Here is a 144,179-nt window from a genome sequence, read left to right on the forward strand (position 1 = left end):
TACCAATCTACTTTCTCTCTGTGGATTTGCAAATTCTGGATGTATCATATAAGTGGAGTCATGTAATACATGGCATTCTGTATCTAACTTTCATGTAGCATGTTTTAAAGTTCTTACATGTTATAACATGTTATCAGTACCTCATTGTTTTTCATTGTAGAATAATATTCCATTGTATGGATACACCACATTTTGTTTACCCATTCATTAGTTAATGAATATTTGAGTTATTTCTGCTCTTTGGCTATTATGAATACTGCTGTTATGAACGTTCATGTACAAGTTTTTATGTGGACATATGTTTTCATTTTTCTTAGATTTGTTGATCAAATGTTAATGATGTTTATCTTTGAGCGAAACTGTCAGTCTGTTTTCCAAAGCAGCTGCACCATTTTATATTCCCACTGGCAACATATGAGAGTTCCACTTTCTACACATTTTTGTCAGTACTTGTTTATCTGTCTTTTTTGCTAAAGGCAATCCTAATGGGTATGAAGTAGTATCTCATTGTGGTTTTGATTTGCATTTCCTTAATGACTAATGATATTGATCATTTTTTCATATGGTTATTAGTTATTTGTATATTTTTCTTTAGAGACATGTCTGTTTGAATCAGTTGGTCCACTGCTGTTCATTGAAAAGACTATTTTTCTTCCATTGAGTTGTCTTGACCATAAATGTAAGAGTTTGTCAGTTCTATGCCATTGATCCATGTGTCTGTATTCATGCTAGTACCACAGTGTCTTGATTATGGTAACTCAGTACTGTTTTTGAACAATGAATGTGAGTTCTCCCAACTTTGTTCTTTTCAAGATTGTTTTGCCTATTTTGGGTCCCTCATATTTCCATATGAATTTTAGAATCCACTTGTTAATTTCTTTTTTAGGATTTATTTTTATTTATGCATACAAGAACTGGGGTGTAGGCCAGAGGTACAGGGGGTGAGAAGATTCACCAGAGACAAGAATGGTGAGCAGAACAGGCAGATCTATTGAAATGCACTGCTAAGGGGAGCAGCAGGCGAGAAGAGGTCTCCTTCACCATGTGAGTTAGCTCCCTGGCCAGGGATCTAACTCATGTTGCAGTGGCTGGCAATAGCTTGATAGTGCTGAGACTTAACCCCTTGCACCACCAGGAGACCCCCATTTGTTAATTTCTGCAACAAAGCCAACTCAGATTTGACAGGCATTAAACTGATCAGTTTGAGAACGTTAAATAGAATATTACATAATTATTTTAAAATATAATTTTGAAGACAATAACATTTAAAATGCATTGTGCTAAAATGGAAGAAGCAGAATATACACTGTGATTGCAGCTCCTTGGAAAAATGTGTATGATAAAAGGTTGCTAAAATGTACCCTTAATAAGAAGATATTTGCAAAAGACTTATCTGGTAGTGGTTTATTATCCACAATGTAGAAAGAACTTTTGAAACGCAACAAGAAAACAGACAGGCCTCCCCGGTGGCGCAGTGGTTGAGCGCTGGGTTGCAAAGCTGCCCGCAGCCTCTGCAGCGCTGGTTCGATTCCCGGCTGCTCCCCCGCCACCAGAGGAGGGTCCCACATAGCGCGCAGACCTCACCTGCTGCCCGCTGCTTCCCTCAGCAGTGTACTTAGGTCCTTCTGCCTGCTCTGCTCCCCACTCTGGCTCTGGTGAATTCTCTTACCCTCCCGCGCTTCTGACTGTACCCAGTGCTTGTATAAATAAATAAATAAATCTTTAAAAAATCTTTTTTTTAAAAAAAAAAAGGAAAACAGACAACCCAATTACTGATTAAAAAAATGGGCAAAAGATCTGAACAGATACCTCTCCAAAGATACAGAGATAACATATAAGCATATAAAAGTATGTTCAACATAGTATATCACTAGGGAATTGTAAATTACAAAGACATACTACTTGACCCCTGTTAGAACTGCCAAAGCTCAAAACATTGGTAACACCAGTGAATTTTTTTTTTTTTTAAAGATTTATTTATGCGGGCCTCCCCTGGTGGCGCAGGTGGTTGAGCGCAGTGCTGTAAAGCTGTCCACAGCCTCTGCAGTGTGGGTTTGATCCTGGCTGGCTGGCAAGGGTCCCACATGGCGTGGCAGACCTCTCCTGTCCCACCCACTGCTCCCCTTAGCAGTGTATTTCATCAGTCTGCCTGTTCTGTTTCCCTCTCTGTCTCTGGTGAATCCTCTCACCCTCCCGCACATCTGGCCTGTACCCCGGTTCTTGTATAAATAAATAAATCTTAAAAAAAAATTTATGCATACAAGATCCGAGGTACAGGCCAGACATGCCGGGGTGGGTTGGGGGTGGTGGGCGGTGAGAGGATTCACCAGAGACAGTGGGGAACAGAACAGGCAGATTGACCGAAGTACACTGCTGAGGGGAGCAGTGGGTGAGTCAGGAGAGGTCTGCTGCACCATGTGGGTTGCTCCCTGGTGGGCCAGGGATCAAACTCGTGCTGCAGTGGCTACGGATTGCTTCATAGTGCGGTGCTTAACCCCTTGCGCCACCAAAGGAGGCCCCCCACACCAGTGAGTTGTAAAGCGATGGGAATGCTCATTCATTGCTATGGGAATAGAAAATGGCAAAGCTACTTTGGAAAGCATTTTGTCAGTTTCTTATAAAACTAAACCTATTTTTGCCATACAAGCCAACATTTGCACTCCATGGTGTCTATCCAAATAAGTCAAAAACTTATGTCCACATAAAACCCGCATATGCATGTGTTAATAGCAGCTTTATTCATAATTGTCAAAATTTGGAAGCAATTAAGATGTCCCCTCAGTAAACTCAACTGTGGTATATCCGTACAATGAAATGTTTTTAGAACTAAAAAGAAATGAGCTATCAAGCCATGAAAAGAGATGGAGGAACCTTAATGGTATATAACTAGGTGAAATAAGTCAATACTATTTGACTGCATACTGTGAGATTCCAACTATATGGCATTACAGAAAAGGCAAGACTTTGGAAATAGTAACAAGATCAATGGTTGCCAGGGGTTGGGGCGGGAGAGAAGAGAATAGGCAGAACACAGTATAATCTTCTGTATAATGCTTTAATGATAGATACCTGTCTTCAATTTGTCAAAACTCAATGCACAACAGCAAGAATGAACCCTAATATAAACTATGGATTTGGGGTGATATGTGGAGTGGAGCTTCATCCACTGTAACAAATGTATACCATTCTGTTGGGGAATGTTGATAGCAGGGGAGGCTGTGAATTGAGTGGTTGGGGGTCTATGGAAACGCAGTACATTTTGCTTAGTTTGGCTATGAACCTAAAACTGCTCTAAAAATAAAGTATTTTAAAAAGTATCTTTAAATTAAAACATTGGGATTATGTTTAACTTTTTTCCTTCATCTCCCAAATTCTGTAATATTTAACTCCATCTATGATTTTAAACATTTAGCTAACTTTTGATTAGTGGAATGATTTTTCAAATGAAGAGGGAACTCTTAGCTCTGCACATAAAGCAGAGTTACCTAACTTTCCAGGAAAAGTGTCTAGAAATGAAGTGCTAGGGTATGAGGTTATGGTTATGAGCCCATTCACATTTAACATTAACTCCATGAATTCTCTTTTCTCTCTCCAGTCAGTTTCTGCTCCATCTTTTCACTCTTCACCACAAGCCCTTCCTCATACCCTAGCTTATCGGGACTTCCCTCAGAACCTTTATTTTTTAAAGAAGATTTATTTATTTATTTATGCATATAAGAACTGGGGTACAGGCCAGAGGTGTGGAGGGTGAGAGGATTCACCAGAGACAGAGTGGGGAACAGAACAAGCAGACTGAAATACACTGCTGAGGGGAGCAGCAGGTGAGACAGGAGAGTTCAGCCACACTATGTGGGTTAGCTCCTGGGGATTGAATTTGTGCTACAGTGGCTGCCAATAGCTTTATAGTGCTGAGACTTAACCCCTTGTGCCACTAGGGAGGTCCACCCCTCAGATCCTTTAGATACAATTTTGGGAACCTGGCTAGTTTGTATAATTGTCATTGATAAATAGCTGTTGTAGCATGAGGGCAGGGAGCCATACAGTGCACTCTGCGCCTCAGAAGCCACTTTGATGGAAAGTGATTTTGAAAGTGGGAAAGGAAGTCATCCCAGGAGAGTCCTTTACTGTCTTTTCTGACCCTGTTGTATTCTCTGTTTCTCTGCATCTGCTTTCTCATATGAAATCATATGCTCTTTAAGGACAGAGATATTGATGGTGCTTGGGCTAGTGTAAAGTTTAAATAGGCACACAGAGAGGCAAGCCATGTGGCTTGGTGACAGTGCTATTCATATGTTTGTAAACGCTACTGTAGTTTGTGTGTTTCTTATAATTTAAGAAGTGTTAAAATCAGTATATTGAAATACTTTATAGGTTTTGCATATGATGGATGTCCATTTGAGGTTTTTTGCAGAACAAAAACAAGTTTTACAGACCTGCTAAAGAATGTTAGTGCCTTGTCACTAACGTATTTTGACTTTGTAATATTAAGATGATTTCCACTGTATATTTTTCAGTTGCATAAATCTAAAGGAGGAAAGCAGTTTTTAACTCAGATTTTTAAAAATCATGGTATTCTTATGAATGGCTTTAAAAATGTAAATTCACGGGGCCTCCCCGGTGGCGCAGTGGTTGAGCGCTGGGTTGCGAAGCTGCCGGCGACCTCTGCGGCGCCGGTTCGATCCCCGGCTGCTCCCCGGCCACCTGAGGAGGGTCCCACATGGCGCGCAGACCTCTCCTGCCGCCCGCTGCTCCCCTCAGCAGTGTGCTTCGGTCTTTCTGCCTGCTCTGCTCCCCGCTCTGGCTCTGGTGAATTCTCTCACCCTCCCGCGCTTCTGACTGTACCCAGTGCATGTATAAACAAAACAAACAAACAAGCAAATAAATAAATAAAACATGCCTCTATTAAAAAAAAAATAAAAAAAATAAATAAAAATGTAAATTCACAATTCTTATAAGGCTTAAAATAATCACTTATTTTACAGATTAAAGGGGAAAAATGATATTGCAATTATCCAGATTTCCAGAAATATGCATAAAATCATAATTTTGACCATTGCTTTAAAATAAAGTACATAAGTTTTATTTATTTTTTTTTTTTAGTCTTGTTTTGTTCTTATTCATCCCTCTGTTGGTTCTGGCTTTAGGACTCCTTGAAGTTATTTTTTGGAGTGGGGGTTTCTGTTTGCCTGGGAAGGTATTTATTCTTTTTTTTTTTTTTTTTAAGATTTATTTATTTATTTATTCAAACACTGGGTACAGTCAGAAGTGTGGGAGGGTGAGAGAATTCACCAGAGACAGAGCAGGGAGCAGAAAAGACAGACTGACGAAATACACTGCTGAGGGGAGCAGCGGGCAGCAGGAGAGGTCTGCGCACCATGTGGGACCCTCGCCGGTGGCCGGGGATTGAACCGGTGCTGCAGAGGCTGCGGGCAGCTTTGCAGCCCAGCACTCAACCACTGCGCCACCAGGGAGGCCCTAAAGTACATAAGTTTTAGAAGAGAGATTTATTATCAGTTATAGGTCTTGACTTTTGTTGTATCTTAGAAAAACTATATTCTTTAAATTTCAGACTGTCAAAATTTGTTCTCAGTGATGTTTATTTTATCAGACATTTTGCCCACTTGGAACTCCATGATACTTATGTCTTTTTACTGTGTGTCCCATTTTTTTCTGGCTTAAAAATGTAATCATGTACTTATGCTTCTGGCCAAGATAGAATAACAAAGATTGGATTTACTCCCCTGGCTGTATCACATAACAAACAACCCCCCCCCCCTGAAAAAATGTATGAAGTTTCAAATACTGAATTTGAACAGGCAGCACTGGACAATGATCCCCAAGAAAACAAACAGATGAACCCTACCATTATTCTAGTTTACTGCCTGGAGAGTTTCCAGGCTGCAGTGTTAGGAGGTAAAACCCAAGTAGAACTTTCTAGTAGTCTCATTGAGTTGAGGAGACAAAGCTTCTAGTGAGGTCAAGATGGCTAGAATTTGGAAAAGAGAGAACTGTACAGGGAGAGAACTCAAGAGGCCTACATATAGTCTTTTTTTAAGTCTTCAGATGAGTTGTAATCGGTGTGTGTGTTCTCTGGAAACTGCCTAAAGTTAAGAAAGAACCACCCAAAAGTTTTAGAGGGAACAGTCCTTGCTGCTTTCTTAGGGTTAACAACAGTTTGTGTTCCTGCCAGCCAGTGGAAGAACATAAATCATAGGCCATTGAGTAGACTACTTAGAAGGGTATTACCTCAGCATTGGGGCAAATGTTGCTCTAAAAGATAGCTGGTAACAAAGCTTAAAAGCAGGACCTCAAGTAGATAAAATTGTTTCCAAGTAATTTAACTGCATCACACAACAAGGCTCGATATTTATAATTATACAAAAATTCCTAGCACTCACCAACATACAATTTACATTTGACCTCTAGTCAAAAGTTAACCAGGCTTGCAATGAGACAGGAAATACATGAGAAGGAAAACCAGTCAATAGAAACAGACCCCAAAATGACACAGATGCTAGAATTAGTAGACAGAAACATAAAACAGCTATTTTAGTTTTGTAACTGTCAATACAGATACAAAATGCATTTTATTTATTTATTTTAAAGATTTATTTGTTTACTTATTTATACAAGCCCTGGGTACAGTCAGAAGCACAGGAGGGTGAGAGAATTCACCAGAGCCAGAGCGGGGAGCAGAGCAGGCAAAAGGACCGAAGTACATTGCTGAGTGGAGCAGCGGCAGGAGAGGCCTGCGCGCCATGCGGGACCCTCCTCCGGTGGCTGGGGAGCAGCCAGGGATTGAACTGGCGCTGCAGAGGCTGTGGGCAGCTTTGCAACCCAGTGCTCAACCGCTGCGCCACCGGGGAGGCCCACAAAATGCATTTTAAAAGATCAAAACTGAACATCTCTTGAGATGAAAACTACAATCAGTGCGATGAAAAATACTCCTATGGGATTTATAGCAAATTAGACAGTGCGAGAAAAAAAATTGAGAAAATGTGAGGTCATACCAATACAGAGTATCTAAAATAAAACTCAGGGAAAACAATGAATTACAGCATCAGTGATCTGTGAGATAGCTTCAGGTGATCTAATATATATGTGAGTATAGTTTTGAGCAGAGGAAGAAAATGTTTGAAAATGCAGTGACCAAAAATTTGATAAAATTTGATAAAAATTGCAAACCCAGAGATCTAAGAAAAGGAGGAAAAAGGAACAAATAACAGATGTACAAATAGCAAGATGATAGCAACACAAACTATATCAATGATTGCATTAACAATAAATGATCTAAACAACTTAAAAGGCAGTTTAATAAATCAAGTAAAATGTAAGACTCAACTTTTTGTTGCTTAGAAGAAACCTCTCATAAGTGTTAAAATACAAGCAGACTAAAAGTTAGAAGTTGGAGCCTCCCTCACGGTGCAAGGGGTTGGGACACAGCCTATGAATCTGTCCGTGGCCACTGCAGCATGAATCCATCCCCAGCCAGGGAGCTACCCACATGGTGCAGCAGACCTCTCCTGACTTGCCCGCAGCTCCCTTCAGCAATATATTTGGGTCAGTCTGCCTGTTTTGCTCCCCAGTCTGTCTCTGGTGGATCCTTTCACATCTCACACCTCTGGCCTGTACCCCAGATCTTGCATGCATCAAAAAGTAAATCTTAAAAAAAAAGTTACAAGTTGGAGAAGGACATTCTATGTACTAATCAAGAATGTTGAAATAGCTATATTAATTTCCAACAAACTGGGTTTTAGAGCAAAGAATATTACCAGAAAAATAAGTCATTTCATAATGATGAAGGGATCAGTTCAAGTGGTGTTAATAGTGCTAAATACTTATGTATTTAGTAATAGAGCTGCAAAATACATGGATCAACACTATTAGTAGGAGTGTAGACTGGTCTAGTTCCTACAGAAAACAATATGGAGATTTCTCAAAACATTAGAAGTAGATCTACCATGTGATGCAGCAAGTCCACTCCTAGGTGTCTACCTGAAAAATGCAAAAGCACTAATTTGAAGGGATAATTGTACTCCTGTGATCATTGCAACACCATTTAAAATGACCAAATTATGAAACAATCTCTGTGCCCAGTGCCAGATGAATGGGTTATGAAGATGTGGTACACACACACACACACACACAAACACACACACACAAACACAATGAATTACTACTCACCTATAAAAAAATTATGAACTCTTGGCATCTGCAACAATATGGGGGTGGATTATGCTAAGTGAAATAAGTCAGAAGGAGAAGGACAAATGCCACATGATTTCACTTGTTTATGGAATATACAGAAACAATGGGTCAGACAAAACCCCAAAACAAAACTTAGATATCTGACTATAAATTTGATAATAATGGAGGGCAAGGAGTAAGGGGATCTGGGAGACTATGGTAGAGGACTGGGGGTACCTTGCTGATGAATGTGGTGTGGCAACATACACAAAGAAGTGTGTTCACGCAGAAGTGTCAACCTATACCTCTGAATCATACACAGTGCTATAAACACACAGTGTTTGCTCAAAAAGAAAAATAGTACAAAACAAAACAAAACAAAATAAACGCCAACCTTAAAATAACACATAAGTCAGAAACCAAAGGGGAGAAATTCACAGCTATTGTTGGTTATTTCGGTACCTTCCATCTCAATAATTGATAGACCTAGTAGGCCAAAAGACTAATTGTTTAGATTGATTTATTTAATTTTAAATTGTATTTTTTAAAAAGATTTATTTATTTATGCATACAAGAGCTGGGGTACAGGCCATAGGCATGGAGGGTGAGAGGATTCGCCAGAGACAGAGTGGGGAACGGAACAGGCAAATTGATCAAAGTACACTGCTGAGGGGAGCAGCAGGCGAGTCAGGAAGGGTCTGCTACGCCATATGGGTAGCTCCCTGGCCTGCCGATCGAACTCCTGCTGCAGAGGCTGCAGATAGCTTCATAGGTTGCGTCTTAACCCCTTGCGCCACCAGGGAGGCCCCTAATTATTTAGATTTAAACAACACTATCAACCAGTTGATCCAATTAACTTTAAAATGGCATTCTACCCAGCACAGGCAGAATACACATTCTATTTAATTGCACAAAGAGCATTCACTAATGCAGACCACATTTTGGTACATAAAACAATGTCAATAAATTTAATATTGCTTACATCATCTAACCAAAAGGGAATTAAAATAACAAAGAAATTCATAGGTCAAAGGGAAACAAAGATGAATTTAGAAAGTATTGTATTGAATGAAAATTGAAACAATAAATCAAAACTTGACAGATGTAGGAAATGCAGTTTCTCCAAGAAAAATTCATAGCACTAAATGCCTGTGAGAGTAGAAATAAAGTTGTAAATCAGTGTCTTCCGTTTACATCTTTAAAAATAGAAAGAGAAAAGCAAGCTCAAAGTAAGCAGAGAAAACAAACTAAAGATAAATCCAACAACCAATGAAATAGAAAACATAAAAACAGTAGAGAACTACAATGAAATAAAAAAACTGGCTCATTGAGAAAACCAATAAAATCAATAAACTGTAGTCTGACAAATCAGGAAAAAGACACAAATTACCTATGTCAGAGATGAAAGTTGGGGCCTTCCTGGTGGCGCAAGGGGTTAAGCACCGCACTATGAAGCAATCTGCTGCCTCTGTAGCATGAGTTCGATCCCCGGGCAGCCAGGGAGCAACCCACATGGTGCAGCAGACCTCTCCTGTCTCACCCGCTGCTCCCTCAGCAGTGTATTTCAGTCAGTCTGCCTGTTCTGTTCCCCACTGTCTCTGGTGAATCCTCTCACCCCCCTCATCTCTGGCCTATACCCCAGCTCTTATATGCATAAATAAATAAATCTTTAAAAAAAAAAAAAGAAATGAGAGTTGGCATAGCTATATATTCTATATTTACTAAAAGGATAAATAAGAGTATGATCTGAATTATTTTATGCCAATAGATATGTAGGTGAAATGCGAATTCCTTGGAAGAAATGAAATACCAATGCGAACTCAAGAAATAGATATCTAAATAATCCTCTTTTTTTTTTAAAGACTTATACATATAAGCTGGGGTGTTGGCCAGGTGTGTGGGGGGGTGGGGGGTGAGAGGATTCACCAGAGACAGAGTGGGGAGCAGAACAGGCAGATGTACTGAAATACGCTGCTGAGGGGAGCAGTGGGCGAGACAGGAGAGGTCTCCTGTGCCATGTGGGTCAGTCACCTCCCTGCCTGGGGAATCAAATTCCTGTTTGCAGTAGTTGTGGATTGCTTCGTAATGCTGATGCTTAACCTCTTGCGCCACCAGGAAGGCCCAATAACCCCCTCTTTTAAAGAATTTCCACAAAGAAACCTTTGGGCTCAGAGAATTTCCCCGATGAATTCTGCTAAACAACTCAGAAAATCATAATAATTTTATACAAATTCCTCCATAAAATAGCTGAAAGGGAATACTTTTTATTTTATTTTATTTTATTTTTTTATAGAGGCATGTTATTTATTTATTTGTTTGTTTGTTTGTTTGTTTTGTTTATACATGCACTGGGTACAGTCAGAAGCGCGGGAGGGTGAGAGAATTCGCCAGAGCCAGAGCGGGGAGCAGAGCAGGCAGAAGGAACGAAGTACACTGCTGAGGGGAGCAGCGGGCGGCAGGAGAGGTCTGTGCGCCACGTGGGACCCTCCTCCGGTAGCCGGGGAGCAGCCGGGGATCGAACTGGCGCTGCAGAGGCCGGGCAGCCTCGCAACCCAGCGCTCAACCGCTGCGCCACCGGGGAGGCCCAAAGGGAATACTTCTTAACTCATTCTGTGACCCTAGTATTAGTCTAATACTAAAATCATAATTGCAAAAAAAAAAGAATACTACAGACAAATATCCCTTCTGAACATAGTTGCAAAATTCTTTTTTTTTTTTTAAATTATTTATTTATGCATACAGGAGCTGGGGTACAGGCCAAAGATGCAGGGGGTGAGAGGCTTCACCAGAGACAGAGTGGGGAACAGAACAGGCAGATTGACCAAAGTACACTGCTGAGGGGAGCAGCAGGCAACTCAGGAGAGGTCTGCTGCACCATGTGGGTTGCTCCCTGGCTGGCCGGGAATCGAACTCGTGCTGCAGTAGCTGTGGCTAGCTTCATAGGTTGCGTCTTAACCCTTGCGCCACCAGGGAGACCCCATTTGCAAAACTCTTAACAAAATTTTAGTAAATTGAATCCAGTGTATAGAAAGGATAAAGTGGAATGACCAAATGGAATTTTCCCAGGAATGTAGTGTTGGTTTAACAATTGAAAAATCAACATCATGGTACATCATGTACCACATTGATAAAGTAAAAACAAAATAAAAAACAAAAAACAAAGCAATAATATGATCAACTCAGTAGATGCAAAAAAATTTTTTTAACAAAATCCAACATGCTTTGCTGATAAAACCTTTCAACAAACTAGGAATAGAAAGGAATTCCTCAATCTAATAAAGAACATTTATGTAAAACAAATAGCTGAAGTCATACTCATTGCTGAAATACTGACTCCTTTTCCTTTAAGATCAGGAACAGGCCAGCTGCCCACTCTCACAACTCTATTCAATGTTGAATGTATGTTCTAGCCAGTGCAAAGGAAAATAAAGGCATCCAGATCAGAAAGGAAGAAGTAAAACTCTTTATTCACAAATAATATGATTGCCTATGATATCTACAGAAATACTTCTAGAATAACTAAGTGCCTTTATCAGAGTTGCAGGATACAAGATCAATATAGAAAGTCAACCATATTTCTATACACTAGCAAATGAACAGTCAGAAGTTAAAATTTTAAAAGAATACCACTTAAGGGAAAATTAAAAATAATACCTAAGGATAAATTTCATAAATGATATGTAAGACTTCTACATTAGAAGCTCTAAAACATTGCTGAAAGAAACCAAAGAACGCCTAAGTGGAAAGAGAGTATGTTCAAAGATTGGAAGACAATATTGTGAATTTTCTTCAAAGATGCAGATTCATTGCAGTCCCAAGTCAGACACGCGGGCTTTTATCTATGGAAATACAAAGGATCAAGAATAGCCAAAGTAATTTTGATTAGAACAGAGAGAGGCTAGCTGATTTATGAATAATAATTTTAAAAATGGTATTGGTGCAACATGGAACAGGAGTCCAGAAAAAATTTGATCAATTGTATTTTGAGAAAGATGTCAAAGCAATTAAACGGAAGTTTTTTCAACAAATGGTGGTGAAACTGTTTGCTATTCATCTGCAAAAAACTGAATCCATTCCTTTTCTATACCTTGCATCATATGTAAAGTTAACTAAAAATTGACCATAAACATAGATGTAAAGCCCACATCTTTTTTTTTAATGATTTATTTATTTATTTATACAAGCACTAGGTACAGTCAGAAGCGCGGGAAGGTGAGAGAATTCACCAGAGCCAGAGCAGGGAACAGAACAGGCAGACCTACGAAATACACTGCTGAGGGAAGCAGTGGGCGCAGCAGAAGAGGTCTGTCAGGCCATGTGGGACCCCTCGCTGGCAGCTGGGGATTGAACCGGCTCGCAGCCCAGTGCTCAACCACTGCGCCACCAGGGGAGACCCTAAGGCCCAGATCTTAAAAATATTTAGGAAGAAAATATTTATGACTTTGGGTTTGGTAAAGATTTCTAAGGTGCAACACCAAAAGCATAACTTTTATAAAAAAAAAAATGATAAGTAGGACTATATTAAGAACATCTGTTTGGTAGTCACCTTTAGGAGAATAAAAGAACAAACCTCTTACTGGTAGAAAATATTTGTGTATTGCATATCTGATTAAAAACTTGAATTCAGGATATATAAGGAACGCTCAGAATTCAGTAAGAAAACAACCTAGTTAAAAATAGGCAAAAGATTTGAACAGACACTTCACCCAAGAAAACCCCACAAAGATCAACATAATTAGTAGGGAAATACAGATGAGAACCACTATAAACTAATCACTGCATTCTTTAATTAGAAAGGCTAGACATAGACAGTACCAAGTGTTGGTGAGAATGTGGAGCAACTGAAACTTTTAGACTTTTCTCATGGGAATGCAGAGTGGTACAGACATGCTGGAAAACAATTTGGCATTTTCTTAAAGATAGAATATATACCTATGCTGTGACTTTGATATTCCAAATCTGGGCATTTATCCAGGAAAAATGGGTGCATATGCCCACATAAAGATTTGTACACAAAACAGCTTTATTTGTAGTAGACAAAAATTGAAAACAATCCAAGTATGTTTCAAGAAGTAAATCATTCAGGGCCTCCCCTGGTGGTGCAGGCGGTTGAGTGCAGCACTGCGAAGCTGTCCGCGGCCTCTGCAGCACCGGTTCAGTCCCTGCTGGCCAGCGTGGGTCCCATATGGCCCACAGACCTCTATTACCGCTCCTGCTGCTCCCTTCAGCAGTGTATTTCTGTCAGTCTGCCTGTTCTGTTCCGCTCTGTCTCTGGTGAATCCTCTCACCCTCCCGCGCATCTGGCCTGTACCCCGGTTCTTGTTTAAATAAATAAATAAATCTTTTTTTTTTTTTTTAAAGAAGTAAATCAATTCAAATGTGTATTATTGGCAGGTAGATTGAAAAACATTCTCTCTCCATATACTGGAATACTACTCAGCAATAAAAAGGAATAATTTATTGATACACACAACAATGTGGTTCTCAGTATAATTACAGTAAGAGAAAGATGCCTGGTGGAAAGGAGACTCAGTTCTATTTAAATGAAATTCTATAAAAAACAAATTATTCAGAAAGCAGATCAGAGACTTTCTGGATTCATGAGCTGGAGAGAGATGAATTATAAAGAGACACAAAAAACCTTTGTGGTTCACAATATATTTAGTATGTTCATTATATTGATTGCAGTGACCAGTTTATGGATATATATCCACTTTATGTATATATACATAGATACACACACAGCATAACTAACCAAATTGTGTTCTTTTGATATGTACAATTTATTGCATGTTAAATAAATTTAATTAAATCTGGAAAAAAAGTACTTATCTATTCTTCAATGTTTACAGCATGGTACTAAAATTCAGAATAAGGGCCCCAGAATAATTTCTAAATTTTGATAAAGTGGGAAAACATGCATTGTATGTATGTATCAGGTTACTTAGAATTTTAACTTATTTCAAAATTAAGAAACTGAATAAAGTTTCCACTTTGGACTTTCTAAAATTCCTTTTTTTTAAAGATTTATTTATTTTATGCATACAAGAACTGGGTACAGGCCAGAGTTGTGGGGGGTGAGAGGATTCACCAGAGACAGAATAGGGAACAGAACAGGCAGATTGACTGAACTACACTGCTGAGAGAAAGAGTGGGCGAGTCAGGAGAGGTCTGCTGCACCATGTGTGTAGCTCCCTGGCCGGGGATCAAACTCTTGCTGCAGTGGCTGTGGATTGTGTCATAGGTTGTGTCTTTTTTTTTTTTTTTATAGAGGCATGTTTTATTATTTATTTGTTTGTTTCATTTGTTTGTTTTGTTTATACATGCATTGGGTACAGTCAGAAGCGCGGGAGGGTGAGAGAATTCACCAGAGCCAGAGCGGGGAGCAGAGCAGGCAGAAGGACCGAAGTACACTGCTGAGGGGAGCAGCGGGCGGCAGGAGAGGTCTGCGCGCCATGTGGGACCCTCCTCCGGTGGCCGGGGAGCAGCCGGGGATTGAACCGGCGCCGCAGAGGCTGCGGGCAGCTTCGCTACCCAGCCCTCAACCGCTGCGCCACGGGGGAGGCCCCCATAGGTTGTGTCTTAACCCCTTGCACCACCTGGGAGGCCCAACTGTCTAAAATTCTTAAGAAATTTTCAGTTATGTCAAATGTTAGATTGAATTTTAATGTCAAATTAGAACAATTGTTGTTCAACTAGATGATAAATAAAGGGAGAGAAGAGAAGGAATGTTTCAAAAACCCTGAGTATAACCCAGAATTATAGACTTGGGAGAAAGTCTTAGGATCTTGATTGGATGATTAAACATGGATGATTAAACATGGAACCCATTGAATAATGGCTTCTCAAAGATGCCCACATTCTAATCCACAGAATTTGTTAATATGTCACAGAGCAAAAGTAATTTTGAGATGTGGTTACAATTAAAGACTTTGAAATGAGGGATTATCCTGGATTGTCCAGATGATGCGTAATCACACAGTTCTTAAGAAATTTAAGAAAGCAGAGACACTTTCCGGCTTCAGTCAGAGGGAGATACAATTACACAAAAATGACCAGAGGGGTGCAACATTGCTGCCTTTGAAAATGGAGAAAGGGAACCCAGAGCCGAGGAATGTGGGCAGCCTCATTCTGGAAAGAGCCGAGAACGAGATTTCTCTCTTAGAATCCCCAGAAGGAACTGCAACCCTACTGACACTTCAGTTTTAACCCAGTGAGATCCAATTCTGATTTCTAAACTTCAGGATTATAAGATGCTTAATGTGTATTGTCTAAGCTATTGCGATTTTGGTAATTTGTTATGGGAGCTATAGAAAATTAGAGCAGTATTTAAGGATGGGGGGGGGGTTAAAGTTCAGAATGAATCATATTTTGCCAGAGGATTGCAATGGAAAGTTTTCCCATTTTTCTGAAAGCAAAACATGTATTTGTTAATTGAAACTTCTGAAAATAAGGTTTTAGAGTTGGAATAAACATTAGATTATCATTCCAGCCCAATACCCTGAACTTTATAGATATAGACACTGAGTGAAGGCCAAAGATTCCATTGTAGTTAGTAGTTAATGCAACTACATTTTTATCTTAATTAACATGTAGAATCTGATAACTCCCTAGTATTATCTCCTGAGCTCACTCAGGCCCAGTCTCTGACTTACCTTCCAGATATCTCACAAGCACCTCTTGCTCAACCAGCATTCTCTTCCTCTCCCTAGAAGACACTTCATGTTTGAAATAAATTGAACAGAAAGAATAAAGGGTCCTGATAAATGGAACCATGAAATGTTTCATCTTGTCCTAAATTAACAACAAAAATAGTTTATTAAACTACTTAAATGATATAAAGTAAAATTACTACTTAGGGTTAAACTACTTAAATGATACAAAGTAAAATTTGAGAAGTGAAAATTCTTAATTATCTCCCCCAAACTTCATTCTCCAAAGGTAGCACTGTTTTAACAGTGCATATCTTTCCAAATGTCTTGTGTGTAAGTAAGCAAATACATACATACATACACGCTATTTTTCTGCTAAAAATGGGGTCATATTACAAATTGCTCTACAACTGACCATTTGCTTAGTGGTATATCTGGGATATTGTGATTATTAGTAGATTGTTTATGTGGAGTGGCTAAAGCCTCACCTGTTCCATATTAATATTTCCAGAGATTAGCTGTTTTAACCCTAAGGAAAAACAGTGATGACTTTTGTCATGGAATCTTTAATATTTGCATCCCTGTAACCCAGGCCTCCAAATGATTACACATACCAAAATCTATGAACAGTAGATTGGGTATGCAAATAAAGCCATGGTTGGGTATTGCAAATAAAGATGATATGCCATGTCATCTGTGTCATCCCATGGTGCCATCTTGAATTTTTTTTTTTTTTACAGCCCAGAGGAAAACATCACTGGGCAATCAGTGCCATAACTATACATTTATTGATTGTTCATTTTTTATTTCATTATTTATCACGTCATTTGTTATAATGGTAATCTTTTTAATGGATGGATGTTTCTAAAATCCTTTCTCAGTTCACTTGTTTAGATGCTTTAATATTTTAACTAAATGATTTGAAGACTGCATATTTTTATAGTGTGAATTTGCCAAATGTTATGTATTCCTAGCACCATGATCTTGGAGAGAAACTTTGAAATCCTTTTATTTAACCAGACAGTTAATTTAGCTGTATTAAGCAAAGCTTCAATGTCTCATAGATAAATCTATTCTTAATGTTCTTCTTACTTTTGAAGTGTTACTTTTTCATTTCTCTTTACTTCTTTCCCTGTTTGGTTCTTTCCTCCTCTTCTTTTTTTTTTTTTAGATTTATTTATGCATACAAGAACTGGGGTACAGGCCAGAGGTGTGGGGGGTGAGAGGATTCACCAAGAGGCAGAGCGGAGAACAGAACAGGCAGATTGACTGAAATATACTGCTGCGGGGAGCAGTGGATGAGGCAGGAGAGATCTGCTGGGCCTTATGGGTAGCTCCCTGGCCGGGGCTCGAACTCATGCTGCAGAGGCTGCAGATAGCTTCATAGGTTGTCTTAACCCCTTGCGCCATCAGGGAGGCCCTCTTTTCTCTTCTTAAGCCTTTGTTCTCCACTCCCCTTTCACCTAAAGAATCTCACTTTTTCCATTTATAAGCCTTATGCAGGTATCAAACTTCTTACTTGTCACTTTTGCATCTTTACACATTTCCTTCTGTTTCACTTTTACACAGAATATGCTGCCTCTCCTCTGTAGTTCTTGTCTTCTCAACATTTCCCACTGCCTAGTGTGGCCTTGGGAAACCTACCTGGCCTAACTGATACAAAGCCTCTGCTCTTCTGCAGATGTGGCTGTCTATGTTGTGTGTCTGACCCACTCCTGCCCCAGGCTTCCTTTGGAGGAGCTGTTCTTACAGTTGATGTTTGGAAGACAATTTGTCTTTGTTCTTGCCTTCAGTTTTATCTGGTTCAGTGGTAATACCTTTTCTTATTTTCCAGCTTTACAGATTTTTTTCTTTGTGTTAACAGTGTCATCTTTGAGGGATAAAGTTGGTAACTTAGTGCTGGCTTTCAACCTTTGGCAGTTGAATGGTCTCATTTTCTAGATTTTGTTGTTTTAATACTAATATGACCCTTTGCCTCCTACCTATTTAAGAACAATAATTCATCCAGGTCATTGACAGAAGCAATTTAAATGTTATTAATTTTGCTTTCTTCAGTAATTACTTATACTGAGAATGAAGTGAGTTTACCAAAGCATTGCATGCATCTGAGATACAATAAAGGGGGAAATAGCTATAAAGCGGTATTCTTTTAGGATTCTCTTTCCTCCTGTGTTCCTTCATGACAGACGTCTCAGAGCCTTTTATCTTTGAATTGATACAGCAACCATCACTGGAGGTTCAACTCAGAACCTTGCAGGTGCACTGGAAATGTTAAAGGAATTTTCAATTAAGGGAAAAGGAGGAGGATTAAGTAGAGAGAAGTTGAGTGTTGAGTCTGCTGTTAAGTTTTTATCTGCTGTAGCTATGGATTTCACCCACCTCCACTCCCCTCCCCATTCCTTTTCCTTTCCTTCCTTTCTTTTTGTTTTAATTGTGGTGAAATATACATAACATGAAATTTACCAATTTAGCACTTTTAATGCAGTGGCATTAAGTATATATAGGTTGTTGTGCAATTTTCATCACTGTTTTCCAGAACATTTTAGTCTTCACAAACAGAAACTCTGTAATCATTTTGGCAATTGTGACTAGTGCCACCATGAACATTGGTATACAAGTCTGTTTGGGTCTCTGCTTTCATTTCTTTTGCATATTGCTGAGTCATATGGTAATTCTACGTTGAGGAACTGTTAATGCCACATTCCCACCTGCAGAGTATGAGGGTTCCAGTTTCTCTACATCCTTTTCATTTGTTATTTTTCCTTTCTTAGTAATAAGCATCCCATGAGTATGTAGTGATATCACTTTGCACTTTTGATTTTAATTTCCCTTATGAAATGATGTTGAGTATCTTTTCATGTGCTTATTGGTCATTTGTATATCTTCTCATTGGTTTCTTTTTTTAAGATTTATTTATGCAGGGCCTCCCCGGTGGCTCAGCGGTTGAGTGCTGGGCTGAGAAGCTGCCCACGGCCTCTGCAGCACTGGTTTGATCTGCAGTCACCAGCGAAGGGGCCCACATGGCGCACAGACCTCTCTTGCCATGCCCGCTGCTCCCCTCAGCAGTGTACTTTGTCAATCTGCTTGTTCTGCTTCCCGCTCTGGCTCTGGTGAATTCTCTCACCCTCCTGTGCTTCTGACTGTACCCAGTGCTTGTAGAAATAAATAAATCTTTTCAAAAAATTCATACAAGAACTGGGGTACAGGCCAGATGTTGGGGGGGGGGAGTGAGAGAATTCACCAAAGACAGAGTGGGGAACAGGCAGATCTACTGAAATATACTGCTGAGGGGAACAGTAGGTGAGACTGGAGAGGTCTGCTGCACCATGTGGGTAGCTCCCTGGCCAGGGATCAAACTTGCTGCAGTGGCTGCAGATAGCTTGATAGTGCTGAGACTTTACCCCTTGTACCACCAAGGAAGCCCCGGGTTTCTTTTTTTAAAGAAACAGGTATGACCTATACCTGTATGAACAGGTATAGGAATATTGTTCAACATCACCCCATCCCCTCACCCAGTATGGAGGAAAGAATTTTCCATTCCTCAGAGAAAGTAGGTGAATAAATATAGCATGAAGTTTTATAGAGCTGTATAGTCTACATTTGATCTTATTTTCTCTGCATGTATTTTATCTTTTTTTTTTTTTGTATGTATGTCTTTTCTACACATAGATAATTCCTAACACTTCGTGTTACTGGACTTGTTTGATAAGACTGGGGTTGAAAGTAAATGAGGGCCTTCCAGTTTATTTTTACATAGATATTTTCAAAATTAAGGTATGTTTATTTTGTATTCAGTTACAAGCCGTAGGTATACCTCCTTTTTTAAAACTTTCATTTTAAGAAGCTGAAAACCTTTATGACCTTAGACATACATGGTACTTAGAAAGCTGCTATGATTTCCTGTACTTGTAAAAAAGTAGCAGTTCCTATATTCTTTTTTTCCTGCTTTCTGAAAAGTCTCCTGTTACCCAGGAGGAGGATCTTATACAAGGTATCTTTATTTAAAAAAAAGAACAACACAATAAGTTTTACACATGGGTAATTAGTGGATAAAGCTTTAAAATGACTTTGAATTTGGGAGGATCTGACAATTTAGTTTGTTAAGTTTTTAGTACATTGTTGATAAAATTTTAAGTGTATTCTCATTTTTCTGCTATGTCTCAGGTGTTTGCTGACTAGCACTTTGGAGATTGCAAGCTTATCTGTCATGTCTGTAACAGAACTGTGTGTTCCTTTTCTGATGTACTGGATAGTAATTTCTCCCCTTTGGGCAGTTCAGAACAGTGAGCTTTATCGTAGATTAATATCCATAGCTACGTAGTGAATAAACGTAATGGGGGGGAGGCGGGGACAAAAACTTCTCTTATGGGAAAAAAGTGAAACTTTCTCAGTGTGTCTTAACAAGTTTTTAGGATGTCTGTTTTTGCTACCTTTTAAAAATATATATAATATTAAATCAAGGGGAAAGTTCTCTTTTTTCATTTACTTTATTTGCTTATGAAATCTATCCCTCAAATGGCATAATTGGAATTAAGGAGTTAGGAGGAAATACTTGAAAATTTTCCGTTTATTCTCTAGGCATGTTTACCTTTGAAAGTTCAAAAAAAAGTTTGTTTTATTGTTGTTTTTATCTTTGTGTTTTAATTATTCATACTATCCTTTTTCATATGGACTCCATACTACTCAGTCACTCTGTAAGATTACTAATCAGAATTTATCAACACCAACCCACACATGTAAACAATTTTAAAGGAGTTGTTGTAAAGCAACAGAACAATAAATATTGAGGCAACAGATATCTAAATCATTTAACATGGAGGAGGGGGAGGTGGAGAGTAACTGTGTGGCCCATCAGAACAGAGACCAGACCAATCAAGCATATCACACAGCCCATTAAATACTAACCTAAGTAAAACCCACAAACAAAAAATACATAAGACAACTGAAATTGAATTTAAAGAAACCATAACAGAAAATCCTCAAAAAATAAAAAAATACAAGACAAACAAGAACAAAAGCACCCCCCCCCAACAAAGATATAACAAAGTGGCATTGAACACTTATGTTTCAGTAATCATGGTAAAGGTAAGTGGCCCCAATTGACCAGTCAAAAGTTGTAGAGTGGCTGAATGGATTTCTTCCTTCTTTTTTTAATGGATTTGAAAACAAAGTCCAGCCTTATGTTGTTTGTATGAAATTCATCTTGCCAACAAACACAAGCATAGATTAAAGACTGAAGACAGTTAAACAAGCAAATGGCCAAAAAAAAAAAAAAAAATTCAAGAACACCTATACTTATAGCTGATAAAATAGACTTCCAAATAAGAAGAGACAGACACTATATTATAATTAAGGGTCAAATACAACACAAAGAAATCACACATAAATATGTATGCACCAAGTGATGGAGCAACAAGATACAGAAGACAGTAACAGAAGTTAAAAGAGATATTGGTAACAGCACACCAATACTAGGGGACTTTTTAATACCCTGCATACAACAATAGCCAGGTCAACAAAACAAAGAATAAGTAAGGAAACACTAACCTTAAATGTAGTGCTGGACCAAGTAGGTCTACTAGACATCCACGTAACACTCCAAATCCAAACCACCAAATACACATTTTTTTCATGTGTACATGGAACATTTTTAAGATATACCATAACATGGGACACAAGTCAATTGTCAACAAACCTACAAAGGTTGAAATTGTAACTAATATTCACTTTGACCATAATGCCTTAAAGTTAGAAATGACGTATAAGGGGGAAAAAAACAAACCAGGAAGAATCATGATATATGCTGATTAAACAACAAGCTGCTTAATAGCTGTTGGACAAAGTAGGAAATCAAAACAGAAATTTAAAATACCTGGAGATGAGCAAAATTGATGCTACAAACTACAAGAATCCATGGGATGCAGCAAAAGAATCTGAAGAGGGAAGATAATTGCAATACAGGTCAACATTAAGATGCAAAAAAAAAATCTTAAATAAACAATCTACTATCACAACTAAAGCAACTTGAAAAGGAGGAACAAACAAGACCAAAATTAGTAGAAGGAAAGGAAACAAAAAAATTAGAGCAGAAATACATGAAATAGGGATTTAAAAGACTGCACACACACAAAAAAATCAGTGAAGCTAAGAGATGTTTCTTTGAGAAGATAAAATAATTAAAGCCCTAGTTAGGTGAATAAAACAAGGAAGAAAGAAAACATTAATAAACAGAATCACAAGTGAAAGAGGAGAAAGCACAGAAATAAAAAGGATCATAAGCAATTACTGTGAACACCTATTTGCCTATAAATTTGATAACCTTTTAGAAATGGGCAAAGTTCTAGATCAGTATGATCTAAAGGACTGGCCTGGCAGAAACAGGAATTGAACAAACCAATTACAAGGACCAAAATTGAACTAGCAACAGAAAATTCTGAAAAACAAGATAGCTTTACAAATGAGTTTTATCAAACTTTTAAAGAAAACTAATTCCCATCTTGCTCAAATTATTTTTAAAAATATAAGGAATGGGGCCTCCCTGGTGGCAAGGGGTTAAGACTCAATCTATGAAGCTATCCTCAGCCACTGAAACACCAGTTCGATCCCTAGCCAGGGAGCTACCCACACAGTGCAGCAGATCTCTCCTGACTTGCCTGCTGCTCCCCTCAGCAGTGTATTTCAGTCATTCTGCCTGTTCAGTTCCCTACTCTGTCTCTGGTGAATCATCTTAGCCCCCACACTCTGGCCTGTACCCCAGTTCTTGTATGCATAAATAAATAAATCTTTAAAAAAAATTCACTTAAAAAATATATAAGGAGTGCTCCCTAATGTATTTAAGGTGCCAATGTTACCTTAACACCAAAACCAGGCATAGGCAGTACAAAACAATAAAATTATAAGCCAATATCCTTGATGAACATTGGTGCAAAAAATCATCAACAAAATTCTAGCAAATTGAATTCAGCAGTATATCACAAGAATTATACACCATGATGAAGGTGGGATTCATCCCAGGATGCAAGGATGGTTTAATATACATAAATCAAGTTACACATCATATCAACCAAAGTAAAGATAAAAATCATATAATGTCAATAGATAAAGAAAAAGCATTGAATAGATTCAGCACCCAATTTATGATTAAAAACTGTAGACAAAATGGCAATAAAAGGAAACTGCTACCTCAATATAATGAAGACATATATTACAACCAACCAACCAACATAAATGATACTTAATGGTGAAAAACAAAGTTTTCCTCTAAAAATTGGGAACAAGACAAGGATGTCCATTGTAGCCACTTCTTTGTAATTTAGTATTAGAGATTTTGGCCAGAGCTATCCTACAAACAAAAGAAATAAAGGAAATCCAAGTCAGAAAAGGGAAATTACACTATTCACAGATGATGTAACATTATATAGAAAAATCCTAAAGATTCTATCAAAAAGTTATTAGAAACAATAACTAAATACAGTAAGGTAGGTGATATAATCAATGTTCAAAAAAAAAAAATCCATAGCTTTTTTAATATAAATAACAAGAAGCAAAAGAAATTATTCCATACTCATGTATGGGAAGAATTAATATGATAATCTAAATGACTATCCTCCCTAAAATGATACATAAATTTAACACAGTCCCTGTCAAAATGCCAGTAATATTTTTCAAATTTAACAAAAATACTGAAATTAATAGGCCTCAAGTTGCAAATACAACCCTGAGAAAAAAGGAGAGAAAAGGAGGTATCATGTTACTTGACTTCAAATTTCACTATGAAGCAACAATGTTAAAAACAATATGGTATTGGCACAAAAATAGATTAATGGATCGATGGAATACAATTGAAAGCTCAGAAATAAATCCATGTACATGCTAGCCCCTAAACTATGATAAAGCATCCAATACCATAAAATGTGGAAAATGAAAATACTGTCTCTTATAAATGGTAGTGGGAAAATTGGAAACCCACATATGAAAGAATGAATTTGGATCACTTGCTAACCCCATACACAAAAATAAAGACTTAGATACACAATCTGTAATAATAAAAGACATAAGAGAAAACATTGGCAATAAATTCCATGATACCACTGATAAGGATACTTTCAATGATTTGGCCCTACAGTCAGGGAATTAAAAACAAATGAAAATTGGCTTACCTCAAGTTAAAAGGCTTCTATAAAGTGAAAGAAGATACAAGATGATCAACAAGATACCTCATTGAATGGGAGAAAATATTCAGATAATATATAACTGATAAGGGACTAATATTCAAAATATGTTTAAAACTCATTCAAGTCAACTGTTAAAAAAATTATAAATGGGTATTAGACATGAATAGAAAATTCACCCAAAAAAAGGATACTCAGAAGACCAAAAGACGTTTGAAAAAATGTTCATCATTTCTAATAAGAGATGTAGATTAAAGCCTAGTGAGAGGACCACCCTGGTGGCGCAGGCAGTTGAACGCCACACTGTGAAGCTGTATGCAGCCTCTTCAGCGTGGGTTCGATCCCACCCGGCTGGTGAGAATCCCACATGGCGCAGCAGACCTTCCTGTCTCGCCCGGTGCTCCCCTCAGCAGTGTATTTCGTCAGTCTGCCTGTTGTGTTCCCCGCTCTGTCTCTGGTGAATCCTCTCACCCTCCTGCGCATCTGGCCTGTACCCTGGTTCTTGTATGCAAATAAATAATTTTTAAAAAAGCCCAGTGAGATATGATCTCACTGGTACAACCATTATGGAAAGCAGTCTGGATCTACTGTATAATCCAGCAATCCCATTCTTGGGCACATATCCAAGGAAAATAATACCATCAACACAAAAACCTTTATGTTCCACAGTCTTCATAGCAGCATTATTTACAATAGCTGGGACATCGAAGCAGCCTTAAAAGTTTATTGATGGAAGAATGGGTTGAGAAAATGTGGTATTTCTACACCATGGAGTACTGTGTAGCCATAAGAAAGGATGGAATGCAACCATTTTCAACAAAATGGAGGGAACTTGAGAGAATTATGTGTAGCAAAATAAGTCAGAATGATAAAAGACTTTTACATAGCAGACAATTCAATAGTGTAAAACACTTTAAAAATCAGCGGATATCAGTAAGCATCCTAAGGGTTTTGAGGTTAAGAGAAATGAGGGAGGAAAAAGGACAAGGGCATATAAAAGGTGATGATGTGGGAAAGATAATTAAAAAGTAAAAGATTAAGAAATAAAAAAACTCAATTGATAACAATTTAATAAAAAATTGTGATAGGTAGCTTTTTTCTGCATTGATTTCATCCATTAAATTAGATATCAATCAGTAAGAAAAAAGACACATAAATGTTAATAGTCTAATAAATCATTTTGATTTAAAAAAAATTGTATCCTTCAAGTGTTAGAACTAAAAAGGAGGAGCATATTCCATTATCAAATGGCATTTATAAAGCTAGCAACTCCACCACTTTAACTAGTACCCTGATTACATGGATTTTAGCAAGCTATTGTTTTTCTTTTTCTTTTTTTTTTTTTTTAAAGATTTATTTATTAGGCCTCCCCTGGTGGCGCAGCGGTTGAGCGCTGGGTTGCAAAGCTGCCCGCAGCTTCTGCAGCACCGGTTCAGTCCCTGGCTGCCGGCGAGGAGCCCACATGGTGCACAGACCTCTCCTGGCGTGCCCGCTGCTCCCCTCAGCAGTGTATTTTGTTGGTCTGCCTGTTCTGTTCCCCGTTCTGGCTGCGGTGAATTCTCTCACCCTCCTGTGCTATACAAGCACTGGCTACAGTCAGAAGCACCGGAGGGTGAGAGGATTCATTAGAACCAGAGCCGGGAACAGACCAGGCAGACTGAGGAAGTACACTGCTGAAGGGAGCAGCGGGCGCGTGCCATGTGGGACCCTCGCCAGAAGCTGGGGATCCAGCCGGAAACTGCCAAGGCTGTGGGCAGCTTCGCAGCCCAGCACTCAACCGCTGCGCCACCAGGGAGGCCCAAGCTATTGTTTTTCAAAGAGTGTTAGAACCATAAGAGAATTTTTTTATTAACAATATTTTCATTTAAAAAATTAGCTGAACTCCAATTGATGAGCATTTAGAAGAAAGGCATTGCCTTTGAATGTGTTACAGTTATGCACTCTCAATTTTTTTTACTTTTTTGGAATACATGGGCACATGTGAATGCCCACTCTCAAATGACTTGAAAGAAGAAGACATCAGGTCACTTCACCCCTGAGCACGTGTCTCTTAAGAATGATGATATTGTTCTACATACAACCACAATACTATATCACACTCCAGAAAGTTTTTATACAGTAATGATAATCTAGTGTATAGCCTGTTTTTCCAGATTTTCTGATTTCTTCCTCAAAATGTCCTTTTATAAGTTTTGGTTCCTCTAATCCAGGATACAGGTAAGGATTACACTTTGCATTTGGTTGTTGTGTCTCTTTAGCCTCTAATCTAGAAAAGGCCCCCTGTCTTTTTTTTTTTTGTCTTTTATAGCTAACATTTTTGAGGAGTCTAGGTTAGTTGTCTTGTGGTATGTTCTACGACCTAATTTTGTCTTGCTTTTGATGGGTTTCAGATTAAACATTTTCGGTAGGAATACCACACAGGTATATGTACTTCCCGTTACCACAGGAGGCACAGTACTGTCAGTCTGTGGTGGTGTTGGTATTGGAGTTCGGTGATGACACAAATCACTGGTGTTAAGGGGTATCTGTCATCCCTGGGAAGTCTCTTTTCCTTTTCTAATAGTGAATAATAGTTCACACTGTGAGACTATGTGGCTGTCGTGTTCCCTAATAACCTTTTACCTGGCAGTTTTAATTTGCTCCTTGCTTTAAAACCAGAGTTAAAAGCAAGCATCTATTGATCAGTGTTATCTGTGAAACCCAAGAAGTTTGTGGGTGTGTTTATGGGTGTGTTTCCAGGAATACAGTCCATGACCCCCTAAATATTTTTAAAAATCTTTCCCTCATTGGGCCTCCCTATTGGCACAAGGGGTTAAGTCTCAGTACTATAAAGCTGTCCAAATTCGATCCCAGGCCAGAGAGTTGTGACCCAAGCAGCGCAGCAGACCTCTCCTGTCTCGCCCGCTGCTTCTCTCAGCTGTGTATTTCAGTAGATCTGCCTGTTCTGCTCCCCACTCTGTCTCTGGTGAATCTTCTCACACCCTGCACCTCTGGCCTGTACCCCAATTCTTGTATGCATAAATAAATAAAAATCTTTTTAAAAAAAATCTTTCCCTCATTGTTGAGGGGCATTCCACAGAAAAATCTGTTTTAACGTAGTTTACTAGAACCTGAGAATCAGCCCTGTTCATTTAATTTTCCTAATTATCTAGCTCAGCTTGGTACTTAATTTTTGTTTTTGTTTGTTTGAGAATGATTTGTTCTGGCCTTTTCCCGTATCTGGAGCCAAGCATTTGGTATTTTGTGTTTGGTATAAACTGTACTAGAAAATAGAGCAAAGGGACTTAACCCTGGGGGCTTGGTGTCCTCTTTGAAGGTTTTTGGGCTTAGTAAATTTTGATTTTTGTTTTTGGTGACATTAAAATAAATTTATGTCTGTTAGGAATGAGTCAAAACATTGCAATATATATTTTAATTACCAAATTATCTGTTGTGTCAATATTTTTCACAAGTGTAAAATAACTTTTACTATGTTGACAAGAGAGTTTGGCAGTTTACTTTAGGAAGACATATGTCATTATTAGGTTAATGTTGAATAGCTGTGGAAGTGATTATTCTTGATTTTACCTGCTCAACCAGGAGAGCAGTATGGAATTAGTCCTGGCAGCAGACAGCAAAGTATGTTTTGTTTCATCTGTTGATTAGCCTACATCGGTTTGCCTTGCATAAAACACTATTGGCTAGGAGACTAAAATAGCAATAAGAACTAATATTTGAGTAATATGCTTTCAAAATAGGCATATGCCATTTTATCCAGGAAATTTTTATTATAATTACACAGGTAGGGAAAAAAAAAGGCTTAGACAAGTTCAAGTAGTCAACATCAAACAGCCTATAAGGAGTTCCAAATTTCTTGTTTTAACAATTATAAAAGGTAGCAACATTCTAGGGAATCTAAATATGAACCAAAACACAGCCCTTGCTCTCAGTTAAGGGAAATGAAAGCAAAAATAAACAAATGGGACAACATTAAACACAAAAGCTTCTGCACAGTGAATGAAACTCATAAAAATGAAGAAAAGCAAATACCCTGCTGAATGGGAGATTTGCACATCATATATCTGACAAAGGGCTAATATAGGAGAGTTACAAAGAATTCATGCAACTGAACAAAAAGAAAACAAATACCCTAAGGAAGACGTGCAGATGGCTAATAAGCACGTCGAAACTGCTCATCATCATTTAAGTTAAGGGAAATGCAAATCACAGCCACAATGAGATACCATCTCACACCCATGAGAATGGCCCACATAAAAAAGTTCAGAAAGAACAGGTGTTGGCAAGGTGTGGAGAAAAAGGAACCCTCCTTACTACTGATAGGAATGTAGACTGGTCTGGTCCTTAAGGAAAATAATATGGTTTCTCACTATTAAAAATAGATCTATCATATGATCCAGCAGTTCTACTCCTGGTATCTCCCTGAATCATGCAGAAGCTCTTATTTGAACAGATATATGCCCCCCTTTGTTCATTGCAGCACTATTTACAATAGTCAAGTTATGGAAACAGCCTATGGCCCAGTGACAGATGAGTGGATTAAGATGTGGTATATATGTATGCAATGGAATACTACTCAGCTATTTATTAAAAAAAGATGAATCTTGCAAATTCTTGATAATGTGACTTTAGCTGGAGGAGATTATGCTAAGCAAAGTTGAAGGAGAAAGACAAATATCAGATGATTTCACTTATGTGGAATATGGAGAAACAAAGGAACAAGGCCAAAACTAAATCAAAATAAACCAAATCCTGATTGCAGACTTGATGCTAAGGAAAGGAGGTGGGTTTGGGAACAAAGAGATGGGGAGCTCAGTGCACTATAGAGGAAGATTATGAGTGTTTAGGTGGTGTGGTAACATACATCTGAAGACTTGTGCACCTATTCCCCTAAATCATATACAGTGTTGTAAACCAGTGTTATCTCAATTTAAAAAAAAGTTAAATAATAAATCAGGTGTGTCTTATCTATATTTCAGATAACAAATCAAGGAAAAAACTAAGGAACTACAGACAAGGTCAAACAATCAATGTTTTAGGAAGAAGAAAAAAAAATGGCCAAGGATGTAGAGATAGGAAAGCACAGGGCTTGTTGTGGGAGAGGAATTAGTCTGGTTTCGCTAGAGCTGCATGAAAGAAAGTAGTGGAAAATAGGTTAAAATCAGGGATTGAAGTGTCTTGTATGCCATGCCAGGGAAAAGCCTGTTTCCCTAGATATTTTGAGCAGGAAATGAAAAATGTGGCCCTATATGCACCTCCCTTGTGATTCAAGGGGTTAAGCACAGCACTGTGAAGCTATCCGCAGCCTCTTCGGCATGAGTTCTATCCCCAGCCAGGGAGCAACCCACATGGCACAGTAGACCTCTCCTGACTCGCCCTCTGCTCCCCTTAGCAGTGTATTTCAGTCAGTCTGCCTGTTCTGCTCCCCACTCTGTCTCTGCTGAATCCTCTCACCCCCCACATCTCTGGCCTGTACCCCAGTTCTTGTAGGCATAAATAAACCTTTAAAAAAAAGAAAAAGAAAAATGTGACTCTGTAGAAGTCCCAATAATGATGAAATGCTTACATTTTTAAGTTATTTCTGTGTTAGTCTCCTAGCATATATTATCTCATTAATAGTATGAGACCTCACAGTCACCCTATGAAGAATGTACTATGTCCATTTTGTAGATGTGAAACTGAGGCCAGTGAGATTAAGTTTGCAAATGTCAGACAGTTGCTGCTGGAGCTGGGATTCAGACTGTGGTCTATCAGCTTCCATTTCTATTCTTTCCATTCCATTTCTAGAATATTTCATATTCTATTTACTACTCTGAATTCTTGTCACTTCTCCTATCACATCACCTCTTAACTTCTTAATTCTCTGTCATGAATGTGGCTTCTATAGAAAAGAACATTTTTCAAAGTTCTGAGAAGACTATTTCATACTGGGTAGTCATATTAAGGAATATAATTATTACTAAAACTGACTTGTATTGATCTTTAATTTGAGACCAGAGCTGGATAAGAAATTGAAAAGTTGGATGATGTTTTGTTTACATACCTCATGACATCAATATGTGCTCATAGTAAATGTTTTGTTGACAGTATCTAATCTTATTGGTCCTAAGTAAATCTTTGGCTGGGCAAAGCTCAGTTCCTAGTCATTTAAGGATGTGTTACAAAGTGACAATTTTCTTAGCTAAGATATGTTTCTTCTCACAGGTTTCTATAAAAGAAAATGACTACTGATGAAGGTACCAAGAACAATGGAGAAAGCCCAGCAGCAGCTGTTGCTGAACAGGGAGAGGATATTACCGCTAAAAAAGATAGAGGTGTATTAAAGGTAAGATCACATGGATGAATGACATGCAGCGAAATTTGCTATCTGGAAAGATTGTTTATAATTTAATTTTTTATTTTTTGCTGGAGGTAAAGGTAAATATTGTTTACTGAGGCTTACTAAAAGTGGCAAACATACAGCAGGAGACCTAGCTATATAAATTAACTTGCAGATGTATCTTAGTAAATACCGGTCTTGAGTTCAGAGGTCATTGTTTGACATCAGAAGGCTCTGTTTCCCTATTCTCAAAGTATACAAATGGGTTATCATTTTAATATAATAGTTTAGTATATCACAATAAGCTAATGACATGTCAGACAGCTTTTTTCCAGAAGACCTTTTTTATTTTTATTTTTTTAAGATTTATTTTTTATATATTTATGCATAGAAAAACTGGGGTGTAAGCCAGAGGTGGTGGTGGGGAGAGGATTCACCAGAGACAGAGTGGGGAGCAGAACGGGCAGATCCACTGAAATGCATTGCTGAGGGGAGCAGTAGGAGAGACAGGAGAGTTGTTCACTGAGCCATGTGAGTTAGCTCCCTGGCCAGAGATGGAACCCACACTGCAGTGGCTGCAGACAGCACCACAGTGCCGAGACCTAAACCCCTGCACCAGCAGGGAGGCCCCTTTTTATTCATTTTTACATGATTTTTCTCACAGTGGTCTTATAAAACAGAGTACCTCTTAATTCTTCCATTGTATTTGTGAATAAATTGAAACTCAAAGAGATTAAATGGCTGTAGTTACTTCTTTTACACAATTGTTATACATACATAGATGTTTTATATAGTTGAATTAATTTTTTTTGCTTAAAAGATTATTTTACACATTCTAAATATTACCACTGAGTTCTGATATCTCTGGTGTCAACATTATGAAATGAGAATTTTTCAGTTTCTTTTATTCTGATGTTGCTTTTGTGAAAGCTTTTTTCTGTACTTGAATCTCTTTGCAATATACACATTTTACTGTTAGTCTGCTGTGTGCCCAAATTTTAGAGACTTGAAACTAGTTTAAGAACTTATTTTACCTCCTGATAATCTTCTATCAGAAGACTTCTCAACATTGTGGCTAAATGAAACTACTTGCCCCAAATTTCAGAATGCTTCTAAAGACTGAAAATTCTGCAGGTTGTCCTCAGTGTTTCTCTACCTCTATTTAAATTGTTCACTTTCATCTTTTCATATAACCACACTCAAAACACAGTCCCAAATTTGCCTCAGATCCTATATTGTAGTTAGTAAAGCTAATAAGGTTTTTAGGCTTATAAAAAATATTTTGAGATAGTAAGCCCTTTAAATCATATCACATATCACTATCTAGAAGCTCCAGTTTCACCATGGGTCTTTTGGTTAAGATTAAATAGGTCTACTAATTGTCCTCAGGCAATTTAGTTTACCTCCGTAATGAAGTTAACTCATTTGTAAAATTGAAATGTTACTGCTACCTCATAGAGTTCTCAGCATTACATAAAGCATTTAGCACAGTAGATGACCTATAATAATCTCTATAACTATTATATGTTTAGGAGAGGAAAAAAATAAGGACCAAGGCATGCCTGGAAAGTCATTAACTAGCACAAGATGATAAAATTATATACTTTTTTAAAATGACCTGAGACTAGATTTTGTCCCTGAGGCAATCCAGATTTAGGCACAAAGTCATCTTGCTGGGGAAACCTGAGTGATAGCAGAGTATCTCTTGCAGATGTGGACAGCTGTCTGATTCCCTGTTCACTACTTATCTACATACCTGACTCCTTTTTTATGGTCCTGGAAATGTGTATCCCTCCATATGAGACTATAGGCAGTTCATGAACATGAACAATTTAGAATATTGTGTGGTTTCTTTTAATTTTTTGAATTTTTTTCCTTTTTGAACTCTTAGAGTGGTAATTTTTTTTATGAAGTAACTTTTTATTTTTAATTATATATGAACATGCCTTGGAGATAATGTAGATTCTTCTCAAGACTACCACAATTAAGCAAGTCATACAAGTTATCTAACTTTCCAATTTATAAAGATCTTTGCATCATAGTGTATTCTATTAATAAAGTACACAGTAATATCATGTCTAAAATACAACACACATACACCTTAATTAAGTGAGTCACAGAGACGCAAAGTGAGCACGTGCTGTTGGGAAAATGGTGCCAACAGATTTGGTCATTGCAAGCCTTCAATTTATTAAGAGTGTAGTATCTGTAAATTATACTAAAGCAAAACACAGTAAAATGAAATATGCCTATAATCATTTGTTCCCAGATTCTCTGAAATGTAACTGACATAGAACATTATAAAACATTATAAAAGTTTAAGTTGTGTACAGCATGATGATTTGATCCCCAGTGTTTCGAAATGATTATCATAATAAGGCTATTAATATCTATTTCCTCACATAATTACTATGCAAATGGCATAAACATTTAAGAACTCTCTTAGCAGTTTTCAAGTATATACTACAATGTTGACTCTAGTGACCATACTATACATTACATCCCCAGAATTTACGCATCTTCTTAATGGAAGTTTGTACAGTTTGACTGACAACTTCTCCCCTCCCCACTTCCCAGCTCTGGCCATTCTTCTCTCTGTGAATTCACCTTTTTAATTTAATTTTTATTTTTATTTATTTATTTATTTATTTTTGGATTGTATGAATTTTATTATTTTTTTAAATATTTATTTATGCATACAAGAGCTGGGGCACAGGCCAGAGATGCTAGGGGTGAGAGGATTCACCAGAGACAGAGCGGGAACAGAACAGGCAGACTGACCAAAGCACACTGCTGAGGGATGCTGTGGGCAAGTCAGGACAGGTCTGCTGCACCATATGGGTTGCTCCCTGGCCGGCCGGGGATCGAACTCAGGCTGCAGAGGCTGTGGACCACTTCATAGTGCGGTGTTCAACTTCCCGCGCCACCAGGGCGGGCCCTATTTTTATATTACTTCACAGCACTGTATAGGTTCCAGCAGTATACCCCATCACGTCCACCACCAAATATTCAGTTACTATCTATTGCCAAGCAATTGGACCCATCTACCTATTCCCTCCCTTCTCTCTCCTTCCTTTCTGGTGACTACCATTCTATGGTCAGAGTTTAGGATTTGTGGGATTCTTTTGTTGTTGTTCATTTGCTTTTCTGTTCTTTATAGTCCACAAATGAGTGAAATCATGTGGTATTTGTCTTTTTCCTTCGGACTTACTTTGATTCATTTAATTCCCTCAAGGGCCATCCATGGTGTTAAAAATGGCAGATCATTTTTATGACTGAGTAGTATTTTTAAAAAATATTTATTTATTGTATATAAGAACTGGGGTGTAGATCAGAGGTGCAGGGATTGGGAGGATTCACCAGAGACAACTTGGAGAGCAGAGCAGGCGGATTAACCAAAATATACTGCTAAGGGGAGCAGTTGGCAATTCAGGAGAGGTCTGCTGCGCCATATGTATGTTAGCTCCTTGGACAAGGACTAAACTCAGGCCACAGCACTGATAGGGCTGAGACTTAACCCCTCGGCTACCAGGGAGGCCCCTGACAGAGTAGTATTTCATTGTGTACTTGTACCACTTATTTATTCATTCATCTGTCATTAGGTCTTTGGGTTGTTTCCATAGCTTGACTATTATGAATAGAGCTGCAGTGAACATAGGGTGCATATTGCTTTTGAGTTAGTGTTTTCATATTCTTCTGGTAAATACTCAGATGTGGGATTATTAGATCATGTGGTAATTCTGTTTTTAATTTTTTGAGGAGCTTCCATACTGTTTTCTTTTTTTTTTAAGTTTTATTTATTTATGCATATAAGAGCTGGGGCACAGGCCAGAGATGCGGGGGGGGGGGGGGCAGGGGGAGGCAGTAGGGTGAGGTGAGAGGATTCACCAGAAACAGAGTGGGGAACAGAACAGGCAGACTGACTGAAATACACTGCTGAGGGGAGCAGTGGGCCAGATAGGAGAGGTCTGCTGCACCATGTGGGTAGCTCCCTGGCCGGCTGGGGATTGAACTCGTGCTGCAGAGGCTGCGGATTGCTCCATAGTGTGATGCTTAACCCCTTGCGCCATCAGGGAGGCCCATTCCATACTGTTTTCTATAGTGGCTGCACCAGTTTACATTCCTACCAGTGCTGGGAAGATTCCTTTTTCCATATACTAACTAACACTTTTCTCTCTGCTGTGAGGTAAAATCTCATTGTGGTTTTGATTTACATTTCACTAATGATGAGTGATATAGAACATTTTTTCATGTGTATGTTAGTCATCTGTATGTCCTCTTGGTAAAATGCCTATTTTGCCTATTTTTTAAGTGAATAATAGATTTTTTTGTTGTTTAGTTGTACAAGTCGCTCATATATTTTGGATTGTCTGATATATGGTTTGCAAATATCTTCTTTGCCTTTTCACCATGCAGAAGCTTTTTAGTTTGATGTAATTCCATTTATTTGTATTTTTTGTTTCTCTTACTATTGGAGATAAATCCACAAAGAGATCACTAAGACTGATGTCAAAGAATTTATTACTTATGTATTTAGTGGTTTCATGTCTTACATTCATTGTTTAATCCATTTTGAACTGATTTTAGTGTATGGAGTGTGATAGTGGTCTAGTTTCATTCTTTTATATATGACTGTCCTGTTTTCCCAGCACCAGAAGAGATCATTCCTTTCTCCATTGTATGTTCTTGGCTCCTTTGTCATAAATTGGTTTCCCATATAGGTATCATTTTATGTCTGGGCTTTCAATTCTATTTCATTGATCTGTGTACCCGTTTTTATTCCAATGCCATACTGTTTTAATTACCGTACCTTTGTAGTATAGTTTGAAGCTAGGGAGCATGATACCTGCATTTTTGTTCTCTTCTCAGAATTGTTTTGGCTATTCTTTTGTGGTCATACAAATTTTAGGGTTGTTTGTTCTATTTCTGTGAAAAATGCCACAGATTGATAGGAAAGGCATTGAATCTATCAATTGACTTGGGTAGTCTGGACATTCTAACAAATCAGTTCTTCTAATTCAAGAGCATTGGATATTTTTCCATATTTGTGTCTTCTTCAGTTATTTTCATAAATGTCTTCAGAGTTTTCAGTGTACAGGTCCTTTACTTCCTTGATTAAATTTATTCCTAGGTATTTTATTCTTTTTGCTGCAATCATACATGATACTGTTTTCCATGATACTGTTTTCCCATTTCTCTTTCTGCTAGTTCATTGTTTGCATATAAAAATATCAGATTTTTGTATACTGAGTGTAACCTGTAACTTTACTTACATATTTCTAAGAGCTTTTCTTTGGTGGATTCTTTAGGGCTTTCTATATATAAAATGGCATCTGTATATAGTGACAGTAACATTTGTTACTTTCTAATCTTACTTTTTTCTTTTTCCTTGCTAATTGCTCTAGCCAGGACTTCTAATACTATGTTAACCCTTTGCACTCCGCTGTCCCCTCTCAGGGGACATTGGAATTCTAGCATATCACTCGGATGTCCCCTCTCAGGGGACATTGCAATTTATTAGTGATTACAGGGAATTGAGGTTATTTCAACGCAACTTTTTGAGACATGCATGTTTCCCTGAAGTTTTATCTTGAAATGGCACTAGAAATTAAATCAAAATATCGTAAAATGGTTCGGAGTGCAAAGGGTTAAATAATAGCAGTAAGAGTGGGCATCCTTGTCTTTTTCCTCATCATAGAGGAAAAGTCTTCATTTTTTTCCCCCATTGCAAGGATGTTTTATTATCTCTAGGTGTGTTCCTTCCATGCCCATTACATTAAGAGTTTTTAACCATAAGTAGAGGTGGTGAATTTAGCTATATTTAATGATGTCTTAGTCAACAACAGTGGTTCCAATAGACTATACCATATAGCCTATGTATGTAGTCATCTATACCATCTTGGTTTATATAATTACACTCTGTGACATTTGCGCAATGACAAAATTGGCTATCAGTTCACTTCACAGAACATATCTCTGTCATAACTTTATCAGTGGTATCATACAGTATTTGTTTTCTCTGTCTGGCCTGTTTTACTTAGCACAGTGCCCTTAGCAACATAACATCCATGTCACAAATGGCATGGTTTCCTTCTGTCTTGATCCTTTATGTGTGTGTATCTCTATATATAACATAAATATTATGTATCACATCATATTGTGTGTGTGTATATATATATATATATATATACACACACACATTTCAGTATGTAAACACACACTACTATATCACGTCTTTATCCATTTATCCATAGATGGACACTTAGCTTATATCATGAACTTGACTGTTGTGAATAATGCTGCAATGAACATGGGAGTGTAGATATCTCTTCTACATAATGATAATGATAATAAACCTTTTGATTTCATTTCCTCTGAATATATACCAGGAGTGGGATTGCTGGCAATTTTTGTGTCTAATTTTTGAAGACCCTCATAGTGTTTTATATGCTGGCTGTTCCAATTCCCACCAGCAGTGTATAATGTTCCCTTTTCTCCATATCCTTATCCATGCTTGTTATTATTCTTGTCTTTTTCATAATAGTCCTCTATATATGTCTTCTATCGAAAAATATCTCTTTACTTCCTCTACCCATTTTTAAACATATATTTTTTAAATTGAATTACATGAATTTCTTGTATATTTTGGATATTAACCCCTTATCTGATATATAGGTTGCAAGTATTTTTTCCTTTATTTATGCTGGTTTTTTTTTCTTCATTTTGTTGTTTATTTTGCAGTGCAGAAGCTTTTTTTTTTTCATTTCTTACTCTTGTTTTTGTTATTGTTATGTATGCTTTTGCTGTTGTATCCAAAATACTGTTGCCAAGACCAGTGCCAAGGAGCTTTTTCTCCTGTTTTCTTGTAGGAGTTTTATAGTTTCAGGTTTTACATTTAAGTATTTAAAACTTTTGGAATACATTTTGCTGGTGATTACCCAGTTTTCCCAGCACCATTATTGAAGAGACTCTCCTTTCCCCATTGAGTACGTTTGGCTTGCTTATAATGTTACTTGACTGCATATGTTATTGGGCTTTCAGTTCTGTTCCATTGACCTTGTGTGTCTGTTTATACAGTAGTACCATACAAATTTTAGGATTGCATTTTCTATTTCCATGAAAAATGGCTCTGGAATTTTGATATGAAATGCATTCAATCTACGGATGGCTTTAGGTAGTTGAAACAATACTATCCTTCTGACCTATGAACACAGGATATCGTCCCACTTATTCATGTCTCCTTCAGTTTCTTTCATCAAAACCTTAAAGTTTCCAGCGTGTATATCTTTCACCTTCTTGGCTAAATTTATTCCTAAGTATTTAATTGTTTTTGATGCTATTGTGAATGTGATTTTTTAAAATTCTTTCAGATATGTCCTTGTTAGTATATAGAAACACAACTGATATCTGTATGTTGATTTTGTATCCTGCAACTTTACTGAAGTCATTTATTTATTTTAACAGTTTTGGGCTGGAGTTGCGGTAATGAGCCTTTTAAAGAATGTCTGGACTTTTGAACTAAGAAAGTTGTAGAATCTCAGTTCACAGTGGTGATGTGAGGGTGGGGCAGGGAACACATTTCAAAGAATTTAGGAGCAAATAATTGAATTCTTTAGACAAAAATTCAGACCTTTCCCCCAAAGAGATCTTCACTGGTAATTAGCTACCATCTCTGCTATCTAGTAAAAATCATTTCTTTGGCATAAATGATTGACAGAATGAATTATGCCATTGCATGCCTGGCTTTGATTTTCTTTTCCCAGAACTGACCAACAACGTTAGTGGTTTGCTCTGCCAAGAACAAAATAAATATATTGGATTTTACAATAACTAAATACTTTTCAGCTTGGAGCTTTTTTGGCATTTCCTTTACTAGAAAATAAGTTATTCAATATATCAAACTGTGCAGTAATACTGCTTTTTTTTTACACAGTGAATATTCTCAAATAATAGGAAATGTAACCTGTTACCAAGTAATTGGGTTTTTTGAAATTAAACCAGTCTAGTGGCATCTGGTCAAAAGCTAATGTTTTTAGCAAAGGAAGTAAGTAAATAAGATCTCACCTTTGAAACTTTGTTCTAAACTTCTTATTGAATATTTTGGAAAGTCCACTAATCTTTCTGGTCTTAGTTTGTGAAGTTGCTCTGTTACTTAGAGATTTTAATGCCAAAGCATGGGACATTAAATCAATGAAGCAGGATCTATTGGTTAATTATTTTGAGGGTAGTCAACAATAAAACATTAGAGATTTAGATTAGTAAAGAATAGTTTTCTAACCGGATTATTGAGAGAACAGCAGGGGATCCTTTAAAAAGGACAGATCATTGTTTACAACTCTGCCTCAATGACATGGAATGGATTATGTGAACTTTGTTTTCTAAATAGAAGTAAAATGTTTCACCTTCTTTTTCCTAATATTTGTCTTTCCTAGATTGTCAAAAGAGTGGGGAATAGTGATGAATCACCAATGATTGGAGATAAGGTTTATGTCCATTACAAAGGAAAATTGTCAAATGGAAAGAAGTTTGATTCCAGTCATGATAGAAACGAGCCGTTTGTCTTTAGTCTTGGCAAAGGTAAGAGGATATTTTTGACTTGTGTTTTGCTTAGGATTATTGTTATTTGTATTACAAGGCCTATCCTTGCCTAAAGGAAAGATATTTTAGAGCAGTTCTCAAAATACGGTTCACGGATCCCTAGGGGTTCCTTGAGAGCCTTTGGGATCCGTAATTTCAAATTTACTTTCATAGTAATACAGAGGTGTTAACTTTTTACTATGTTGACATTTGCATGATGGTACAAAAACTTCAGTGGTAAAAACTCTGGTGGCGGGGACTCCCCTGGTGGCACAGGCTGTTGAGTGCCGTGCTGTAAAACTGTCCACAGCCTCTGCAGCGCCGGTTCTATCACGGCTGGCTGGCGAGAGTCCTACATGTTTCACTTAAGAATGCTCTTGATAAAAGTGTAAAAAGTATTACTTTTATTAAATCCTAATCCTTGAGTTTCACATTGATTTGGCATTTTGTGACAGAAAGGGAAGCTCACATTAAGCACTTCTGCATACCCAAGTACAATGTTATCTGAAGGAAAAGGACTTGTACATTTATTTTATTTTTTTAAATTAATTTATTTATTTATACAAGTACAGTCAGAAGCACGTGAGGGTGAGAGAATTCACCAGAGCCAGAGCAGGGAGCAGAACAGGCAGAAGGACCGAAGTACACTGCTGGGGGAGCAGCAGGCGCTGCAGGAGAGGTCTACAAGCCATGTGGGACCCTCGCCCAGCAGCCAGGCATTGAACCGGTGCTGCAGAGGCTGCGGGCAGCTTCGCAGCCCAGCGTGTAACCGCTGTGCCACCGGGGAGGCCCTGTACACTTGTTTTAGTTGAGAGCTGAACTAACCACAATTTTTTTCTCATGAAACACCATTTTTACTTGAAAGGGCAGACTGTGATTTTTCAGTATTTGGCACATATTTTCCTGAAAATGAAGTGAACCTGTCACTTCAAGGAAAACAGCTGACAATATTTGCTGCCATTGAATTTTCTAAGTGAAAATCACAGTTTTGGAAATTTTGTGTCTGCTATTGTGAGCTTGACAGCTTTCTCAAACTTAAAATTGACTTCTGATGAGATCAATTAGTAGTAATGAATGTGATTTTTAAAATACTATACAATGAAATGTGTTAACACTTAGAAGATATGTATAACTCAATGAATCAATATTTTCCAAATGACCAATGCAAGATGTTACAGAATCAATCATTATAAAATATTCATTCAATGTGCAAGACTAGTCTGTTGGATTTTAATGTAGTACAATATGAAAAGTTCATTGATATGCTGACAGATTCCACATTGCAACTAACCTTTATGAAACTACCACTTATCCAGTTTTGATGCAGAATCATTTAATCATTTTCACATTAATCTGAAATGGTTATTAAAGTACTTCTACCTTTTCCAACTATTTATCTCTGTAGATTTGGATTTTTCCCCCACATACTTCAGCCAAAATTGCAACAAATGATAAAAAGTAGATATGTGACTCTAGTCCTTCTATTAAATCAGACACCATTTTATATCTGTGATATTATAAAACAATTCCATTCCTCTAATTTTGTCTGTTTTGGAAAATATAGTTTTTTCTTAAAAACAAATTTTTCTGTTAACAAATAATGAGGTTATTATTTTAAATGAATTAGTAGGCCTCCCCGGCGGCGCAGCTGTTGAGAGTTGGGTTGCGAAGCTGCCCGCAGCCTCTGCAGCGCCGTTTGCATCCCCAGCTGCTCCCCGGCCACCGGAGGAGGGTCCCACATGGCACGCAGACCTCTCCTGCCGCCCGCTGCTCCCCTCAGCAGTGTACTTCGGTCCTTCTGCCCGCTCTGCTCCCCGCTCTGGCTCTGGTGAATTCTCTCACCCTCCCGCGCTTCTGACTGTACCCAGTGCATGTATATATAAATAAATAAATAAATAAATAAATAAATAAATAAATAAATAAATAAATCTTTTTTAAAATAAAAAATATAAATAAATAAATAAAATTTAAAAGAATAAATGAATTAGTAAATAACTTAATATGATAAACGTCAACATATATATCATACAAACAGAAGCTCCTTGGGGCTTGAACTTTTAAGATGTAAAAGGGTTCTGAGGAAAGAAGGTGGAAAGCCACTATTTCAAGTCATAAATGTGATTTTTATTGACTACTTTTCAAATGCTTTCAAATGTCCTCAGTTAATGTCTAATTTTTTAAAATCTTATAAAAATAATAGCCCCATATATCAAATTGAATTTTGTGGACTGTGTAGCTTGTTGGAAGTTAGTGACTAAATTACAGTGTCTTTTCTTTTTAATCTGCCACATATAAAGCAAACAGTTCTAGTGTGTTCTCAGATTAAATGTATGAGGAAAGGAATAATCCTCCATCTACCACTATGGCTCAGTGGTGACTGTAATTCGTTTTCTGATTCAACACCTTTATTGAATTGTTAACTAAGCATGATTCTGGGAAAGGAAACAGCATCTGAGGAACTAAAGAGTTAAATTCTTTCTGCCTCTGCCACTCTACCTTCGCTAGTGCCCATAAGCAATGTTATGTCATTGTGACTCCTGCTTTCTGTCTGGCTGTACTCCCTCCAAGCTCTAGTGCTGGCTCTGCCGCTGCTCCCTTCTCTGCTAGGTCTGTAGTGTGTGAGATTAATGGCCCATGTGAGATTAGTCTTGGGTTTTAGTAAGAGAGTAATCAAACCAAACATATCCTTTTTCTGATGTAGCAGATAATGATGACAAATTAGAATTTTTTTCTTTTTTCTATTTCTTTCTTTCTTTCTTTCTTTTTTTTTTTTTTGCTTTAGAGATGAGGACCTCCAGGGCCACTAGTTAGTGTGACTGTGGCATCATTATTTAATTTAGGTGACCTTAGAGTAAATGGCCTCATCAGACCTCTTTGTTCCCATTTTTTTATTTTTTATTTTATTATTTTTTAAAGATTTATTTATTTATTTTACACAAGAACCAGAGTACAGGCCAGATGTGCGGGAGGGTGAGAGGATTCACCAGAGACAGCGTGGGAACAGAACAGGCAGACTGACCGAAGTACACTGCTGAGGGGAGCAGCGGGCGAGACATAGAGGTCTGCTATGCTATGTGGGTTGTTCCCTGGCCCACCGGGGATTGAACTCGTGCTGCTGAGGCTGCGAATTGCTTCATAGTGCTGTGCTTAACCCCTTGTGCCACCAGGGAGACCCCTCTTTATTCCCATTTTCCCTCCCAATTCTTGATATATCTTTTGAGTTTGTATCTTGAAAAAATTGATAGCTTTAAGATAACAGATTTTCTTTCAGCAGTTATCTTTGCAAGCAGACTTGAGAACTGCTGAGAATTTATACTGCCACCTTTATCCAGATTTCTCAGTAAAACAATTCATGGTGAATGAGTTTTGTCATGTTTCCTAGAATTTTGAATAGAAAGTCAACTTTTAGTTGACTTAATACCTATGACACACCTACCTAGAGACAGTGGTGGTCTCTAAGGAGTGCATCCAGCTGGGTGTTAGGAAGCCAGGGTCCTTGTTTGCACTGTTGCCTGTGGTTTGTTAATATAAGCAAGCTTCCTAACCTTCCCTGTTCTTATAAAAAGGAAGAGTCTGTCGAAAAATGTTAAGAATAGTCCTGTATCTGTGGTTCCATTCTTGTACCTTCTGTGGAGAGTACAGGCACAAAAACTAAAAAGTCTAAAACCAACACAATGACAGATACTTTTAGACACCCCCTTAAGATGATAGAAAAACTAGGATAGAACAATGTTATTTCTGGTAAAACTTTTATAATATGTGTTCAGTTATTTATAAAACAAGAAACATTAGTTAGGCAGTTTATACTTTTTTATACTTGTGTTAAAGCAGTAACTGCTGTATTACAGATGCTTCATCAAAATGAAGACGTGGACTTCAGCATCAATATTGTACCTTTATCTTGTACCTCTCCCAAGGGAATAAATAGAAATATTTCAATGGAAAGTCACTAACTTGAGGTTCCTATTTTGACTTGTATATTTAAAATACATAGGGGGGCCTCCCCGGTGGCGCAGCGGTTGAGCGCTGGGTTGCGAAGCTGCCCGCGGCCTCTGCTGCGCCGGTTCGATCCCCGGCTGCTCCCCGGCCACCGGAGGAGGATCCCACATGGTGCGCAGACCTCTCCTGCCACCCGCTGCTCCCCTCAGCAGTGTACTTCAGTCCTTCTGCCTGCTCTGCTCCCCACTCTGGCTCTGGTGAATTCTCTCACCCTCCCGCGCTTCTGACTGTACCCAGTGCATGTATAAACAAAACAAACAAACAAATATAATAAATAAATAAATAAACATGCCTCTAAAAAAAAAAAAAAAAAAGCTTTAAAAAAAAAATAAAATAAAATACATAGGGGCCTCTCTGGTGGCACAAGGGGTTAAGTCTCAGTACTATGAAACTATCCACTGCTACTGCAGCACAAGTTCAATCCCCGGTCAGGAAAGTGACCCACATGGCACAGCAGACCTCTCCTGTCTTGCCCGCTGCTCCCCTCAGCAGTGTATTTTAGTCAGTCTGCCTGTTCTGCTCCCCATTCTGTCTCTGGTGAATCCTTTCACCCTCCCCACCCCTAACACCTCTGGCCTGCAGCACCCCAGCTCATGTATATATAAATAAATCTTTAAATAATAATATAATATAATAATAATAGTTTACTTATACTGTTACTATGTTGAGGATTAAATGAGAGACTGCATGGTCATTTATTATCACTCAGCCTAACACTTATAAGTGCTCATGTTTATTATTGTGATTGTTACAATATTAGGATTACCCAACTAGCTTTATAATGAAATAGCAAAAATTGTGCTAACTCCCTCTGTTTACTATACCTGCATATAAACTTTTTGAAACTGTTTAACCATCTTTTTTATTAGCCCCAGGAAGTATGGAAAGACAGAATCTGGCTCAAGTTTAGACAACTGATTACTGTTATAAACTATATCACAGAAATTAGAATGAAGTGATGATGGTTTCCCTTATTGGTTTCTTTAACTAAATATTTATTGTATCTTCTGAATTCCTAGAACTGTGTCCATTTCAAAAGAAGTTGAAATAAGAATGACTTAGGATTTTCAAATATGCTTCCATAATAGGAGTTCTTTTCCTCTCCCTCCCTCCAGCAAATATATTATCACTAAAATTGGGAAGGGATAGATTTGGGGATGGAAGAGTTATTTCTACCCCTGTTCTTAGCAGTAAATCCAAAAGTACTAAAGCACCATCTCTTTCTCTCGGACCCTTTTAACAATCTGATAATTTCTTTTTTTTTTTTTTCAAAGATTTATTTATTTTTATATAAGAATTCAGGTACAGGCCAGAGATGTGGGGGGCGAGAGGATTCATCAGAGACAGAGCAGGGAATAGTACAGGCAGACAGACGGACCGAAGTACACTGCTGAGGGGTACAGCGGGCAAGACAGGAGAGGTCTGTCCCACCATGTGGGTTTCTTCCTGGCCAGCTGGGAATCGAACTTGTGCTACAGTGGCTGCAGATTGCTTCATAGGTTGTGTCCTAACCCCTGCGCCACCAGGGAGGCCCACAGTCTGATAATTTCTGATGAAAGGCTACTTCAGTGAAGTTGTTCATGGCACCCTTGCCATGTGACTAACATGGTTGGGAATTATGAAGATAAAAATCCTATGTTATATTAACATTAATATAACCTGTTAGTCACATGATGACCCATGGTCAATAGTAAAAATACCTGTTAATTTACTCAGTCATTAGCGTTTTGGAGTAAGGGGAAAATATATGTTCAATAACTAATAATATTTTTTCTTTTTTTTTCTTTTTCCCACCATTATTCCTTTTGTCCTCTTATCCTTTTTCTACCCCCTCCCTATTAGCCTCAGAGCCCTCAAGATGGTTATTAATATCCAGTGTTTATGTTGTTTCACATTATCAAATTGCCTGCTGTGTAAATATCCAGTATTGGTTTTTATCATGATTTCTTTTGCTGTACACAGTTCTCTCAAATTCCCTCCATTTTGTTGAAATAAGTGCAGAAAAGATTTTGTTGAAACACTCCATTCTATGGATGTACCAATTCTTCTTCATCTAGTCACCCATCGATGGACACTTAGGGTTGTATCCATGTCCCAGCTATTGTAAATGATGCTGCTGTGAACATTATGGAACATAAAGGTTTTTGTGTCAATGGTTTCATATTCTGTGAATATACATCCAAGACCGGGATTGCTGGGTCACATGATATTTCCATTTTTAATTTTTTAAAGTAAATCTAGATTGCTTCATAATGGTTGCTCTAGTCTACATTCCCACCAACAGTGTAAAAAGGTTCCTTTCTCTATGCATCCCTTCTAGCACTTGTTGGAGATTTTGTTGATACGTGCTATCTCATGGGTATGAGGTGATAGCTCATTGTAGTTTTAATCTTCAGCTCTCTTACTAGACATGGCTGTGAACATTTTTTCTTATGTTTTTTGATCTTCTGGACAGGCTCTTTGGTGAATTTTTACTCATATTTACTGACCATTTATTATTTTTTTATTGTTGACTTGTATGAACTTTTTATATATCTTGGATATTAATCCCTTATCAGTTATATATTGTATAGATATTTTCTCCCATTTTGTAGGATGTTGTAGGGGCAGGAAGGGACACAGGGCAGGTTTATATGCTCCGGCAGACGGGTAAAGGAGGAGTCCTGGAGCCCTTAGTGGCTTTCTCAGGCTTTTGTTGAGCTTTTTACATGTAGTGTGGCAACCAGGTATATGGCAGCCACGGGTGCTGGGGAGCCAGAAGGCCACTAGGCCTCCAAGCCCCCAGCAAGTCTTTACTCTGGGCTTCTCTGGCATTCTTTCTCCCCTTCTCTTTCCTGCCTCTTCTCTTGCTTCTGCTTCTCTTGGTGACTCTCTCAATACTCCTCCCATGGCCCACAGCAGTAAATAACACAACAATGAAACAACTGCAGTGCCCCATTAGGTAGGGCAATCCTAATGGTGGGAGGGCAGAAAAGCCTGAAAAACCATTTACCCTACAGATGTCTGTATTTTGTATTTTCTTTTGTTGTGTAGAAGCTTTTTAACATGAGATAATCCCAATTACTTATTTTTGTTTTTCTTCCCTTGCCATAGGGGTTGAGTCATCAAAAGTATCTTTATCGTTGATATCATGGAACTTATTGCCAATGTTTTCTTTTATGTACTTTATTGTTCTAGGTCTTAATCTAAATCTTCAACCCAGTTGGAGTTTATTTTTGTGTATGGAGTTAATATGGGGTTAATGAGTAATCCAACTTCATTATTTTTTGCGTGGATTTCCAATTTTCCCAGAATCATTTATTGAAGAGATGGTTTTTCCCCATTTTATGGTCTTGGATATTTTATGGTCTTGGATTAAGTACTGGCATACTTGTGGATTTATTTCTGGGTTTTTTATTCTGTTCTTTTGGTTCATGTACCTGTTCTTGTGCCAATACCAAATTGCTTTTAATACTGTTGATTTATAGTAAAGTTTGAAGTCAGATAATGTGATACCTCGGTTTACTTTTTTCCTCAGGGTTCTTTTTTTTTTTTTTTAGGCATGTTTATTTATTTCTTTATTTTATTTGTTTGTTTGTTTTTGTTTATACATGCACTGGGTACAGTCAGAAGCGCGGGAGGGTGAGAGAATTCACCAGAGCCAGAGCGGGGAGCAGAGCAGGCAGAAGGACCGAAGTACACTGCTGAGGGGAGCAGCGGGCGGCAGGAGAGGTCTGCGCGCCATGTGGGACCCTCCTCCGGTGGCCGGGGAGCAGCCGGGGATCGAGGCAGCTTTGCAACCCAGCGCTCAACCACTGCACCACCGGGGAGGCCCTCAGGGTTCTTTCTTGAGGTCTTTTGTGATTCCATTAAGAAATATTGTAGCTATTTTGATGAGATTTATGTTAAATTGTGTATCACTTTAGTGGGATAATCATTTTGATTATATTGAATTTCTTCATCAATGAACATGGGATACCCTTCCATCTCCTTATGCTACTAAGTCCTTTAATAACATCTTGCAGTTTTCATTGTATAAATCTTTTACCTTCTGTTTTATATTCTGTTTTTTGTTTTTTGTTTTAAATATTTATTTATTTATGCATACAAGAGCTGGGTACAGGCCACAGATGCGGGGGTGAGAGAATTCACCAGAGACAGAGTGAGGAACAGAACAGACAGACTGATGAAATACGCTGCTGAGGGGAGCAGCGGGCAAGACAGGAGAGGTCTGCCTTGCCATGTGGGTTGCTCCCTGGCTGGCCGGGGATCAAACTCGTGCTGCAGAGGCTGCAGATTGCTTCATAGTGCGGTGCTTAACCCTTGCACCTGTGTTATGTTGAGTCTGAGGTACTTAATTATCTTTGGAGAAGTTATAATCAGAGTTATTTTCTTTAGTTACTTTTGCTCCTTGTTGATTGTATCTAAAAAGGCTGTGGAGCTTTGTATGTTGATTTTGTAGCCTACTTTGCTATGTCCATTTACTGTTTCTAGTAACTCTTTGATGGAGTCTTTAGGATCTACTGTATATCTCTTATCATCTCTTTTCCTACTTAGATTCCCTTTATTTTCTGTGTTTGTCTACTAGCTCTGGCTAAAACATCTAGTACCGAGTTAAACAGAAGTGGTGACAGTGGACATCCTTGTCCTGTGCAAAATCTTATAGGGAAAATTTTAAGTTTTTTACTGTTAAGTTTGTATTGACTCTCGGTTTGTGATACATGGCCTTTATTATACTGAGATAGTAGGTTCCTTTTCCTGTCTTCAGAGTTTTTATCATAAATGGATGCTGAATCTTCTCAAATGCTTTCTCTACATCTATTGATATTATCATATGATTTTTATAATAGCCTCTTCTATAGTGAAGTCTAGGTGCCCTGATCCAACTCAGGCTACTACTATGAACCTCAGATTCAAGCCAGTAGTCCTAACTCCATGCCCTACCTCTGCAGCTCTCTAGCAATACACTCCTGGGTGCCTGCTTGTGCACCTCCCTATGCAGCGCTATGCTGGGGCTTAGTAGCCCTGATGTTGGCTTGGGCCCTGGTCAGTAGCCATAGGAGTCTCTGTGCAGCAACTGATTCTTCTTGGAGCTTGTGTTGCCCCATTGACCATTCTAAACAAAGTTCATTCAAAGTTTTTCCTACCCCTTTCTGCTGGACCAATGCACCTATTATATGCTTTGGTCTTCAGTTTTTCCCTAAGGCGCTTTTTAGCTTTGTGTTACAGCAGTTTAGTTGTGAGTGTCTTCATTCTGCCACCATGAAGGTACTCCCTTAGAAAATATTACTGAATAGGTACCTGCAGTGCCAAGCCAAGAGCCTTATGTACATCTTCTCACTTACTCCTCATGCCAATCCTTTTATTATTTTGTAGATTCTTTGAACAATTTACTTAGTATAGGTAGGTGACAATTAGTCCTTAACATGTTTAAGATTATTTGAGTTTTTAAAAATTGGATCATTTATATATAATAAAATTCATACAGTTTGGGCTCAGACTTACAAGTTTGATGGATTTTGATAATATAAAACCACCACCGCAGTCAAAATATTGAACAGTTTCTTTATCCTAAAATGTTTTCTTCCATCCTTTTGTAGTCATGGTCCTCCCTAGGCCCTGCGTCCCAGGCATTCACTTAACTTTGCCTTTTCCAGAATTTCACATAAATGGAATCATATGTCATCTTTAGTGTTTGACTTCTTTCACTTAGCATAATGATTTTGAGATTTATGCATGTTGAATTCCCAAGTAGTATTCCATAGTATGGAAATATCCTGTTTGTCATTTTATTCAAAAATTGGTCATTGGCATAGTTACCAACTTAGGACTATTGTGAATAATATTGTTAGAAACATTCATATACATAGCTATGTTTTCATTTATTTGGGGTAAATAAACACCTGGGAATGGACTTCCCAGTCATATAGTAAATGTATTACTTAACTTTATAAGATACTGCCCTACTGGTTTTCACAGTGGCTGTACCATTTTGCATTCATACCAGCAAGTGCATAAGAGCTTAGATTTTTCACTTTTCTTACTAATTCACCATCCCTTATTAATGTCAGTATTTTTTTTAATTTTTTAAAAAAAAATTTACATCATTGTTCATTTTTAAACAATAGTTGCTTCCACCCACCCCCTCAGGTGTAGTCCCCATAGAGTTTCCTTCACCAATGTACCCGTGCACCATCACCTCAGTCCCCTGTGCTCCTCCCTCCCTCTCACTACTACCTCTCCCTCCTCCTCCCCTGCGGGATGTCTCAGATTTACAATTGTCCATTTTTGCTTTGTTGTGTTTTATGTTGTTATTATTTTTTTTACACTGATGTCTTATTGGGTTCCCCTATATTCCTGCTATAAGTGAAACTATCTGATATTTTTCTTTTTCCTTCTGGCTTATTTCACTGAGCATAATTCCTTCTAGTTCCATCCACATTGAGGTGAATGGGATGAGTTTATCTTTTTTGATTGCTGAATAATATTTCATTGTGTATATATGCCACAACATCAATATTTTTAACTCTAGCCATTCTAATGGGTGTGAAATGGTATCTCATTTTGGTTTCCACTTGCATTTCCCTGATGTTTAGTGATGTTGAGAGGACCCTTTTTTGTGTTAGTGGACATTTGTGTATTTTCTTTCATGAAGTGTGCACATCTTTTTGCCCACTAAAAAATAAAGATCAGTAGTCTTTTTTATTGAATTGGGCTCAATAAGACAAGCAAATATGTTCTTCCAGGCAGTCTCACATGTTGTTAGAACTAAGGTTTAAAACTCGCACAGCCAGGCACAGAAACAAAGTAGGTCCTATTCCAACAGAATTTACTGTTTAGGGCCTCCCTGGTGGTACAGCGCTTGAGCGCTAGGTTGCGAAGCTGCCCGCAGCCACTGCAGCACCGGTTCAATCCCTGGCCGCCAGGTGAGGGTCCCACATGGCGCACAGACCTCTCGTGCCACCCGCTGCTCCCCTCAGCAGTGTACTTCGTCAGTCTGCCTGTTCTGCTCTCCTCTCTGGCTCTGGTGAATTCTCTCACCCTCCCGCACTTCTGACTGTATCCAGTGCTTGTATAAGTAAATAAATAAATATTAAAAAAAAAAAAGAATTTACTGTTTAGACTTTTTTTTAACAGGAATGATTAGCTAATAAGGTTTATTTATCAAAAGCAAATGATTGCTGTTACATGCTTGATATGTGGGCCTAATTCCAGTTTTAAAAGTTTTTTTTTTAATTGAACCAATTTTTTTTCATATACCTTTCAGTCTTGATATTTTACAACTGGTAAAATATACTTAATATAATGGATAACCATGCAGTGAACTTGGTGCATTTATGATTCAGCCCTGTGCTGCCTTTAAATTTGCATTGATACTCTTGCTGCCATTTAAATATATTCCTAGCACCTGTTTACTGGTATTTTGGTATTGTTGTTTACACACAGTTTAAGAGCATTCAGAATTTGGAAGGAAGGCTTTCAGGCTAAGAGATTTGATTTTTTCAAAATCTTACCCAAGTGTAAGCCAAAGAGAAAGCAAACTTTAAGAAAGTACTTACTTTGTTTGACTTTATTTGGTTCTTTGCAATTGAGGAAAATGCTTCCGATATCTATTGCTGAGTGGACATTAGGAAGAAATTGATTTAGGCAGGGATAAGAGTAAACTGGGGGAAGCTAAGCAGATTTCTAACTCCATTTTAATTAGATTTTACAGCATTTATTGAGTATAATATTGTAATGTTATAGTTCTTTGGGAACTAGAAAATAATCAAGAATTAACTCCTCCCTTCAAGTATGTAATGTGTGCAGCTCTGCTGCCCACCCGTGACTGTGCAGGTGCCTCTCTTTTTCCTAATAAACATGTCCTTATAAAATGTAAAAACAAACAAAAAAAATCTAATAATGTAGCATGGCAGAGTCAGTCATAAAGGCTATCCCAGGACAGACTATGCCACCATAACGTCCATTTTCTCTTACTAGTTTTAAAATTATAAACCATGAGGGTAGGTAGGTTGAGATCACCCTGTGATCAACTTTCTTAGCAATTAAATAGACAATTGGGAAAATAGAATATAACATAAATAACTTTAAAGTAATCTTAAAATATAAATTTATTCAGTTCATGATTAGATACTTTTGGTAAGGAGTAGTTTTAATTATCAGAATGCTTTTATAAGGCCACACACAATTTAGAAGAGTTAAAAATATGCAGGAGGGGCCTCCCTGGTGGCTCAGGGGTTAAGTCTCAGTACCGTGGTTTTTTTTTAAAGATTTATTTATGCATACAAGAGCTGGGGTACGGGCCAGAGATACAGGGGGGTGAGAAGATTGACCAGAGACAGAGTGGGGAACAGAACAGGCAGATTGACTGAAGTACACTGCTGAGGGGAGCAGCGGGTGAGTCAGGAGAGGTCTGCTGCACCATGTGGGGTGCTCCCTGGCCGGCCGGGGATCGAAGTTGTGCTGCAGAGGCTGTAGATTGCTTCATAGTGCAGTGCCTAACCCCTTGCACCACCAGGGAGGCCCTAAAGTCTCGGTACTATTGCCACAACAGCATGAGTTCAATCCCCTGCCAGAGTGCTAACCCACATGGCACAGCAGATCTCTCCTGTCTTACCTGCTGCTCCCCTCAGCAGTGTATTTCAGAACATCTGCCTGTTTTGCTCCCCACTCTGTCTCTAGTGAATCCTATCACCCCACACATCTCTGGCCTATACCCCAGTTTTTATATGCATACATAAAAAATAAATTAAATTTAAAATTCTTTAGAATAATTAAATTGAAAATATACATGAAAAACTAATTTGCCTTGCCTGGTATAGAAAGAAGAAGACGGGGCCTCCCTGGTGGTGCAAGGGGTTAAGCACAGCACACTGAAGCTATCTGCAGCCTCTGCAGCATGAGTAGGTCTCCCACCAGCTAGAGAGCTACCCACATAGTACAGCAGACCTTTCCTGTCTTGCCCACTGCTCCCCTTAGCAGTGTATTTTAGTCAATCTGTCTGTTCTGTTCCCCACTCTGTCTCCGGAGAATCCTCTCACTCCCCACAACTCTGACCTATACCCCAGTTCTTGTATGCATAAATAAATAAATCTTTTAAAAAAAGAAGAAAGACAATATCAATATTATCAATGATATGAGGGTTTTTTAAAATATAAAATATTAACAAAATATACACTGAGTTAAAATAGAGATCTGAAGTTGGTACTAAGTCCTGGAAATCCTTTCATGAAAGTAAAGCAGGAATGAATCAGATGCATTTTTAATTACCTGGGACTTATTAATAATTGACCCTATATTTAAGTGGTTGTCAGTTTTCCTATTTTAAAATGAGTGCCTTTCACAACTAAAAATTTTATCTTTTTGTCTGCATTTTCTACTCCCGTTTGGAAAAATTTTTTTTTCTGTAGGGAGGCTTTCATACATAGCATTTGAGTATGCTCATATTTCATATGCAAGCATACATTGGAAGGTTATATAGTTAGTAATTTTCACAAAGATCCAAGACTATTCAGTGGGAAAAGACTTTTTTTTTTTTTTTTTCAATAAATGATGTTTAGAAAACTGGATATTCACATGTAAAGAATGATGCTGGGCCCTTATTTTACCTTATGTACAAAAACTAATTCAAACTGTATCAAGACCTGAAGAATAGGCCTAAAACTTTATTTTCGTAGAAGAAAATTTAGAGGAAAAGCTTCAAGACATTGGATTTGACAGTGATTTCTGGGCTATAACACCAAGAGCTTAGGCAAAAAATTAAAAAACAAATAAATTGAATAACATCAAAATTAAAAACTTCTTTGCATCAAAGATGCAATAACCTGTGGAATGGAAGAAAATATTTGCAAATCATAGACCTGATAGAAAGTTAATATCCAGAATACACAGAGAACTCCTATAACTCAATTACCAAAATAATAATAATAAACAAAACCAAAAAAAAAAAACAGAATTATAAAATGGTCAATAGACTTAGGCATTTCTTCAGAGACAATATACAAATGACCACCAAACATATGAGTAGATGACATGCCACCTCACACCCTTCGGTTGACTACTACCAGAAAAACAAGCAAAATAGCAAGTATTACTGAGGTTGTAGAGAAGGGTTGTGGAACCCTTGTGCATCATTGATGGGAATGTAAAATGGTGTCACCATTATGGAGAACTATATGACAGTCTCTCAAAAAACTAAAAATAGAATTACCCTATCATCCCATCTGAGGAAGAAGGGAGTTGTTTAGTGGGTAGGGTTTTATTTTTACAAGATAAAAATGTTCTGCAGATTGGTTGCACATCAAGGCCAATATACTTAACAATATTGCACTTAAATATGGTTAAGATGGCAAACTTTGTTATATATTTTATCACAATTTTAAAAATTAATAAAGTATTCTCAAATATTAAGTGAAAATACTTAGTGATTAAGTTACTATATTTTAAAATGTGGCATTTGCTTTTTTAAAAGACTTTATTTTTTAGAGCAGTTTTAGATTCACAGCAAAATTAGGTAGAAGGTGCAGAGGTCCCATATCCTTGCTGTCCACACATATACATTGCCACTCATCAACATCCCTCCCCCAACACTGATACATGTTACTATTGGTGAACTTATATTTTATGCAAAATTTTGTGTTTTAGAATGTGTTAATGTTATTTTTTTAATCAGAAAAAAGTATATACCACTGTACTGCAGAAGAAAGAAAGGGTATTGCTTTTATACTTCGCTTTGTATACTTCTAAAGTTTTTCAGCTGACTACAGTTAAATATGCATAAAAAGCAGACTTACAGATAGCTACATTATGCATTTGTCTAATGTATATTCTAATTTCAGATTTTGTTACAAATGGGAAAGGATTCCTAAAACTGATAAAGGAAATTGTATTTGAGTTAGTAAAATGGAAGTCTAGGTTCATGTAATGATAAATTGCATTTATATATTCTTGGTATGTTAGCCCTACAATTAAGATCCTAAAGATCAAAACATCATAAAGATCAAGAATCTTAAATTACACTTTGACCCGCTAATTCCACTTTTAGGAATTGAGCCTAAGAAAAATGTGGTAGACCCTTGCTTAACTTACTCCAGACTAACTGATGCTTTCTATTCTGTTTATAAATATACTGAGTGATACTGCTGGTTTCTATTTCTATGGTCTGGTTCCACACCCACTTCAGCCAGTTGGGTGGGCCTTGTCGATGCCTCTAGCCTTATATCTCTAGGAAGCAGCTGTAGTGGAACAAGTCTGGAAAATGCAAACCCTGAAAACCTGAGGGGTGTCTCATTAAATTCTCAAAAGAACTTATTATAGTATTTGAGTTTGCGGTAGGTGATTTGGACATGGGTTTAAGAAAGAGGGGCTCTGCTCTGGATTGGATGTTGTTAGAAAGTGGGGTGATTCTTTGAGTATCTTGATAGCATCTAAGGCAAGGACTGACTGGTGTAGAATTAAAGCTTTACCTGCTAGAGAAGCAGCAGTCACTCGAATTAGCCAGGAGAGGGGGGTGTTTGGTATTTTGTAGGCTGCACAGTGACCTTGTTTTTTGCCCACACTCAGACACAATTTTAACGTATTCTTGTTTAGTCTTACTCTCTCTTGTCTGATGTTGATGTTTTGTGAGATTGTTTATGTCCAACTGGAGAATAGCACGGCCTGGCTGTATGCCCCAGGTCAGCTTCAAACATCACTAAGGTCTTGCTGTGTCAAGCAGTTTCCAGCTTTATTTTTTTTATTTATTTATTTTTTTTAGTTTCCAGCTTTGCAACTGCTTTTTTCTTCCTCAGACTCTTAAAAGAATCAGTTAAAACATGTTTATATCCATTATACATTTTTGTAATTATATATTTCATTGAATAGTATATAAAACATTGAAATTAGTGTAAAAAGAAAGAGAGATTATTTCTATGAGAACTAAGGTGGAACATTTTGGGAAAGACTTTAAAATCATTTTTAAATGACTATTGAATTAAGAGTAAATAAAGGTGAAATAAGTAGGTTATTCAGAACGCATTTTTTTACCAGGAGTCTGCATAATGATTGTTTTACAATCTTATTTATACTTTTTATTCTACTTTATTTTTTACTTTTTTTTTAAATTGAGGTAATATTTGGTTTACAATGCTATGTGTGAGTCAGAGGTATAGAATCGCAGCTCTTCAGATGTATGTTACCACACCCACCACCAGGGCACCCATAGTCCTCCACCATAGTCCATTGGGTCCCCTGCACACATTGCTTCCCACCATCCTCTTCCCCTCTGGTAGCCTCAATTTTTTTTTATTCTAACATTATTTTTTATTTTTTTATATAATTCTTACATCATTTTTCATTTTTGCACAACGTATGCATTTTCATTTTGGTTGTATTCCCCATACAATTCCCACCCCCCTTATTTTGACCCTAATCCCTCATCTCCTCCCCCCTCCCTGTAGTATGTCTCTGGTTTATAACTGCTTGTTGATTTTGATTTTTTCTTTATTATAATTAGGCTTTTTCCTGGTCCCTTATTTAGGTTTTCCAAATTTCTGCTATGACTGAGACCATCCGGTATTTTTCTTTTTCTTTCTGGCTTATTTCGCTGAGCATGATCCCTTCTAGCTCCATCCATGTTGCTGAAAATTGCATGAGTTTATCTTTTTTGATTGCTGAGTAATATTCCATTGTGTATATGTACCACATCTTCTCGGTCCAATCATCTATTTTGGGGCATTTGGGTTTTTTCCATAGCTTAGCTATTGTAAATAGTGTTGCTATAAACATAGGGGTGCAGGTGCCCTTTTGAATGTTTCTGTGTCCTTTGGGTAAATACCTAGGAGTGGAATTACTGGATCATATGGAAGCTCTATCTTTAGTAGGTTGAGGAACCTCCAGACAGCTCTCCATAGTGGTTGGACCAGTTTGCACTCCCACCAGCAGTGCAGGAGAATTCCTTTTCCTCCACATCTTTGCCAACATTTGTTGTTGCTAGTTTTTTTAATATGTGCCATTCTCACTGGTGTAAAATGGTATCTCATTGTAATTTTGATTTGCATTTCCCTGATTACAAGTGATGTTGAACATTTTTTCATATGCCTGTTGGCCATTTGCATTTCCTCTTCAGAGAAGTTTCTTTTTAGCTCTTCTGCCCATTTTTTGACTGGATTATTTACTTTCTTTTTGTTGAGTCTCATCAGCTTTTTGTAGATTTTTGTGATCAGTCCTTTATAGTTAGTGTTGTGGACAAAAATTCTCTCCCAGTCAGTGGGGTTTCTCTTTGTTTTGGTTATTGTCTCTTTTGCTGTGCAAAAGCTCTTTAATTTGATGTAGTCCCAGCTGTTTATCTTTGCCTTCACTATCACTGCTTTGGGTGATGTGTCTGTAAAGATGTTTTTTGAGGTGCATGTCATGTAGTGTTTCGCCTGTATTTCCTTCTATATATTTTATAGTTTCAGGTCTTATGTCTAGTTTTTTAATCCATTTCGAGTTGGTTTTGTGCTTGGTGTGAGGTAGTAGTTAAGCTTCATTCTTTTGCATGTAGCGACCCAGTTTTCCCAGCACCATTTATGAAACAAACATTCTTTGCTCCAGTGCATATTCTTTGTGGTAGCCTCAATTTTACAGTCAGATTTCTAGGGTTTGTTTTTGGTTTGTCTTTGTCTGATCATTTGTTTTGTTTCTCTATATTCCACATGAATGAAACCAAGCAGTATTTGTCTTTCTCCTTCTGAATTATTTGGCTTAGCACAAGCCCTTCCAGTTCCATCCTTGTTGTTGCAAATGGCAGGAGTTCCTCATTTTTATAGCTGAACTGTATTCCATTGTGTGTGTGTGTGTATTACTTATTCCACTTGCAAATTATATCCACATTGTAAATCACAAATGATATATCTTAAGCTTTATATATATAATAAAGATGTGGAATTGTTAAAACTGGAGTCACACTCAAAGACAAGGCCTTAGCCTTCTTACACAAGGTTAGTGAATTAATATACTTGGATGTATTTTAAGTTTAAAAAGTATTGGAGGTATGCATATGTTCTTTTTTATGATCCCTCACTTAACGCCTCATTTTAATTAACCTACCAGCCATAGTCCTGCATATGTAAGGTCAGAGGCATTTCTTAAATGCAAAATAAGTCATGTAAAGATTTAGGTACAGAGCCTCCCTGGTGGCGCAAGGTGTTAAGCACTGTACTGTGAAGCAATCTGCAGCCTCTGCAGCATGAGTTTGATCCCCAGCTGGCCAGGGGAAAAACCCACATGGCGAAGCAGACCTCTCCTGTCTCGCCCGCTGCTCCCCTCAGCAGTGTGTTTCAGTCAGTGTGCCTGTGTTCTATTCCCCACTCTGTCTCTGGTTAATCCTCTCACTCCCCTGCGTTTGTGGCCTATACCCCAGTTCTTGTATGCATAAACAAATAAATCTTAAAAAAAAAAAGATTTAGGGCCTCCCCGGTGGCGCAGCGGTTGAGCGCTGGGTTGCGGGGCTGCCCACAGCCTCTGCAGTGCCAGTTTGATCCCCGGGCTGCTCCCCACCACCGGAGGAGGGTCCCACATGGCGGGTAGAACTCTCCTGCCGCCCACTGCTCCCCTTAGCAGTGTACTTCAGTCCTTCTGCCTGCTCTGCTCCCCGCTCTGGTTCTGGTGAATTCTCTCACCTATCCGCGCTTCTGACTGTACCCAGTGTTTGAATGAATGAATGAATGAATGAATGAATGAATGAATGAATAAATAAATATAAATGAATAAATGAATGAATAAATATAAATAAATAAATCTTTTTTTAAAAGATTTAGGTACAGAATTGTTCATTAATGGTAAAAAGAATGGAACAATCTAAATGTTTATTAATTGGAATAATGAAATTATGTTATATTTAAACAGGTGAATTAGTGTATAGTTCATTGAAAGACCTATTTTCAGTTACTATCTTTTAACAAGAAAAATATTTATATGAAATATAAAGAGCACACTAATAGGAAAAAAGTGAACCAAGAAATTGCAAGATCCTGGGTTTCAGAGCATTTTTTCAACATATTCTCTATGCTTTTCTATACTGTGCAAGTATCCTATAATGAATATGTGTTTGTTTTAAGTCAAGGAAATGCTTTTCAGCATTTTCCAAGAATATTTTCCTTTTCCCTTGAAAAAGGATCCCAAGACTAGCAATTTTAGAAACATACCTGTGTTCCTGGGTCTTTGCTCAGTGTGTTTCATTCAGTATCTGAATTCAGGGTAAGAGAACACTTAATGCCCCCAAATGTAAAGAAAAGCAAAAACTCAGGTTTTATTTATGTAGTTTAGGACTTCTGTGGATTTAATTGGCAGGCAGTTATTTCCAGTTTCTAAGACCTAGCAGAGGTATCGTATGTGCATTAAGCTTTTGCTGATTGCTCCCACCCTCACCCCAAAGCAAATGCCCCTTATCTATACTCTATTTATTTTAGTGCTTTGCACACATAGTTAAAAAAAATATAGTGAGGGGCCTCCCCGGTGGCTTAGCGGGTTGAACACCCCACTGTGTGGCTGTCCACAGCCTCTGCAGCACGGCTTTGATTCCGGCCCTCCAGGAAGGAACCCACATGGCGCAGCAGACCTCTCCTGGCTCACCCACTGCTCCCCTCAGCAGTATATTTCAGTCAGTCTGCCTGTTCTGTTCCCCGCTCTGTCTCTGGTGAATCCTCTCACTCCCTCCCACACATCTGGCCTGTACACCAGTTCTTGTATGTATAAATAAATAAATCTTTAAATAAAAAAATAGTGAATGTATCTTCCTCTTCCTTTCGCATATTATACTGCATGTTCCTCAGAAGGACTGCAGGAATGGCCACCTTTGTGTTCTTAGCACCTAGACAGACCTTTGCTCCTCAGTAATTAGCTAAATGTTTTGAATAAATGTCCAGAAGTACCCCTACAATATAAAGTTTTTCTGAAGTAATGTGTCTTTGCTGTCTTCAGATATCAGTAGTGGATAGTAAAAAAGTTCTCCAGTGGCCCACTCTAAAATATTGCAGCCTGAAGAACATCAGTGACAGGAAAGCAGCCAATCAGCAGCAAACTGTGCATTTCTTCTAATGATTCTCAAATATTTTTACAATAGAAACATATGTGGGCATATAAGTTTATGTAATCATTTTGGAAGGGCAGTTGGGAGTTATTTATGTAACTGAAAATGCACGTCATCTTTGCATTTCTAGGATTTTGCCCTTCATATATACTTGCATAAAGATATATGGACAAGTATCCTCATTAGAGTATTGTTGGTAATGTTTCTCATTAAAAGAGTGACTGAAATTTTATGCAGCAATTGAGGATGAGGTAGATTTTTTGTATTTACAATGATGATGATATTGATGTTTGTCCTTTCAGTAAATGCATAATATATGGCAGGCACTGTACTATGCATTTGACTTATTTTATCTAATAATTCTTACAACAATTATAAGGTAGGTACTATTATCATCCACATTTTCCAGCTGAGGAAACTGAGGCACAGAGGTCATATAACTTGTACAATGTCACTTAACTAATAAGGGGCAGACCTTATTTGAATACAGACGATCTTAGGTTAGAGCAGGCTGCACTATTAACCTCTAAAATACATGTCCTCATTCCTTCTAATGGATAAGAAACATCAAAATACATTAAATGAAAACGCAGTTTAACTTAGCATATCTGAATTTTTGAAAAGTTGTGATACTTAATTAAGGATCAAGTCAGGAATTATAAATGTTTTATCCATTCTTACTTCCATATCTTAGTATAGGGTTCCCCTTATTCTAATGTTCAAGATAACAGTTGTCTTCAAAATTTACTTCCTCTGGGGTTCATTATTTACCTGATTTCACCTTGTATACGTAAGTTATTGATTGACATAGCACCTCAGTTTTGCATTTTATCTCCTTAAATTGCCTACATTTTCTGTTGTTCCCCAACACATTTGAGGCTGCTTATTATAAGCAGTCATTGCAATATATAGGCTAATATAGTTCTGCAGTTCAACAATGAAGTTACTTTTAGTTTTCCAAAAGTAGACAAAAAATATGTATGTTCTGAGTTCCACAGTTCTTAGGATTTGAGAAAAGACCGTGTACCATTTTTTTCTTTAAAAACCACTTTTCCTTAACCTAAAATTTGAGAAGAAATCCATTTCATAGACTTTTATGCCATGTGTACTTTTTTAGTTTCTCTGTTGTTTTTCTCTATGCAACTAAGTTACAAGCTTCCTTAGGAAAAATTCTATTTCCTATACTGTTTTTGTTTCATCTCTGCCTAGAAAACATATACTTCTTATTATAGTTGAAATTAAAATTAGGACACAACTACAGCCCAGCCACATTTTATAGGTGACATTACCGTCACCTTCAAAGATTTAATTTTTGAGCAGTTTAGAAATGGATACTACTTTCTTTTTTTTTTTTTTTTTTTTGGTTATATGGCAGTTACATGTTTAATTTTCAAAGAAACTCCCAAACTGTCTTTTTTTCTAGGATGGTCCTACCATTTTACATAATCATCAGCAAAGTAGAAACAATCTAGTTTCTCTATATCTTTTTCTTTTTTTTTTTTTTTTTTTTAAATAAATTTTATTGTTATATTCCCCATACAATTGCAGCCCCCCATTCTGACCCCAATCCCTCCCCTCCCGCCCCCGCCCCCCTAAAAGTGTCTCTGGTTCATAGTTTTTTGTTGATTTTGATTTTCACTTTCTTATAATTATTCATTTTCCTGGTCCATTATTTAAGTTTTCTAGATTCCTGCTATGAGTGAGACCATCCGGTATTTTTCTTTTTCTTTTTGGCTTATTTCGCTGAGCATGATCCCTTCCAGCGCCATCGAAATGGATACTACTTTCATCCTCCTCAGCAATGATCTTCTCTGATGGCCCACCAAAAGAAACCAATTTATTTCTTAGTGTGTAGCTTTTATTGCATTCTTTCATTTTGTCGCCCCTACTTCCTAGCAGAGTATGTAGTGTGAAGAATTGGAAATCTGCTTGAACTTTGGTTTTATGACAATTAAGTTTTCTTAAATATGGCCTACAGTTTTCAACGATACACTTTTCCTCTTCCGTAGGCCAAGTTATCAAGGCATGGGACATCGGGGTGGCCACCATGAAGAAAGGCGAGATCTGCCATTTGCTGTGCACACCAGAATATGCATATGGCTCAGCTGGCAGTCTCCCCAAAATTCCCTCGAATGCAACTCTCTTTTTTGAGGCAAGTATGTGTGTGATGTTGCCTTGTTAGCATCTGCTCTGCTATAGTGCTGGCTCTGAAGCAACCGGCAGTGGAACAAGGAGCTAAGCTTGCTGTTGAGAATCAGATCCAACTTATTTATTTTGGAGCTTGGCTTCTTGAATTGTTTCCCACAAACCCAAAGGGTGTGTGCCAATGCTTTCTTAGAAACGTGTCTCTGGCACAAAAAGGTCATATTCAAATAAACAAAAGACACCAGGCTTAGAAATAAAAGATGTGGTCAGTGGTGTGAATATGAAGTACTCATAATTGACCAGAAAATGGTGGACATGTGGGAGATGAACATTGAAATCTATCTAAACCACATAATATGAAGTATTTTCATATTTGAAGGTTTATAAATGTCATATCTATTTCTTCAGTGGAAGCAGTAAGTGGTGATAATATTAACAGGCACAATAAAATGCCTGAAATATCACAACTAAGTAAAATACACATTTAGTTGGCTTTAGGCCTCATTATATGATGTATTCTTATATTTTTAAGAAGGAAATTCCATGAACCTGGAGTGGAAAAGTGGTAGTCTCTAGAGTCAGACAAAATAGCTCTGTGCCAGCGCTTTGTAACCCTGGCTTTTTGCCCATAAGGCAGTTTTCCTAGTATTTCCTGTCTGTCTTTGCACTGCAGCCCCACAGGATATAGTCCCTAGACATTATCATTACATGAAGGTTCTTTCCAGGTATTGAAAAGTGCAGTGTTCTCTTTTCCTTACTTTTCCAATAACTAAGATGCCTAGATAAATATAAAATTGAGTTTTATTTTATAAAATGAAGAGAGAATCAGTTACACTTGCCTTTTTAAGTATGTTAAATTGGCTTTGTTTAGGCTTTCCTCAGCCAAATCCTTTTCTCCCTTCTAGATTGAGCTCCTTGATTTCAAAGGAGAAGATTTATTTGAAGATGGAGGCATTATCCGGAGAATCAAACAGAAAGGAGAAGGATACTCAAACCCAAATGAAGGAGCAACAGTAGAAAGTAAGTACTGCTGTGAGAGGAAACTAGTCCTCCCTCAAAAGTTGGGTTCCACACATATGGATGAAATGGGTGTTTTGTTATTTTTCATCTGTTTACAGAAACCAACATATTGAATATATATATATAAAGAGTAGTTTCACACTCAACAGTTATTTAATAGCCTCATAAATCTTGATTCAACATATATGTGCCAGGTACTAATGTATCAGTCTCTCCAAACCCAAAAAATGAATGAAAGGTAATTCCATCCATCAAAATGTCTTAGTCTATGGATTCCTTTGTATGCCAACATCTATATTCATTGCCTTACATATGTATTCACTTATTTCTCACAATAACCACTTGAGGGAAGATTTGTTATCTCCAGGTGAAAAAAGTGAGCTAAACAGAATTATATAAATGTTCTAATAATACAGAGTTACTAAACAGAGCAATAGATTGTAATCCCCTATAGAGCTCTCAGACCCACCTCACTGGCTGCACCTAGATAAAAAACAAAACAACACAGATCATTTTAGTTAGATCAAAATTAGATACTGTTTAATTCTGTTGTGTTCGGGAGACCTGGATTCAAGTTCTACTTTGCCCCAGCGACCTGAAGCTACTCTGTTTCTTAATTTGCTCAGATAGGAGTAAGGACACTTCTGAGACTGGGGTAACTGGACATTCTTCCTCCATCTTAGAGCACAGTGCATGTGCCACTCTCACTTTATAGTATAGTCAGCAGCTGTTCATTTCCCCAGTATGTAGTTAGTATGTGAGCACCAGAATTTTCCTTCATCTTTTTGCTGCCAGCTTCACCCACAGTGCCTTACAAATATTTGGTGTTCAGTAAAGACTTTCTGCATGGATAAGTGTTAGAAAGATACAACTTAATTGAGCTGAAGTACTCAGCTCAGTCTCAGTAACTCTCAAAAAAAGAATTATGAGAAAACAGAAATACTCCCATTCAGAAAAAAAATCAGATCACTAAATAGGAGTAATAACATGATCTGTTATGAACGTCCTATTTAAGATAAAGAGTTCATTTAAAACAGTAAACTAGAATAGCTATTCCTCATTTTTAATGTTGTATATGTTATTTTGGACCCATATTTCATTTCCACAAATCTTGCAAATTAGCTTAAATTAGTCGTCTTCTCCAATTGGAACTAGTTATAAATGGTGTACAGTTGAAGTGTTTAGATAATTATCATATATGTTCAGTTTTAGAATAAATGAAGGCATGTTCAGATGTGTAATGTTGAAGAAATACCTAGACCAGTTACTACTCTGGGCTTTGCCTGATGGTGATTTTTCTTTTCCATTTTTCCATTTAATTAGAATTTCACTGTAAAGAAAATTGTTCTCCCCATATAAACATCTTCATTTATGTGAGTGTGGACCCAAAATGCCCCAGATTTGGTCACTGCAAGCTGATTTTTGTGTTTTTTTTATCATACTTCCATTGTTTTTTTAAGTACTCTGTTAATTTTAGCACAAGCTGTTTAAAGTTCATTTTGTAACTGCCCTGCTGCAGGCCTGGGATCAACCATTTCGCCAAGGAGCTCTGATTCCTTTTATTGGGAAATGGTACTTAGAAACCAGGATCTAGGTACTAGGTGTACTTATGTCATGGAAAGTTGTTGCCTTTAGCAACTCAGCAGACAGAATTAGGAACTACATGTATCTCAGGAAGCGTGAGCACACATCTCTATGTGTTTCTACACCAGTGTATAAGTTGTAGACTGCATGTATGGTTTAAAACCATGTATACATACCAACACTTCCCATTCCAGTTCAATACCACTGGTTTCTTCTAGCCTTCTCCCTTTGTTTATTTGGGATTACTTTCTCCGAAAAGTAAAAAAAAAAAAAAAATAACAAGGAAAAACTTGTATGTAATTCTGATAGAACAGGATAAGCTACCCCAAAATATGTCATTTTTGGCAAATTAATTATTTTGAATAAAAGTTATTTAAGAAGCAGCCAATGCAAGAATCTGTGTCTTTGAAAGGAGATAAATTCCCCGTGTGAAAAGTACCCTCTTTGTAAGAGAAGGATAGAAGGCATCCTTATCCAGACGCAGGGAATTTAGGTTGAAGAAGCCTGTGAAAACAAATTTAGTCACTTTTGACTCCCACAAACCCAAATCCTTTTTTTCTTATCTATTTTTCTTTATATCTGAGTTTAAAAAGCTGCATGCTTTGGTTACTTTTTCAGGTCTTAGATCTTTGGGACCCCCAGTGCATCTGAATTGTTTTTTTTTCTCATGTTATATCAGGAGACATATTTGATCATTAAACCACCCAAAGCACCTCGGACAGGAGAGGGCAAGTTTCTCTCTCTTTTTTTTTTTTTTAAGATTTATTTATTTATTTATTTATACAAGAACCGGGGTACAGGCCTGATGTGTGGGCAGGTAAGAGGATTCACTAGAGACAGAGTGGGGAACAAAACAGGCAGACTGACGAAATACACTGCTGAGGGGAGCAGTGGGCACAGCAGGAGAGGTCTGCAGTGTCATGTGGGACCCTCGCTGGCTGGCTGGGATTGAACCAGCGCTGCAGAGGCTGCAGACAACTTCACAGCGCAGCGCTCAACTGCCTGCACCACCAGGGGAGGCCCCAAGTTTCTCTTTTTAACAGTGCATTTGGTAACTGCCCTGCCCCAGGCCTGTATAGCATACACTGAAAACGTTTTTCCAGCCTGGGTTAGCTCTCGCTTCCTCTAGTCCTTTCAGTATGGTTCTGTTACTCACTTGTAATACAGTTCAGTTCATTTGTTATATTTGTTTTTTTTTTTTTAATAGAGGCATGTTTTTATTTATTTGTTTGTTTGTTTGTTTGTTTATACATGCACTGGGTACAGTCAGGAGCACGGGAGGGTGAGAGAATTCGCCAGAGCCAGAGCGGGGAGCAGAGCAGGCAGAAAGACCAAAGTACACTGCTGAGGGGAGCAGCGGGCGGCAGGAGAGGTCTGCGCGCCATGTGGGACCCTCCTCTGGTGGCCAGGGAGCAGCCGGGGATAGAACCAGCGCCCCAGAGGCCGTGGGCAGCTTTGCAACCCAGCGCTCAACCGCTGCGCCTCCGGGGAGGCCCTCATTTGTTATATTTGAATTCCATTTGGAGTTCCCCCTAGAGTCTGCTTGATTTTAATTATTTACTTGTTTTTTGAGGTATATGAAGCATAACTGATATACTCAGAAGTGTAATTCCAGGCCTCTCTGGTGGCGCAGGAGGTTGCCCTGGGAAGCAGTCTACAGCCACTGCAGCACGAGTTCCATCCCCAGTCAGGGAGCTACCCACATGGCACAGCAGACCTCTCCTGTCTCGCCCGCTGCTCCCCCAGAAGTGTATTTCAGTCAGTCTGCCTGTTCTGCTCCCCACTGTGTCTCTGATGAATCCTCTCACCCTCCGCACCTTTGGCTTGTACCCCAGTTCTTATATGCATGGATAGATAAATCTTTAAAAAAAAAAGTGTAATTCCTTGCTCATTTCCTATTAACCTGTTCCCTCCTACTTCCTATAAGTAACCAGTCTCATTAGTTCCTCCTTTATTCTTGTATATCTTTTTTTTAAAACAACAACAGGATTTTTTTTTTTTAAAGATCTATTTATTTATTTATACAAGCACTGGGTAGTCAGAAGCACAGGAGGGTGAGAGAATCCACCAGAGCCAGAGAGGAGAGCAGAGCAGGCAGACTGACGAAGTACACTGCTGAGGGGAGCAGCAGGCAACAGAAGAGGTCTGCGCGCCTGTGGGACCCTTGCCCGGAGGCCGGGGATCAAACTGGCGCTGCAGAGGCTACGGGCAGCTTCTCAACCCAGCACTCAACTGCTGCGCCACTGGGGAGGTCCTATTCTTGTATATCTTTTGCAGAAATAGTATTTTTTATATCCCCATCCTGCATGAAGGATAACATACTATGAGTGGAATTTTTACAATATATTTGGATAATCCTTTGTGTAAAAAATTTTTTTCAATTTTTTTTTCAAGATTTATTTATTTATGTATACAGGAACTGGGGTACAGGCCAGAGGTGTGGGGGTGAGAGGATTCACCAGAGACAGAGCGGGGAATAGAACAGGCAGGTTGAAATACACTGCTGAGGGGAGCAGCGGGCAAGACAGGAGAGGTCTGCTGTACCATGTGGGTAGCTCCCTGGCCTGGGATTGAAATGGTGCTACAGTGGCTGTGGACAGTTTCATAGGTTGCATGTTAATCCCTTGCACCACCAGAGAGGCCCCTATTTTCAAATTTGTTAAGGAAAATCGGCAACTAATCTTTATTTATCTCGTTATATTGTACCTTCTTGGGAAATTGTAAATGGTTTCTTACTTTTTCTCCCGGAAGCCCTTTTCAGTTTTCTGAAACAAATCAACTTTATAAAAGTTTATTTATTGTATTTTCCTTTATCAAGGTTAAGGTGTCCGGTTTTCCCTCTTTGAAACAAGTTGGCTATGTGTAGAACAGAAGATTGACTTTAAAGTGGTGCTTGTCAGAAACCAAGATCACCATGTTCTTTTTGAAGCCATCTCAGTTTTTACTGGTTTGTCTTTCTATGTAACATTACCCATAGATTCAATTTCAAAACCAGCTATGAATCTTAGAACTGAAACCAGTTCTTTCGTGAAAGAGAACCATAGATAACCATCATCCGCTATGATGTCATTATACATATACAGGAGTTATAAAATTTCTATCACTTTTGTGTAAGATACAGTAGAGCAGCTGAGGAAGAAGTGCTTACAGGCTTTGGAAGTAGAGGACCTAAGTTCTGAATCTTGGAATCACTACATATATGACTGTAGACAAATTACTTAACTGCTTGGTGCATCTGCTTCTCTCTCTGTAAAGTGAGAACAATAACCTTTTACCCCCACAGGTTGTTGTGACAGTTAAATCTAGAAAGATACCTAGTACTGATGGACAATTAATTTCTTTTTTGTACCTTCTAGATTATGATTATATAACTTGTTTTGCTTCCTTTAAATAGATAGAAGGAAAGAAACCCTTAACTCATCTTTCTTTTATATTCTACCTTCACTCTATCAACAAATTCTTTTGGCTCTACCATGGTTGTCTGGGAATCCATGATTAATTTGTCTTTGTCTTAAATAACAGTCTTCAAGTTAATTAAATATCTTCTTAATAGTAATCTTACCTAAAGTAAATTTCTCCAGGATTTTTGTTTTCAAAGAGTAACATTATGAATTGAATCAAAATCTTTTTTACCAAATTGTCATTTTTTTTTTTGCTTCCTTTTAATACTTTGTTAGTCCCTCTGTGGAAAGGAGAACTTAATTAGTTTGCCAGGATTCTTTCTTAAAGAAATTTTGATTTTTCACTCACTCTCGTCCAGATCCTATGCTCTACAAGTCAAATTTTAGACCCTGTTCTATGGTGCTTTTTCTTGTGTCAGTTAAGATGACCATTTTGTAATTTTTATTCAGAGTTGTTCTTTTTCCATTAAAAAATAAAGTCGCTGTGTTCTAAGGTACTCTAATTGACTTTATTATGATGACTGATACTTTAGTCATCCAGCTTTAGTTTAATTGCCAGTGTTGGCTGCGTTGTTACTTTTAAGCTTTGCTTTCTTAGAAAATCCAATCTGATTGACATAAAGTTCTAAGTAGCTTACTGGCTTCTCTTCCCCCAACTCCTACATCTTTTGATTTCTTAAATTCAGTGCTTGGAAGTAGGCACATCAAAGTGCTGGCTGTGTGATGCTCTTTTCAGAACCTTTTACCTCACAGTGCTTTCCACCACATTTCAGTGTAAAGAATGCAGACAATTGGCAGTATTTTTCCATGTGAAAATTTCTGCAGGATCAAGTTTTTGGATTTGGGCTCTACCATGTCCTTCTTACCTCCTTTCCATCTTCCAAATCCCACTAAAATGAGATCAGGGAGGAGGAGGATTTCAAAAGAGAGGAAGAATTTCAGATTAGTCTTGGAAAAATAGGGAGAGTACAAGAACTTATTCTTGTACTTACTCTTATTCTTAAACAATTTATAAAAGAATTTCTGAAATATGTAAAGTAGATAAAATTGGACTGATAGAAACAAAACTCAAGAAAACCAACCCAAAACAGGTGAACAGAAGACCTCTGCGGAGGTACATACCATTCTTCTCAACAAGTGGGCAGAACTCCAATCCCACAGTCAGTGGGTGCAAGGGAACCAGAGCAGGCTATGGAGCAATCATCAAGGTTATAAAACAGTATGGAACAGCTGGACCAGTAAACCTCCAGTGTACTAGTTCTCAACTTTTTGCCCTGGGGAACTTTTAAAATCATGATGCCTCAGCCTCAGTCCAAGCGGTTAAATCAGGTCTAAAATCTCAAGGGGACCTCCCTGGTGGCGCAGGCGGTTGCAGTGCAAGTTTGATCCCCGCCAGCCGGCAAGAATCCCACATGGTGAAACAGACCTCTCCCGTCTCTCCCGCTGCTCCCCTCAGCAGTATGTTTCGTCAGTCTGCCTATTCTGTTCCCCACTCTGTCTCTGGTGAATCCTCTCACCCTCCCATGCATCTGGCCTGTACCCTGGTTCTTGTATAAATAAATAAATCTTTTAAAAAATAAATAAATAAAAATAAAATCTCAAAGGGTAGAACACCAAGCACAAGTTCTTTTCTTTAAATTCCCCAGGTAAAAGCCATAAGGCTGCCTTCGAAAGTGCCACGTGTTAGGGCCAGGACTAGAGAACGAGAGCATAATACATCTTGGATCTTATGAAGTTGATTTGAAATTCAAAAAAGGGAAGAGTTAGCTCTGCACAACAGTAAATATGATAAATTGTTACCCCCCTCAAATAAAACTTTTTCATGCATCACCAGTTGGGAAGAGTGTCCTAAGCCAGTGTCCTCAGTCTTCCTCTGCACGCGCTAAGTACATAGATCCCCATGGTCAGCCCACTTTTTTCAGGAAGAGGCCTGCCTTTTCCTGTTGCTGAGAAAAACTGCGCTAGGTAACTATACACATCTGATCATTCTGAATCCTTGCCTGACAACATGGCCATACAACAAAGAATCATCAGCAAGTACCATGAAAAAGAAGCACCAAGGTGGACTAGAGAAATAGAAGAAAACTTTTAAGATACTAATTTACTGTCTTCAGGTATTTATTGGGATATTAAATTCCTAACTCCAAAAATTCCCTGAAAAATGAAAGGGAGAATACGAAAGTTTTTGAAAATTAAGAATATGATTTTCAAAAATACAACTCAGGAAGGGTTGAGAAACAGACATTCCTGAATTCTCAATTGGTGACCTGAAACATAACCCTCAGAACATAGCACAAAAACAAAACCAAACCCAAAAAACAAAGATGAAAAGTGAAAGAAAAATTAAAAGGTAGAGGCAATACACAAGGTTAGATAATATGCATCTAATCAAACATGTAAAAGAGAATTTCCTAAAGACAATGACAGCATCTTGAAATTGAAAGAGCTGATTGATAGTGACATACAGGAATAAGGAATGCTTTTTCACCTAGATAATTTCTGATGAAATCTCTTAATTCCCTAACTTCTTCAGAGAGGAACAAGCTATATGCAAAGAAATGACGATCAGAATAACACACTTCCTATTTGTGACACAAAATGCTAAAAGATAATGGCTTTGAGCATTGCCTATAAGGATTTTGAATTTAGAATTCTAAACTGTCATTTAAGTATAATAACAAAATTAACTTTTTGGGATATACAGACTCAAAAAATAATGTCAAGAAGCGAAGACTCAAGTATAAGAAATATTAGTGAACAAAAAAGTAATTTCTATTAACATAACAGTGAAATTGAATATATTTATCTTGAAAAACCTCTGAAATGATAGAACTATAATGTTAAAAATAATAGCTTAATAGTACAGAGCTAGGATCTGGGTCATTTTAACAAAATGTGGTAAGCATGGGAAATAGAAAAGGGAGACAAAATTGTCTAAAATTATATTTTTATCCCAGGGGACATTATGCTGATTATCTCTTAACATTGATAAAAATGTGTGTATCCCTACCTTCAAGTAATTTATTTAAATGTAATGGAAATACTAATAAGAATAGCATATTGAACTTCCAAACCATTCAGTGTGGAGTGGGGAAGTAGAAGAATAAGGAACACTTGATCAATCCAGTAAAAGCAAAAGGAAAAATAAAAAAACAATATTATGGGGGGGAGGGAATGACCAAACAAATATGAAAGAATGTAACTTTAATGTACCTCAATGTACTATATGTGCATTTAGCTGTACAATTCCTAGCAGTTCTCATACACTGCACTAGAGATTAACTTTCTAATTTTTTTCCAGCTTTACTGAGGTATAATTAGCAAAATTGTAAGTTTTTAAATTAGACAATCTAAAATTAGATGTAACAATAAAGTCATCTATTAAAGGCAAAAAATTTTTTTATATAATTAATTTGTTTTTAATGAGATAATATCAGGATACCCCCATCAGGTATAGCCATCATCAACTCACCCATATTCTGCCACCATAGACCACTGTACTTCCTTCCCTCTTTGTTCTTACCCCTCTGCCACTCCCTCCCATCTTGATAAGGCAAAACTCTTAGAAGGTTAAAATGAAAACAAAAATCTATATTTTAGCTCTTTATAAATAAAACACCAAAAACTGAAATTAGAGGGAAGATTTCTTGTATACCCATGTTGAGCTATGATAGAGCTGTGAGTTTGTTGGGAGGGATGTTTGTTTGTTTGTTTGTTTGTTTGTGGTTCACATGCTTTTGAAGTTATTTATGAATGTCCTGGCAAGTTAGTCCAGGAAGATAAAGCAAATCCTTGAAACCATTTAATTATATATAGTATATGTGTAGTGTGGCACTGGGTCTAAAGTGAACCAAATATTTTGGATTTAGCTAGCTCCTTCCAAAAAGGTATCTGCATGCCTTCAGGTAACGTAAACACTTAATAGAAGATAGTTTTATTTTTTTTAAATAATTAGCCAATGGGTTGTTTATTTTGGAATGCTATCAAAAAGAAAATTCTGTATCAGTAAAGAATTTAAATAGCTCTTATAATTTATTAAAAATAAGAGTACTGACTAATATATTCAAAAGAGAAAGTTCCTATAAATAAGTGAAATTACGACCATTTCTTAATGCCCTGTTTTCACATTAATCATTAAATAAATACTTCGTTTCTGACCCTAAACTGAGTATTGGGCACTGCAAGATACAAATGCAGAATAAGACATTGCCTATTGAGTTTTATTCATATTTTGACAGCTCTCATTGGAGCCATTTAGTAGTGTTGTTTTTTTTTTTTTAACCACGTTCTAAAGCATGTTTAAGCTGATATAGTTTACTAATTGTTGGAAAACAGTTGTAGCTAACATGCATTGAGATCATCTCTGTGTATCCACTTAACAAAGTGTTTTCATATGGTAGACACTCCAACAAATGAATGAATGCCAGATACTAAGTTAAAAGTTTTAATTCAGTATCCAGTTTAATTCTGTCAATTATGAGTTAGCTAGTTTTATTTAGAGGGGGACATATCATATAGGGGAGGAAATTGCACTTCAGATAATTTAAACAACTTCCCCCAAAGACACAACTGTTAAGTAGGCAGAACAGACTGGAATCCAGGTCTGACTAGAGAGCTATACTGGTGTAAAGAAAAGAGGAGTGGTGAGGATTTGTGTGAGTGTGGAATTTATTGCTATATATACCCTTCCTGTTTAGACTAAGACATAATATTATTACATTCAAGTAGCCAGTTCCATGCCTACTCGCAATCAGCATCTGGGCCTCAGTTCCATAAGCAATCTTATAGTGCTATTTGCTCATCCTGAATAATACAAAATGGTAAAGAGCAAGAAGGCAGTTTGAGGGAAATTGAACCGCCATGCCTGATGGAAACCGTTTCTCTTCTTCTAATCAGTGATTAATATGCCTCTCCTGCTTTTAGAAATCCATGTCTGCTTCCTCATTTGCCTTTTCAGGGGGTCATTAAGATCCCACTGTCTCTTGGATGCTCTGCTCTATTAGGCAGGAGACACAGGCGGAGAGAAACTCATTTGGCATGAATTATGCAGCAGAGAAAACCCTTGCCGAGGGGGAGTAACCTGTCACAACCTGGTTTTCTCTGCCAAATGACCAGTCTTGACTAGTAGTAATGCCATTACACTATTCCCATTCAGAGCCCCATGACCCAGTAATTGTTTTGGGAATGAGTGCAAAGCTATCAGATACCAACTACTATAATTAGAAAAGGGAGAAACACTTACCAGAGCTAATGTAGTTAGGCTGGAGCATTTACAGCGCCTGTTTTTTTTTTAGGTTATGGAGTCTCTTTCTCAGTTTTCCTTCCTAAAATGCAAATTATACAGTTTTTGGGTTCTTGCATTCCAGTTTTTGTTACTGCAGTGCACTCTCTTTCCTTTTCCCCCCATTTTAATTGGAGTACAAATTGCTGTCAGCACATCGAGTTCATGTGCCAGCCACATTCAGAACAGGGTGTTCTGTGCTCTTCAAAACAAAATTGCTGTAGGGCAGTAAGAGAACAATAAGTCAGAGCTCCAGTTTAAGTGATGTTTTGCAGCAGACCAGGCTTACTTGATGTGGTTACACTGGGATTGCGCAGCTAAACTCCGGTAATTTGGTTTGGTTTGACTTTGTGGGGATTGACGGACCTCCCCCTTTTAAGTTACATAGACTTCAAGTCAGAAGAAAATGTTGTCCCTTTTTAGCTTGTGCATTTCTTTCTCTACCAAAAAAAGTCCTAAGTAGAAGCATCCTGTATGTACTTTTATTCTCTTTGGGCACGTCATAGATCATTTACTTCCCGTAAATCATGCTGGTTGGAATTAGCAACAGATCTCCTGAGCCCCAGAGGCCGAGCTCCCAATGAGTCATGATGGTTATTATTAAATATTTATTAAGTGAGTATTTGTGCTAAGAGATGCAAGGTCAAAAGCAGCCACAGGTCTTCCATAGCCAGAGCTGCCATGGTTTTCTTTGGTAGCAATTGTTAAAGCAGCATATTAAAAACATTATCTATAGGAGGTAGATATGTCTGTCACCATGAAGGGGCAGGCACTGTGGCTCCAAGGGAGTGTGCAAGTTCTTGTCAGAAACCTTGTAGAACTGGTCACACCAGTATTCCAAGTTTGGAAACCAGTTAACAGAGCTATATCCTTCACTATTTGTAGATGTACAGAATCAATGAGCTGTAGACTGCCTGAGGCTGTGGTACCTCTTCTTGCTCTGACATTCCAGATAACATCAGTATTAAAGTGGTGGTTTTATAAATACACATAAACTCTGTGTGTATGTGTATATGTGTGTTTGTGTGCGAACGTGTGCACGCGTACACACATGCATACATGTCATTTTATTTCAGTTTAAAACTTTATGGTACTATGGTACTGTAGTGACAGGACTTGTTCAGTTCTAATTTAGGAAAAAAAGATTACATATAAGGTAGTTTTTGTGACCTCCTATTAGAAGGTCACAAACATTAGTTCTATCATTTATTGCCTCTTAGATCAGAAACAATGAATTTTTTGTTTTGCTTTCTTCATTATGCTTTCATTAAGTTTCATAGTTTGATTTAGACCTTTTATTTGTTTGCATGCTTGCCACATTCACCTTTCCAAACTTGCTTATTAGTGGCCAATAATTTTTAATCTCTTAAAATGATGGGTTATCACATCTAAAATTATAAACATAGAGGCTTAATGTCAAGTACATGCATTAAGCTAAAGTTTAGGAAGCTGACACACAGGCAGGAATCCTTTGCAGAGACTTTGGATTTCCTGTTTTGAAAACACATTCAAAGTTGATCAACCAAAAACCACAACGAATGTACTGATAGTTTCCTCCCCCACTAAATGTACTCTCCTTTAGGGAGGAAGATGATACTTCTAACAATAAACCTCAAACAAAAAGATCTGTCAACTAAGTTGTGAGCTGCTAGAATAATAAATCTCAATACTTGAGCTATTCCACAATGCAGGAGCTGAAATTCACTTTGCTCAGCAAATCTTTTTTCATGAAAAGTGTCATCACATTAGTCTTAAACTTCATAGTCAGATTTAAAAATATTTAAAAACACAAACTTTCCAGAACTCTCAACTCCTTTAGAAGCAGCGACTTTGACTCTAGTAAAAATACCTTAAGGCTTTTAGACGTCTAGGACCTCTCTAGTATGTGTGTACTTGAAAATAAAGAAGTTGAATTTATTTTGAAGATGGCTTCCAATTCAAAAGAATTTTCAATGTGCTGAAAGTTGATTACCTTTTTTGGAGAGCACCCAAAAGTGGGTGTTATAGAGCATAATAGAGAGCATCAGCTGCATTCAAGAGTATGGGACAGGGGCCTCCCTGGTGGCGCAAGGGGTTAAGACACAACCTATGAAGCTATCCGCAGCCTCTGCAGCATGAGTTTGATCCCCGGGCAGGGAGCTTACCCACGTGGTGCAGCAGACCTCTCCTGACTCGCCCACTGCTCCCCTCAGGAGTGTATTTCAGTCAGTCTACCAGTTCTGTTCCCCACTCTGTCTCTGGCCTGTGCCCCCCGCCCCACACCTCTGGCCTATACCCCAGCTCTTATATGCATAAATAAATAAATTCTTTAAAAAAGAGAGAGTATAGTATGAGACATAGCAAAATTCCTAGATGCAGCTCCAGCCTAGCCTTTGCCCTTGTTTGAAGGGTCTGCCTCAAGAGTTAGGCCTTCTCTAGTTTGACCCAAGCTTCTTAGACTCTATCCTATGTCTGCAGTGGGAACAAATCCAGCTAGTAATAATCCTGGTGAATGAGAAAAGGGTAGAGAAGTTCAACACATACGTATCCAGGTGACACTTTGTCCCCTCATATCTACATCATGGCTGTTTACTCTTTAGGGCTGCTTTCATTTCTCAGGCCTGGGCCAAAGGTAACCCAATCAAATGATTAACTAAAGGAATTATCTTTGAAGCTGGTTTCTGGCCTATATCAAGAATTGTATTACTGGCTTGTAGAGTTTCAGATCTTCAAAAGACCTTTGAGATTATGTAGTTCAAAAGTAAAGTAAGTTGGAATTGAATTTGTATTGGAAGATAATAATTGTGAATGATTTTTTAATCTCTAAGGCAAGTTATTAATCTAAAGTAGAGCAGCCATCTTGGAAAAGAATTTTCCAATTTTAGGAAATCATTATAATTGAATCTCGACCATTACAGAAGTAGGAGTAAAGAGTTTTCTTATGAAAGACAAATTACTATATTGCTTGATGACTATTGTGCTGTCACGCAAGCCATCCATTTCTCTTACTGAGTCAAACAGCTAAATAGAAAGGAAAGAATTTGTTATGTGTTAAAAGTAGTTGGAAAGTTCCAGAGAATCTGACCAATCAAGAAAAATACATTTATTTGTATGGGTTTTTCCTATTTTGTCTTGAGAAAACATGAAAGCCCCTTGTCTGCTGTGTAATTACAGTGGGAATGAGCTGAGTGACTTTGAGTGGAGTGGGAAATTAACAACCCCAAGAAACTGACCTCCTCACCTCCTCGGTTCATAGAAAGTGGCTAAAGTAATTTGATTTGTGAATTTATAGACTACTGAGTCCTTTTCACTTTAAGTTTATTACTCCATTAAGGGATACAGCTGGGCCTCCCCGGTGGCGCAGCAGTTGAGCGCTGGGTTGCGAAGCTGCCCGCAGCCTCTGCGGCGCCGGTTCGTTCCCCGGCTGCTCCCCGGCCACCGGCGGAGGGTCCCGCATGGCGCGCAGACCTCTCCTGCCGCCCGCTGCTCCCCTCAGCAGTGTACTTCGGTCCTTCTGCCTGCTCTGCTCCCCGCTCTGGCTCTGGTGAATTCTCTCACCCTCCTGCACTTCTGACTGTACCCAGTGCATGTATAAACAAAACAAACAAACAAACAAATAAATAAATAAAACATGCCTCTATTAAAAAAAAATACTGGTCCAAGAATGAGACCATTCTATTAAAAAAAAAAAAAAAAAAAAAGGGGATACAGCTAAGTTAGTTATCGATGTTGCTTTTGAATTTTCTGTTTTCGTTCAAGTGTATTTCTGAATGGGATTAAGACTTAAAAAAAAAGAGCTTCTAATATTCAGTTAATCTTTGTATATCAAAGAAATAGCCAGTTATTTTTCATCCAAGCATCTGAAGCCAAGATGCAGTTATAATTGTTTAAATCGGTAAATACTTGACATTAATTTTGTGAAATTTTGATAATTATTACATAATCGAGTATCTTTTGATGCTGTGGTATAGGTGAAGAAACCAGTATCATTTTAGTAGGCTTGAATCAAATCAGTGTTTCCACTTTCTTACCTACCTGTCTTATTGATCAGTAATTATATCAGCTGTTTTCTTGATCAGTAATTATATCAGCTATCAGTAATTGTCAATTTAAACTTCAAACAGGAAGAATATGATTGCTCTTACATTTTCAGACTGAGTAACCTAAGCTTTAACAGGACGTGCCACATACGGCTCTAGATGAAATGAGAAGAGAGAAGTTCCCTCCCTAACTTAGCCAGTGCTAAGAAGCCACTTTGTTAATGTCCTGTCTCCTTGCCCCCCAGTCCACCTGGAAGGCTGCTGTGGTGGGAAGATGTTTGATTGCAGAGATGTGGTGTTCATTGTCGGCGAAGGAGAAGACCATGACATTCCAATTGGAATTGACAAAGCCCTGGAAAAAATGCAACGGGAAGAACACTGTGTTTTATATCTTGGACCACGGTAAGCAGCATAGTAGTTGAGTATACAGTGAAGCTATCCAGAGAACAGGAATAGACTCGCTTTTTCAATCAACATTTTGGTATTTTCAGTGAGGTCAATGCTAACAGTGGAAACAATTAATTAAATCAGGCTGCAGTTAGGGGTGGAGGGAATTAATGGGCCTTACAATATCACGAAGGTTTGTGAACCTGTTTGCTTGATTGATGTGCATTAAGGATAGGACTGACAGGTAAGTTTTGCTTTTATGTTTAGTGGCTTTACTTGCCACAGGGTGCTATTGGCCCTTCTCTTGCTCCCCTCTTCCCTTTTCTCTAAATCAGGCAGGAGGCAGTAAAACGTGGGGGGCTGGGAGTGGAGGATGCATTAGGATGATTTATTACCCACTTGAATTTGTGCCACCTGTTCTTATACAGAGTCCCTGAAAAAAGAGTGTTCTTCCTGGATCTAAAGGCAGCGGAGATGACTCATTTTTGCCTAAATTTTTCCCATCATAAGGATATCCATTAGCACTTCCAAGCTTAGAATTATCAGACACTAACAGTCTCTCTTGTGAAAACATGTTTGGTATTATTTTTAGATCTAAAATTATACCATGAATCCAACCCTTCTATCTTGAGAAATGGACTCTTGAGAGAAACCGGGGTGTTTTGATTTTGCTTGCATGAAAGCGCATCTGCTTATCTGGTGTCTCCTCCCTCTCTGGCAACTTGTGTTTCAGTCAGCAGGATTTGAGTTATTGAAAGACTTGATGGCCTGCACTTACTAGGAGGCAGTATCGTGCCTTTTGTGCAGTCATTTGCCTTTGTGTAGCCTCCGTGGTGATCCAGTGGCATAGTTACCTTTGCCCCGACACTTGCGCCATTATCATATTTCTCAAGTGATGTTTCAGCCATGCCACTACCCACTTGAAAATCCTTCCAGAATGCTCTGCACCTTGAACTCTTTAGAACCTCCACTGAAGCACATGTTACTTTTTTTCTCTGTCATATTCCTTTTTCCACTGCTGTATTCCCACTTCAGTAAGTTTTATTTACATGTACTGCATATTTGTAATTTGTGCTTAAGTGAACAGATTTCTCTCTATCAGGAACTTATTTTAAATCAAGTATAGATAAGTCTGTCTCTTCCAAACCCAAATAATATCTAGTTACTCTTAATCCAACATTATAAAATTATAGTTATTTTAAGCACATATAAAGAGAGTGGTATTTATGTCCAATTTGTGTTTCCAGATTTCAGCTCCTTGAGGATAAGTTCTGTACCCACTGTGAGCATACAATACTATACGAATCATTTCACTGCATTTTTTAAAAGATTTATTTATTTGTGCATACAAGAACTGGGATGTAAGCCAGAGGTGCAGGGGGTGAGAGGATTCACCAGAAACAGAGTGGGGAACAGAACAGTCAGATCCACTGAAATACCCTGCTGAGGGGAACAGCGGGCAAGACAGAAGAGGTCTGCTGTGCTATGTGGGTCAGCTCCCTGGTCAGCCAGGTTTGAATTAGTGCTGCAGTGGCTGGGAACAGCTTGATAGTGCTGAATCTTTAACCCCTGTGCCACTAGGGAGGCCCAGTTCATTGCATTTTAACCTAGCTGACAAGGCAGGTCCCTCAGATTTAATGGCAAAGAGAGACAGGTATTGTCCTTGTGTATTTGTAATGTAATTTTTTTCTTGCAAGTTTAAAGTGTAATAGACCCTGCTATGCAGCTTACCAGTTGCGTGCACTTGGACAAGTCAGTTAACTCTCTTATGCCTTAGTTTCCCCTTCTGTTCAGTGGGAACAACAGCATCTATGTTATAGAGTTGTGGAGGACTAAATAAGACAATGCACATGAAAAAGTTTGCAAAGTGCCTGATACATTTAAGCCCTCAGTACATTAGCTGTTATCACCATTGCAATAGCTATCTTTCTCTTCCATTTTGCCCTCATACCACAAGAAAAAGGAAATCCTGTTTTAACATATGGTAAAGTTTTTAGATCGTTTTAGTCATAAAAGTAATCAACAAGTTTTTATGCATTTCTACGTATAAGTTTTTCATGTGTTTTGTGGAAATAATTTAGCATATTTAGAAAGGAACATGATATTTTCTCTTCAGGATGTAGGTTAGTGTATATAGGAATTATGTAAAGTGCATATTCTGCAAGATGAGACTATCCACATGTGCACGCACAGTGTAATGTTTTGTGTATGAAAAAAAATCCCTACAGTGTTGAGTGCTGGCAGTGAGTTGACTTATACAGATTCCCATTTACCACAGTAGATTGCATCTGAGTGTTGCTGTGATTATGACTGTTGCAAATATAAGCTCTGCTTTACTCTTTGTATCATTCTCCAAAAGATTTCCAAGGTATACCCTCTCTTTCCTTCCTTTTCTTACATTTCTTTCCTACAACTCCAAACAAAAACACAGGCCACCAAGAACCATAGTGTCTAATTAAGAGGTGGTTATGGGTCAAAAATAAATAATCTTCTGAGAGCACACAGGGTCTGACTTTAAATCCTGGCTCTGCCACTGCATCTTTGTATGATTCTCAGGAAGCACTTTTCTCTGAGCCTCAGTTTCTTTATCTGTAAAAAGGGAGCAGTTGGTAAGAACTTAAGGTATAAGTGCTTCATGTATGCACATTAATAGACATTATTTGTATATCCAGTCTCTGCAGATAGCTCTTAATAGCCCAGCTTGTCATTTGGTTAGGTTTTGGGATATTCTAATCTTTCAATTGGATGACTGTCCTTACTGCCAGGCAGCTCTGGCACAAGTCAGCCAACTTTCTGCCTAACATGGTCAGGTTAGATGCTCCCAGAACAGTTAGGTGTGTAGTTATGCCTCCCAGGATGATGGCCTTCACGTACATCTTCTCGGCATCTCTTCATTTTAACCTTGGAGAAGCTGTAGAAGTAATATCCTTCAGTCTTCCGTAATTCCATTGATGAATACCAGTGCCTCCCTCCACCCAACCCCCACACCCTTCACCATGGGATCCCTGTTTGTGAGTTTCTCTAAGGCTGCTTTTCTCATCCTCAGCACTAGTAATTAGTGACATTTGGGACTGAGTGATTCTTCATTGTGGGGATTCTGCTGTGCATGGTGTAGAATGTTCAGCAGTGTCCCCGATCTCTGCCCACTAGATCCCAATAGGTTCTTCAAGTTATGACAAACGCAAAGTCTATAAACAATGCTACGTATCGGTGGGGTGGGGGAGAAGGAATTGCTGTATTAAAATCACCCCTGGTCTAAGGCAAGTGCCTGTTCATCTGTTGGACTGGTACTTGGTTGGCTTAGGGTTCCAAGTATAACAAGCTATCTGCAAATTCATGGGTAGCAGGGCTCACTTACCTGGTTCCCAGCAGTTAAGAAATGCTCTTAACTTACCAGATGACAGAAACAAAATAGAGCTCAAAGTAGAAAACTAGTCACCACTTCCTAAAATTGGCCACTGGTAATTATGTCCTCTTTTATTTCTTTGCTGAAGATACCCTTTGCCCTGCTATTAAAACTACCACACCCCATTCCTACTAACTCTCATTGTATCTCTATGCCTCCCTCTCGCTTCAGCTGCCATTTTCTTGTGTAACAGTAGAGGTGAGTGAGTAAGCACTTTCTTCCTGGAAAATTCAGGCAAGGGGTAATGAAGGTGATGCAAGCAACAAAATGTGCATGTTCCCACTCTAGTTCTTTGGCCCCAGAGACAACTGGAGGTATCAGCATTGACCTGGTTTTGGCATCTTTCAACCTACAACCTAAATGTTTGTGTTCAATAAATTTGTTTAATGTCATTTTATTTATTAAAGGATAGTTTGGCTTGAAAAAGATGGGAATGTTATAGGAAAGCCCCGATATTGAACGGGTTGCCTGGCTGTGGGTCCTCACCCGCGCGCTTAAAAGGGACTTATTAATACTCCACTACAGGCACACACAAAAGTTTAATAAAAGGTTTATTTACAAGGGAAAAGGAAATAAGGAAAATGAACAACTCAGGGAGAAAATAGGGAAATAAAGTCTTTAATGCATCCTACCTGATCCGACGACCTGGAAACCCAAAAAGCACTCTCAGAGCTGGCAGGGTGCTGCGAGCTGGCGGAGAGCCAAAATAGGGGACCCCTCCAAAGCCCATGTGTCTGGCTTTATACCAACCTGGCTGCTTAACCCCACCCTCAGGTCCCAGCCACCTTCCCTTTGGTGGTGATGGGATTTGGAGTTCCCAGTGTCTCTGGCTTTGGGGGGGGTGGGGTGTGGAGTCCACAAAGCCTGTATGGAATTAGCTTTAGGACATCCTTTTCCCCCTAACAGGAACAGAATATATTCCAGTGAACACTTTCCTAATATGCTGGGGCATTGTTTCATACACTGGGAAAGCCATTGAACCAGACAGACAAAGCTCCACCAGAACTCCCTTTCTAGTAGATGTGTGCTTCTTACATGTCTTGGATTTGTTGAAGATCTTAAACGATCTGTAAAAATAAATTTATATATATATATCGTTATTTTATCTACTAAGTTTGGCTAAAAGGTATAGTGTTTTACAGTGTGCTCACTATAGAGCTGACTACATTTCTCTTGCCAAGGGTTTAGGGCTTGCTAAGGTTATTTTTTTAATCATATTTTTGCTATATCATTTGTGTTTCCTAGTGTACTTTTTTCAAGCTTGAAGAAATATTGTGAGAATGTATTTCCTTCCTGGTGTGTGAGCCTTCCCCTCCCATTTATCTGACTGGAAACGGTTCTCCTGGAATGACAGCATTTTAAAACTAAAAGCTTCTTAAAACATCCTCAGTGAACAGTGCCATCTTTTCTGTCTTGCTGATAAAGCTTAAGGGGAAGTTCTAATAGCCAACTAATGGCTGTTTTATAAAAAGAACTTAGCTATAAAATCCAGCAGAGAAAAAGGCAGTGACATTTAAAATCACATTAAGGAGGCTCTTCGAGGAGTACAGGTGTTGCCTTACATGTGAATGTGAAGGAGAAAAGAAAACAATCTAACCTGGTTTCCTAAAAACCCACAGCAGTGGTCCTTGGCACTCTCTCTTCTGGTTGACATCTGGTTTGTGTGCGGGGTCTCTGACGTGTGTAGTTTGCGTATGATGGCCCTATGCTGCTGTGACGCCTCAAAATACAGAAGAAAGTGCCTGGAAATACACCAATTCTTTTAAAGCTTTATGTTTTTACTCTCCATTTCAGATATGGTTTTGGAGAGGCAGGGAAGCCTAAATTTGGCATTGAACCTAATGCTGAGCTTATATATGAAGTTACACTTAAGAGCTTCGAAAAGGTGAGAAAATACCAACTTCTCTGAAATCACGGTAGATTCCTTCTCCATCGCGTCCTCTAAATCCGTCACTTATATTACATAAGGTGGTGTAGCTGGAGGGCACTTACTTTTGTGTTGTGCTTTTCATGACCAAGTTTGTCTCGTCTCTGACACTGCCTCTGGAGCACGGGGCCACTGATAGAGCACAGCTGATGTACCAGAGGGAGCTCAGTGTTCTTATTTGTTCCTCTGTGTCAGCCTTGCTTTTTTTTTTTTTTTTTTCCAACTTTTTTTGGGAAGAATCCAAGACTTGTTCCCTTATTTGTTCCTAGACTTGTTCTTTTTGTACTTTTTTTCCTGGGTTGAAGACAAAAAAGTTCACATTCTGCCAAGCAGCTCCTTGGGGGCGTGGGGCGCAGTTTTGCTGAACGGATTGTACCTTCTCTGGAGTAGTGAAGAGGCCTGTACTGTGGTTCCAAGTTATTATCCAAAACATGAGGCTTTGTGGGCCACCAGGCTCTGTGACAAGGGACACAAGCGACAGATCTAACCCTAGACCTTTTCTTTTCATACTTGTCCAAGTAGAAAAAAAGAGAGTTTGACAGTTGTCTTAGGGTCCAGAAGCGGCAGGCCTCCTTGAGCATATTTCTACCCCAGGCCACCTCTGGAGGCTCCTGGCAGCAGGTTCCCTGAACAAACACAAAGCATGTGCCTCATTAGGTATGCTGCCATGTCTAGCCAAGCCTCCTGTGCGTCAAAACCCCACTCTTCCCCGAGCACCCCCAGGACTGCATTTCACATGCCTTTTTTGTGTCCACAGTGCTGTCTCTGTGTCCTGTGCACTAATTTTGGACTGGAAACATGGCCATTTGTTTTATTAGACTCAGGAAGGAAATCCTTGTCCCATAGGCCTGTAACTTTGAACTAAGAAAGTGAGGGGAAAGATTGCTTTAGGATTCTCCCCCCACGGTGACCTTCCTGATTGTTACTCTCCCGCTTCACATTCCCCAAACATTTGCTCTTGTCCTGACCACCGCTTGTTGGCAGGTAACTTCTTCTGAAGGCTTGTTAGTACAGAACTGATCCTCCAATGCTGTGCGCAAATCAGAGTGTCTTTTATTGTGAAGGAGGAGAAAATAATCTGCAGCATATGGTTATCTCCACCTTTGGCTTCCCTACTTCCATTTTCCTTCCACAGACCAGTAGCCATTGCTCATTTAAGAGCATTCCTGCTGTGGATGCCACGAGGCACCTGTTGTCCTCCAGAAGCGTGTTCCATGCAACACTGCTTGGTGTGTCTAAAACCACGTGAAGGGGTGTGTTGTCAGGGGCAACATGATATAGTTCTCTGTCCCACAGTGTTGAGAATATATTTATATTCCTGAAAGACTGAATCCAATATAAACAAAAAAGCAAAAAGCCTTGTTACTAGATTTTGAAGTAATGGACTAAATTGTTAGGAATCAGCATAAAATTGCCAGAAAAACTAGTAACTCCCTCATTTTCACTTAAAAAAAAGAAGGGGGATGGGCTGTGACACCAGGAAGGCACCACTAATTGTTTTGTGAATAGAGTAAATTCTAGTGACTCACTTAAGCTTCATAATTCCTGGTAGAAAATAATAACACTGACAACTGTTTTTGTCACTTTCCCTGCAGGACCCTGATTGTCCTGTTGACTGTGATTCTTCTAAATCCCACAGTTCCCATGGAAAGAACAGTTGTCTCTGTCATCTTCTCTATAATGCTGGAGCCATGACACACATAATACAAATTAGCAGATGATCAGAAAGTCTTTTCTGGATGGCTCTGAAATGATATTTGTGCATCAGCTTTACCCTCCCAATTATGTTTTCCTTGGAAATTACCCGAGCATACATCTGCAAGTTGACATAGTGTGGCTTCTTTAGTCTGTCTGGTTGTTTTAGAGTGGAGAGACAAACACATGATCTGGCATTTTTAAAGTACTATATGAACATGCAGCTGTGACTTGACTACAGTAGTGTTCCCATTTTAGAGTTGAACAACCGAGGCTTGAGGAAAAACAAGTTGCTGAAATTATATTAATAGTTTAGTGGAGAAATTTGCAAAAGGTGTGAAGGGACCCTAGCTTTCATTGTGTGGCCTCACCTCAAATTCTAAAGGCACATTCTTGAACAGAGTTCAGTGGTTTCTGTTCCTCATGGTGTTTTTTACCTGCTGCTTCTCCTTGGGTAACAGGGGTCAAGCCAAAGCTTTGTCAGTTTCATGGAAAGGGAGTGGCAGCCTGGTGGGGGAATTGGTAGTGGCACATGCATTTGAAGTGTGGGTAGAAGTAGCTATTTGTCGTTCTTATGGGCATCAGGTGATGCTTTTTCCTTCTCTGTTTATCTAATCATTGTCACAAATTTGTACACAGGCCAAAGAATCCTGGGAGATGGATACCAAAGAAAAATTGGAGCAGGCTGCCATTGTCAAAGAGAAGGGAACTGTGTACTTTAAGGTGTGTGAGTCCTTGTACAATCCTTTCTGTCTCAGAGAATTTACTCAAGCGTCAATGAATTATGCTGATATTCCTTATTCTGATTTCTGTCAACACCCTCTGGGTAAGAAAAAGCCAGAATTTTTGCAAGTTTGTCATTTGTGGTATAACAAGTGGTGAGAAAGAACGAATTAATATGACAAAAGAATACAAATACTTTCTTTCCACGTTTTTCTCTGGATTGCAGACCTCCACAGCAGCAGACCAGGTCTGGCTTGTCCACCCACCACTGTATCACTCAAGGCCTAGAACATCTTACTTGGTACATGGTTGGCACTCAACAAGTATTTGCGGAATGAAACAAAGAATGAATAGAATAATTGTTAGCAAGTAATAGAATTCATAGGAGTTAGTTTCACATCATTTTCCCTTCCACTGTCTTGATGAAGCCACTAAGGCACATGACAGAAGGAAAGGGAACATGCACAGATTTCAAAAGAAACTGACAGGAAGAGAGGATTAATTTCTTCTAATGGCCAAGATGATCCCTGACACACTTGCTCTGGTGAGGCATCTTCAGAAATTCCTGAATGAAATTTATCATTGATTGCTTCTCAAAGCCCTTTCTTATAACATGGAGGAATGTATTATACCCTCACTTAAATCATAAACCCCCACATATAAGAAAAAAGAAACAGCATTTTTTTTTAAAGATTTATTTATTTATTTATACAAGCACTGGGTACAGTCAGAAGCGTGGGATGGTGAGAGAATTCACCAGAGCCAGAGCGGGGAGCAGAGCAGGCAGAAGGACCGAAGTACACTGCTGAGGGGAGCAGCGGCGGCAGGAGAGGTCTGCGCGCCATGTGGGACCCTCCTCTGGTGGCCGGGGAACAGCCGGCGATCGAACCGGCACTGCAGAGGCTGCGGGCAGCTTCGCAACCCAGCGCTCAACTGCTGCACCACCGGGGAGGCCCAGAAACAGCATTTTGTTCAGTTCTAATCAGAATGCTCTACCCTTTGTTTCCCTGAGCCTGATGTGTACCATTTCCAACTCAAGCAGAAAAGGCTTAATGAAGAAGAAAAAATGGGAGGTCTCAAGATTTTGTTTTCCCTTTTTCCTTCTTACCATTGCAGTCCATGAACTAAAGTTACATGACGTTTTATGGTCTAAAGCAATGGGGCAAGTCTTTATGGTGCATCTGCTGTTAGACATGCTATTGTGTTGACATCTTTTCTGGAGGGAGGAGAGGAAATGTTTAACCCACGCAAAACAACTGGAGAATTAAATAAGACTGTATAATTAACATACAATTATCACAACCAGAGGGCAACATGTATGGTTATTGTTTTTCAAACTTTGAGAGGAGACCCATTATTGGGATGTGAAATCAATTTATTGGAAGGATATTACATTATGAAGTAAGGATAAATTTCATTTCATATAACTTTTGTTCAGTTGTATATGAACAGGTATCAGATTTCTTACCATGGATTAAAGCTAAACAAATTTGAAATCTATTGATTTAAATAATATATAGCTAGGGCCTCCCCGGTGGCGCAGCGGTTGAGCGCTGGGTTGTGAAGCTGCCTGCAGCCTCTGCAACACAGGTTCGATCCCCGGCCACCGGGCGAGGGTCCCACATGGCGCACAGACCTCTCCTGCCATGCCCGCTGCTCCTCTCAGCAGTGTACTTAGTCAGTCTGCCTGTTCTGCTCTGCTCTCCACTCTGGCTCTGGTGAATTCTCTCACCCTCCCTTGTTTCTGACTGTACCTAGTGCTTATATAAATAAATAAAATAAAATTTTAATATAAATAAATAATATATAGCTATATCTATATTTTTATAATTATGATGGTTTTTAAAAGAATTTATGGTTCACCAGAAAGCATTGGGGTATAGTGGAATAAGCTTCGAGTTGGGAATTGGAAAGGCTGGACTAAATTATGGCTCAAATGATTTAAGTCATTTAAGGGTCCAAAGAGGTTATTTTTCATGTAAAAGTGTGAGGGAGTTAATAATCTCCAATTTTCTTCCCAGCTCTAAAATTCTGTGAGTTTCTAAACTCTCAAGCCTAAGTTTGATTCTTTTTTAAATTCTAATTTAAGTATGGTGAATACTTCTGAACCAGTCAAGTAGGTTCTGGGTTATTTGTACACTAGAATAAAAAAAAAAGTTTCTGTAAAATACCGTAAGACCATAGGTCCTGTAGACTATTCCCTTTACTCTGGGGATCCATCAGTTTCTAAATGTATTTTTTTATATTTCCCCAAAACTTCTAAATAGAATTTAAACAGCTGGGGGGAGGTTGAGGCTTTTTGGCACTTGACTAACATTATATCCACTCAATAGAAGAAAACAGACCAGCTTTTCAGAAGCTCTTAATTTGTTGCTGATGACTCAGAACTTCGGGGAACATTATTGGTAATATAGCTGCATCTTGACTATATAGAGGGGTACAGATGACCAGGTCTTGAATATATATGTAGAGAGAGGGAGGGATGACCAGAATTCGTGCTCAGTAGCAGAAAGCAGTGTTAAGTGTACAAATACTTACCCTTGTTGCTTATTAGCATCACAACTGCAACAGTGATTTGTGTGTATCATAAGTTAGGAAACCTCTTAAAGTTAACTGATCTTTGGATAAAATCTGAATCAGCATTTGCACATATGGAACATATTATTTTTTTAACATGCAGTTTGAGAGACAAAATCTTTCAAAACATTAGTCCATTGAGGGAAAATTAATGAAAGGTTCAAAACCACTGACCTAAGACTTTTCTCCCAGAATGTCTCTGAACATTTTGTACTACTAAAAACTTCCCTGGAGGCACCTTCATAATTATAGGTAAGAGATCCCAGTTGTGATCCTAGTTTTAGCTATAAGACTTCAAAATAGTTCCCTATTTTGTAGAGAGCTTCCTGCACACGTTTTCTTTTCAGATTTCAGGGAAGGTTTCAGTCTGCAGCACTGCCCTCCTGGGCCCCATCTTCTCAAGGTGTTTGACTTGGCATATTCTGCGCGTAAGAGTCCAGATGTGTAGGTGAGAGCAGAGATGGGGAGAAATAAAAATCTACACCTCGTGCCAACTATACACGGGCACTCCATTTTTATTAACTTGTAGGTTTGGTTTATATCTAAGCGGGTAAATCCCCTTTGTAGGGTGGAATTGTGCTCAGGTTTTTTGGGTTTTTTTAAGAGATTTATTTCCTTATGCATATAAGAACTGGGGTACAGGCCAGAGGTTGGGGGAGTGGTGGTGAGAGGAGTCACCAGAGACAGAATGGAGAGCAGAACAGGCGGATCTACTGAAATACACTGCCGAGGGGAGCAGGGGCAAGACAGAGGAGGTCTGCTGTGCCATGTGGGTTGCTCCCTGGTTGCCCATAGCTTCATAGCTTGGTAGTGCTGAGACTTAACCCCTTGCGCCACCAGGGAGACCCTGTGCTCAGCTTTTAAATGGAAATGATTTTGCTATTTAGACTGTAAACACATGTCAACTTCTAAATACTAGAAAGAAGAAAGGTAGAAGAGGCTCTTCATTTGACTCTGAAAATAATTGTTTTTTCCACCCCACCCCCCAAAATAAATAATTATTAAGCACAAATTTTCTGCAGAACAAGAGCACTCACACACCTGGTTACTGTTTTTCTTTTCTGACTTGGAGACAGAATGGTAAGTCTGCGGGGAACTGCAGTGATGTGGGGCTCCTGCGCCCCCTTGTGCTCCTTATGAAAAAGGCTTTTTTAAGGCTTTTATTTAAGAGACATCTCTCAACCGCTGAATCAACAAACCAGGCTTTGCTGTGTTTTGACCACCTTGTTTAACCAAAAAAAAACAATGATGTGATTTAGAAACAAATCACCTGTAATTTTAGGATTTTAGGTTAAAAAAAAAAAAACTCATAAGAAGAATCCACTCTGCCTTTTTTCTCCTTCCTTCATCCTTTTAGTTACGGGTCTTCTCAGTATTGGCACTTTAGACATTTGGGGCTGTCTAATTGTTTGCTCTGGGGGGCTGTCCTGTGTATTGTATATTTAGCAACATCTCTAGCCTCTGCCAGTAGCACATACATTCCCTCTAGCCGTGACAACTAAAAATGACTCTAAACATTGCCAGGTATTCCCAGGAGGGTAGTGAGTGCAAAATCGCACCCCCACCCCCCCACCCCCCCACCTCCGCCTACCATTAAGAATTCCTTTTAGTACATCAGCAGAGGGGCACCACCAAACAAAGACCTTTGTTCATTAAAGTTAAAATCTAAATAAAGTTGGCCTCCCTGGTGGTGCAAGGGGTAAGTCTCAGCACTACGAAGCTATTTGCAGGCACTGCAGCATGAGTTCCATCCCCAGCCAGGGAGGTGACCCACATGGCGCAGCAGACCTCTCCTGACTCACCCGCTGCTCCCCTCAGCAGTGTATTTCAGTCATTCCGCCTGTTCTGCTCCCCGCTCTGTCTCTGGTGACTCCTCACAACCACTCACCCAACCTCTGGCCTACACCCCAGTTCTTGTATGCATAAATAAATAAATCTTTTTAAAAATCTAAAGTTATATATGATATCTATGTAAGAACTTTCAGGTTCATTTAAATTTCAAAAAGAAATTTAAATACTCTACAGTGTAAAGGAACTAAGAACACTTTAGAGTTTTATGGATTCAGTTCCAGGGCACCATAATACAGCAAATACCACATAAAGCAGCTACACAAATTTTTTGGTTTCTCAATGCATATGAAAGTTACATTTACACTACAGTCTAGTAAGTGTGTAATGCCATTTTATCTGAAAACAAAACAACGTATATACCTTAATTTTAAAATATTGCTAAAAATACTAGTCATTTTCTGGGCCTTCAGCAAGTTGCAGTCATTTTGCTGGCAGAGGGTCTGACTGATCAGGGTGGAGGTGGCAAAAGGTCAGGGTGACTGGCAATTTCTTCAAAATAAGACAATGAAGTATGCTCCGTTGATTAACTCTTCCTTTCTTGAAAGATTCTCTATTATCATGCCACATGGTGTGATAGCATTTTACACATAGCAGAATTTCTTTCACAACTGGAGTAGATCTTCTCAAATGCTGCTACTGCTTTATCAACTAAAGTTTACGTACTATTCTAAATCTTTTACTGTCATTTCAACAGTATTCACAGAATCATCACCAGAAGTAGACTCCATCTCAATAAATAAACCATTTTCTTTGCCGATACATAAGAAGAAACTCCTCATCCCTTCAAGATGTATCACAAAATGGCAGCAATTAGCCACATCTTGAGGCTCCATCTCTAAATCTAGTTCTCTTGCATTTTCCTCCCCCACTGAATTCTTGAACCCCTCAGTCATTCATGAGGGTTAGACTCAACTTCTTTCAAATTTCTATTAATACTGACATTTTGACTCATGAGTGACACATTATTAATGGCATTTAAAAGGTTGGATCCTTTCCAGATTTATAATTTACTTTACTCAGGCTATCAGAGGAATCCCTATAGCAGCCAATAGCAAAATGTATTTCTAAAATAATAAGACTTGAAAGAGGAAATTACTCCTTGATCCATGGGCTCCTGGATGGATGTTGTGATAGCAGGTAAGGAAACAACTTAATGCCCTCACACATCTCCATCAGAGCTCTTGGGTGACCAGTAATGAGCAGTAATACTTTCAAAGGAATTTTTTTTTTTCTCAGAGTAGACCTCAGCTGTGGATTCCCCAGCAACCCTTGTTCTCCAGATTTTGCTTGGTGCCCAGTATTGCTGCTCTGCTGGTCAAGCTAAAATGTAGAGGCAGGCAGGGGGCCTCTCACCAGGACAAAAGTCTTGGTATGAGGATATCTGCTGAAAACAGCACGCAGACATTATGGCCAGATTAGCATAACCAGCTAGACCACCTTGACAGGAAGTCAAGTGTAAACAGGGACTAGAGGATAGGATGTTTTGAACAGAGCAACAATGGAGCCCCCCCAGGCAACAGCCCCTATTCACTCCCCCCTACCTTGTGCCAGGCTAGTGTGCACCCACAGTACACACCCCCACCACGCACATTCCTCCATGAACTTGCCTACCTTCCATGAATCTGATATCAAATAAATGTGAGATTGGCCATGGGGAAGGTGCTGCATCTCTCCAGACATGTGAGCCCCTCTAGGTCAGTCTCTCTCTCTCTCACTCACTACTTGGACTTTGAGTTGTTTTTCCTCTGTCCTCCCAACACTGCCATCCTGCTAGGCAACACTCAGCAGTGGGCATAAAATACTCACTAAACCATGTTGTAAACAGATGTGCTGTCATTCAGCCTTTGTTCTTACATTTGTGGAGCACAGGCAGAGTGGGATTAGCAAATTCTTTTTTTTTTAATAGAGGCATGTTTTATTTATTTGTTTGTTTGTTTGTTTTGTTTATACATGCACTGGGTACAGTCAGAAGCGCGGGAGGGTGAGAGAATTCACCAGAGCCAGAGCAGGGAGCAGAGCAGGCAGACCGACAAAATACACTGCTGAGGGGAGCAGCGGGCAGCAGGAGAGGTCTGCGCGCCATGTGGGACCCTCCTCCGGTGGTGGGGAGCAGCCGGGGATCGAACCGGCGCCGCAGGGACTGCGGGCAGCTTCGCAACCCAGCGCTCAACCGCTGTGCCACCGGGGAGGCCCGGGATTAGCAAATTCTTAAGGGCCCTAAGTTTTTTGTAATGGCACATGAGCTTTAGCATCAATTTCAAGTCATCAGCTGCATCAGCCCCTAGCTAGAGAGTCAGCCTGTCCTTGAAGCTTTGAAGTCAGGCATTGCCTTCTCCTCTCTAGCTATGAAAATCCCAGTGGCATCTTCTTCAGTAGAGGGCTGTTTTCTCTACCTTGAAAATCTGTGTAGGGTAGCCTCTTTCATCAGTGCTCTTGGCTAGATCTGGATAACTTGCTGCAGCTTCTACATCAGTACTTGCTCCTTCAGCTTGCACTTTCATGTTATGGAGACTGTTTCATTCAAACTTTGCTTCTGCAGCTTCTGCAGCTCTCTCGTTTGGCTTGAGGGACTGTTGTGGCTGGTTTGATCTTCTATCCAGAGCACTAAAACTTTCACCATATTATCAGTAAGGTCTTTCTTTTTCTTATCATTCATGTGTTAGCTGGAGTAGCACTTTCAATTTCCTTCACAAACTTCTCCTTTGCATTCACAGCTTGGCCAACTTTGGCACAAGTAGCCTGGCTTTCAGCATACCTCAACTTCTGACATGCCTTCCACACTAAACGTAATCATTTCTAGCTATAACATTAAAGTGGAAAAAAGTGCAGCTCTTCATTTGTAGTGTTACTTATTGGCCTGACTTCAATATTGTTGTGTCTCAGAGACCAGGGAGGCTCAAGGTGATGGAGAGAGACAGGGAAATGGGTTGATGGAGCAGTTAGAACACATGCAACATTCATCAATTAAGTTGCCATTTTATATGAGTGCAATATGTGGCACCCCAAAACACCTACAATAGTAACATCAAAGACCACTGAACACAGATCACCATAACACAGTAATAATTTGTAAGTTTCAAATATTGCAAGAATTACCAAAATTAATCAAAATTTGTTAGTTTTAAATATTGCAAGATTGACATGGAGAGAACAAATAAGCACATGCTGTTGGAAGAAATGTTGCTGAGAGGCTTGCTGCAAACCTTCAATTTGTAAAAAGCAAAATGAAGAACCCACAATATATGCAATATGCAATAAAACAAGGTATGCCTGTATTGTGGACTTTTTTTTTAAGAACCCATAGTCTTCTACCATTCTGATTATTCAGAATTTAGCGAAATGATAAAGTCTGGATCTTTGTCTTCCCTGGCTCTCTTTTCTTTCCCTATGACAACGTATTAGGAGTCATAATGGTTAACAGGTACATTAAGGAGGAGAAGGAGGAGGGGAAAAAGGAAGAAGAAACTAAACATACCAGGGAAAATGTCCTTCTTATCTCAACCAAATAAAATGTGCCTTTTAAGGTACACTAGAATCAGGGTCTTATGAGCGCTCATCTAAAGCTAGTCACCTCCCAAGAGCCCCATCCATTGTCATCACACTGAAGGTAGGGTTTCAACATAGGAGTTGGGAAGGAAGGGAGACACAGTTCAATCCATAGCAAGTATAAGAAGAATCTCAGCATTTATTATGAAAGGGGCTGGTTTCATATTGTGTTAATTTTTTCATAATTTTTTTTATTTAAGGTAATATTGATAGCCTCAGTTTTACAGTCAGATTTCCAGGATTTGTTTTCATTTGGCTTTGTCTGACCCTGTTTTGTTTCTCTGTATTCCACCTATGAGCAGAAACCAACCAGTAGCTGTCTTTCTCTGTCCCGTTTATTTTGCTTAGCATAATCCCCTCCAGTTCTACCCATTTTGTTGTAAATGGAAGATTTCACCTTTTTTAAATAGCTGTATTGTGTTCCATTATGTATCTATACCACATTTTCTTAATCCACCCATCTGTCCTTGGGCACTTAGGTTGTTTCCATAACATGGTTATTGTTAACAGGGCTACAGTGAACATATATGTCCAAGAGTGCATATAGCCCTTTGAATTAGTGTTTTTACATTCTTCAGGTAGATGCCTAGGAGTGGAATTACTGGGTCATACGGTAGAACTATTTTAAATATTTTAAGAAATCTCCATACTGTTTTCCATAGAGACTAGACCAGTCTACATTCCCGCCAACATTGGTTGAGGGCTTCTTTTTTTATCCTTATCCTTACTAACTTGTTATTTATGGAGTTTTTGATATGGGCTGTTCTCACAGGTGTAAGATGGGTCTGATTTGCATTTCCCTGATGATAAATGGTGATAAGCAGTTTTTCATGTAGCTGTAGGCTGCCATCTGCCATGTCTTCAGACAAGTGTATTTAAGTCCTCTCCCATTTTTTTGATTGGGTTATTTCTTTTTGTTGAACTGTATGAGTTGCTTTTTTTTTTTTTTAAAGATTTATTTATTTATGCATACAAGAGCTGGGGTACAGGCCAGAGATACAGGGGGTGAGAGGATTCACCAGAGACAGTGGGGAATAGAACAGGCAGATTGACTGAAGTACACTGCTGAGGTGAGCAGCTGGTGAGTCAGGAGAGGTCTGCTGCGCCATGTGGGTTGCTCCCTGGCCGGCCGGGGATCGAACTCATGCTGCAGAGGCTGTGGATTGCTTCATAGTATGGTGCTTAACCCCTTGCGCCACCAGGGAGGCCCTGTTTGTTTTTTTTTTTTAAATCTTGGAACTTTAGCCCCTTGTCAGAGAGGTATGTGCAAATATTTTCTTCCATTAAGTAGGATGTCTTTTTATTTTAATAATAGCTTCTTTTGCTTTGCAGCAACTTTTTAGTTTGATGTAGTCCCAGTTTATCTTTGCTTCTGTTTCTTGCCATTCAAGTCAAGTCCCCAAATACATCAAGATCCATGTCATGGAATGTTTTACCTATGTTTTCTATGTATTATGCTTTCAGGTCTTAACATCCAGGTCTTTAATCCATTTTGAGTTCATTTTTGTATATAGTGTGAGATAGTGATCTAGTTTTTCTTTTGCATGTGGCTGTCCATTTTCCCCATACCATCTGCTGAAAGACTTTCCTTTCTTGAGTGTATACTTGTAGCTCCTTTGTCATACGTTAGCTATCCGTATAGCTGTGAGTTTATTTCTGGACTCTCAAATCTATTCCGTTGGTCTGTGTGTCTGTTTTTATTCCAATATCATTCTGTTTGGATTACTATAAGTTTGACATCTGGGAGTGTGACACCTCTACTCTTCCTGTTTTTGTAATGATTACCGTGGCTACTCAGGGTCTTTTGTGATTCCATATAAATTTTGGTAATGTTTGTTCTGTTTCTTTGACAATGCCATTGAAGCTTGGACAGGATTTGCATTGAATCTGTACACTACTTTGGGTAAAATGAACATTTTGACAGTGCTAATTCTTTCAATCCATGAATAGGGAATATCTTCCCATTCCCTTGTGTCCCCTATTTATTTTAACAGTGTCTTATAGTTTTCACTGTACAGGTAGTTCACCTATCATGTACAATAGGTGAAAGAATCCAAATTGGAAAAGAAGTGACTTCTTCTTGTAGAAGACATGATAATATACGTAGGAAACTCTGACTCCACTATAAAACAATAAATCAGCAGCTTACAAAATCAGTCTACAAAATCAGTCTACAAAATCAGTCTACAAAAAAATCAGTTGCATTCCTATATGCAAAAAAAACTAAAGGAGAAAGAAATCAAGAAAATGATTCCCTTTACTATCACATCAAAAAGTATCAAATACCTGTTTGCATATCCTTCAGATAATCACAAATTTCTGAGGCAAAGAGGGTAACAGACTTTGACTTTGGTTCCCTTCATAACACCTCAGAATCCTATCGAACTACCTTTAAGTCTTCCCTTTCCTAAACAAGTCACTTGTGAAGAGGGATATTCAGGCAGGTGTAGGATAAAGCTTTGCCCTCTGTGCCATCCTGGTCACCAAAAGTCTACATCTCTAATTGTGGAGCTCATTTGTATGCCAACCATTGAACTCCTTTGATAGAAATATTCTCTTAGACCTAGACCTGCCCTGATTTTTTTTTTCTTCTTACTCAGTCATTGGTTGAGGGTCGGAGTGTAGGTGGGAGGCAAAACTCAACCTTGAGATGTGTGCACTGTCCTGATGGGTCAGTGTAGTAACATGATCTAACCGTGGTCGTTCGTCAAACATTAATGTCCTTATGGGTCTGGCTACAAGTCTAGCGTGTAGTAGGATGTGTCTGTCATTTGTTTCCCAACTTACATTCACCATCTGTACAAGATTCCTTACCAGGACTCCCCTTTTATTTGTGTATTTATCAATTACGATTTTTTCTTTCATTCAATCTAAAATGGCACTGAACACATTGTCTCAGTCGCAAAATTTCTTTTATAGAGCATGTATATAATTAATTCATGTGAATTACTTACACAATTGTTATTAACAATTGGCAGAATTCTAACCAAGGAAGAGAGTAAGTATAAGATTAAGAGGCAGATTTGTCTCATGTAGTTAGGTGACTGACCCTTGTGTGTGTTTTATGCTGTTAATGTGGGGTGCTGCTATTCAGCTAAGTCTGTTTCCATTGTCTGTAGATCAGAGGTCAGCAAACTGCAGGCTATTTTTGTAAATGAGGTTCTACTAGGACATAGCCAAGAATCCGTTTACTTAAAGATTGTCTGTAGCTGTTCTGGCACTGCCGATGACACTTTGCAACAAGTATTGCTTTAGCCTGCGAAGCCTAAAATATTCATTGTCTGCCCCTTAACAGAAAAGGTTTGCCAAGCTCTGGTTTAGATAACTAAGATTTGCTGTGTTTGGAACTGGTGCTTGCCAGAGTGTGGTGTCTACTAGTGCATGAGTGATAGTCAGGAGACAAGGAAACAGTAATTTCCCTTCAAGTACACGAGGGGCGTGGTCCGAAATTACTTGCCAACCTTTAGAAAGTCATCAATACTAGCATCACGGAACGTAACCCGTAACCCAAAAGCCCTGACGCCCTCCCCTGAAAAGGATGAGATGAGATGGCAAATGCTGGGGAACAGCATGGTCTATAGAGCACTTCCTGCACCAGCCCAGAGGTCGCTGGGATGTGAAAGAATGGGTGAGATGCCTGCATAGCCACCTCCTGACAACAGAAAGAAATGATCAAATATCCTGGCTAGTGTGAAGAGGATGGTCATTTTGAGGATTTGGTTTTCCAAGGGACGGCTGTGATTACATACACTTCTCCTATACCCACTGCAGGTGCTCACGCAACAACTAACTTAAACCATCATCTTTCTCCTAGGGAGGCAAGTACCTGCAGGCAGTGATTCAGTATGGAAAGATAGTATCCTGGTTGGAGATGGAATATGGCCTATCAGAAAAGGAATCGAAAGCTTCTGAGTCATTTCTGCTCGCTGCCTTCCTGAACCTGGCCATGTGCTACCTGAAGCTTCGAGAATACACCAAAGCTGTCGAATGCTGTGATAAGGTAAAGTGTCTGCCTGTGAGATGAACTTGAGTATTTGCGATATTCTAGGGTTTTTTCTCCTTCTCATACTTGGCCTTCTTTCGTTTCCTCTCAGCTAATGGTGAGAGGGTTGTTCGTGTTGCTTTATTTTACTTGTTCGGGGTTGTTTCTCAGTATGAATTGGGAAATTCAGTAAGATTTTGATTACAGTCAGACTTTCTGATTCCTAGACTATCAATAATAATACAATAGGAATTAAGGTTTTAATAAAATCAAACAATTTTCATCCATGACCTTTCTTAAAGCCATTTTATATCAGATTAGACATCTGATTCCTCAATTTAATAAGAGCAGATTTAACTTAGACCTTTCTGGGTGCAGACTACAGCTGCCCACGAGGAGATATAAAAGTCAATTTTTCTTATAATTATCTTTATTCACTGATTGACGATACACATAATTTAGAGGACCCACAGATTATCAGCCGCCCTCTCCCTTTTTTACATTGTGTTGTCGGTACTATTGCTGGGTGGTACTGACACTGGTGCTCAGTGATAGTGGGTTGTATGACCCTCATATTCATGCACAAGCCAAGGTAACTATCATGTAAAGTACCTGGTCTTAGAGTGAACAAGAGTATATTACACCTTGAGAGGGAAGCTAATAATTAGATATATCTTAAAGGGACCACATAAAAACAACTATTTTATAAATTGTTGAAAAGATTTGAGTTTTAAGATTGATTTATGTATATTAGTATGTTCCCTGCCATGTTATGCTAAACTTGTGAGACCATGTTATGCTAAACTGAGAAAGGGATGGCATTGTTAATTGCATTTATAAAACTTTGTGCCTTTTATTTATTTATTTATACAAGCATTGGGTATAGTCAGAAGTGCGGGAGGGTTGAGAGAATTCACCAGAGACAGAGCAGAGAGCAGAGCAGGCAGATTGATGAAGTACACTGCTGAGGGGAGCAGCGGGCAGCAGGAGAGGTCTGTGCGCCATGTGGGGCCCTCACCTGGCAGCCGGGGATTGAACTGACGCTGCAGAGGGTGTGGGCAGCTTCGCAGCCCAGCACTAAACCGCTGTGCCACAGGGAGGCCCAACTTTGTGCCTTTTTTAAAAATTTATTTTTATTCACTTATGCATATAAGAATTGGGGTGTAGGCCAGGGGTGTGCCAGGGGTGACAGGATTCACCAGAGACAGTGGGGAGCAGAACAAGCAGACTGACTGAAATACACTGCTGAGGGGCGCAGCGGGAGAGACAGGAGAGGTCTGCTGCGCCATGTGGGTCACCTCCATGTAGGTCACCTCCGTGGCTGGGGATCAAATTCATGCCACAGTGGCTGGCGATAGCTTGATAGAGTGAGACTTAACCCCTGTGCTACCAGGGAGACCCAACTTCGTGCTTTTTTAAGATAAAAGTAGTATGAAGTCATTCAAAATTCAAACATTGTCTATTCATAAAATCCCCTCTGACCCACTGTCCCAAGACCACAGATATACATTTCACAGCTTCCTTCCACCTTTTTTCTACATAGAGTAACATGTGTATTTATTTCTTAAATGAGAGTGTAGAGATTTGGATAAATTGTTGTATAAAACAGTGACATCTCTCTGCATCTTTTCAGTCCATCATCTAATGCACCTTCATTCTCTTTGAAATTCTCATGGAGCTATCACATACGTCTTAACTGATCCTCTCTGCTAGACTTTCAGGGTTTTGATGTTACAAATCATGTGACATCTCTCTTTACATAAATTTGCCGAAGTATAAATACTAAGTCAATACAATAGTCAAAGACAGGACTATTTTAATACATTAAAGTTTTAAATCTTTTTTTTTAAGATATTTTATTTATGCATACAAGAACTGAGGTGTAGGCCAAAGGTGCCTGAGGGGGTGAGAGGATTCACCAGATACAGAGTGGGGAACAGAACAGACAGACTGACTGAAATTACACTGCTGACGGGAGCAGCAGGTGAGACAGGAGAGGTCTGCTGCACCATGTGGGTAGCTCCCTGCCCAGGGATCGAACTCATGCTGCAGTAGCTACAGACAGCTTCACAGTGCTGACGCTTAATCCCTTGTGCCACCAAGGAGGCCCTAAAGTTTTAAATCTTAACACATTTTTATATTACCAGATTTTTTTCCTCTCATTTTATTGGCCACAAAGAATTATTTTCTTTTTTTTTTTTAAGATTTATTTATTTATTTATACAAGCACTGGGTACAGTCAGAAGCATGGGAGGGTGAGAGAATTCACCAGAGCCAGAGTGGGGAGCAGAGCAGGCAGACTGATGAAGTACACTGCTGAGGGGAGCAGCAGGCGGCAGGAGAGGTCTGTCACACCATGTGGGACCCTCCCCTGGAGGCCGGGGATCGAACCGGCGCTGCAGAGGCTGCGGGCAGCTTCTCAACCCAGCGCTCAACCGCTGCGCCGCCGGGGAGGCCCTATTTTCATTTTTATTGTTTACCATTTGTGTTTATTCTGTGAATTGCCTGGTCACGTCCTCCAAGCAGATTAATGGTCTGTTGGCTGAGATGTGCATTCTCAGTGCTTCCACGTTGACAAGGGAGCCAGGTCTCACTTGTCTTTTAATTTTGTTCACAGCATCTTTTTCTGTTAAAAAAAATTAATATTTACATAGCCAAATCTGTCTTTTCCTTTCTAATTAGAAAGATTCTTCCCACTCTAAGATTATAAAAATAACCCTGTTTGGCACCTACAAAATTTACTCCAACTAGGTTTGCTTTTAAAAAATAATAATAACCTTTTCATATTCTGGGGTGTGTTTTTTTTTTTTTGGCATGTAAATTTGTGTGGGCTGGAGTTTATTTTTGTGCTTGATATGAGTAAGAATTTAACTCTTATTTGCTACGTGGATAGCCGGTATCTCAACCCCATTTATTACAAAGTTAATTATTTCCCTCACCACCTTCATTATTGCTAAATCTTATAATATACATACATATGAATCTTGTATTTTTCACTGACCTATTTGTCCACAGAATAGTAAACAAACTTTTAACTGCAATGTTTTTTTTTTCCCTCTGATAAGGCTAGTGCCCTCACGTTATTTTTAATTTTCTTAGCCATTCTTGGGCATTTACTTCTTCTACTTAACTTTAAAATGAACTTCTCAAGAATCCCCTCCCAAATCCCCTTGGGATCTTTTCAGAAAATTATTAATAGTGAAATTAATTTGTGTTTTGATCAGTAGCCTGTAATTAACTTAAGCCCCGTATCTATTCAGTATACCTTTTCCTAATCCCTAGGCTAGAGAACTTCAGTAAGTTAATTAAATGACTGAATTTCTTTAAAATTCCCACAGGTTGTGTTTGTCTTTTTAAAATATAGACCCTCTATTTGCAGGCCCTTGGACTGGACAGCGCCAACGAGAAGGGCCTGTACCGGAGGGGAGAAGCCCAGCTGCTCATGAATGAGTTTGAGTCAGCCAAGGGCGACTTTGAGAAGGTGTTGGAAGTAAATCCACAGAACAAGGCGGCGAGACTGCAGATCTCCATGTGCCAGAAAAAGGCCAAGGAACACAATGAGCGGGACCGCAGGATATACGCCAACATGTTCAAGAAGTTTGCAGAGCAGGATGCAAAGGTACGAGCATCAGATCAAGAACTCTCCTGTCCTCTTTGATTTTTGATCAAAGATGGTTAAGCCTAGGATGTTGGGCGGGCAGACAATGTGAGAGATCCGAGGAAAGGGGAAATGACTTCCTATCTGGCCTGAGGCTGGTTTGGTTCTAGAGGTAGCACAGGGCTACTCCATGCATGCAGACACATCCTCAGGAGGCCCCAGCACGTCCATGCAAGAGTTGTAAGGAAGGTAATTCCCTGTGGGTGTACAAAAGCTTTTATCATTTTTTTTTTTTTGAAAATTACAAACACACCAGGTGTTTTTCAGATAATACTTCCCTGCTGAGACTTTGATTTCCCCAGAAAATGGACTATAAGGAGGCAGCTCCACCATCACGCCCTTTACTTAGAGATTCAGGAACCAGCCTCACTATGTGCAGGAGAGAGCTGTCTGGAAGGAAGTCTGCCTCCTCTGGTCCCGAGCGCTTTCTTCACGCCAACCCTCTTGTCACATGGACTTGATGATTAAACAGCCTTCCCCTGTAGCCAGCTCATCATTTTAACCAAAGTGCTAGCTCCCGCTCCAGCTATTGGCAGCACAGTTCTGACTCACCCAGCCCTTGCAGCGCACTCTCGCTTTAGACCTGAGCTGTCTCGAGGCGCCAGGAACTAATCAAACACGTCACTTCTTTTTTCGCTAATCCGCTTGATCTCTCATTTCTTCCTCAGGAAGAGGCCAGTAAAGCAATGGGCAAGAAGGCTGTAGAAGGGATCGCCAATGAAAAAGAAACAGGAAGTCAAGCAATGGAAGAAGAGAAAGCTGGAGGCCGAGTATGACACCACGCCAAGGAGGGAAGAGTCCTAACTCGGCCCCTCCTCCTTGGGCTTTCACCCAACTCAGGACTAAATGGTGTTTAATGTCAAGTTTGTTATAGTCTATGTGATTCTGGAAGCAAATGGTAAAATGAGTAGCTTCCAAAAAAAAAAAAAAAAAAAAAAACCCCACCACCCTGCTGCTGCCCAGTGCCCTCCGGAGAGGGTGGCATGGGGCCACTCCAGAGAGAGAGAACCCACATGGCTGTAACGTGGGAGATTGAACCAACAGCGTAGGTCCTGCTCATTCAAGTTCCTGTCAACTCTCGATAACTAATTCAGGGTCCCTTGAGATATCCTAACAATTTGAGGCCATTGTGCGGGTTTTACATTTGATTGAACCCTGATTGCATAGCACGATAGAAACCTAACAATAAATGCTTAATGAGTTTCTCCTTCCTTACGCTTGGCCTGAGGAAAGGGGATGTTGTGTTTTTTTAAATGCCTGGAGTGCTATGAATGCAACCTATTGCATTTTTAACCAACAGAACCCACAGTAGAGAGGTGTGGTATCCCATCAGGCCACAGCAGCGTCACAGACTTGAAAGCCAGAACCTCAGAGGCCACTTGCTTGCTGACTTAGCCGCCTCCTTGTTGAGTGCGTTTTGCCCACACCCAGCCTGTCCCTGGGGGAGGAATTCTGTCATTCCTGAAACACTCCAGCGGTGAGCATGAGCAGCAGGGGGTCCTGGATTAACTTGCCCTGTTCTGGATGAAGTTCTGAGATGCTGGAATGATGTGAAAAAAGCAGTCAGAATTGTGCTTTTTTCCTCTCCTCTCATGAGTTGAGCACAGTCCTGCCTGCTGGCACTGCTACTCGTCAGTATCATGTCCCACTCTAACCCTTGCTAATAAGAACTTAGCCCTGTTAGGATATCTCTAACCTGGAGTGGATTTATTTACACATCCATTTAGAATCAATGCAGCTTTTGAAAAAATTTGGTCATCTTTTTAAAAGTACTGGCCCATGGCATATAAAGTGGTTTATGGAACTTTATTTACACTCCTATCATGCAAAACAAAAGCAGAATTTTTAACTACTAGGTAGCTTAATTTTAAAAAACAAAATCTTTGAGGTTGAAAAAAATAAGTAGTTCATATTTACCTTAAGGGTTTCACTGGCAGGTTTGACACACCATAGTTTTCTTTCCCTGCACTCATAGCTTCTTCATTCTGGTGTGAGTTATGAAAAAAGAATTGAAACATCTTCCCATGCAGGTACAGCTCACCTAAGATCTCCAGTACTTGGGCATTGAATTTGGGAAAGTCTTAAATACGTAGATTTAGTTGAAGTCTAGTTTCTTACGGGTAAACGAGATTAAGCCTGACTCTCTAGTTCCACCGCCTAAGAAATAAATACTCATGGGGCTGCCTTTGGCAACCCAAGGAAACATTTGCTTCATCCTGAAACATCTCACTTTTTTAAATCCTAAAGAACACTGGCAATTATATTTTAGATTAGTCTTTATTTTTATGGTGGTTTTAACATAACACTTTCATTGTTAGGTTAGGACCTGCATTAAAACCTGAAAATATAGTCATTTCCTTTTATAGCAGTTTTCTCTTCCATGAAACAAATGGAATTAAGTTGTATGCTTCTCCTTTTATGATAACTAAACTCCTTTTAATTTCCTTACTTACACTTTTGTCTTTGTTCATGAGATTTCTAAAGGCCCCAATCTTGCCTCAGAGATATGAAAAGCAAAAGTTGATTTTGCGTCTTTGTTTAAGTGTTTAGTATTTGTGGCTCAGTTGACTGGCACGTGATTCCATTGAGACCAAGACTGAGATTTGATCCTAAAAAGGCTACTTAGCTTTTTGTAGGTAACAAACAAAACTATTCCAAAAATTAGATTATCCCCAAAACTGTGTCCCAAATGTGTGTTATGGGTCACGGTGGGGGGGGACAGGCAAGAATGTGTGGAGGGGGAGGATGTGTGAGTGGCTCTGAGCAAAGGATCGTGAGGTCCCCATCACCACTCAAAGAAAAAGCTTCATGTGCTCATGCATCAAATTCAGTACTCCTCAACAATTTGTCTAGAAATCAGATGTCTTGTGAACCATCTTAGAGACTGCACGAGTGGTGAGGCAGCATATGATGAATTAAAAACAAAGTCTTATTTTTTAATTCCAGATGCACTTTTCTTGTGTTCCTTAAATAAATTTAAAAAAAACAAAAACATGATTTTCCATTGTTCTTGGCTTTGCTTAATAATCTTCAGGGCTATTTAAGGTTATTTTCATTGGAAGACTATGGTGGAGATCAAGTTGAAGAAATGAGACACCAGAAAATTGGCAAGAGACACTTTTATCCACTCATGACTCATGTACCCTGAGAAATCAGCATTGGGCTGAAGGTAGTGGACAAGCCACCTTTGTTCAAGTGAACCACATAATCCGAAAAACAAGAGGATTTTGTTTTTCATTAACCAATGAACTGTCCACCATTTTAATTGATTGTGAGGGGGGTCTAATTTGGGAAGTGAAGAGATTTAATTGTGCCCTTTAATAAACATGCAAAATAGAAGTAAGCATCTCAGGTGATGTTTGTCTTAAGTATACATTTCCTCTTTCTCATGTAACATATCTCACCCGATATTCATGGTTTCACATTCTGAAGGTGTAAAGAGTTGACGTCACTACACCTTGAATCCTGATTCACGCTGGAAGAGAAAGGGGTGAGGGGCGGGCGGTGGTGTACAGACAGGTCAATGCAGGCCCCGGCCACCTTTATTCCCTCTGAATTCCTTCCTCTCTGGTTCTCATTTATACTTTGTCCTTTGCTGTTAAATTATTTGGGAGTGAAATCAAATAATGCCCTTTTTTTGCATGTTTTCCTAAGCAAATAATGATTACACTAGGGATCTTGAGGATGAGCCAGAGAAAGTTTCCTGGCTGTAAGTGAGCTGAGTAATTCGAGGCAGTAATTCGAAGCATCCCGCACATGCTTCACAGCACAGGAAGTATCGGGAAGCCCTTTATTCAAACTTAATAACCTTATTTTTTTTTTTAAGTTTATTTATGCAAGCACTGGGTACAGTCAGAAGCGCGGGAGAGAGAGAATTCACCAGAGCCAGAGTGGGGAACAGAACAGGCAGACTGACGAAGTACACTGCTGAGGGGAGCAGCAGGCGGCAGGAGAGGTCTGTGCGCCGGTGGCCGGGGAGCAGCCGGGGATCGAACCGGCGCTGCAGAGGCTGCGGGCAGCTTCGCAACCCAGCGCTCAACCGCTGCGCCACCAGGGAGGCCCAACTTAATAACCTTTTTAGCAGGATTTTGAACTCCCCTTAGTTGGTATTCTCTGAGACTAGCCACCCTAGAGACTGTCACCAACATGGGTGACAAAATAGGTTAAGTTTGAGCTAGTCAATCTGAAAACTCAGATTCTCTACCCAGCTGTATATATTTTTCATTAACTGGGTACTACAGAATTGAATAGTAGTGAATGACAAGTTTTCCATATAAGAATACTTCCTCATGGCTTGAAAGTTTCTGGGTACCCTCAGTGTTTCCCTTCCTGTTTTTCTCGCTAACATATCTGACAAATTTCTTTGGGTGGCAGGGGAAGGGCATACACAAACCACAGTAATTTTAGCATTCTATTTGCCTAATTATGTCTTGATATATAATGACATATAATCTGCATGCATGTCCTTAATGATATATATATGTCATAAGAAAAGGAATATCGCTGAATGTAACTCCCAAGGCAACCTTTGAGAGTATCCTGCTGCAGCTAACTGCTACCTATCAATGGCACAGCTCAAGTGCAGTTTATAGATGACCAAGGTCCAGAGGGGTTCCCTGGATCCTTGAAGAACCAACAATGGGTAGTGGGCCTCTCTGGTGGTACAAAGTGTTAATAAGCACAGCGCAGTGAAGCTGTCTGAAGCCTCTGCAGCACGAGTTCGGTGCTCAGCCAGCCAGGGAGCTACTCACATGGCGCAGTAGACCTCTCCTGTCTCACCTACTGCTTCTGTCAGCAGTGTATTTCACAATCTGCCTGTTCTGTTGCCCACTCTGTCTCTGATGAACCCTCTTACCCCCTGCACCTCTGGCCCATACCCCAGTTCTTTTATGAATAAATAAATCTTAAAAAAAAAAAAATGAGTAGGACCCAGAATGGCTCCTGGTCATCTGGTCACCTAATGCCCTTACACACTGAGTGTAAGTAACTGGCATGTAGTAAATGCTTAAGAGTTATAACCAGGGCCTCCCCAGTGGTGTAGCGGTTGAGCACTGGGTTGCGAAGCTGCCCGCAGCCTCTGCGGCGCCGGTTCGATCCCCGGCTGCCGGGTGAGTGTCCTGCATGGCGCGCAGACCTCTCCTGCCGCCCGCTGCTCCCCTCAGCGGTGTGCTTCCATCCTTCTGCCAGCTCTGCTCCCCGCTCTGGCTCTGATGGATTCTCTCGCTCTCCCGCGCTTCTGACTGTACCCAGTGCATGTATAAATAAATAAATAAATAGATAGATAAATAAATAAATAAATAAATAAATAAATAAATCTTAAAAAAAAAAAAGAGTTATAACCAGTGGCTGCAGGGTAGTGCTTCTGCGTGCTGATCTTAGCAGCTGGTGTCTACCCTGTCCTGTCAGTGCCTAGCAAGTCACTGAAGATTTTGCTGCTCGCCCTTGAGTATGTTAAAAAAGTGAGGTCTGTTAAAAAAGAGAGAGGGGAAGAAGAAAAGAGATTTAAGAGGAGAACCACGAGAGAGGAGAGCGCTGCGAGAGGAGCAGAGAGAAGGCCAGGGAAGGTAGAAAGACAGGGAAAAGGAAAAGAGAAGGAAAAGGAAACATAAAGAAGCAAACGCTAGCGTCAAGTTGTCAAGCCCCTCATTTCAATCCTCAGCCCTTCTCTTTTCGTGCCTCCGAATCCCGCGGGTCTGGACACAGAAGATTTCAATAACTTGTACCTTTTTTTCTCCTTTATTTTTCACCGCTCCCTTTTCAGAAGCCAGACAGTCACGGCAATATTCAAAAACAAGTGTGTACATGGGTAAAATTAGAGTGTGACTGCAAATGCCTGCGTGAAGGCTCAGAAATGATATCCAAAGGTACTAAGTTTACCCCCCAAGCTGGTCCTCCGCGTAGAGACAGCCTGCAAAAAATAAAAAACAGCAAGCCCTAACGGAGCAGGAGAATCTGATTTCCAAAGTTACCACACTACTAAGTTCAAGTGTCCAGTTTTCAGCAACAAAAACTACGGGCATACAAAGAAACACGCAGGTTTGGCCCCATTCAAGTAGAAGCGTGGTGTCCACTCCACGAAAAAATATTTAAAGCAAACTTTTAACTGTGTCCTAAAAAACAATTCTGGAGCTGGAAATTGTAATTGAAATAAATTCACTACACAGATGCAAAGACAGATGGAACAGGCAAAAAAAAAAAAAAGAAAAATCAAGTGAACTTGAAGGTAGGACAATGAAAATTACTGAGGCTGAAGAACAGGAAAAAATTTTAAGTGAACAGAGTCTAGAGGACCTGTAAGGTGCCTACATGCATTGTGGGAGCCCCAGGAGATGAGAAAGGGGAAGAAAATATATTTGAAGGAATAGTCATTGAATATTTTCCTAAATTTGGTGAAACACAAGACTATAAATTTCCAAGAAAGTCAGTGAACTCTAAGATGAGCCCAAAGAGATCCACATTGACACACATAAACTTTCAAAAGACAAACCTTAAAAGAAAACAAGAAAGAAGGAAATCGCATAGAAGGGACCCTCAATAAGATTATGAGCATATTTCTCATCAGAAATTTTGGATGGAGGCCTCCCTGGTGTCACAGGGGTTAAAGTGTCAGCGCTATCAAGCTAGCACCAGCCTCTGTGGCAAGAGTTCGATCCCCAGCCAGTGAGGTGACCCTTATGGCACAGCAGACCTCTCCTGTCTCACCCGCCGCTCCCCTCAGCAGTGTATTTCAGTCAATCCACCTGTTCTGCTCCCCACTCTGTCTCTGGTGAATCCTCTCACCCCCAGCACCTCTGGCCTACACCCCAGTTCTTGTATGCATAAATAAATAAATCTCTTTAAAAAAACTATATAAAGAAATAAACATCTCAACAAAGGTAAATACCCAGTCAATAATAAAAGTTGGTATTTTTGAAACAATGCTTTGTAACTGTACTTGTTTACCATATTATTTAAGACCAAATATAGTAAGAGAAAAAGTAGTAATGTAAAAGTCTGTACTGTTGTAACTTTGAAACTCCTTTTCTGCATAATTTAGGAGACTAGTGCATTTTTTAGAAAAATTACTTGTCATATATTTGGACACACAAGGTATAAAAACATAATTTTGTGACATCGACAATGAAAAAGAGTGGCTGTGGAACTGTAGAGGAGTAGTTTTGTATATTATTAAAGTTAAACTGCTATAAATTCAAATTAGAGTAACTTTAGGATGTTAAATGTTATCCCCATGGTAACCACAATGAAAATAGCTCCAGAATATACAAAAAAAGGAAATCTGGAATTTAAAATTTTCACTACAAAAATCAACTAAACACAAAAGACAATAATACAGAAAGTGAGGAAACAAAAAGCTATACTGCGTATAAAAAACAAGTAGCACAATGAGAGAAAAGTCCCTCATTAGTTTATTTTAAACTGGGTTACAGTCTCCAATCAAGACAGATTAGTAGAATGGCTGAAAATGTGATCTAACTACATGCTGTCTACAGTAGAATCACTTGGAACCTAAAGATACAAACAAGTTGAAAATGAATGTATTCTTAGTAATATTGGAGTCTTCAATATCCCACTAACAATAATGGGGAAAAAACCAGACAAAAGATAGGTAAGGAAATAGAAGATTTAATGTAATAAACCAATGAGATCTGAGACACATACACAACACTACCCAAAAATAGCAGCATACACGTCCTTCTCCCATGCATCTGGGACATTTTCTAAAGCAGATCATATGTTCCACCACAAATTAAATCTTATCAATTTTAAATTGCTAAAATGTCCTGACTACCCGAAGCCATCTATAGAGTCAATGCAATCCTATCAAGATTCCGGTGGCATTTTTTAAAATGGCTATCTTTTTTTTTTTAATATTTATCTATACATACAAGAATTGGGATACAGACCAGAGGTGTGGAGGTGAGAGGATTCACCAGAGACAGAGTGGAGAACAGAACAGGCAGATTGACTGAAATACACTGCTGAGGGGAGCAGCAGGCGAGTCAGGAGAGGTCTGCTGCACCATGTGGGTAGCTCCCTGGCTGGGGATCAAACCCGTGCTGCAGTTGCTGCAAATAGCTTCATAGTGCTCTGCTTAACCCCTTGCACCAACAGGGAGGCCCTCAATGGTATTTTTTATAGAAGTAGAAAAAGCAATCCTAAAATTTATATGAAACCACAAAACAGTCCAAACAGTCAAAAATAATGCTAAGAACAAAGCAGGAGCCATCACACTTCCTGGTTTCAAATTATATTATTAAAATATAGCAATCAAAACACTATGCACTGGCATAAAGACAGGCATCTGAATGAATATATAGTCAAAATATATAGTTGATCAGAAATTTTTAATGCTAGAAGATTGTGGGCCAATATATTCAAAGTACTCAAAGAAAAAAAAGTCAACCAACACATTACTGGATAAACAACACTGATGTGGCAATGATTGTTCAGATTGGACATCTACAGTACAAGCACAAAGTCAAAAATGAACAAGTGGGACTATAGGAAACTAAAAACGGGGAAAGGAAACCATCAACAAAATGAATAGCAACCTGTCAAATGGGAGAAAATATTTGCAAAGCATATATCTGATAAGGGGTTAATATTCAAAATACTGGAAGAACTCATACAAATCAATAGTAAAAACCATTTTTCCAAAGATGTATGAATGGCTAAGCAGTACATGAAAAGGTGACCCACATCACAAATTATCAGGGAAAAGCAAACAAGATTCTAACAACATACCACCTCACACCCATTATGAAGGCTACTATAAAAAAAAAGTCTTGGGATTCCCTGGTGGCCTAGGGATTAAGTCTCAGCACTATCACCGATGTGGCCTGAGTTCAACCCCCTGCCAGGAAGTTAACCCACATGTGATACAGCAGACCTCTCCTGTCTGGCCCACTGCTCCCCTCAGCAGTATATTTCAGTAGATCCACCTGTTCTGTTCCCCACTCTGTCTTTGGTGAATTCTTTCACCTCCCGCACCTGTGGCCTATACCCCAGTTCTTCTATGCAAAAATAAATTATTTTAAAAAGCAATAAAAATAAATCTTTTTAAAATCTTAGTGATGACATAAATTAGAACCCTTGTACACTACTGGTTGGAATGTAAAATGGTGCGTCCACTGTGGGAAACAGTGTGGCAGTTCCTCAAAAAATTAAAACTAGAACTATCCTATGAGCCAGTAGTTCCACTGTGCAGGTATATATACAAAAGAATTGAAAGCAGGGTCTCAAAGAAGTATTTGTGCAGTCCATAACAGAATTATTCACCACAGCTACAACATGGAATCAACTAAGTATCCATTCACCTATGAATGAATAAGCACAGTGTGATATAATGGAATATTATTCAGCCTTAAAAAAGGAAATTCTGGGGGCCTCCCTGGTGGCGCATGGGGTTAAGACACAACCTATGAAGCTGTCCGCAGACTCTGCAGCACAAGTTCGATCCCCAGCCGGCCAAGTAGCAACCCACATGGCACAGCAGACTTCTCCTGATTCACCCTCTGCTCCCCTAGGCAGTATATTTAGGTCAATCTGCTTGTTCTGCTCCCCACTCTGTCTCTGGTGAATCCTCACTCCCACACCTCTGGCCTGTACCTCAGCTCTCATATGCATAAATAAATCAATCTTTTTTAAAAAAGGAAATTGTACATACTACTGTACTACATGTATGAATCTTGAGGATATCACACAAATTAAATACAACGACAAAACAAACACTGTATGATTTCACTTATATGAGGTACCTAAGAGTAGTGAAATCATAGGCAGAAAATGACTGGCAGTGGTTAGAATGAGGAGTTTTTGGTTAGTGAGTAGTGAGTTTTGGATTTACAGGATGAAAAATTTAGAGGGTGGTGGATGTTGGTGAAGGTGCACAATGACGATTAAGATGGTATATTTTCTTTTATGTATATTTTAACACAACTTTTAAAAAGGAAAAAAAACTATGGAGTGTTTTCCTTGAAAGTATTTCTAGGCACCTTCCTGGTCCTGGTGCCCTTGTCAGCCACCAACCAGCTCCCAATTACTTATGGCCCATCAAGTCCTGTCACACATCCAGGGGATATTGAGGGCAACACAGGGCCCCTGTGCTTGAGCACCTCACAGAGAAGAGGGAAATAAAGCACACACGTGGCTACATGTTCAGGGCATCCACCATCAGCCACTGATACCTACTAAACTGGGGGAACACAGCAGCCAAGTTTAGCCTACCCCTCCAGCTCCTCTCAGAGCCTTGCTGGAGGCGGAGCCCAGCCAGGGTCCACCGACAGCTGGTGTCCAGACCCGGTCTAAGGCACATGCGCTCTGCTGTGCTGCCCGGGCCAGCCGCCGCGCCCAGGCATCCTCCTTGTTCCTTTCCTGGCATCTGGGCCACAGAAAGGGCTCTGATGTACAATATACACACCCCACGGCCGCCCCAGTCCCATCCTGGGCTGCACCAGCTCTCTCGCTCTATACCTAGTCTGGGTGGTTCTTGCAGGTGGTAGATTCTTAATCTCTTCCTTGGAGCAGTGCCTACCTCTTAAAAGGGACTCTGAGCCCAAGTTTGGGGCGAAGGAAATAACTGACCTTCTATTTTTCAGTTTTCCACCCATTGGACTACAAAACTCCCAGAAGCTTCCTGGACCGATAAACCATGCCTAACTTTGCTTACTGCACGGCCATCAGAAGCATTAAGTTTCAAGGAGACGTGTTTTTCATATGCTTTAATTAGTCGCTTAGAGGGGTGTCATTGCTTGATATTCAGGGGAGCTCCACCTCTACGCTGCTAACACACACTTCTCTGAAGAGAAAGCTGCTCTGAGTGTTGTCGAGTCACACACACACACACACACACACACACACAGTCACTGAATGGTTTCTGTATGGGTTTCAAGCTTTCTCTGCACCCACTGGTGTCTGGCTGAGGCTTGTGGTCCTGAGCGCACAGCGAGGGCTCGTAGCCACCAGGACTGTAAGTAAACGCACAGCGCCACCTTCAGGCTGCGATCGGGAGCTCAGGATTAAGGCGTGTCGGGCTACCTGAGTGGGCTGTTGTGAGAGCTGAGGCCACCGTTTCTGCAGACGGACAGTGCTACCAACTCCGTGACATTTCATTGTTCTGACTCCTGAAACGATGCTCCCTCAGAAGGTCCTCTCAGGCCTGCATCAACCCAAGAACCCCAAGGCCAAGTGGCAAAAGCATTGGGTTCTGTGTAACTCTGCCTAGCTGAGAGTCTGTGATTTGGGTCAGTTTACTCCCTTCCTCTCAGAACCTGTTTTACGTGTACAGTTCAAAATTGTTACATACACTCACACTGTATTGCAATCAATCTGCAGAACTTTTGCGTGGTGCAAAACAAACTCCTCACATGAGCTGACTCCACATTCTCTCCTCCTCCCAGTTCCTAGCAAATGCATTTCTACTTTGTTTCTACAAATTTGAAAACTCTAGATACCACACATACTCATACAGTATTTGTCTTTTGTGACAGATATTTCACTGACTGCAATGTTCTCAAGATTCATCCATGTAGCAGCATGTGTCAGAATTTCCTTCCTTTTTTCAGCTGAATAATATTCCATTGTTGACACATATCATATTTTGTCCATCCATTCATCCATCCATGGACACTTGGGTTTCTTCTGCCTTTTGGCTAAGTAAATAATGTTGTTATGATCATGGGTGTACATATATCTCTTCAAGATCCTGCTCTTAATTCCTCTGGATATATATACCTAGAAATGGGATGGCACATCATACGGTGATTCTATTTAAAATTTGAGCAACCGCCATGCTATTTTCCACGACGGTTATACCAGTTTACATTCCCTCCAATAGAAAGCCAGGTTTCCAGTTTCTATACATCTTTATCAACACTTCTTGTTTTCTGGTTTCACTCTAGTAAGCAACCATCCAAATGGATGCAAGGTAATATCTCACGTGGTGGGTAACTTTTTTTTAATTTAGGCACATTTGAGACATTAATTTCATGTGTATGATATAATGGTTTGATATTTCTCTGTGTGTGTATATATAATGATCACCACAATAAATCTAGTTAATATAAGAGTATAACTACAAAAATATATTTTTTTAAAGATTTATTTATTTATTTATTTATTTTTATAGAGGCATGCTTTTATTTATTTGTTTGCTGGTTTGTTTGTTTGTTTTTGTTTATACAAGCACTGGGTACAGTCAGAAGCGCGGGAGGGTGAGAGAATTCACCAGAGCCAGAGCGGGGAGCAGAGCAGGCAGAAGGACCGAAGTACACTGCTGAGGGGAGCAGCGGGCGGCAGGAGAGGTCTGCACGCCATGTGGGACCCTCCTCTGGTGGCCGGGGAGCAGCCGGGGATCGAACCGGCGCCGCAGAGGCCGCGCGCAGTTTCGCAACCCAGCGCTCAACCGCTGCGCCACCGGGGAGGCCCAAGATTTATTTATTTATTCAAGAACTGTGGTAAGGGCCAGAGGTGAGGAGGGTGAGAGGGTTCACCAGAGACAAGGTGGGGAACAGAACAGGCAGACTGATGAAATACACGGCTGAGGGGAGCAGTGGGAGAGGTCTGCTGCGCCATGTGGGATTCTCACCGGCCAGCCGGGATCAAACCCACACTGCAGAGGCTGTGGACAGCTTCACAAAACGGCGCTCAACCGCCTGCCCACCGGGGAGGCCCCAAAATATTTTTCTTATGATGAAAACTTCTAGAATTTACTCTCAGCAATTTTCAGATATACAAAAACTTTCATTATGGTTCTATGCTATACATTACAGCCCCATGACTTATTGTATAGCTGGGATTTTGTACACTTTAACCCCCATTCACCCATTCACTGAACCCACCCCCCCAACCCTGCCTCCAATATGTTCTCTGTATCCATGAGTTGTGATTGTTTAGAATTCCACATATAAAGTGATAACACACAGTATTTGTATTTCTACTCCTCCTGTAGGTACAGGATCAATTTTGACAGTTATGTAAAGAGACATCTGCAGAGATGCTGACATATACATACTTTTGAATTATTTTACATAGCATAATACCCTTAAGACAACTCATTGTTGTCACAAATGTCATGGTTTACTTTTTATGGCTGCATAATATTCCATTTTATGATGGATGTGTGTATGAGAATTATAATGGAATATTATTCAACAATGAGAAGGTTATCGTGCCATTTACAACAACACAGACGGACCTTAAGGGCATTATGCTGAGATAAGTCAGACAAAAACAACTATTATATTTTTTGTATGTGGACTCTGAAAAAGCTGATTTATAGGAACAAAGAGTAGACTGGTGGTTACCAAACCCTGAGGATGTGGGAAGGGGCAGATATTATTAAAGGGCATAAATTCGCAATAGACGATGAATAAGCTTCAAAGAGCACAACAGAGTGATTATAGTCTATGGTTCTGTATTATATACTTCAAAGTTGCTAAGAGACTACCTCTGAAATATGCCAAAATGACAACGATGTGGCCTAGTGAAGGCATTAGCTGATGCAATGGACATACTCGGAGTGCAATAGATAAATGTATCAAATCAGCTCATTGTACATCTTACACTGCTGTCTGTCAGTATTTCTCAGTTAAGAAACTCTCCTTAGGAAGAGACTAAAGAATACTTTTCCATTTCCCATAGTAGAGCCAATGATTGAACAAAAGGGTTTTTGTTTTTCTGGTTTGTTTTTTTTTTTACAAAGTCCTTTCCACTTTCCTGAAATTCTTATCCTCTCTTCAGTTTTTCTCTCTGGTCTTCCAAACCAGATAACGTCTCGGGAGGCATATGAAAGAACTTAGAATTTCGATAATGACATGAGTCACTCCTTCCCAGTAAACAGCACCAGGCCCAGCATTACTCAACCTCACAATTCCAGCCAAATACCCCTGCCAACTTTCACTCGTGGAGACAAGGACTGTGCATGAGTGTTGAAAACACTAGAAAGGTAGGTGGGGGCAGCAGACAGAGCTTTCCAATGCTCCTGCAGGTACAAGATCAGTTTGCATTTAGAGACATCTGCAGAGACCTGCACGGCCTGACACATACTTTTGATTTATGTTTGTTAGGAAATATCTGCCACCTACAGATAAAGTAGAAAATGATACCCATGTACCTACCACCAAGCATAAATGGATGTGAACATTTTTTTGCTACCTTGGCTTCAGAGCTTTCATTTTTAAGAAATAAAATGTGGCAGGTATAGCTGAAGCCCCATTTTTCTCTCCCCCTCTCCTCAGGGGTACCTACGATATATGGGGTCTGCATATCTCATTTCTTTTGAGTGATTTTGTACTTTTTTTTTTAAAAGATTTATTTTTATTTATGCATACAAGAACTGGAGTACAGGCCAGATGCATGGGAGGGTGAGAGGAGTCACCAGAGACAGAGTGGGGAGCAGAACAGACAGACTGACTGAAATACACTGCTGAGGGGAGCAGCGGGCGAGAAAGGAGAGGTCTCTGTGCCATGTAGGTCAGCTCCCAGGTCTGGGATCAGACTCGTGCTGCAGTGGCTGGGGATAGCTTGATAGTGCTGAGACTTTAACCCCTGCGCCACCAGGGAGGCCCTGATTTTGTACTTTTACTGTGTTTTATCTGTAAACAAACTTGCCTATTGCTTTGGCTATTTGCAAGTTTCACCTAAATGACAACTATATGGCCCTTGTTATTCCCATGGCCACTGAGCTGCCCACCCTCCCTTGGGGTTGCCAGCTTCCGCCCTGGATCTCCCTCTTCATCTCTCCTGATAACCCTGTGAATGATACGATAGCCTTGCAATGGATCCCTTTTCTGCTTATGTCAGAAGCATTTTCTATGGCTTTCAGTTAAAAACCTGACTAAAAGTGATATTTTTGCACCATGCTCTCTTTCTTCGCTCAACATTGTATTTTTCCATTCAAAGGAGCAGAGGCAGCTCATTTATTTCAACTGCTCATACTTTCTCATGGCGTAAACTATGTATCTTTTCATTCTTTTCCTGCCACTGCATCACAGAACATATTCCTGTATCTCTGCCTCCTCCCAGCCACCTGTGAGAGCTGACGCAGAGACAAGCATTTGGAGCTTTGCTTACTGACAGCCTGTTTCTCTCGAGAAGTTGACCTGGTTAACCCACCTACCATTGTGTGTAAGAGTTCAAGTTCCCCTTAATACTTCCCAATCTCTGGTCTTAGCAAATCTTAATTTTGCCAAGCTTGCAGGACATTGTATCTCATTTGATCTGTTTTCCCCGTTACAGGTGAGGTTGAACATCTTTTCATAGGAAAGATTGTTGGGAACCCCTAAATGGAAGTTTCTGTGGCTCTTTCCTCTTGAGCTGGCCTGTTTACCCCAAAAGGAATTTCTCCACTTCCTGCCTGGGGAGCCCAGCCCAGCTATTCCTGTTCTCAGAGCGGAGTGGGGATAGCTCTGCTGTCAGCCCTCACTAAATCCCCGTCTGTTACTGTCCTCCAGCCTCAACTGGGCCTGAAGTTGCCCAGGTCATGAGTCCAGAGCATGTATGGCAGAAGCTCGCCAAAGAAAAATCCAGTCCTTTTTACTGCTTGCAGCAGGAGGGGGAGCTCTCTGGTTGTGTGAGTTGGGGAAACTGGACAGTCATGTGCCACTATCTTTTTATTATTATTATTTTTCTTACATTGTTGTAGTCCCCATAGTTCTCCCACCACCGTATCACCTGTAAGCCATCACCATATTCCTTTGTGTTTACCCTTCCCTTATTTTTTTTTTGAAGACTTATTTATTTATGCATACAAGGAGCTGCGGTAGAGGCCAGAGGTATGGGGGCGGGGTGAGAGGATTCACCAGAGACAGAGTGGGGAACAGAACAGGCAGACTGACTGAAATACACTGCTGAGGGGAGCAGCGGGCGGGTCAGGAGAGGTCTACTGCGCCCATGTGTGTGGCTCCCTGGCCGGGGATTGAACTCATGCTGTAGAGGCTGCGGATTGCTTCATAGTGTGGTGCTTCACCCCTTGCGCCACCAGGGAGGCCACTTCCCTTGTTTAGTCCCCAATCTGTCCCTCCCCCTCCTTTGCTATACGCATGCCTCAGTTCTATGGTCAGCTTGCTAGTTTTGACTTCTTCTTGACCTTTTGTTTGGTTTCTCTATATTCCACATATAAGTGAGACCATCCAGTATTTATCTTTTTCCTCCTGACTAATTTTTGGCTAGCATATTCCCTTCCAGCTCCATCCATGTTGCTACCAATGGCATGAGTTTGTCTTTTTTGATCGCTGAGTAATATTCTATTGTAGAAACATACCACAACTTTTTGATCCATTCATCTATTTTAGGGCATTTATGTTGTTTGCATATCTCGCCTATTGTAAATAGTGCTGCAGTAAACATAGGAGTACAGATTTCTTTACGAATTAATGTTTTTTGTCCTTTCGGAAGATTCCTAGGAATGGAATTGCTGGATCATATGGTAGATCAATTTTTAGTGTTCTAAGGAATCTCCACACAGCTTTCCATAGTGGCTGGATTGGTTTACATTCCCATCAGAAGTGTAAGTCTCCACATCCTTGCCACCATTTATTGTTTCCGGTTTTTTTAATGCGGGCTATTCTCACTGAGGTAAGGTGGTATCTCATTGTGGTTTTGATTTGCATTTCCCTGATAACTAGTGATGGTGAACATTTTTTCATATGCCCGCTGGCTATTTGCATTTCTTCTTTGGAGAAGTGTCCTTTTAGATATTTTGCCTCCATTTTTTGACTGGGTTGTTTGCTTTGTTTTTGTTGAACCATGGAATTTCTTCATAGATCTTTGATATCATTCCCTTATCTTTTGTATGGTGTGCAAATATTTTCTCCCATTCAGTAGCATGTCTCTTTGTTTTGATTATTGTCTCTTTTGCTGTACAGAGATTTTTAGTTTGATGTAGTCCCAGCTGTTTATCTTCTCCCTTGTTTTCCTTGCTTCTGGAGAAGAATCCTCAAAGGTATTTCTGAGGTTTCAGTCATAGAATGTTTTGCCTATGTTTTCTTCTATATATTTCACAAGGTCATGTCTAACATTCAAATCTTTTATCAATTTTGAGTTGATTTGTGTATATGGTATGAGAGAGCAGTCTAGTTTTTTGCATGTTGCAGTCCAGTTTTCCCAGGACCATTTATTTATTGAAGAGAATTTCCTTGTTTCAGCGTATATTCATTGTTCCTTTATCATAGATTAGTTGACCCATATATGTGTGGCTTTGTTTCTAGTCATGCACCACACACAAAAATTAACTCTAAATGGATTAAATTCTTGGACATAACACTTGAAACCATAAAATTTCTAAAGGAAATTTCTAGGTGGTAAGCACCTTGACATTGGTCTTGGTGATTTTTTTTTTTTTTTTGGACTTGACCCAAAAGACAAGGGAAACAAGAGCAAAAATAAACAGGACTACATCAAATTAAAAAGCCTCTGCAGAAAGAAATGATAAAATAAAAAGGGGACTACTGAATGAAAGAAGTTATCCACAAATCTCTATCCGATTAAAGATTGTATGCAAAATATACAAAGAACTCACGCAAATACACAAAAAAATCCAATTAAAAATGGGAGAGGAACTGAATAGACATTTTTCCAAAGAATACACACAATTGGCCAACAGCTAATCCTTCTGCACACTAATCATCAAGAAATGCAAACCAAAACCACAATGAGGTATCACCTCATTCCTATGAGAATGACTACTATCAAAAAAGAAAACAAGAAACAAGTGTTGGTCAGGATGCAGAGAAAAGTGAACCCTTGTTCACTGTTTTAAGGAATGCAAATTTGCTCCAACCATTATGCAAAACAGTATTTAGTTTCCTCAAAAAAATTACAATGGAGTGCCAATTCAAGAATAGCAGTATGGAAGAACTTGAACTCACCTGCTCCCACAGACACAACAAGTATACAACCACATGTAGATTTACTCAGAAAAAAGAGCTGAGAATTGGGGCCTCCCCGGTGGCGCAGCGGTTGAGCGCTGGGTTGCGAAGCTGCCCGCGGCCTCTGCGGCGTTGGTTCGATCCCCGGCTGCTCCCCGGCCACGGAGGAGGGTCCCACATGGCATGCAGACCGCTCCTGCCGCCCGCTGCTCCCCTCAGCAGTGTACTTCAGTCCTTCTGCCTGCTCTGCTCCCCGCTCTGGCTCTGGTGAATTCTCTCACCCTCCCGCGCTTCTGACTGTATCCAGTGCATGTATAAACAAAACAAACAAACAAACCAGCAAACAAATAAATAAAGCATGCCTCTATTAAAAAAAAAAAATTTAAAAAAAAAAAAAAAAGAGCTGAGAATTGGATGAATAGAGTTCTCACACCAAAGGATAAAAGGGTAGCACCTAGACAGGTAGGAGAGATACACTCACCAAGGAAGAGCCCACCTCTAGCCCAGTGATTCATAGTCAGGAGGAATCTCCAAAGTGTGGAAATTTTCTCTGGGGGTTAGGGGAGGATTAGGCCCTATACTCGGTTTCCCAATCCTTCAACCCCACACAGTAGGGAGATGATCCCAGCATTGAGAGCCTATGAGGCATATGCCCATGAAAATCAAAGAACCATAGGGAATGAAGAACACACACTCATGTCCACATGCTGATTCACTCATCTTGGGACCTAGCACAGTAACACCAATATAAAAATCACCTGGGCCATAGGTGAGAGACTCACTTGCCATTCTCACAGTGTCTTTCTGAGAAGCAGGAACGTTTCAGGATGATTCCTGGATCAGAAACACTGACAGGTAATGTTTTGGGACTCTTACAAACCCTTGCTGATGCTAGTGCCAGCGGATACCATATTGGAACCCTCTCTCCAGCCTACTAGAGGCTTTGGGTGAATTGTGCTGAGAACTCCATTCACCCCTGCTATGTAGCTGCACGCATCACAATCCCAGCCCATAGTAGTGCATCATGACTGACAGCTCCACACACCTGCCATACACCCACTGTGCACCACAGGTCAGGTCAGGTGGACAGCCTCATACTCCCACTTCAGGCAGCTGTATGCTGTGGCCAGTGAACTGAACCCATAGCACCATCAACTGAGTATACCACAGCCACATACGTCATAGTTGTGCTCAATCAATGCAACACAGCCAGACTGGTCTAAGAGTCCTGCCCACAGTGCCAACCTAAAATAGCAAACAGACATGTACAGCCCACACAGCGATGTGCCCTGAGTGACTAGTGCAGGTGGATGGGGGTACTGCACTCCTGGCTCCATAGGACATCACCTGCAAAGGTTAATCCTTCAAGACTAGGAGAGGTAATAGAGTTGCCTAATACATAGAAGCAAACACAGAATCAAGCAAAATGGGCAGGCAGAAGACACATTCAAATGAAAAAGATCTTAAAGAAATGGAGATCAGGGCCTCCCTAGTGGCTCAAGGGGTTAAGTCACAGCACTATGAAGCTATCCACAGCCACTGCAGCATGACCTTAAAAATAGCAAGAGAAAGAACAGTTTATAATGTACAAAGGAAAATAAATCCATCAGCAGATTTTTTTAGCAGAAACTTTGCAGACCAGCAAGAGTGACAAGACATACTCAAAAGGCTAGAAGATTATCATTCAGAATTGAGATTACAAGCTTCTCAGACAATTAAAAACTAAAGTTTATCACTTAAATTGCAACAAGTTTAATTTAGATTAGTTTGTTTTGTTTCTTAGAGAAAACTAAACCCAAAGGTAGAAAATTATAAAGAGTTATACCAACGTGGGCCCTCCCTGGTGGCTCAAGGGGTTAAGCACCGCACTGTGAAGCAATCCGCAGCCTCTGCAGCACAAATTCCATCCCCAGCTGGACAGGGAGCAACCCACATGGTGGAGCAGACCTCTTCTGACTCGCCTGCTGCTCCCCTCAGCAGTGTACTTCGGTCAATCTGCCTGTTCTGTTGCCTGCTCTGTCTCTGGTGAATCCTCTCACCCCCCACATTTCTGGCCTGTACCCCAGCTCTTGTATGCATAAATAAATAAATCTTTAAAAAAAAAAGAGTTATACCAAAGAAATTATATATAAATTTTTCTGTATAATTTTGTAAAGACTAGAGAAAACTATAAATATTAGAGCGGAGAGTTAAAAAAAAGAGAGAGAGAGAGAAAACAATCAGAAAATAAATGAAGTCAAAGGTCGATTCTTCCCAAAACAAAATTTACAAACTTTCAACTAGATGTACTAAAAAAGAGAATATTCAAATTACCAAACTCAAAAGTGAAACTGAGGATATAACTACCAATTCTACAGAAATATAAAAAAAATAAGAAAGTGCTATGTACAATTATACCACAAAAAATGAATGACCTAGGCAAAAACAACAAATTCCTGGACACGCAACACCTACCAAGTCTAAATCATGAAGAAACAGAATCTGAGTACACCTGTAATTAGCAAAGCTTAAATATGCAATCAACAATCTCCCAACAGGGGCCTCCCTGGTGGCACAAGGAGTTGAGATGCAACCTATGAAGCTATCCACAGCCACTGCATCATGAATTGGATCCTCGGGCAGGGAGCTACACACATGGCACAGTAGACCTCTCCTGACTCACCCGCTGCTCCCCTCAGCAGGGTATTTCAGTATATTTGCCTGTTCTGTTTCCCACACTGTGTCTGGTAGATCCTCTCACCCCCTGACCCCTGTGGCCAGTACCCCACAGGGTATGCATAAATAAAAAAATCTTAAAAAAAAAATCTCCCAGGGCCTCCCTGGTGGCACAAGGGGTTAAACACTACACTACGAAGCAATCTGCAGCCTCTGCAGCACGAGTTCGATCCCCGGCCAGCCAGAGAGCAACCCACATGGCAAAGCAGACCTCTCCTGTCTCGCCTCAGCAGTGTATTTCAGTCAGTCTGCCTGTTCTGTTCCCCACTCTGTCTCTGGTGAATCCTCTCACCCCCCATACCTCTGGCCTATGTACCCCAGCTCTTATATGCATAAATAAATAAATCTTTAAAAAAAATTCTTCCAGCAAAGAAAAGTTCCAAGTCTATCAGAGTCACCAGTAAATTCCGCCAAATATTTAGAAGAACTAACACCAATCCTTCTCAAACATTTCTAAAAAATTGAAAAGAATAGAATACTTCTGAGCTAATCTACAAGCTCACCATAACTCTGATATCAAAGACAAAGATCCTACAAGAGAAAACCACATTCTAATATTCCTTTCGGCCACTAATGCAAAATTTCTCCAAAAAATATCAAACAGAATTGAGCAACATTTAAAAATAATTATACATCATGACAGCTGGGATTTATTCCTGGAATATAAGGGTAGCTTGACATAAAAAAAAAAGTCAACACAATATGCCATATCACCAAGTAACAGAAAACAATCTCATCATCTCAATCGATGCAGAAAAAGCATTTCACAAAATCAATATCCCTTCATGATTAAAAAAAAATACTAGGAAAAATAGGAATAGAAGGAAATATGCCTTCACAAAATAAAAGTCATATATCAAAATCCATATCAAAAATCATACTCAATTGTTTAAAAGTTTTTCCTGATCAGGAACAAGGCAAGGATGCTAACTTTCATCACTTCTACTCAACATGGTACTGGAAATTTAGTCAGAGCAATTAGACAAGAAATAATAAGAGGCATCCAAATTAGAAAGAAATAAAAATTATTTCCATAATTAATTATGTCAGGAATAGAAATGGAGAATCTACAAATAAATCCTCACATAAATTATCTGATGTGCAGAACACCCAAAAGACTCAACATAAAAGCTGTTAGAACTAATAAATGAATTAGCAAAGAAGCAGGATACCAGGTTAACAATAAAAAGTCAATTGCAACTCTGTACCCAAACAATGAACTATCTGAAAAGGAATTTTCAAAAACATTTCTATTTACAATAGCATCAAAAATAATAGCAAAAGTCCTCCCTGGGGCCTTCCTGGTGGCGCAAGGGGTTAAGCACCACTCTATGAAGCAATCCACAGCCTCTGCAGCACGAGTTCGATCCCCTGCTGGCCAGGGAACAGCCCATATGACGCAACAGACCTCTCCTACCTCGCCCGCTTCTCCCCTCAGCAGTGTATTTCACCATATCCACCTGTTCTGCTCCCCACTCTGTCTCTGGTGAATCCTCTCACCCCCCCACACCTCTAGCCTATACCCCATTTCTTATATATGCATAAATAACTAAATCTTAAAAAAAAAAAAAAGGCCTCCCTGGTGGCACAGGGGCTTAAGCACAGCACTGTGAAGCTATCCTCAGCCTCTGCAGCATGAGTTCAATCCCCAGCCAGCCAGGGAGCTACCTACATGGCACAGCAGACCTCTCCTGTCTCACCCACTGCTCCCCTCAGCAGTGTATTTCAGTCAGTCTGCCTGTTCTGTTCCCCACTCTGTCTCTGGTGAATCCTCTTACCACCCCACTGACCCCCACCCCCCGCCGCACCTCTGGCCTGTACACATGTTCTTGTATGCATAAACAAATAAATCTTTAAAAAAAAATAGCTAATATTAATCAACCAAAGAGATGAAGAATAAGTACAATGAAAACTAAAAAATATTGCTGAAGAAAATTAAAGATGTAAATAAAAACACATCCCACACTCATGGATTGGAAGATTTTATATTGCTAAAATGTCAATACTACCCAAAGTGATCGATAGTTTCAGTGCATTCCTTACCAAAATCCCACTGAATTTTTTTGCAGTAGTTGAAAAGCCAATCCTAAAATTCATGTGGAATCACAAGGGACCCCAAATAGCCAAAATAATCATGGAAAATAACAAAACTGGAGGACTCACACTTCCTGGTTTCAAAACTTACTACAAAGCTAGTTATCAAAACAGTGAATTACTGGAATATCAGTTGGATAGAGAATCCAGAAATAAAACCTCACATCTATGGTCAAATGACTTTTGACAAAGGTGCCAAGATCATTCAATAGGAAAGGGTGATCTTTTCAAAAGTGATTCTGGGAAAACATACCCACATACAAAAGAATGAAGCTGGTCCCTTACCTAACACAAAATGAATGGATTAAGGACTTAAATGTAAAACCTGAAACAATAGATTAAAAAAAAACTTAGAGGGAAGCAAAGGACAAAAGTTTCACAACATTGGCTTTGGCAATGAGTTCTTGGACATGATACTGTAAAATGGAAAAAAACATTTTTCTCTTGTCTAGGGAAAAACCTAGTTCTTCCCTATTATGTGTTTCTTCCTATGAGTCTCCTTTATTACTCATACAAAACACTTCTGGTCACCAAATGTTTGGAGATTTTTTTCCCCACACCAAGCAATTCTCTGCAACTCCAGCTGGGTGGGTGTCCTGAATTCTGACTTATCTTTAGGGAGATCGTGTCAGATCCCACAGGTTAAGATTGTGTCAGTCCCACAAGCCTGCCCCCTCCACACACGCATTTCAGGGGTCAGTTGCAAGCCCAGGTTATCACCTATGTTTCTGATCAACCATCTAGATAGATCAGAGGTTCCAACAACTCCTCCCCGGAGTGGGTTAATTTGTTAAGGCAGCTCACAGGACTCAAAAACATTTACTTACATTTACTAGTTCATAATAAAAGGGTATGATCAAGGATACAATAAGCTTCCAGATGAAGATATGAGCAGGGCAAGGTATGCAGGAAGGGGTGTGTCCCTTCCCAGTCCTCTCCAGGTGTGCCAGTCTTTCCCAACTCCCCCTGTTTGTCAACCCCAAAACTCTCTGAACCCTGCACCTTGGCATTTTTATGAAGACTTCATCACGTAAGCCAATCATTATCTAATGTTAGTCCTTTTCCCTTCTCAAGACAATAGAAGTAGGCTAAAAACTCCCAGGTTTCTAATCATGGCTTGGTCTTCCTGGTGACCAGCTTCATCTGGGAGCCAACGCAGAGTCACCTCTTTAGAATAAGACATTCCTACCACCCAGGAAAGGCAGCGGTTTTGGGAGTTCTGTGCCAGAATAAATTATACCATAAAAGACACAGGCAACAAGAGAAAAAACAAATTGGACTTTATGAAAATTCTTATTTTGTGTATCAGAAGACTATCCACAGAGCAAAAGGCAGCTCACCCAATAGGAGAAAAAGTTTGAAAATCATACAGCTGATATGAGATTAATACCAAGAACATATAGAGAACTTCTAAAACTTAATAAAAAAAAAATCAAACAGTCCAGTTTAAAAATGGATGAAGGACTTAAATAGACATTTTTCCAAAGAAGATATACAAATGGCCAATAAGCACACTAATCATTCAGGAAATGCAGATCAAAACCACAATGAGATGCCACCTCACACTCATTAGGATGGCTACTATGAAAAGAACAGAAGTCTTGGGGCCTCTCTGGTGGTGCAAGGGGTTAAGCACCACACTATAAAGCAATCTGCAGACTCTGCAGCACAAGTTCAATCTCTGGCCGGCCAGGGAGCTACCCACATGGCACAGCAGACCTCTCCTGACTCACCCGCTGCTCCCCTCAGCAGTGTATTTCACTAGATCTGCCTGTTCTGTTCCCCACTCTGTCTCTGGTGAAACCTCTCACTCCCCGCATCTCTGGCCTGTACCCCAGCTCTTGGATGCATAAATAAATCTTTAAAATTAAAAAAAAAAAAGTCTCCACATGGCTGCGGAGAAGTTAGAACCCTTGTGTGCTATGGTAGGAATGAAAATGGTCCAGTCATTGTGAAAAGCAGCATGGCAGTTGCTCAGAAAGTTAAAAATACAAATACCATATGACCCAGACATCCTACTTCTGGGCATGGACCCCAAAGAATTGAGATCAGCGTTGTGAAGAAATACTTGTGCAACTATGTTCATGGCAGCATTAATCACAATCACCAAAAGGTGGAAGTAACCCAAATGTTATCTGTGAATAAGCAAAATGTGCTCTTTACCTACAGCCGGTAAAAGGGAAGGGAATTAGGTCTCTCTGGTGGCCTAGGGGTGAACTCTCAGTGCTACAGCCTGAGTTCAATCCCCAGCCAGGGGCTAACACACATAGCACCACAGACCTCTCCTGTCTCACCCCCTGCTCAACTTAGTAGTGTATTTCAGTAATTATGCCTGTTCTGCTCCCCACTGTCTCTGGTGAATTCTCTCCCCCTCCACCTCTGCCCTACACCCCAGTTCTTCTAGGCAAATAAATCTTTAAAAAAAAAAAAAAAGGAAGGGACTTCTTCAATAACATGGATGAGTATTGGGTACAAGATGCCAAGTTCAATAAACAAGTTACTAAAAGACAACATATTATATGATTCCTCTTGTCTGAGGTATTTAGAGAAATCAAAATCATAAAGACAGAGTAGAATGAGTCTTGCTAGGGACTGAGAGGAGAATGGAGAGTTATTGTTTAAAAGGTATAGAGTTTCAGTTTTGCAAAATACAAATCTTTGGGGGGCTGGAAGGTGAGGATGTTTGCACAGCAATGTGAATGTACCACACACCACTGAACTATACATTTTTGGATGGCAAGTTTTATGTTAGGTGTATTTCACCACAGTAAAGACAAAAACACAAAAAAGCTCACTGATCACACTGAGATTCAGCTGTTTTTCTTTCATAAGAACTTCCTGAATTGCTGCAAGACTTTGGTTAATTTCCAGAGTTTGGAGAAAGTGGATTCTGACCATTTTTGTCTGTTTTGTCATTGCTTTTTTGAAAGAGAATTTTTGGAGATCTTTACTCTGCTGTTTTTGCCAATACCAATGGCTTTGCATTTTTAATATTCCCAGCAGCTGCCTGCTCCCTCTGACTGGGGAAAAGCAAAGACTATAATAACCCCAAACTATTCAGAAAATTCCTGCTGTCCTAGAGAAGAGTTCCAGCTCTAACTCCACCTGTAAAGTTCACTCTGTCCAGAGAGGAACCAACCGAAGATCCGGAGAAAACAGCAACAGAGAAGCCAGGAACCAGAAAAACAGTTACCAGAAAAGGGATTGCCACTAGGTGAATACTTTGAGCAGCTATTTCACCTTCAATTAAAAACAAAACTCTTCCATGAAGGCAGAGCACAAAGGACAAAACTAAAAAGATATGTGAGTGGGCCTCCCTGGTGGCGCAAGGGTTAAGGTGCAACCTATGAATCTCTCCACAGCCACTGCAGCATGAGTTCGATCCCTGACCAGGGAGATACCCACATGACGCAGCAGACCTCTCCTTACTCGCCCGCTGCTCCCCTCAGCAGTGTATTTCAGCCAGTCTGCCTGTTCTGTTCCCTACTCTGTCTCTGGTGAATCCTCTCATCCCCCACACCTCTGGTCTGTACCCCAGCTCTTGTATGCATAAATAAATAAATCTTTTTAAAAAAAAAAAAAGATATGTGAGAATAGCAACACAGGGTGCAAAATGTGTGAAAGGAAGAAAGCCAAGCCGCATAGAAGAGAGGATCATTGAATTGAAAGGATCTCGAGGAAAGAGATGCCAAGAAAACGGAGTCGGGGGGCTTAGAGGTCTGGAATATGAAGAGTGAGCCAATGAAAAGGAAATAGTTAAACACACTTCAAAGGAAATGGCGTACTTGGCAAATAACTGGGCAGGAGAGCCAATATATACATTATGCATATATGTGAACCGGATCCCTAAGGAAGCAGAATCAAAGGGGATTTAAAAGCTCTGAAGTGACTTCCAGCAAGGAGAACACACCGGGACACGTCAACAGCGCCGGTCCCAGAAAACGCAGATACAAGTGGTCAACACCGGACTTCCCAGAAACAGAAAGAGTCCTTTGGACAGACGGGCAAGCAGCTCGAAAGAACAGGATGTGGCTGGGCTCGCGTGGTCCTACAACGCAGCTGGATTCGTTGTCACAGGACAGTGGAGTGAACAAGGGGGTGGGGGGTGGAAAGGAGGGTATCCCGAAAGACGCAAATGTACCACAAGACATTTATTTAGACATTTTTTAATATCAAAACTCAAGGTATATTGTTTTCTGGTTTTTTGATTTGTTTATACAAGAGCTGGGGTACAGGTCAGAAGCGCAGGAGGGTGAGAGGAGTCACCAGAGCCAGAGTGGGGAACAGAACAGGCAGACTGATGAAATACACTGCTGAGGGGAGCAGCGGGCGAGTCAGGAGAGGTCTGCTGCGCCATGTGGGTAGCTCCCTGGCTGGCGGGGAATTGAACCGGCGCTGCAGAGGCTGCGCACAGCTTGGCAGCGCGGCGCTCAACCACTATGCCACCGGGAAGGCCCAAAGTATATTGTTTTATGAGCCCTTCCTGAGGAAAATACCCAAAGGTGAGATTCAGCCAAGAGCCATCCAAAGTCACAATAGGCGGTCTGGCCTCAGTGATCTCCTGGGATGACCCAACTCAGGATGCCCACATCTGCGCTGAGGACACACCTAGCCCATTTGCTACACCAGGTGGATGACCTTAACACCCCCTTCCCTATAAACAAAATTATTTTCATTAATAATGATGTTCTAATCAGTAATAATCATTTTCTTGAGATGTACTTTAGTTTAAAACCATTAGTGAAAAAGAATAAATTCAAAATTTAAAAATTTTTCATGAGGGAGGAAAATATTTCATGAGTGAATTAAAATGTGCAGACAAATATAGAGCTATCTTGTGGTTTGCATGCTGTTTTAAATTTTAAACACAAAATAGAAACTTTAAGTGTTCATATAGACAGGATTAAAATGATTCCAGTTCTTGTTCATCATTTTCACAGGGTTTCATAGCTATTAATTAGATGCAGGAATTTGCTATGCAGCTGGGGTGACCCCAGTGACTCCTGAAGTGAGCCTGATGGATTTTTAAGGATCTATTTTCCAAATGAATCCATGTAGTTGAGTTTATGTTGGGTGGGGATGGTTTCTACTATATAAACTGGGAATCTCCATATTAGCTTCCATGTTAGGCCATAAGGGTAAATACCAAAAATATGCTCATTTGAAGCAAGCAGTTAGCCTTGTTTTTTAAAGTGGAATTCAACAGTGACCAAAGCAATTTTAACAAAAGATTTGTGGGGGTGGATAGGAGTATTTAATTGCTGACATTGTTTAGGATTACCAGTGCAGGGTTTTACAATAAAAAGCAGACGAACTAATGAGATTTATTATTGTTTTTAAATTCTCTCCATCTGTCTCATCAGTTTTACATTGAGCAACCTTGTGATGATCTAAGAAAGCCACAGGCAGAAGAGTAAAAGTGGGGGACCTCCCTGGTGGTGCAAGGGGTTAAGACACAACCTATGACGCTATCTGCAGCCACTGTAGCGTGAGTTCAATCCCTGGCCAGGGAGCTACCCACATGGTGCAGCAGACCTCTCCTGACTCACCCGCTGCTCCCCTCAGCAGTGTATTTCATTCTGCCTGTTCTGTTTCTCACTCTGTCTCTGGTGAATCCTCTCACCCTCACACCTCTGGCCTGTACCCCAGTTCTTGCATGCATGCATAAATAAATCTTTACAAAAAAAAAGAGTAAAAGTGGAAACTCATTATACAGGAACAACAGTCTATATTATATATTCAAGTTAAACAACCTAAATCTACATGAGGTAAATTCACAGTAAGAATCTGCACACATGTGCACCCCCTTACTGCCAGCAGTGACATGCCCACAGCCCTGCCCCAATCCAGCACTGGAATCTCCCAGTCTCCTCAGCCTCCAGCCTGAGTTATCTGATCCTGGAATCCAGAGTGGCAGCTGGGAGGCAGAGAGGTGAGGTGGGAGAGTTCTCACAGCTGGAAATACAGGTTTCCCCCTGCTCTCCAAAAGTAGATCATACCTGTTTGGTATGATTTGGTAGGTTATCTTTGCGTTCTGAGAGAACCCCAAAAACTGTACATATATATATATATATATATATATATGAATGGTGACAGTGTCAGCTGAAGGACATCAATACTTCAGAATTTGCCAAGAAACAACACAGAAGAGCTACCTCACCTGGCAGCCAAGGAGACTGCAGTTGTTTTGAATCCAGATCCCCTGGGTTTCACTGGGTACCTCGGGAGCCTATAATTATTTTGCCTTAATGCGGAATCAGTACTGTTGCCACTTTCATCTGGGGGACTTTCCATAAAGAAGAAAAGATGTCATGTGACTGGACAACAGGCTCTGCAGAAATCCTTTTTGAAATATTAAGTTATTTTAAGATGGGTCTTTTTTTTTTAATTTTTCTAGAGGCATGTCTTATTTATTTATTTGTTTGGTTGGTTGGTTGGTTGGTTTATACATGCACTGGGTACAGTCAGAAGCGCGGGAGGGTGAGAATTCACCAGAGCCAGAGCGGGGAGCAGAGCAGGCAGAAGGACCGAAGTACACTGCTGAGGGGAGCAGCAGGCGGCAGGAGAGGTCTGTGCGCCATGTGGGACCCTCCTCCAGTGGTCAGGGAACAGCCAGGAATCGAACCGGCGCCGCAGAGGCTGCAGGCAGCTTCGCAACCCAGTGCTCAACTGCTGCGCCACCGGGGAGGCCCCTGAAATATTAAGTTATTTTAAAATGTCAATTTATGGGGCTCCCTGGTGGCACAAGGGGTTAAGATGAAACCTATGAAGCTATCCCCAGCCAGGGAGCAACCTATGGCCCAGCCGACCTCTCCTGACTTGCCTGCTGCTCCCCTCAGCAGTGCATTTCAGTCAGTCTGCCTGTTCTGTTCCCCGCTCTGTCTCGGGTGGATCCTCTCATCCCCCCCAGCACCTCTGGCCTGCACCCCAGCTCTTGTATGCATAAATAAATAAATCTTTTAAAAATAAATAAAATGTCAATTTATGATTAAAAGAGCAAAGCATCTATATTTTGAGGAAACCAAAGAACAAAAGGAAAACCTACCTGTAGAGAAGCCTGGACTTTAAAATTCAATCTTCTAGAAGACTTGAGGATCTGGATGGAATGCAAGGGGGGAGTCTGCTTGTTATTTGGGAGCTGAGGGAATAGAGGGTGTGAAGTAACTTTGGAAAGTTGGTAGCCAGAAATTTAATAAAACTTTAGGAAAAGAAAACCCTTAAAGAAGCAAAACCAGGGCCTCCCCTGGTGGCGCAGTGGTTGAGCGCTGGGCTGCGAAGCTGCCTGCAGCCTCTGCAGCGCCAGTTCGATCCCCAGCCGCCGCTGGCGAGGGTCCCACATGGCTTGCAGACCTCTCCTGCTGTGCCCGCTGCTCCCCTCAGCAGTGTATTTCGTCAGTCTGCCTGTTCTGTTCCCTGCTCTGGCTCTGGTGAATCCTCTCACCCTCCCACACTTCTGACTGTACCCAGTGCTTGTATAAATAAATAAATAATTTTTTTAAAAAAGAAGCAAAACCAAGTAGAGAGAAGATAAAATCTGAATAGCATCAAATTCAAGATAAGAAAAATTACCAGACTTAAGAAGAGTACAAAGTAGTTACGACAGGAAGTGAGAGATGCGTGAGAGACATTTCAGAGCCTCCAAGGTCTCCCACTGGCCACAAGCTGCGCTGGCCTGGGGGCTTTGAGCCTGACCCACCTCCAGAGCTGCACTCATTAGCCTCAGGCATTCTGTCATGGTCCCCTCCTTTTGTGGCAGGTCCGTAGGTGCCTGCTGCCCTCTGCTGCACTGTCCTCTGCCACCCTTACATACCTGACTTCCTCGGATCAGGTGAGCCCACTTACGCATGCCCACACCATGCCCCAAGTGCCCACCATCAAGCATGTGTACAAGACCTCAGGTGCCCCTCATAGATGCTAGTGGCAGGAGCGGGGAACAAACCTGTTAACTTCCCTTCACCCTACACCTGACTCATTGGATTTTAAAGTTCCCCAGGTGATTTTCCTGGTCAGTCAGGATCAATAGCCAGAATACTTGACCTTAAAAAAAGAAAAAGAAATTCAAGTTTTAGATAATTGCATTATGCAGCTGACAACAACCAGAGTGAAATATTTTTATTTTTTTATATAATAGTCTTTCATATTTTTTCTTAAAAAATTAGAAAAGAGCGGGCCTCCCCGGTGGCGCAGCGGTTGAGCGCTGGGTTGCGAAGCTGCCCGCGGCCTCTGCGGCCCTGGTTCGATCCCCGGCTGCTCCCCAGCCACCGGAGGAGGGTCCCACATGGCGCACAGACCTCTCCTGCCGCCCGCTGCTCCCCTCAGCAGTGTCCTTCGGTCCTTCTGCCTGCTCTGCTCCCCGCTCTGGCTCTGGTGAATTCTCTCACCCTCCCGCGCTTCTGACTGTACCCAGTGCTTGTATAAACAAAACAAACAAACAAACAAACAAATAAATAAATAACATGCCTCTATTAAAAAAAAAAAATTAGAAAAGAGGGCCTCCCCTGGTGGCGCAGTGGTTGAGCGCTGGGCTGCGAAGCTGCCCGCAGCCTCTGCAGCCCCAGTTCATTCCCCGGCCACTGGGTGAGGGTCCCACATGGCGCGCAGACCTCTCCTGCCGCCCGCTGCTCCCCTCAGCAGTGTACTTCGGTCCTTCTGCCTGTTCTGCTCCCCGCTCTGGCTCTGGTGAATTCTCTCACCCTCCTGTGCTTCTGACTATACCTAGTGCTTGTATAAATAAATAAATAAATAAATCTTTTAAAAAAAAAAAATTAGAAAAGAGAAAGAAATGCATGGCATTTCAGTGTGTTGACTGGTTTGCACAGTATGTGTTATATAAACCAAAAGATAAAAGGAAAAAAAAAGACTTGTTTGGGTATGTTAAAGGAAATGTGAAGGAAGGAAAAGTTTCATAAGTCATGGATAGTATCAGCTTCTCAATATTTCTTAGACAATAAAATGTAAACCAGAAATAATATTTTGTTTAGATTGGTTGTAAGACCTGGCAAGAGAGAGAATATTTTAAAGCTGGAAAAGGCCATAAACAAAATTATGGTTAAAAGGTTTGTACTTGAGGGACCTCCCTGGTGACATGGGTTAAGGTCTCAGCTCTATCAAGCTATCTACAGCCACTGCAGCACAAGGTCGGCCCCCAGGCAAGAAGCTACCCACATAGCAGAGCAGACCTCTCCTGTCTTGTCTGCTGTTCCCCTCAGTAGAATATTTTAGTAGATGCGCCTGTTCTATTCCCCACTCTGTCTCTGGTGAATCCTCTCACCCCCCACACCTCTGGCCTGTAGCCCAGCTCTTGTATTCATGAATAAATAAAAATAAAAATTTTTTTAAAAGGTGTTTTTTTAAAAATCCTGTACTTGAACTGGAAAAATACAATGTCCATCAACAGTAGGATGGAAAACCCAGCAAGGGTGTATCCACACATGAGGGTACCATAACTCAGGGATAAAAAGGGGCTTAGATACAAGCAGCAGGAATAAATCTCAAAAACATTATGCTCTGCTGAGTGAAAAAAAAATCAGAGACAAAAGAGGACATTTATATGACTGCAACAGTGTGACGTGCGTGAACAGACAAAAACAATCTACGGTGACAAAAACCAGAACAGTGATGGCCTCTGGGGAGTAGAATTGGTAATTGACTGGAAAGAGCCACAGATGGATCTCTTACAATTGATTTCAAACGATTGATGCAATGTTTTGACTGGTGGTTGCACAGGTGCATACAGTTGTCAAAATTCATCAAACTGAACGCTTAGTGTCAGTATCTTCTTACCTTTAAATTATATACATTTTTAAAAAGAATACCGTACTTGAAAAGGAGACCACTTCTAATCCCAGCTGAGAGATGCGATGTACACCACGGTGATGGCCCGGCACACATGCACGCGGCCGCACAGCAGAGACCCTCGTCTCCCACATCAGCAGAGAAGGGGGCTCTGCAGAAGCAGCTAATCAAGAAAGAATGAATGGGCCTCCCTGGTGGCGCAATGGGTTAAGACACAACCTATGAAACTGTCCTCAGCCTCTGCAGCACGAGTTTGATCCCGGGCCGGCCAGGGAGAAACCCACATGGCGCAGCAGACCTCTCCTGTCTCGCCCGCTGCTCCCCTCAGCAGTGTACTTTGGTGAATCTGCCTGTTCTGTTCCCCACTCTGTCTCTGGCGAATCCTCTCACCCCCCCACACCTCTGGCCTGTACCCCAGCTCTTGTATGCATAAATAAAATCTTTAAAAAAAAAAATGAATGGGACTTACTGTTGGTGCAAGGGGTTAAGAAGCAACCTATGAAGCTATCTGCAACTACTGCAGCATGAGTTCAATCCCCAGCCAGTGAGCTACCCACATGGCACAGCAGACCTCTCCTGTCTCACCCACTGCTCCCCTCAGCAGTGTATTTCAGTCGCTCCACCTGCTCTGGTATCCACTATGTCTCTGGTGAGTCCTCTCAAACCCCTCCCCATCCCATACCTCTGGCCTGTACACCAGCTCTTTAATGAATAAATAAATCTTTTTAAAAAAATGAATGAATGGCAGGAGGTCAGAAGCTCTGAGCTGCAGAGGAAGCAAAAAACTTCTAAGAAGAGGAAGGCAAGTTACAAGAGGGAGAGATAGATCAGTCTAATAAAACTCAGATTGTTCTTCTTGATGAGAATGTCCCTGACAATCCACTGCTGGAGAGAAGCAGCAAGCTGCCAGCCTGATGGAAATTTTCTAAGCAAAACCAAAGACAGTAATGCTTCAAATATTTATGATCTAGAAAGATCATAAAATCCTACTATAGAGAGGTCTGCTAAGCCAGGATCAGCAAACTTTTTCTGTAAAGGGCCAGATAATATTTTAGTCCATTAGGGTCTCAGTGACTAATACTCAACACTGACATCACAGCAGGAAAGCAGCCACAGACCATATATGTAAGTGTGGCTCTGTTCTACAAAAACAAAAGGCAAATGCTTGCAAAACAGCTGACGGTCAAGATGGCTGACTCCATTGCAATCAAAGGGGAGCAGGAAAGGAGAGAGGCCAACCAACTTGGAGGTGCACACATCACTTTTATTTATATTGAGGAGCCAGATTTTAATCCTCGCCACATCAAGGTGCATGCGGCGCTGAAAATGTGGTCTATCCTCTGAACAATCCCAAAATAATTCCATTCATATACGCACCAAGGATAAAATAATAATAAAGAGTAAATTTAACAAAAGGAGGGCAAGACGTGTACATTGAAAACTAGAAAATAGGGCCTCCCTGGTGGCACAAGGGGTTAAGCACTGCACTATGAAACAATCCACAGCCTCTGCAGCATGAGTTCAATCCCTGGCCGGCCAGGGAGCAACCCACATGGCACAGCAGACCTCTCCTGACTCGCCTGCTGCTCCCCTCAGCAGTGTACCTTGGTAGATCTGCCTATTCTGTTCCCCATCTGTCTCTGGTGAATCCTCTCACTCCCCTGAACCTCTGGCCTGTACCCCCAGCTCTTGTATGCATAATAAATAAATCTTTGAAAAAAAAAGAAAACTAGAAAATATCACTGAAAAACCTAAATAAATGGGAAGACATCCTGTGTTTTGTTTGGACTAGAAGACATAATATTGTCAGGAGGGCAAGACTCCCCAAATTAGTCTATAACTCAATGCAATTTCTGTTAAAATTTCAACTGCCTTTTTTTTTGTGGAAATGGACAAGCTGATACTAAAATTCAAATGGCGATTCAAGGAACCCTAAGCTGTCAAAACAATCATGAAAATGGACAAAGTTGGAGAATTCACATTTCTACTTTCAAAACTTACTACAGTGCTACAGTAATCAAGACATGTGGTGGTAACAGAAGGATAGTCAAGGAAACCAAATAGAACTGGGAGTCCAGAAATAAACCCACGCATCTATGATCAATTGATTTTTGACGAGAGTATGTTGACCGCAGACAAAAAAACCAACCAGTTGTTTTACCAACCAAATGGATTTATTTGGAAACAACCACAGAAGGCAACTTGGAAAGTGCTAACTCATGGAGCGACAGGCCTACCCTTCCGTCAAAACAAAGTGAGGACCCTCTATGTAGATTTTAGTGCTGTTACCAAAAAGCTCATTTGAGGAAACTGGGAATTGAGCTTTGGTGGCTGATCATTGTTTGGTATACAGCATTCTCTGACTGATGGAGCTGTTGCTGAGCAAAGAGGAAATTCTTCCTTTCACTTGAGATCTTAATTAAATATAGTCTGTATATTAATTTACACAGGTGTCAAGACCATTCACTAAGGAAAAAAAGTCTTTTCAACAGATGATGTTTGGGGCCTTCCTGGTGGCACAAGGGGTTAAGCACCACACGATGAAGCAATCCGCAGCCTCTGCAGCACGAGTTCAATCCCCCCGCTGGCCAGGGAGCAACCCATATGGCGCGGCAGACCTCTCCTGTCTCGCCCGCTGCTCCCCTCAGCAGTGCGTTTCAGTCAATCCACCTGTTCTGCTCCCCACTCTGTCTCTGGTGAATCCTCTCACCCTCAGCACCTCTGACCTGTACCCCAGTTCTTGTATGCATAAATAAATAAATCTTTAAAAAAAAGTTGTTTGGACAAGTGGATTTCCATATCCAAAAGAATGAATCAGAACAAAATAAAAAAGAATGAATAGGGGTCCCTATATCACTCCATATCCAAAAACTATAATAACTCAAAATGCATCAAAGACTAAATGGGAGAGCAAAAACTGTGTAACTATTAGACGAAAACAAGAGGTAAACCTTCGTGATCTTGGATTAGGGAATAAACACACATATATATACAGAATCTCAACATCTCTAGGAGATTATAGGAATCCATGGTAATAGTAGCTGCACTTTTGGAGGAAAATAGCATAGTTGAAGGATGGGAAGAGGGTAATTAAATTCAATGTTCATTTATTTTTAGCTTTTGAACATTCTACCATGTGCTTATTACATGTATTTTGAAATACAATTTAATTTAAAAGAAACAAAAGCAGATGGCAGGTCAGTTCTGGCACAGGGCTCTCGTTTGTCTCACTAACTCCATGTCAGATTGACTCCATGTAAAGGGAAAATCCTTTCTCTCCTGGGTCTCCTTTTACACTCACATGAGTCTGCACGTCTTTACTTCTGACGCCAGATGTGTGGTGTGCTCCACAGATCAGGCAATCCTGTTATAGCAGCTGCTGTCCAACAGTTGACCTCCATTCTGATACTTTCTACCTGGACGTCATGTCGAATCACACAGGTTAAGCGCTCAGTCTACAAAACTGCCCCCCCCATACACATTTCAGATGGTAATTGCAAGTTCAGCTTGTCACCCGTGCTTCTGAACAATGGGCTAAATTGGAAGTTCCAATCACCTCTCCTCAAATGCAATTAGTTAGAGCAGCTCCCAGAACTCAGCAAAATATTTACTTAATACATTACCAGTGTATTATGTCAAATGACAAAAATAACGCAATTTAGTAAATGAGTTTGACGTTCTTTATTCAAGGGAAAACAGTTGGTAAAGTGGGGGAGTGCAGTGCCTCTTGGAGCGCTCTCCTGAGGGGGCTGGGCAGGAGTGGCTTTCTTAGAGCGTGAGAAGATGGAACATGCACAATTGTCTCGAAGGCCAGGGATTTCCTTGTAAGTCTGGCCGGTCCTATTTTCCAGGGTCAGGTGAGCTAGCCAAAGCTGACCTGGAGGACTATGATTGGTGTGTGTTAGTTTTCCTTGACAGTGAGACATTTCCTATCAGTGCAGCCTGACTTATGTTTAGATTTGTGAGCTGGGTCACGCCACTGGGGTGGTCTCCATTGTGTGGGTTCTAATATGCTAATAAACTATCAATTAGAAAAAGATGTAATTCAGGAACTGCCATATGGAAGAGATACCTAGGACGAAGTACGTGGCAGTGGCCCAGAGCGCCCGTGATCCCGAAGCACGCCACTCTCCAGGCATGCCCGTGTGTTTACCAACCTGGAATTTGTTCCAAACCCCATCCTTTTGGGGTTTTATAGAGATTTCATTGTGTCAGCACAAGCGATTAATTCTGTGGCCAATCGCTTCTCTGTTTTTTGACTAGATCGAGTGTAACTCTGTGGCCACTTCGATCAAATCTGTGATTGAACTAAATTTCCTGCCCCTTGCATAAAGGGAAATCTTTTATGATTTGCCCTGGAGGGGCAAGTTCCAAACATTTATCGGGTGCCTCCTTCCCCAGCCACAAGCCCCCATTCTAGGCAGCTTTCCAAAAGTCACGCAGTTAACATAAACTTGGGTGGGGTCAAGGGGCTTGCGGTCACCTTCATGCTTCTGGAGCTGTTTCAGGAACTGGGACAAAAGACCAAGTATTATAACAGATGATGCTTCCATCGTGCTTCTTGCTTATGAAATCTCATGGGTTTTAAGGAGCTCTGTGCCATAAATGGGTGGAAGACTGAATCTGTATTTCTTATAAATCACAGTATCACAGCCTCTTATTATGGGGCACCACTGAAATCGTCAGTGCACTCTGTCCCCATTAAATAATGAATCTATTGCCCTAGAATGTTGTATTAATTAGAAAAAGCCAGTAGCCACAACAAATAAACCCCCCAAATACATGAGACTTGTAAAGGGAGAAAAATAACTTCCCCTCTGCTCTTCTAGATTATTGGCTAACACACAAATTAGGGAAAAAAAGTTTAGAACCTCCCTGGTGGCTCAGGTGTTAAAGACTCAGCGCTATCAAGCTATTGCCAGCCTCTATGGAATAAGTTGGGAGCAAACCCATATGGCACAGCATACCTCTCCTGTCTTTCAGTAGATCCACCTGCCACCTGTTCTGCTCCCCATTTTGTCTCTGGTGAATCCTCTCACCCCCTGCACCTCTGGCCTACACCCCAGTTCTTGTGTGCATAAATAAGTAACAAAATCTTTTTAAAAGAAAGAGTTTAATAATGTCTACCTCCTACATACATGGAGGAGGCCCAGGATAACAGAACAACACACGGAAAAGGCCTAAGCCCCCTCCTTAAATAGCATCTTCAGCTAAAGACAAAGACTGTCGATGGGTCGCAGATCAATTACTGGGGGTTACCAGGAAAGTCACTGTGAACAAGGGCATGGTTGCTATGCAGATGTAAGTTGCTGCTTTCTCTTTAGCTAAGAAATAAAGAGAGTTGGTCGCCCTCACTTAAATACCCCCCAGACACCCTCACAAATGAAGATTTCCCTTTATGCATGTAAATATTTCTTACAAAAGAGACTTTCTACTCTGTTTTCAGAACTTTTCCTATGTCTGCTGCTTCTTAAAAATAACCAGACTAAAATAACCTTATGCCAAAGAGATATATTTTGAGGTGGTACATTTTGCTCCCCTACAGGTCCACACACAAAAGAATTCTAAAATCATATCACCAGTCTGAAATCAAGATGCTTGTGGGACTGCAGTCTTCCAGAGGCTTCGGGGAAGAAACTGTTCCTTGTCTCTTTCAGTTGCCAGTGGGGACAAGCAGTCTTGGTTAATAGCTACATCCCCCCAATGTTTTAGGGCAAGATCTTAAAATCACATGTTGTTCGGGCCTCCCCTGGTGGCACAGCAGTTGAGCGCTGCACTGTGAAGCTGCCCGCAGCCTCTGCAGAGTCACTTCGATCCCCGGCCCCTGGTGAGGGTCCCACATGGCACGCAGACCTCTCCTACCACCCGCTGCTCCCCTCAGCAGTGTATTTCAATCAATCTGCCTGTTCTGCTCCCCACTCTGTCTCTGGTGAAGCCTCTCAACCCCCACACTTCTGGCCTGCACCCCAGCTCTTGTATGCATAAATAAGTAAATCTTTAAAAAAATGTAAAATAAAAAAGTAAATACCATACTAGTTATTTTAACAAAGAGACTGTAAGATGGAGTATTGGTTAAATAGGGCCTGGAGGACTAAAAACAGGACACTGAGGAAACACAGAGATCCGTGCTACTTGAGAAACCAGTTCCCATGGAAGAGCTAGGAGAGGCAGGAACAAAAGGAAGATCCTAAAGGTTTGGGAGTGAGTATTGGACCTCTGTGGGGGTCCAATGACTGCTACTACCCCAATAGCTCCAAGAAGTGGCCTGCTAGAATTGGGGCTCAGACCTGCCTTGAGGGGACCTTGAGAAGATATTGTGTCACTGATATTAGTACATCATGTGGCTGTGGAGAAGCTGGAGTTGGGCTCCCCAAATTAGTCAGAAACTGGAACCAACTGCTCTGCCTGGGGGGGGTCATGCTTGCTCCCTGGCCGGGGGTGGGGTGGGGTAGGTCAGGTAAGTACACTAGTCTTCCTGAATTTTTGCTTTCTTAAGTTTCAGTTACCCACAGTCAACCAACAATCAACCATGGTCCCAAAATATTACATACAGGTCTCCCTTGTGGTGCAGGTGTTAAGTCTCAGACTTATTAAGCTGTCACTGCTGTGGTCTGAGTTCAATCCCCAGCCAGGGAGCTACCCACATGGTGCAGCAGACCTCTCCTGTCTTGCCCACTGCTCCCCTCAGCAGTGTATTTCAGTAGATCCACCTGTTTTGTTCCCCACTCTGTCTCTGGTGAATCCTCTCACCTCCCCCCCTGCACCTCTTGCCTACATCCCAGTTCTTGTATGCATAAATAGATATATCTTTTGGGCCTCCCCGGTGGCACAGCGGTTGAGCGCTGGGTAGCGAACCTGCCCTCAGCCTCTGCTGCGCCAGTTCGATCCCCGGCTGCTCCCCAGCCACCAGAGGAGGGTCCCACATGGCGCGCAGACCTCTCCTGCCGCCTGCTGCTCCCCTCAGCAGTGTACTTCGGTCCTTCTGCCTGCTCTGCTCCCCACTCTGGCTCTGGTGAATCCTCTCACCCTCCCACGCTTCTGACTGTACCCAGTGCTTGTATAAACAAAACAAACAAACAAACAAATAAATAAATAAACATGTCTCTATAAAATTAAAAAAAAAAGATATATCTTTTTTGAAAATTGCATACAATAAGATACTTTGAGAGGCCATATCAACATAAATTTTTTTTAAAGTTTTTTTTTTTTTTATAGAGGCATGTTTTATTTGTTTGTTTGTTTGTTTGTTTTTGTTTATACATGCACTGGGTACAGTCAGAAGCGCGGGAGGGTGAGAGAATTCACCAGAGCCAGAGCGGGGAGCAGAGCAGGCAGAAGGACCGAAGCACACTGCTGAGGGGAGCAGCGGGCGGCAGGAGAGGTCTGCGCGCCATGTGGGACCCTCCTCCGATGGCCGGGGAGCAGCCGGGGATCGAACCGGCGCCGCAGAGGCCGCGGGCAGCTTCGCAACCCAGCGCTCTACCGCTGCGCCACCGGGGAGGCCCCAACATAAATTTTAACAAAGTAAATTGCTATAATTGTTCTATTTTTGATTGTTATTGATTATCTAGGTATGTATGTATAGGGAAAAACAGCACATATAAGATTCGCTGATCTGCTAGGTTTCACACAGCCACAGGAGGCCTGGGGAGGCAGCCCCACAGTTAAGTAGGCCTTCCAGTCTCCCTCTAGTGCCCCCTGCTGGCAGAAGAGTACAGTGAGCCAACTGAAGAGAAATGTGGTAGAATTCCTGCTCTGACATTTCAGAGTAGAATATAAGAATGTAGAATTAGGGGCCTTAACCCCTTGCACGGGGTTAAGCACAGCACCATAAAGCTGCCCACAACCTCTGCAGCACAAGTTTAATCCCCAGCCAGCCACGGAGCAGCCTACATGGAGCAGCAGACCTCTCCTGTCTCACCCGCTGCTCCCCTCAGCAGTGTGTTTCAGTCTGTCTGCCTGTTCTGTTCCACACTCTGTCTCCAGTGAATCCTCTCACCCCTCAAACCTCTGGCCTGTCCCCCAGCTCTTGTACGCATAAATAAATAAATTTTTTAAAAATGAATGTAGGGCCTCCCTGGTGGCGCAGCGGTTGAGCGCTGGGCTGCGAAGCTGCCCGCAGCCTCTGCAGCGCCGGTTCAATCCCCGGCCGCTGGCGAGAGTCCCCCATGGCGCGCAGACCTCTCCTGCCCTGCCTGCTGCTCCCCTCAGCAATGTATTTCATCAGTCTGCCTGTTCTGTTCCCCACTCTGGCTCTGGTGAATCCTCTCACCCTCCCGCACATCTGACTGTACCCAGTGCTTGTATAAATAAATAAATAAATCTAAAAAAAAAAAAAAAAAGAATGTAATATTGGAACTGAAAAACAAGAACAGGCACAGTTGCCCCTTTAGCTACCCAACATTCACACCAAACCCTCTAACTACATTTTGACTTCCATTCCAGTGCACAGCTCTTCAGGCATGAAAACATTTCCCTTCTTTCCCTAAAATGGGCAGCTCCAAGTCCCTGTAGCCAACTCTAAATGTTGTTGCTTACAACTTGACTGAATCACAACCTAGAGACTAAGTTATATTCTGTAACCTAGAGAGTAAATTGTAATGTTGACCCCCAATAAAAATCCTTCTATAAAATAAAAGGAGTCGCTCTTTCCGGTGGTGGAGTCTGGAGAAGATACGCAGAAATGGCACCTCACAAGGGGAAGGAAAAGAAGGAAGAACAGGTCATCAGCCTCGGACCGCAGGTGGCTGAAGGAGAAAATGCATTTGGTGTCTGCCACATCTTTGCATCCTTCAATGACACTTTCGTCCGTGTCACTGATCTCTCTGGTGAGGAAACCATCTGCATGTAACTGGTGGGATGAAGGTGAAGGCTGACTGAGATGAATCCTCGCCATATGCTGCTATGTTGGCAGCCCAGGATGTGGCCCAGAGGTGCAAGGAACTGGGCATCACTGCCCTCCACATCAAACTCCGGGCTACAGGAGGAAACCGGACCAAGACTCCTGGGTTGGGCCTCCCTGGTGGCGCAGCGGTTGAGCGCTGGGCTACGAAGCTGCCCGCAGCCTCTGCAGCACCAGTTCGATTCCCGGCCACCGGCGAGGGTCCCACATGGCGGCACAGACCTCTCCTGCTGCATCCGCTGCTCCTCTCAGCAGTGTATTTCATTGGTCTGCCTGTTCTGCTCCCTGCTCTGGCTCTGGTGAATTCTCTCACCCTCCCACACTTCTGACTGTACCCAGTGCTTATATAAATAAATCTTAAATATATATATTTAAAAAAGGATTAAAAAAAAAAAAGACTCCTGGACCTGGGGCACAGTCAGCCCTCAGAGCCCTTGCCCGCTCATGAACAAATATTGGGCGGATTGAGGATGTCACCCCCATCCCCTCTGATAGCACCCGCAGGAAGGGGGGTCGCCGTGGTCGCTGTCTGTAAGCAGGACTCTTCAAATTATTTTCTGCTAAAATAAATTGTCTTCTTGTAAAAAAAAAAAATTAAAAAAAATAAAAGGAGTAATTGAGGACAGGAGGTGGGGAAGAAATTCATGTGTGTCTCTATATGTGTGGTGTGTGTGTTATAGGTAGAGTGCTGCACCTCCCCCTGCAGTGACCTTTAGGGCTAACCGTCCCTAGGTCCGGCTGGGCAACCAGCGCGCGCGGGGTGGGGGTGGGGGGGGGGGAGAACAGCCTGAAGCAGAGGAAGTTCAGCGGAAGTTCCCTGAAAAGGCAGAAGCTTATCAAAAGACAACGACCACCAAGAACCACTACAAGAATGCTAAAAATCTTATCCCGTCTTTCTAGAACTACAAACTTTAATCCCTTATCTGTCTTTCTAAACTTCCTTCTTTCTTCTATAATGGTCATTGTTTGTTATGTAGATCACCTCCCTGATGGTGATAGACTGAGCCCATGAGCAAGCTGATTTCATTGATATTCATTCCTGTGCTTTTGGAAAACATATATATACTGGTCACAAACTCAAAGAAAATTACACTCAGATTTTCACTCTTGAAGTGTGTCTGTTTGTCATTTCTTTCGCCGACGCCCTGACCACCCTGCACGCTTCTCTCAACCCTGAGGTGGCCTCATCGTCTACTGCTGTGCTGGTCCGCGGCAGTAGAGTTGTGTCCCCACCAAGGAGAAGTTGACTTCATTTAGGAATAAGGCCTTTGCAAATGTCATAGGGTTAATATGAGAACATTAGGAAGGGCCCTTAGCCTCATGTGACTAAAGACACGGGAAGAGCACCATGGTGGAAGAAGTGATGGCGTGATGGGTCTATAAGCCAAGGAACACCGAGTAGCCAAGGACTGCCAGGAGCCCACAGAAGTTGAGAGAGGCAAGAAAGGATTCTTCCCTAGAGGCTTTGGGGAGAACATGATTCTGCCGATGCTTTGATTTCAGGCTTCCATCCCCTGAACTGCAAGAAAATAAATGTCTGCTGTTTTTTAAAGCCACCTAGCTTTGTTATGGCAGTCCTAGGAAACTAATTGTGAGTGTGTGTGTGTGTGTGCGCGCGTGTATGCATATGTGTGTGTGCATGTGTGTGTACATAAAGAGCAAGAAAGCAAATATAAGGGTCTATTCTTATTTTTGTAACTCACAAGATCATAGTTGATGTTAACAACGTCTTTCTTCCATCCCTTATTCTGTTCCCTATGCCGTCAACTAGGCCCTCGCCTGCTCACCTGGCTGAGTTCTTTGTTTGATGGGCTGTAGCTTTTTGTTTAATTCTTGAAAAATGTGAATTCTCAGTGGTGCTTTCTTTTGTTGGTTACCATCATTTCTATTAGCTTTTCCTTTGGAATGTCAAAGTCCTAAGAGACATCTCAGAGAATATCTCAGGTTCTAGCCATAGTTCTCAACTCGGTGTATAATAAGCAGCCTTATTTTTCCTTGATTATCAGTTTCGATCATTCCAAAAATTAGAGAAACCCCTTCCTTTGCTTTTTGGCTCACTGACCTGAGGACCCCTGATATCGCCAGGTGGAGGATTCAGACTGACGCGTCAGCATGAACCCCCATGGCAGATGCCCTCTTCTGCTGGGAACGATGCCCTTTATCAGCAGAGCGGAGCATTACAGGAAAAGGAAGCAAAAATTCTCTGAATAGATTACTAGGTGTGATTGAGAGAGGAACTACTTAACATTTCCATCCTTTGATTCCCAAATCTGTATGTTCTGGGTGCTTCTTCAAAGAACCTGTAGGTTCACCCTGTAAGATGAACCTTGACCCTGTAAGATGAACCCTTATGACTGGGGGAGGCAGATAGCACCCCACACGGTATATGGACGCCTCAGGTGCACAGTATTTGATGTCCATGGCAAAACATTCCGTCTCTACTGGGCCTTCTAGCAAAGTCAAAAGGAAAGTAGTTGCCTGCAGCAGAGGGCGTGGGATTGTTCCAAAGCTTAGATGTGTGAGCTCTGCCTCTTCATTGCAGCTGCCCCATGACCCATTTGTCACTAATACGTCCACCCGCATTTGATCTTTGGGTCGAGAGGCCCGAGTGGTACAGCCACTTGCACTGCAGCCCAAGCTGCTGCCGAGCCTGCTCCTTCCTCTACTCCCGCCCC

At 40.2% G+C, this 144,179-nt stretch overlaps 1 protein-coding gene and 1 pseudogene across 2 annotated transcripts; both read left to right on the top strand.

Moving 5' to 3' along the window:
- Positions 1 to 30,227: 30,227 nt before the first annotated feature.
- On the top strand, positions 30,228 to 101,514 carry FKBP5 (FKBP prolyl isomerase 5; the record flags this gene model as incomplete). Its single annotated transcript, XM_084228953.1, has 10 exons — positions 30,228 to 30,332; positions 38,759 to 38,903; positions 60,939 to 61,081; positions 61,980 to 62,094; positions 76,625 to 76,781; positions 81,967 to 82,057; positions 84,434 to 84,517; positions 96,306 to 96,491; positions 99,853 to 100,092; positions 100,800 to 101,514. The coding sequence occupies 10 exons, from the start codon at positions 30,228 to 30,230 to the stop codon at positions 100,905 to 100,907; spliced, it is 1,374 nt and encodes a 457-aa protein (XP_084085079.1). The 3' UTR covers positions 100,908 to 101,514.
- A 39,771-nt stretch (positions 101,515 to 141,285) lies between these two features.
- LOC311167050 (small ribosomal subunit protein uS11-like) lies at positions 141,286 to 142,039 on the top strand (annotated as a pseudogene). Its single transcript has 2 exons — positions 141,286 to 141,602; positions 141,902 to 142,039. The product of its transcript is annotated as a small ribosomal subunit protein uS11-like (transcript).
- The last annotated feature ends 2,140 nt before the right edge of the window (positions 142,040 to 144,179 follow it).

This window comes from Talpa europaea, assembly GCF_964194135.1.
Source record: "Talpa europaea genome assembly, chromosome: 2".
Classification (NCBI taxonomy): domain Eukaryota; kingdom Metazoa; phylum Chordata; class Mammalia; order Eulipotyphla; family Talpidae; genus Talpa; species Talpa europaea.